This window comes from Dermacentor albipictus, chromosome 1 (genome assembly GCF_038994185.2).
Source record: "Dermacentor albipictus isolate Rhodes 1998 colony chromosome 1, USDA_Dalb.pri_finalv2, whole genome shotgun sequence".
NCBI lineage: Eukaryota > Metazoa > Arthropoda > Arachnida > Ixodida > Ixodidae > Dermacentor > Dermacentor albipictus.
Genome location: NC_091821.1, coordinates 71,640,397 through 71,784,575, shown reverse-complemented (window position 1 = coordinate 71,784,575; position 144,179 = coordinate 71,640,397). Strand labels below are relative to the sequence as shown.

At 46.5% G+C, this 144,179-nt stretch overlaps 1 protein-coding gene and 1 pseudogene across 2 annotated transcripts; both read left to right on the top strand.

Annotated features, from left to right (window-relative positions):
* The first annotated feature begins 43,967 nt into the window (after nt 1–43,967).
* LOC135903937 (zinc finger protein 853-like) lies at nt 43,968–138,633 on the top strand. 2 transcript variants are annotated; one of them, XM_065434410.1, is made up of 10 exons: nt 43,968–44,404; nt 64,125–64,276; nt 120,137–120,164; nt 121,521–121,645; nt 126,497–126,579; nt 129,588–129,633; nt 132,765–133,803; nt 134,862–134,919; nt 135,511–137,465; nt 138,403–138,633. In XM_065434410.1, exons 1-9 carry the CDS (start codon nt 44,291–44,293, stop codon nt 135,864–135,866), a joined length of 2,001 nt encoding a protein of 666 aa, XP_065290482.1. In that variant the 5' UTR covers nt 43,968–44,290; the 3' UTR covers nt 135,867–137,465; nt 138,403–138,633. The 2 variants fall into 2 exon arrangements, with proteins under 2 accessions (XP_065290482.1, XP_065290483.1); XM_065434411.1 differs by lacking the exons at nt 43,968–44,404; nt 64,125–64,276 and adding exons at nt 114,943–115,098; nt 115,197–115,271.
* LOC135903986 (U2 spliceosomal RNA) lies at nt 130,050–130,229 on the top strand (annotated as a pseudogene).
* Nucleotides 138,634–144,179: the final 5,546 nt, after the last annotated feature.

Genomic DNA, 144,179 nt, shown 5'->3' with positions numbered 1-144,179 from the left:
ATTCCGATTTTAGCATTTCCTTGCGCACATCTAGGCCAAGTTCGTAACCAACAATTAACAATTCATCTCTCGGCAATGTCCTTAACTCCATGATTGCTGCTGTACTGCCTTGGTCCTGCTCGCTAAACATACCTAGGTAAACACAACCTAGCTAACAATCAACAATCCAGCTTCCCTACTGTTCTAAATTGAACAACCACAAAATGAAGCCTAGAAAGTCAAATCAAGAACCAAGCACTCGCCGCAGACACAGCACCACGTCGCAAAGTCCGTCTGGCCGCTGCGAGCCAGATGTAAGGATTGGGGTCGGGCATGAGATAAGTGGTAGCTGGCCCATGCCGTCGTCCGACTCATCCACGCTGAGGACGTTGAAGGGAGGGACTTGTTCTCATCGAGAACGGGGAATATGGAATTTATTTACAATATCTACATGAAGGGTGGAGAAGGTTACATTTCATCAATCTAGCATGACTGAAAGAATGCACACCAAGCAGCCCGAAACGGCTGCTTAAGAACCCTCTGTCCTCCCTAGATCTCTAGGTGCGGGAAAACTGCCGTTCAACCTTCGTCCAATGGGAGCGTCTAAAGTCATCGTAATCGACCCGCCTTTGAGGGGGAGGGTTCATGCACTCACTTCCGCACTTTGGTTTCACTGAACACACCGAGGGGAGTGGGACGTCGTAGACGGGTTGATACGCTTGACCCGAGTAGGCGCCTCTTGATTCCAGAGGTATAACGACCTCTGGGGTCCGTGAGAAAGCACCGCAAAACCCCCTTTTCCCGGAGTTACCTACACAATACACGGTCCGCCGAACATGACTAGACTCGCTGGCGCCGGGTAAGGTTCGAAGGTCGCTTCTCCGAAAATCTATACCCCCGCAGGTCGATCGAAACAATTGCAGCGGGCCGTGAAAGGTTTGCAGTTCAGTACCCCTGCAGGCCGATCGTAACAACGCGAAGGTGACATATGCCAGAGCAACGTCCCAGTCCTGGTGGTCTGGAGAAACGTGCATGGCTAGCATGTCTGTAAGCGTTCAGTCGCTCTGTGAGACCCTTAGTCTGTGGATGGTAAGCAGTGGCTATTTGATGCGCTGTCGAGCATAGGCTACTGAGCATAGGCGGAGGATATTGTCAATGACCTTTTACGAGAAGTAACATCCGCGATCTGTGAGAAGCTGACGTGGAGCACGGTGGTGCAGGGTGACGTGTAGGAGGAAATCCGCAATGTCAGTGGCACAACTTGTATGAAGAGCTCCCGTTATAGCGAAGCGCGTTGCGTGATTGGTTGCTACCGCAACCTATTTGTTGCCCTTAGTTGAGAAAGGAAAGGGCGAAGTAGGTCGAGTCCCACGCGAAAGAAAGGCTCTGCGGGTATATCGATGGGTTGTGTCAGGGTTGTCGGACGATCCTACGGCTGTCGAGCAGATGTAGGACTCGTCGGACTACCTCGCCGCTGCCACCATTTGACGGAGTCGAAGGTCGTAGATGAGGAACTCGGTTAACAGGATTTATTTACAGGATTAACATATTTTAAGACAAGACATACATCGGCAGTCTAGCGCGACTCCCATATGGAGCCCGCAAGATTAACATTCAGCAAACAGCATTCGAGCACACAGCTCACTACTACATTTTCAGCATAACAACGAGCACTCAGCTCCTTACGACGAGTACGACATGAGCACGACACGAGCACGCTCTAGCAGTCGGTAAACGCTGCTTATAAGCTCTCCGCTTGACGTCATAGTTCGACGTCATCGCTCGGCGTGGACGGAGTGCGAGTGGTCGGAAACGTTCGTCCAATCATTGTAAACTTGCCGCCGCCCCGCAGTACAGCCCACACACACAAAGGCTAACACGTTCGAGCCTACACATACAAAGGCTAACACGTTCGAGAGCCCCGTGGACGGAAATGTTCGTGTTGCACGCACACACAGCTCTCAGTGCCGCACAGCTCTCGGTGTTGACGTCAGAGGGCTTCGTGGAACTCTGCTCCGTACCACATTCCTGAGCTGACCGCGCGCCACGTGGCTGCCGGTGATCGGCAGTTCTCGGAAGGGCGTCTCGTCTGGTGGGCTTGGAACACGTACGTGCAGCGGGCTGAAAGCTGGCACGTTGCCACCCCGTACGGCCATTCCTAACTGTTGTAAAAGCCCAGCTGGAGCCATGGGAGCGGGCTTCCGGCGTTTGCACAGGTCGCAAGCAGTCGCATACCGGCGCACAGAGCGGTAGAGGTCGGGCCATAAGAAACGCCGCCCGACTCGGTCAAGCATGCGAGTAACACCGGGATGCCCAGCGGTGGGTGCGTCGTGGAGTTGAGGCACGGTGCGTTGAAGGTGCCTCGGTACGGCCAGCAGTAGGTCAGCACTATCAGGGCGCAAGTTGCGTTTGTACACGACTCCGTCGGACATACAGAAGAGACGCAGGGAACGATCAGGAGTTGGCGAGCTTAACCGATCTATGATAGTTTGGAGAAACGGATCACGGCGCTGTTCGTCGCCAATGTTGAGGGAGCCTCAGATTGACATAACGCTGGTGTCGGATTCGATGTCTGTGGCTTCCGGTGGGTCAGCAGGGTGTCGGGACAAGCAGTCGGCGTCCTGATGTAAATGGCCGGATTTGTACACTATAGAGAAAGCATACTCTTGCAAGCGCTATGCCCAACGCCCAAGATGCCCTGTAGGGTCCTTCAACGAGGAGAGCCAGCAGATCGCGTGGTGGTCGGTAATCACGCGGAAACGGCGACCAATTCGGTATGGACGAAACTTCGCTATCGCCCAAACCAACACTAGGCACTCTCTTGATAGAATAGTTGCGCCTGGCCGTGGACAGAAGACGGCTTGGGTAAGCGATAACGCACTCTTGACCACGCTGAATCTGAGCAAGAACAGCGCCAATGCCGTGACCACTAGCATCTGTACAGATTTCAGCGGGTTCTGAAGGGTCAAAATGGGTTAAAATTGAAGAGCTCGTCAAGAGTGATGAGCGCTGTGAAGGCTTCGGCCTGCCGCTATCCTCACACGAAAGCGGCGCCGTTCTTCAAAGAACGACGCCGCTACTACAGTGAGCGTCTACATGGGAAGGCATGGGCATTTGAGCACGCCAACATGATGCTGCGGCTTGGAGACCTTTCGTAATCTGAAATAGTATACATATTTAAAGAAAATTATGGATAATGGTGGTGAGTGCAAATTTATTCCTAAAATCTTGGCAGCTAACCGCAAGAATGTCCCAAGCAACCACGAATATCCGTCGGAAGTCCTACGGATATCCGCTTCCGATATAACAGCCATCCAGTAGACGTCCACAAATCTCCAACAGACGTCCCTCGGCCGTCCGATGGAGATCTAAAAAAAAAAATTCTACATCAATCGGACATCCGAAATGGGATCCTGTGGCGGACGTATTTCGGAAGGTATGTGTGTCGTGTATACGTGTTTGTGTGTGTGTGCACATACGCACAAACATCTCTAAGCAGCGATAGCGGTATGCATTCAAGCACCCAACCAATGTTATATAACAACCGGTTGGGTGCTTCACTGCATATCGCGGTCGCCGCACTTTGTAAATAAACAAAAAAAACATGGGTCCGAGCCAGATTAAAAATGCAATAAATCCTTTACGGCCATCTTATGTTATAAATGCTACAAAGCAAACATGACTACTGTTCATAGCAACAAATATACATGCCGATAAAAACATAACTTGCAGATCTAGATACTGTGACTGAAGTTAGGACAGCACGAAGACATAAACAAAAATAGCAACTTCTTTCAGCTTGTTAAAGAGAGTCTAATAAATGTGGGAAAGACACTACAAATAATTGTGAGGTCTCATGTGATTATACTTATTTTACTTTTTCATACTGTCAAACCTTACGAGGATTCATTGTAGACACATGCTTTAGAATAAAGAAAGGAAACTCACTAGCAAGAATAAGCGTGTGCCGGAAACCACAAGAAGACAGCACAATGCATAGAGAAAGTGTAAGCATCAAGGCTAAGATAATACAGATAAACAGCCTACACAGAATAATGTAGGATAGCATTAAAGCACAGTTATGTACAACATGTCAGAAATAGAATGCATATTGAAAGATATGAAAAAAAAAATGTGACGCACCTGGCAAACTCATAGTGATGGAAAGATTTACCACAGAAAGCACTGCCAGTTTTGCCAGCTCGAGGAATTTATGTATCGTTGAACAATAACTAAAATTTATGCATTGTGAGGTCAATCCCACCTCTCGTAACCCGTTGTCAAGATTGGAGTCGGGCATGAATTAAATCGTAGCTGGCCCATGCCGTCGTCCAACTTATCCACGCTGAGGACGTTGTTGAAGGGAAGGACTGCTTCTCATCGAGGACGAGAAATATGGGTTTATTTACAGTATCTACATAAGGACGTTGCAGTTCATCAGTCTAGCATGACTACGAGACAAAAGTACACTGAGCAGCCGCACAACAGCGGTTTATAAACAATCGGACCTCCCTCGATCCCAAGGTGAGGAAACGTTCGACCAGTCATCGTAAACGAGTCGCCTCTCTGCGCGAGGGATTACACACACACACTTCCGCACAGGTTCACCGTCCTCAACCGAGGTCAGACGGTCTTCGCAGAACTCGGGGCTGACGTCAGGAAGGGTGCGTGGGAAGGGGCCTCGAACTACGTTCCCTCGGGGACTCCCTTGTTCACAGCAGACCAGATCGGCAGTGGCGGGTTCAGGCACAAAGCCTGCTTCGTCGAACTCATCTTGGCTCCTGCGACGGAGAGTCGAGGACGCGCGTATTGTTCTCCGCACACAGTCGACTTAGTGACGCCGTGGCTAGAGGTTTGCGGTGACGTTGCAGGAAAAGTTGACGCCGCTGTCGCAACTGGCTGGCAAAACTTGCACCTCAGCGGGCCGTTCTTAAGAGCATACAAGGAGCACTTTTTTCACTCGGGAGCTTAGTAAAAAAAAAAAATTCAGTGTATCACACTTGAACCTCTTGAGCTTCTAGAGCTTTGGCTACAAAAAAGATATAGCGTGACAGCCATTACACATATTCATAACTGGATGCGATAATGTCCACCACGAATGTATATAAATAGTACAGCCAGTACTTTCACTTAGCGACCACAGAATGGCGAATTATCTTTCTTTATTTAAACAAATCCATTGAGTTTAATGCTATCAGGATCTTTAGTACCCGCTGCGCTTGAGAGCTAAGCCCGAGGTCGGGGGGTCGCGTGGTGTTCAAATCACCGGCATTAACTTCTGAGGCAGTCTGTAAATCGGCCAACATCCCAAGGCACATAAACGTTCGCGCGGATAGGACAATCCAATTCAACGCATGTGTGCGGCGTAGTACATATGCATGCTGTGTACAAATCACGGAATGGAACTATTTAGTCCTTTAGAAAATGACTAACGATCATCATCAGCCTGGTTACGCCCACTGCAGGGCAAAGGCCTCTCCCATACTTCTCCAACAACCCCGGTCATGTACTAATTGTGGCCATGTCGTCCCTGCAAACTTCTTAATCTCATCCGCCCACCTAACTTTCTGCCGCCCCCTGCTAAGCTTCCCTTCCCTTGGAATCCAGTCCGTAACCCTTAATGACCATCGGTTATCTTCCCTCCTCATTACATGTCCTGCCCATGCCCATTTCTTTTTCTTGATTTCAACTAAGATGTCATTAACTCGCGTTTGTTCCCTTACCCAATCTGCTCTTATCCCTTAACCTTACACCCATCATTCTTCTTTCCATAGCTCGTTGCGTCATCCTCAATTTAAGTAGAACCCTTTTCGTAAGCCTCCAGGTTTCTGCCCCGTAGGTGTGTACTGGTAAGACACAGCTATTATACACTTTTCTCTTGAGGGATAATGGCAACCTGCTGTTCATGATCTGAGAATGCCTGCCAAACGCACCCCAGCCCATTCATATTCTTCTGATTATTTCCGTCTCATGATCCGGATCCGCCGTCACTACCTGCCCTAAGTAGATGTATTCCCTTATTACTTCCAGAGCCTCGCTACCTATTGTAAAGTGCTGTTCTCTTCCGAGACTGTTAAACATTACTTTAGTTTTCTGCTGATTAATTTTTAGACCCACTCTTCTGCTTTGCCTCTCCAGGTCAGTGAGCATGCATTGCAATTGGTCCCCTGAGTTACTAAGCAAGGCAATATCATCAGCAAATCGCAAGTTACTAAGGTATTCTCCATTAACTTTTATCCCCAATTCTTCCCAATCCAGGTCTCTGAATACCTCCTGTAAACACGCTGTGAATAGCATTGGAGAGATCGTATCTCCCTGCCTGACGCCTTTCTTTATTGGGATCTTGTTGCTTTCGTTACGGAGGACTACGGTGGCTGTGGAGCCGCTATAGATATCTTCCAGTATTTTTACATACGGCTCGTCTACACCCTGATTCCGTAATGCCTCCATGACTGCTGAGGTTTCGACAGAATCAAACGCTTTCTCGTAATCAATGAAAGCTATGTATAAGGGTTGGTTATATTCCGCACATTTCTCTATCACCTGATTGATAGTGTGAATATCGTCTATTGTTGAGTAGCCTTTACGGAATCCTGCCTGGTCCTTTGCTTGACAGAAGTCTAAGGTGTTCCTGATTCTATTTGCGATTACCTTAGTAAATAGTTTGCAGGCAACTAACAGTAAGCTGATCGGTCTATAATTTTTCAAGTCTTTGGCGTCCCCTTTCTTATGGTTTAGGATTATTTTAGCATTCTTCCAAGATTCCGGTACGCTCGAGGTCATGAGGCATTGCGTATACAGGGTGGCCAGTTTCTCTAGAACAATCTACCCACCATCCTTCAACAAATCTGCTGTTACCTGATCCTCCCCAGCTGCCTTCCCCCTTTGCATAGCTCCCAAGGCTTTCTTTGCTTCTTCCGGCGTTACCTGTGGGATTTCGTATTCCTCTAGACTATTCTCTCTTCCATTATAGTCGTGGGTGCCACTGGTACTGTCATCATCATCATCATCATCAGCCTGGTTATGCCCACTGCAGGGCAAAGGCCTCTCCCATACTTCTCCAACAACCCCAGTCATGTACTAATTGTGGCCATGCCGTCCCTGCAAATTTCTTAATCTCATCCGCCCATCTAACTTTCTGCCGTCCCCTGCTACGCTTACCTTCCCTTGGAATCCAGTCCGTAACCCTTAATGACCATCGGTTATCTTCCCTCCTCATTACATGTCCTGCCTATGCCCATTTCTTTTTCTTGATTTCAACTAAGATGTCATTAACTCGCGTTTGTTCCCTCACCCAATCTGCTCTTTTCTTATCCCTTAACGTTACACCTATCATTCTTCTTTCCATAGCTCGTTGCGTCGTCCTCAATTTGAGTAGAACCCTTTTCGTAAGCCTCCAGGTTTCTGCCCCGTAGGTGAGTACTGGTAAGACACAGCTATTATACACTTTTCTCTTGAGGGATAATGGCAACCTGCTGTTCATGATCTGAGAATGCCTGCCAAACGCACCAAAGCCCATTCTTATTCTTCTGATTATTTCTGTCTCATGATCCGGATCCGCAGTCACTACCTGCCCTAAGTAGATGTATTCCCTTACGACTTCCAGTGCCTCGCTGCCTATTGTAAACTGCTGTTCTCTTCCGAGACTGTTAAACATTACTTTAGTTTTCTGCAGATTAATTTTTAGACCCACTCTTCTGCTTTGCCTCTCCAGGTCAGTGAGCATGCATTGCAGTTGGTCCCCTGAGTTACTAAGCAAGGCAGTATCATCAGCGAATCGCAAGTTACTAAGGTATTCTCCATTAACTTTTATCCCCATTTCTTCCCAATCCAGGTCTCTGAATACCTCCTGTAAACACTGGTGCTGTATAAATCTCTATAGAACTCCTCAGCCACTTGAACTATCTCATCCATAATAATGATGTTGCCGGCTTTGTCTCTTAACGCATACATCTGATTCTGGCCTATTCCTAGTTTCTTCTTCACTGATTTTGGGCTTCCTCCGTTACTGAGAGCATGTTCAATTCTATCCATATTATACTTCCTTATGTCAGCTGTCTTACGCTTGTTGATTACCTTGGAAAGTTCTGCCAGTTCTATTCTAGCTGTAGGGTTAGAGGCTTTCATACATTGGCGTTTCTTGATCAGATCTTTCGTCTCCTGCGATAGCTTACTGATATCCTGTCTAACGGAGTTACCACCGACTTATATTGCACACTCCTTAATGATGCCCATAAGATTGTCGTTCATTGCTTCAACACTAAGGTCCTCTTCCTGAGTTACAGCCGAATACCTGTTCTGTAGCTTGATCTGGAATTCCTCTATTTTCCCTCTTACCGCTAACTCATTGATCGGCTTCTTATGTACCAGTTTCTTCCGTTCCCTCAGGTCTAGGCTAATTTGAGTTCTTACCATCCTATGGTCACTGCAGCGCACCTTGCTGAGCACGTCCACATCTTGTATGATGCCAGGGTTAGCGCAGAGTATGAAGTCTGTTTCATTTCTAGTCTCGCCGTTCGGGCTCCTCCACGTCCACTTTCGGCTGTCCCGCTTGCGGAAGAAGGTATTCATTTTCTGCATATTATTCTGTTCCGCAAACTCTACTAATAACTCTCTCCTGCTATTCCTAGTGCTTATGCCATATTACCCCACTGCCTTGTCTCCAGCCTGCTTTTTGCCTACCTTGGCATTAAAGTCGCCCTTTAGTAGAGTGTATTTTGTTTTCACTCTACCCATCGCGGATTCCACGTCTTCATAGATGCTTTCGACTGCCTGGTCTTCATGACTGTATGTAGGGACGTAGACATGTACAACCTTCATTTTGTACCTCTTATTAAGTTTCACAACAAGACCTGCCACCTTCTCGTTAATGCTATAGAATTCCTGTATGTTACCAGCTATATTCTTATTAATCAGGAATCCGACTCCTAGTTCTCGTCTCTCCGCTAAGCACCGGTAGCACAGAACGTGCCCGCTTTTTAGCACTGTATATGCTTCTTTTGGCCTCCTAACTTCACTGAGCCCTATTATATCCCATTTACTGCCCTCTAATTCCTCCAATAGCACTGCCAGACTCGCCTCACTAGATAACGTTCTAGCGTTGAACGTTGCCAGGTTGATATTCCAATGGCGGCCTGTCCGGAGCCAAGGATTCTTAGCACCCTCTGCTGCGTCGCAGGTCTGACCTCCGCCGTGGTCAGTTGCTTCGCAGCTGCTGGGGACTGAGGGCCGGGGTTGTGGCCAAGTACTGCACCAGGGTGGCCAATCCTGCTCTGATGAGGGAGTGCCTTACCGGTTCTGGTCACCGGGATCAGGCCACACTCCAGGCCTGTTTATGCAATTTTATCAACACGCGGATGTTTTTTTTTGAATCCGGTGGAAAATTGCGCGGCACCGGGATTCGAACCATGGACCTCTCCACGCGAGGCGGGTGTTCTACCTCTACGCCACCGCTGCACAATAGGGGATACTGTAATGAACGGAGACCCGCCGTGGTTGCTCAGTGGCTATGGTGTTGGGCTGCTGAGCACGAGGTCGCGGGATGGAATCCCGGCCACGGCGGCTGCATTTCGATGGGGGCGAAATGCGAAAACGCCCGTGTACTTAGATTTAGGTGCATGTTAAAGAACCCCAGGTGGTCGAAATTGCCGGCGTCCCCCACTACGGCGTGCCTCGTAATCAAAGTGGTTTTGGCACGTAAAAACCCCATAATTTAATTTTAATGAAAAGAGTGACTACAGTCCCTGTGTTCATTATTTTCCGGTTTTGTTACTGAGCATGTGCCGCTGGGCGAGTTGGTTATGCATGATTACAACGAAGGCGCCAAAATAAAACAATGGACGAAGGAAGGAGAGACGAGACAACCACGTAGGCGCACCAACAACTGAGCGTTTTTTTTCTTGACACAGGAATAAATAGCTGCTGTCAAGGATCAAAACAACAAGAAGAAACAGGGCCATCATCTGCATCGCACAAGGAGACCACAGTACAAAACCTCTAAAGTGCCGCTCCCAAGATACGCCAGTTCCTTTGTCGAAAGGGAAACCGATGCTTCACTGATACAATCATCACCACGCTTCTTGATCTCAAGCGCTTCCAATATGTCCCTTGTCAGTTGATCATCAGTTCTGTTCAAAACACAGGTTCTATCAAAATCTGGAATGCACTTGTGAGCCTTACAATGCGCACTTTTGTGACCGGAGAGCTGGTTTTCCATCTTGTGTCGATGCTCATGCAATCTGTCATTCAGACATCTGCCCGTTTTGCCTACATATGATGAACCACATGACAAGGGAACTGAATGAACTACTTTCTTTACACATCCGACATGCTTCTGCCCATGTTTTTTTTTTTGCGCACACCTGTTTATTTTCCCGATGTCCTGCGTTCACCTTAGCCCAAATCAAACAAAGACGTTTCGGAGCGAAAAATAAAACCCGAACACCAGCTCGTTTACTTACTTTTTTCAGGTTGTGAGATATGCCGTGAACATATGGAATGATAGCACACCTGGTTTCAGAAGGGCCTGCTCGACCCTGGTTTACAACGTTAGGTTTCTTGAGCTGCCTGAGCATTTTTTCTGCAACAGATATGATCACATGGTGCGGATAACTTGCCCCTTTGAGGCGGCTGACCTGACGTACAATGAAAACTGCTTTGCAGCCGATGCAGACATGACTTGTTAAGTGCGTTGGCTAGACATGATTGAATGATCCCTCTTTATTACTTTTGAGTGAGCTGAATGGTAAGAGAGGATGGGTTTGCTAGCCCTTGGCTTGAACTGCCAGCACACAAGACACGATGAGAAAGTGATCTCCAAATCTAAAAATCTTAAACAGTTATCGGCCGGAAGCTCGTGAGTCAGGGTTAAGGGGTGTAAGGCTGTTTGAAACTCTGACAATACTAATGATGACTGGGTCTCCAATTCTGGACTTTCACAATCTACGAACACTAACAAATCATCTACAAATCTAAAGATCTGCATCACATTTGGCCCCGCTAAGCAATGCTTTAACAGGTTGTCTTTTGAAGCTAAAAAGATGTCGCTTAAAACAGGGGCTATACACGAACCTATACACGCACCCTCTTTCCGTAGAACGACGTCGTCATTCCATTTTATTCCGTGGACTTCAGGTACACGGACAGCAGTTCCAAAAAGGAACATACTGCTATACCAGAAACGTTCTGGAAAGCAACAGCTCCACATTTATCGATACAGTCAGTGACGCATTCCATCAATTCATTTTGTGGTATCGAGTAATACAAGTCTTTTATGTCGACAGAGAAGGCGGATAGCATTTTGTTTTCATTCTGTGCGATATATTTTACGACGCTTTCAAAATTCTTCACGCGAAACGGGTCCTCAATGGGTAGTCTACTCAAATTTTGCTGGAGAAACAAGGATACCTGTTTTTGCCATGACCCATTTTCTGAGACTGTGGCCCGGAAGGGGCAATTAGATTTGAGTTTTTACCGTGAAGAATACATCAAGGCTAAACTTTTTCTCCAATTCTATTGTGGTCACCAGTTTCGTTAAATTCAGGATCTTACAGAGCTTTTTGGCGTTGCTTTTTACTTTTGCAAAAGAGACTTTTTCGCACTTCTTAAAAACCCCTGAGAAAGCTTCTAAAGCTTTTGATTGAAACAATCCTTTCGGCATTACAACAAAGCCACCTTCCTTATCGAAGGTTAAAAAAGACAGGGATTGTCCTTTCAAATAACTAACTGTTTTAGCTACAGGAATCTTTCGAACAGATGTCTTACAACGTGCGAGCAAATCCACGCCTTCCGAAATGCACCTCTGCTGTTCTTCCGTTGTGGCTCGTCTGGAAACTTGCTTGACCATTGCAAGTAGCTCTGCAGGAACCTTCTCCGGTTGTACGGCGAACTAGAATTGGAGACCCAGAATTGGAGACCCAGTCATCATTAGTATTGTCAGAGTTTCAAACAGCCTTACATCCTCTAACCCTGACTCACGAGCTTCCGGCCGATAACTGTTTAAGATTTTTAGATTTGGAGATCACTTTCTCATCGTGTCTTGTGTGCTGGCAGTTTAAGCCAAGGGCTAGCAAACCCATCCTCTCCCACCATTCAGCACGTCTCATGTGGCACTCCACTTTCCTCCTCAGCCTCACGCAAGAACACCGAGAGTTCACGGCTGGTAACAGATGGCCTAGCCAGACGTCACTTGGACCAAATTTTCCGTCGGGAGCCTGTGTCACCCGTGGCTCCAAAAGCGGAGTCTCCCGACTCGCTTCAACTCAGCCCGGACAACACGAACCTGTCAACGTCAACGCGAGAAGGACGGTGCAATCCTCCAACAACACCTCCAACATCCCTTCCAGCCGAACAGGCTCTCTGTCCCCGACGTCCGCCGGTCTTACGGAGGTCTACCCGACAACGAAGACCCGTGCAAAGACTGCAGCTTTAAAATAAAGGGAGAAGTGATATGAAGTGCTGTGCTAACACGTGTCAAACATGATTTGTTCTTTTGTGTTACGTCATAGGCAAGCAGCCTATATATATAGTTCGTTGTCTCTGAAGTAAAGGTTGATGTGCGTTTGCTCTTCGGCCGTCTCCGTCACTCTGCCACGCGCTACAACACTCGCCAGTGATGGAGCTATCGGCAATCGGGTGACAGCGCACGTTACATGTGGCGCCATCCCGTAGCGCCTTGCCGCCGTGGAGCACTTCTCGTGGCGCACTCCGCTTTCCTCCTCACCCTTTCGCAATGCTCCCCCCTCCACTTTTCTCCTGATGTTTCCGTTGTATCCTCCTCCTCTGCTTTTCTCCTCGCGCTCTCTTCGCTATCGCCGTCTTTCATCTTCCGCTGCGCTCTGCGTTCGCTCTTTATTAGCCCCGAGAATTAGGAGTGGCGCCCTCTCGCGAGTGACGTCACGGCCAGGACGCCGCTCGCTCCGGCTCGCTCGGCTGCCGCGCGCGCTCGTTCCCTTCGTGTATGCTTGGGGTATGGGTGGCTCGAGCCGTACGTATTGAAGAATACGTCGGCTTCTTTCAGCTGCCATACCTTAACCACAGTTTCTTCTTCAAAAGCGTGTGAGTCGAGAAACTTTGCGGCTTGGATATCGCAAGCTAAGTAGCGTTAAAGGGGTCTACTAGGTTTTGCAATGCATATATGCGCCGTGTCTATCGGTAAATTTTGACTAAAAAAAGAATATCTGCAAATTCAACGCGCGAAGTTGTGTATGATGCTTCGCTAAACATTTAACATTCCTTTACTATTTAACTATGAGAGGCATTGCATTTTACGTGGAAGAAAAATTTGGTAATTGGCGTCAACATGCTATCTGATTTTAGAAAGACACTGCCCAGCGAAGCTCTCATCATGATTCCTATTACTCTGGTGTGTTGTTCTATTCAAATATGGCCATTCATTAATGCGTAAAAAAATAGGCGCGCATTTCTTATGAAAAAGTTTGCTGCTACTTTCATCCCCCTCTGAAACAGGCCTCCAAAAAACGAATTGCTCATGGCTGCTAACACGACGGCGCGTCATGTAGAGTATTTACATAGTTAATTCACAAACACCATAGTAGCAATCACCTGAGAGAAAAGTTTCGCTGTTAAGATCGAGAGCCACTCAATTGAAAGTGATGAAATGTTTCATAGTGGCCCTCAGTATAGCCTTTATCGACAATATGGCACACCCCATATCACGTTACGGTAGCAATCGACTGTCCGTATGGCGAGGCACGCTATGTTCGCGAAACCCATCAGTTCACTGCAACTTCGAATTAAAACCATAAAGCATGTTTTTTACAGCGCCAACTGGAATGGCTAAAGTATTCTCGAGCTACTACACCGCAGCTTAGATTTCCTGTATACAAAAGGAAAATTCAAGCACCTTCTGTCTCACCATGTCTCGATCCAGCGTTATTCAATTATACAAACGGATAACTATTCGCTTCGTCGGTACATAAAAGAGAACCTTGCAGGCAAAGTAAGTTTGCTCCAATCCAATCGCAAACATTCATAAAGAGAGCACCACAAGCCTTGCATATACTTTCACTTGATTTCTGACCCTCCACCGGGGGAATTTCGATATCTTCAATATGTCCCATACTACTAATCATTGACGCTTCGACTTCTTTCTGGCTGCAGCTATGCGGTCCAGCAGGCATACTTCACTAAAAAAATTGGGCCGAGCAGCCTGTGTCAGTTCGCCAAACAGATTCGTCATGTATATTCCTCAAGCAGCAAGCACCAGTAAATTTCTCAAGTGAGTTTGATTTTCCAGCAAAACTTTTTGTTGGGCTAGTTGGTGCATTACTGAAGTACTATAGCGCCAAACAGACGACACAGGAAGAAGAGACACGAAAGCGCTCGTCCGTGTCTCTTCTTCCTGTGTCGTCTGTTTGGCGCTATAGTACTTCAGTGAGTTTGATTTGATTTATTAATTTCCATTTACACACACATATGTACAGAGGAGTGGTAAGTGGAGGTGGATGAGGGAAAAAAGTCGCACAGACGCGGCTTGAGGTAACCTCACCCCCTTAGGCACAATATGGCTGCATGGGGTAACACATCAAGCGCCATATAAATTACATTTATATAGTGGCCATAAAACATTGCAGTTATACAATATATGAAAGAACAGTGAAATATTTCCACAATAACAATGCAAAACACACTGCGGCATTGAAATAAATAAATAATATACACTTGGTAATATAGACAAAAAAAGAGGAACATAACTTACATTATTATTCATTAACAAACGCGCCCTAAAGAGGTGAGTTGAACGTGTAACACGGAAAAGGAAATATATATTGGTACATTCCTATTTGTACTCTGTAAATAGCTGTAAGCCTTCATTAACTTTACTTCAAATTTCCGCCGCTTAAAAAAAATTAACACGTGAAGAACCGCCTAATGTTGACAGGCAGTTAAAGAAGCAAGTGAGGCGTGTAGAATCTAAGCTCCAGTATTAGTTAAGTCCCCGTGCTACTGCCGAGCGTTTCTGTGAGGAAATTCAAAAATTCGGTATTATACCATGAACTACTCGTCGTGAGCAAACCTATTTTAGCGGAATAAAATCAACGTAACTGCTGTAGAAGTCATATATAGCCAGCTTTGTGACATACTTGTTGCACCGCGGCAGGTATGGTATCATAACTGGATTCCTATAGGCTATGCTTTTGCGATTGTCTATCCGCGCATGAAAAACCCGCAATGGGCTGGTCTGCGTCGCTTCGGCTGGCACTGTAGCGTTGCCTTCGAGAGCTGCATTGTTGTCTAAGAAATTAGCGCTTTGAATAAATGTTCGCAAAGGAAGACGCCGTAAAAATATATTTGAGACGACCACCATAAGTATACAAGCAGAGAGAACGAGGTCGAACAAACGAAAACACCGCAGAAAGCGCCCGGACAACGCCCGAACTGTAGCAGACGACAGGCGCGAGTCCGTGCCCTGACGTCACGCGAGCGGCGCTCGCAGCGCCGCTCGTGTTCGTTCTCGGGGCTAATAGAGCGCAGCTCTTACGCGCCCATTCCTGCTGCGAGCGTCGGCAGGGATTCGGCGTAACCGAGTTCCTGCCTGCGTAACCGAGAACCGTAACCCGCCGGTTCTCGGCGTAACCGAGCGAACGAGCACAGCGAAAGATGAAAGCGAACGCGGAGCACAGCGGGGGATGAAAGACGCGAAGAGGAAAGCGGAGAGGGTGCAGCGGCACCATGAGGTGGAGAGCGCAGGAGGGTATGGCGAAAGCGTAAGAAAAGCGTAGTACGGCGACGGTGGCTACGAGATGGCGCGAGAGTAGCGGGCGTCTTCTGGGAGGTCTGTCGGCGGCGGCTGCTGGGAATCGCGCTCACGCGTCACCCACGCGCTGGTTCTCGCGATCTCCCGATTAGCGAGGCAGTCGCGCCACACTGCGCTCCGTTGCAACGTGCTGCATGAAACAGATTGTCCTCGCCAGCCAATATAACGCGAAATGAAAACACTTATAGAGAGCTGGGCTCAAATTTCGCATTAGGAAGTAACGTAATCGTCGGTGAATTTTTTATTTGTGGGAACCCAAACGCGCCGCCCTTCCTTTGCTGTAGGCGGTGCGAAAATGAGCGTCGCTCTAGTGGCATCGTATTCCGGCCTCGGCCATACCAGTTCGATTTTTTTTCGGCTTCCCGTCGCCGTCCTAAAACACTACGCATTAGGAAAACAACAAAGTGCGTCTGGGGCAGCTCGGGCACCACCAGCTCGACGCGCGTCAGCGTATCGTGCGCCAACGATTCGCATTTAGTAGATGTCAACTACATTTGAGTCTGCCAAATTGTTTAGTGACCGGATCGTGCGCTTTCCCGTTTAGTACGTTTCTTTCGCATTTTTTCCTCCCAACATGCATGAACGAGGTTCCACTATATATGTATACAGTGCAGGCACGTACCCAGGGGGGGGGGGGGGCCGGGGGGGCCCGCCCCACCCCCCCCCGAAATCAAGTGGCATTCCCCCCCCCCTCCCCACCCATGCCACCACTCCTCACACATTCCTAAAGCGCCGCCAGATTAATGTTGAGACTTGGCGGCTGTTCATCGGTCAGCCTTATGCTGCCTTTTTCACTCCTTTTAGATGGCGGTAGTCATCGGCATCTCTTGTAATGAGAAGGACAGCTTTGTCATAGATTCCGCACCCGCGCGATTAACTCGAGATGCGCTCAGTTGTCACCATCTATTCAACCGTCACGCGCATAGCTGTTGCTTTTGTTAGTTCAACCTTCTTTGTTTAGGCTGATCCTGGGACCAGGAGAGGGATGCGGCTGTTACTCAGCTGGTCTGTACTCTCATGGAACGAGTTGCGGCCGGAGAAAACACCAATTGCGTTTAACTTTTCCCTTTGCTCCATTATTTCCTTGAGTTACGGCTCGCCGCGACGCTGGCAGATGCCGGGAACCATATACACGTGATATGGGTTAGATAAGGTGGGAAATAAAATGATGTGAAAGAGCGTCCATCATGAAACCCTGCAATAACCCTTAAACCCATAAGCAAGATGACTGTCGCCCGTTACCTCGTCTGTTTTTCCTTAATTGTATAGCACTTTTCGTGCAAAATTGGAAACCGGAAACAAAAATCGCAAGGAGTTGAGAAATTAAGCGATCTGCTAAGGGAGAGAGCCAACGCAACAACCAAACTGCAAGCAAAAGCGAATAATAAAAATGTTAACCGTTGTTTATGAGAATATCTATGGATCAACATCTTTTTATTTAAAAAGGAAGTAGAGAAAACGCCGCCGGAAGTGGAGAATAATTACTTGCTTTGAATGACGCTTCTACAGTTATCGGTCGAACCGCCTCACGTAGCCACTTCTCTGCTGCGCTTATGTGGGTGTTTTTCTAACCTTTCTCGGTGAGCGCAGTACGTCTAGAATCGCAGAGTCCTGCGCTCTACGCGGTTGTATGGGACTGGCGGCCGCACAGCGTTACGCAATTCGCGAAACTGTCAAAACTGATCCACAAGGCGAAAATATCTGATATTCGAAACTATAATATGTGAAAGACTGAAGAAGCCGTAAAAAAATGAACGCAGCCTGAAATCAGTAAAAAAGAAACCTGGCATAGGACAAACCATGATGTATGCACTAAAAGATAAGAGGGATAATATCATAAGCAATCTCGAAGATACAGTAAAAGCAGCAGAAAAATTCTAAGCTGACCTGTATACAGTACCCAGAGGAGTCACGATACCTCACTTAGAAACAGTAATGAACAGGATATAGAAACTCTCCTATAACTAGCAATGAGGTCAGAAGGGCCCTGCAAGACATGAAACGATGAAGAGCGGGAGGATAAGGTGGAATAACAGTCCATTTAATCAAAGATGGAGGAGCCATAATGCTTGGAAAACTGGCGGCTCTTTATACGAAGTGTATATCGACTGCAAGGGTCCCAGAAAACTGAAAGAATGCAGACATTATACTAATCCGCAAAAAAGGAGACGTTAAAGAATTGAAAAATTATAGGACCATTAGCTTGCTCCCAATATTATATAAGATATTTACCAAAATAATCTCCAATAGAATAAGGGCAACACTGGATTTTGTGAACCAAGGGAACAGGCTGGCTTCAGGAAGAGATACCTTACACTGGATCACATCCATGTCATCAATCAGGTTACCGCAAAATCTGCAGAGTATAATAAGCCTCTCTATGTGGCTTATATAGATTACGAAAATGCATTTGATTCAGTGGAGATACCAGCAGTCTAGAGGCACTACGTAATCAAGGACTACAGAACGCTTACGTAAAAAGCTTGACAAATATTGCTACATGCGTTTGGTATTTGTTTGTTTGAACGAGGTGCGTGGGCGCCATCACTCCAGAAAAGAGGAGGAAGAACGAACTGGGCTCGCGCTGTGAATCCAACCGGTCAGTGCTGCAACCGTTGTAAATATAATCTGTAAATAGTTTCTCGTCTTACTGGCTCGTCCTTCGCATAAGAATATATACAGAGGTTCTACAGCTACCTTAATTCTACACAAGAAAAGCAGGGAGATACCGATAGGGAAATGGGTCAGACAGGGAGACACAATTTCTCCAAAGCTATTCATTGCATGCTTAGAAGAATTCAAGCTGCAGTGAACTGGGAAGGCTTAGGAGTAAAGATCGACGGCAAATATCTCAGCAACCTTCGGTTTGCCGATGACATTGTTCTATTCAACAACAATGCAGACGAGTTGCAATAAATGATTGGAGACCTTAACAGAGAGAGTGTAAGAGTGGGGTTGAATATTAATATGCAGAAGATGACGATAATGATAAATAGCCGGGCAAAGGAACAAGAGATCAGGATAGCCAGTCGGCCACTAGAGACTGTGAAGGAGCAAGTTTACCTAGGTCAATTAATCACAGGGAACCCTGATCATGAGAAGGAAATTCACAGAAGAATAAAAATAGGTTGCATCACATACGGCAGACATTGCCAGCTCCTGACTGGAAGCTTACCATTATTATTGAAAAGTAAGATGTGCAATCAGTGCATTTTGCCAGTGCTGACATATGGGGCAAAGACTTGAGAGCAAGTTAAGAACCGCGCAAAGAGCGATCGAACGAAGATTGCTAGGCATAACGTTAAGAGAGAGAGAGAGCGGTTTGGATCAGAGAGCGAACGGGTATAGACGATATTCTAATTGACATCAAGAGGACAAAATGTAGCTGGGCAGGTCATGTAATGCGCCGGTTAGATAACCGTTGGACCATTAGCGTTACAGATTGGGTACCAAGAGAAGGAAAACGCTATCGAGGATGACGAAACACTTGGAGCGATGAAATTAGGAAATTTGCGGGCGCTAGTTGGAATCGGTTGGCGTAGGACAGGGGTAAATGGAGATCGCAGGGAGAGGCCTTCGTCCTGCAGTGGACATAAAACATGATGATGATGATGATGATGGAGGTGGTGCCCCCCCTCGAAAAAAAATCCTGGGTACGTGCCTGATACAGTGTGTTTCAGCTAACTTTAGCCAGAGTTTAAAGATATGCCAATGCACTCTAAGACGACGTGACCAAATGTATGTTGCTCACTTTTGTATGTAGTGTGTCACGCTATACTTTGTATTTTGCTTAATTAGACAATTAGTCAAGATTAATTAACCAACTTCAGAAGCAACGAGGCTAGGCAAAAATTCCTATTAGAAAGTTGCAGAGTGGTTTGCAAAACGTGCGAGTAAACATATATGTAGCATGTTATAAAACATAAGCACGCTGGCCTGTTGTATGTCTGCAGCAGCACACGGACGATCACCAGTTTCCTCACGGTGCACACGTCATGCGCACATATGGCAAGGGACTGAATATGAACTTGTTACATGTCACTTTCCCTGCATCACTGGCAGAGGAAGCAGTGAGCTTCATAAGTGACACAAGTTATGCTCACCTTCCAATTATGGGTATACCTTCAGTGAAAGCTACGCAGTCTGTGGGGCTATGAGCCTGCAGATCCCAAAGAATAAAGTGCTTTTGACATTGCAAAAAAAGTACCTGTTCCTTTTTTGAGAGTGAATGTCAACTGCCTTCTCTCCACTCTTACAGAAAAGGGGACGGCGAGGTACAGAGATCACCTTGAAAGTGCAACTGTACAATTGCAGCCAGAGGAGGGGCCTCAAAATGACATTTAGTCAATTGCCTGACATCCAGTGCAATAATGCACTTGGCACACATTCTGGACGGGTCGAATTAGAGGATTGTATAATAATGTGTTTAGTGTTCAAGGAATTGCAACTCCCTGCCACCATAACAGTTGGAAGCTGTCTAATAAAACAATAAAAGCAAGAAAAAATGTAGGCACTGCTTTAATATTTCTATATACAGTGGGTATAGCATCGATTTAGAGTGCGTGTTTACCCTTCCGGAAACATTTCCTTATGCCAAGAGATGACTTAGTTACATTAAAAAAATTGCGACTGAGGGTGCCGTGGAATTCTCCTGCACTTAAAATTACCCGTCGCAAACAGAGCCACGTTGTCCTAAGCTGTGCCAGTGGTCTTGCATGATATCATGCTCTGTCAAATGCTGCTTCTCTTAAAGGGCCCCTCACCAGGCCACACAGCAAACTTAGGTTATACGCTGGAAGTTGCTACGTGTCCTCTAGGGAATGTTCTGCAGCAAAAAATTTTCAAATTGGCACAATAATAGCCGAGATAGAAATATTTCAGTGCCGCGAACCCATGATTTCATGAGGCGAGCGCCACTGCCAAGCAAGACACTCTCTCCATTTGCCCCGTCTAGCCTCCGGAAGTGAACTTCCTTCCCTTTGTTAGGGTCCCTACCTACGTTCTCCCATACCGGACTTCGAGGATCGTGTGACACATACGTCACGGGCCCCACCTTCACATTTTTTTCTTCTCGCTTTTCTGCGGCGCGGCGCACTTTCGCCGTCAGCGGAATTCCGCTGACGGCGTCGCGCGCGAGCGGCTGCGATTGTGTCGTTTGGTACGGCGCACGATTTTGCGCGCTGTGCACTGTTGCGTCTGGAGGACAATACCACCGCTGTCCCCCAATTATTGGACCTTGCCGTTGAGTGCGGGAGTTGGCCGACGTTGAGGAGGATTTTGAGATGAAAACTAAAGGTTTGTTTACATTATTTACAATAAAAACATGAAGTCATTAACAGTCATAACGTCATTGATGGCCGGCAGCAAATCGGACGCTGCGGCCCGTGGCAAGAAGCCCAAAAGAGATGAATGAAGGAATGCTTCTCTCTGCTCCCTGTCTTGCGTTTAACCCCTTCGGTGTCTTGGGGTCACGTCATTTTCGACCAATCGTCGAGCCCGCTCAAGTGTCATTTTCGGCCAATGGTAGGCGCCCGTGCAAGTGCAGTCATATTCGGCTTAGGGGGTCGCTCCATGGGCTTCACTGTCCGATGGATGACTTGCCACCGGTATTGCCTCCAGGTCTGCAACTGCCGTCACAATCGGCTGATGGTGTGGCTCCGAGGGCTTCACGGTGACATACAGCCGGTGTTCCCTGCGGGTTTGCAAGCGCTCAGCGGGGGGAGACGGGTTGTTTTCGAGTGACCTTTCAGAGCTGCAAAGGTCTGTTTGTTTATCTGTTCACGTGGCTGTGACTCATGTTGGCTGAGTGTATAAGTAGGACCTGGTTTTCGATAATAAACATTGTTGGATGTTAGCGCTGTGTGCGTTCCTGTGTGTCTTCTTTTGTCCCGTCTTTTAACCGCGCTACCGTCCACCCTCTGAAAGGTCGCTAGAAAACAACCCGTCTCCCCCCGCTGAGCGCTTGCAAACCCGGAGGGAACGCCGACTGTAAGTCACCGTGAAGCCCTCGGAGCCACAGCATCTGCCGATTGTGATGGCAATTGCAGACCTGGAGGCAATACCGGTGACAAGTCATACATCGGACAGTGAAGCCATATGGAGCGGCCCCCTGAGCCGAATGTGACTGCACTTGCACGGGCGCCTACCATTGGCCGAAAATGACGACACTTGAGCGGGCTCGACGATTGGCCGAAAATGACGTGACCATGAGACACCGAAGGGGTTAAAAGCTAGAGACAGGGAGCAGGGAGAAGCATTCCTTCATTCATCTCTTTCAGGCTTCTTGCCACGGGTCGCAGCGTCCGATTTGCTGCCGGCCATCAATAACTTTATTACTGAGAATGACTTCATGTTTTTACTGTAAATAATGTAAATAAACCTACAGTTGTCATCTCAAAATCCTCATCAACGTCGGCCAACTCCCGCACTCAACGGTAAGATCCAATAACTGGGGGACAGCGGTGGGATTGCCCTCCAGATTCAACAACTGGTGGCAGCGCTAGGGATGAACGTTCGTCCAAAGAAATCCTTAGGAACTGGGAATAGCGAAGAAGAAAGAGCCTTCGACCCAGGGAGTCCTGAGAAACCCGGAACAGCGAAGAAGGAAGAGCCTTCGTCCAAATAAGTCTTGAGGAACTGGGAACAGCGAAGAAGAAAGAGCCTTCGACCCAGGGAGTCCTGAGGAACCGGGAACAGCGGACCGAGGAACCAGATGGCGTGATGCTGCATCCGTAAGTGAGCGCGTGGTTTTTGTCCTTTTGATTCGCCAGACTTCAAATGTGGCGTGTTTATTTTGATAGCTAGGAATCGGGAATTTGTTGTATATTGTATGTTTGCACAAATTATTTAAGGAAAACAGTTCTAACCACCAGTCGGAGCAGCTGCCATGGATCTTAGAAGGTTGATGAAGTCAGACTTGTTGTTTTTGTGCGACTACTTGGGAATTGAGGCGGTCGAAAAGGTGAAAAAGCCAGCTATCATAATGGCAATTCAAGATAGTGGCAATGACGAGGAAATCATTAATATTGCTTGGAAGGTGATACAAGAAACGCGTGAGCGTGAGCGTCAAGAACGTGAGATTGAGAGTTAGCGAAAACGGGAAAAGCACGAGAAAGAGATGGCAGCAATGAAAAAAAAAAAACGGATACAAGATTTGCGGCACTTAATAGCACCAAGAGAACGGCTGTCTGAAAATTCTGTAGGTAGTACAAAGCAAAAAAAAAAAGAAGTATCTAGCGGATTTTCGCCAAAAGCTGACGAGAAGAGTAGTGCCTGTGAAATTAGCGGTACATTTTTAGGTGAATGGAAAATGCTAGCTGCTAACGATGCCTTAGTGGCAACAGAGGCCGTTAAAGGCCGTAGTGAGAGCGACAAGGTGCTGTGCCAACAGAGCGCTGTAGAGACAGCTAGGACAGCTGTGAATGAATTGGCAGTCACTGCGTGCGTGTGTCGCAGGTAATGTTAACGAGGTCGTTAACGAAATACAGAGTACCGCAGACCCGACAGACGCGAGCACCCATGTCGAGTCAGATCTGCGTGCCGAAGGGAAGTGCCAGCTGGACGATGCAGTTGAGGGCATTTCGCAGGATTGCGAGCTGCGTAGCTCAAGGGAAGACAGCTGCATGGTTCAGGGATCGGTGCAGCTGTCCGCCACTCTAGGTAGCCAAGAGAAGGATGATTTAGTTATGAATCATTCGGACTGTGCGCGTGAGACAGCGATCGAGACCGAAGAATGGTGTGCCGATGCACAGCGTGAGCTGGGCAGGGCAGTAGAGGGAAGTTCACAGGAGTGCGAGTTGCATAGCTCGAGTAAAGCCTGCTGCATTGTTCCAGAGTCAGTTGAGCTGTCCACCAGTCGAGGCAAAGGGAGAGTTGATTTAAATAGGCACACGTACAGTAAGTACATCAGCTTATTGCTCTTATGATTGCGGCCAATATTGGTTTTTGTGGGAAACGTTTCGCTGGTCACAGGCGGCGTGCATATTCATGCACCAACCGCATCCACAGCTCCTTAGGGTCAAAATGAGAAGCACTATCAGCCGAAACAAACTTTCTGAAATCGAAGCCCAAGCAGGCGGACACTAAATTTTATGCGTATAAGATGTACGCGATATCCTGCTTTTTCATGCCTTGTCAAGTGATGACACAACGCCAACTCGTCAACGTCGCTGGTGGGCGACGCGATCGCTGCGAGCAGGGATCCTCGAGCGATCACTTTCGGGGATACAATCACGCGCGATTTCGCGTCTTGGCATCGGACGCGTCGGAGGCCGTCTGTTACGCTGTTCAAGGTGAGGTATTTTGTTCACTTGTAAACATATATATTCATGTATGACGGTTCTAATTGTATGATGCCCTTTGATTTTTTTCCGTAATATTATCAGATATGCTTGAATGTTGTCTGTTTCTGTATAGCAAGACAATTGTCCTGTCAATAGGCTTACTCATGAATATGTTAAAATTGATTTTGTACGGGTTGTACGGCTTTGAACTGTTTGTTCAGTGCTTATGTTACAAAGTACTCCCTGTTATCGCACTGTCATGTACATGCAACAACGCCTCTTGGGTCCAGTCAAGCTGCTTATGGGACCTTTTAGCCCACGCAGGAGGACGTTTCTAGAAGAATTAATGAAGTTGAAGTTCAATTTGCAGGTTGGCCCAGTAAGCGTCCTGTGCCGAGTCGCTCAAAATCTCGCGAAAGTGATCGTATCTCTGAATGCAACTATGTATTTTCAAGCTGGCAATGCATAAATGGGCAGACTACACCGAGCGTGCGCCGGCCTCGCGGGGCGCTGCGATGCCGGTAGCATGCTTACATTTATCCCTCGGCCAGCTGTCCTGGCGTTCGATTTTGCAAACTTAAGACAGCTTCGGGTTGTCTTGGGAACCCAACCCACGTGACTTCCTATCAGGACCGGAACTAGCCGGCTGCCGTCTGGCTGCCAGTGGGCTGCCAGAACTCCAAAAATCGAAGAGGCCCAGTGGGGAGGGGGGGAGTCAAGTGCCCCCTTGTCCCTGCCCCCTTGTCCCCCACCCCTCTGGTAAATACGCCTATGGGACGACCGAGCACACTCGCGCCCAGCGCATGGCGTACGTGCTCATGGGCTTGGGAGTTCCTAATTTGTTTCATTGCTTTGTTTCGCGCTGGGGAGACGAAATACGTGATAAAATGGAGGCTCAAGCTCAAGTGCTTGCCACCTCTTTTACGTTGTTAGAGTATTTCTTTGACCTAAACATACGAACGGAGATTGTCAGCGACGATTGAAATGTAGGCAATGGAGCGTGTGGTGTTAAGAGTCCAAGAATTCCTACACAGCTGCTAAGCGGTGACAGAGAGAGCAAGTTCTAAGCCTGCCTGCCGCTGAGAAAATGCTTATACAAAGCAAAAGCAGTGCCGATCGTAAACGCCCCGGCCTTTTTCACTTGAAACCGCTCTGCAACACCCTCCGCTGACGCATTTATTTGCTTTTCGTCTCGGCAAACGCTGCGGATCAACGCCTCCTAGATGGCACATAGCTGGCAGCTCCAACTCACGAAATCAAACTCCTGGGCGGCTGCCTTCATAGATATAAGCGCGTAGCGGCGAAAACATGAACGCGATAAGCACTGCATGTCTGCTGGACGCAGAGCGTCCAGGATAATTTCCACTGACACTAACGTTGCAAATCGTACTCTGCATAAAAAAAAGAAAAAAAAGACAACCATTCCACTCTGTGAAGATGGAATGGCAGAGAAAGCTGACGACACTCAAAGCTCTCAAACGAAAAGCGAAGTGCTTTCGCTGCCATTCCATCTTCACAGAGTGGAATGGTTGTCATTTTTTACGTTGCGAGTCTGACGTTGTTGCTCGTTCGGAGGTGTCCGGGCTCGCGATTGTCGTTTTCGTTCAGCATCGCGTGAACGTTCTCCATCGGTGGTCGTTTCGCGCCAGCGCCGTTTACATTTTCGTTGCTGTTCTCTCCGGCGCTCCTCGTACGCATGTTGCTCTTCGGGTGCACGAACTATACGTGTCCGCCCCATCGATAACGCAGCTGTTTTTAGCGCCGATACCTCTTCTGCTTATGTACTGCGATAACCTTGACGTCACGCCACCTGAGGTTCTTCTAACTTGCACTCAATGCACGGCACATGGGTGTTTTTGCATCCCACCCCCATCGAAATGCGGCCGGGTTCGAACTCGTGCCCTCGAGCTCAGCAGGGCGACGCCAAAGCCACTGGGCTGCGGCGGCGGGTAAAACCGAAGTTCAGATGAACAGCGTTGCGCAGGCTGGAATTTGTGCGCAAGTTGTTTATCGCATCTGAACGCTGCAAGTCTCATTGGACATATCATTGCTATACAACTGCGCTGCCTATCGCTGCCACGGTTGTTCGCGCTTTTCGAAACTAGCGGCAGAAATAGTTCAGGGCTCTTAATACGGCTGCGTGCCATATACAGGGTGTCCCAGCGAACTTTAGCCAGAGTTTAAAAAACATGCGAATGCCACGTAGCTGGACAGAACCAAAATAATGTTATTTACCGTCGTTTGGAGATACTCAAGCTATGTTTTTTTCATTCCGCCTAATTAGGTCATTAGTCTTAATTAATTAATCAACTTCTAAAATATTATAATTAGATCAAAAGTGTCAATGAGAAAATTGTAGAGCGACATGACAAACTCCCGATACAGCTTTCTGTTGCTCAATGCGTACTACATAAAAGGGTTTTTTTTTTTCGAGCGTGGGAGAAGCCCGCAAATACACGCAAAATTGCCGCGCGACTGGGCGCTCGAGGCCCTTTGCATGCATTCGCGGCCTTCTTTCAAGCTCGGTAAAACACTTTTATGTAGTACGTATTGAGCAACAGAAAGCTGTATCTGGAGTTTGTCATGTTGCTCTACAATTTTCTCATTGACACTTTTCAGCTAAATATAATATTTGAGAAGCTGATTAATTCATTAAGACTAATCCAAGCGATGGCAAATAACATTACCCTAGTTCCGTCCAGCTACGTGACATTCGCATATTTTCAAACTCTGGCTAGAGTTAGCTGGGACACCCTGTATATACTTAACGAACACTTGGACAGAAATGGCCTCTAATTAAAAAAAAAAGAAAAAGAAAACTAAGGTGAACAGGAAGCTTAGCTCGGGGCGAAGTCCGACTTCCAAATTCAAGTACATTTAAAACGCAGACATGTTTTCGTGAGACAACCGCTGGGCCTATCGAATGAGTTTTCTTGCATTTGAGAGAATAAGTTACACTCTGGCAACTCTAGAGAACAGAATTATGATTTAGGGCCGCGAATTTTTAACAATTGCCGACACCTGACAACTTAAAAAAAATTGAAACGTAGTTTACGAATTCGTAACTCTGCCAAAAAAAGATACGAAAAAAAAACTCGTATCGCTGTTTTGTAAACAGCATCTATTAGAGTATTTCAAGCGGGCACGTTTTATCTATGAGTTTACAGCTTACGTGCCATTTTTAGTGTTTACGAGCGTTCTGCAAGAGCCCTACTCACGAATTTGCTGTATATATATATATATATATATATATATATATATATATATATATATATATATATATATATATATATATATATATATATATATATACACCCTTTGTACACTTTGTATGTATTATTAGGTGCAGTTTCATAAATAGATAGCGTTGATTTATTGCTGTGTTACAGAGCTGTAAACTTAGTACTTGGTTTTCTTAACTTTTGCAATTTTAAAGTGTTTTTCTAAGAATTGCTGGCATAAATGAATTGAAAATTCGTTTCCTACAGTTACTGACTTTTAACACTTTCATTTAAATGCAACGAACCTCATTATTGTCGGTGCATTGGTTGCCGAGAAATACGATTTCTTCGTTCCCATACATATATATAGGAGCTTTCGAGCTACTGCTTCCTTTTAAAGATGAGAGCGAGGATATTAAAGGCGATAGGACGGCTCATATAATGCAGCAGACTTCGTTCGACGATACGGCACATCTCTTTCACAACAGCACCAACCGGCCGTCGTAAAATCGCGAGGTACCCACTGCTCGCGAAACCGATTCGTTCATGACAGGTTCCAGTTGAAACGACGAAACAGCTTGTTACAGCGCCAGTTGGAGTGCTAGGTAATGCAGCCGAGTTCGTGCTGCCCTAAAGAGGGAAACCAATATACCTTGTGCATCACGTTGTCTTGAACGCCCTTTTTAAGTACAAACAGAACTGTTCCATTCGCCAGTCCACGAAGCACCTTCTCATAAGAAAGACACAGCAAGCTTCCTGTGAGTACGCTTGATTTTGGACACCTCAGTGACCCATTGTAATTTCAGTGTGCGCTGCACAACTAATGAGGATTTGACTTCTTGTTGGCTGCGACCGCACGCGCGTAGTCTCGGATGCATATCTAGCGTAAAATGTTGGGCCGAGCTGCTGCGTCAGATTTCTAAAATGAACCTGTCGTAACTGTTCCCGAAGCAGCATAAATCTTTAAATCCTTGACCCGAGTTGAACGCGCACCGTCAAAGGGGAATAAGTTCTTGCCACTGCCTTTCCATATAACGACAACTGAGACTCTCAACTCGTTTCATTCTACTGTCACTGTTTCTTATGACCAGCGTCAAGCAGCCTACTTTTGGTAAGCATCACAGAGAAAATAGCGCCGGCAGAATCTCGAGTTCAGTACTATAGTTCAGTCCTGAAACGCGGGCTGCGTACAAAACCGGCTCGGCAAAGACAACACGCAGATTGTTTGTTAATTGGCACCCGTGCACTGTGCGAAGCAAGTCTACTGCGCCTATAGTCGGATACAACTTATGTCTACTGCGAAGCCCCGCCCACGCCCTCATAACTGTCAGCCACTGTCCCTCCACGAGGCTGCAAATAGATCGTACTTCAAACTTTCCCTGTTACATAAACAGGCGGTAACCATAAAAATAAAATTATAAGCGCGTAATTTAATTTTATACGTTTTCACTCGTCTATTATACTGAAACGGTGAAAGCAGAATTCTTTATTGAAATGAAACAAAATGCTTGCTTCGCTGCAACTTATTGTCAAGTTTCACTTCAGTTGGCAGTGAAGTTTCATGAGTAAAATGGGCTCAGCACTGAAATGAGCTGTACCGCGGACTTTTGAAGAGTGAAATTCTCAGACTCCATACACTTTATTCATGGCTGTTCCACAACTCATCGCTTCCGGCGATGTAAAGACTCTTCAAGAATAGCAGACGCTCCGGAGGTGTCAAGTACCACGCCATTTTGAAAAGAACGCATGACGACGATTGTGTTTGCTTCTGTGATTGGCTGGCGGAGTAACACAATCCCGCGCAGTCTGTGTGCCTTGGTTGCCAACTGCTGTTTCTTTAAACTTGTATCCTACTGTAGTAGTATTGCATATATATCAGTGCTGCCTTTTTAGCCGATTTTTCGCTCTAGTGAATTATTTACTTGCTTAGCGATAAAAATGCGCTTTCAGCGGATAGCGAACACTTCAACAAATTTTGAAAAATATTCAAGCCAGTGGGGTGTGTTGTAAAGGTGCGCATTGTCTAATGCACGGTTGCAGTAAATTTCCCGTGCAGCCCAATGCTGGCGTCTACATGGGAAGGCATGTGCTTTGAGCGCACCAACGTGATGCTGTGGCTTGGAAACCTTTCGTAATCTGAAATAGTATACATATTTGAAGGAATTTATGGATAACGGGGGTGAGTGAACATTTATTCCTAAAATCTTGGTAGCTAACCGCAAAAATGTCCCAAACAACCACGGATATCCGTCGGAAGTCCTACGGATATCCATTTCCGATATAACAGACATCCAGTAGACGTCCGCAAATCTCCAACAGATGTCGAACAGATATCAAAAAAAAAAAAACGAATTCATACACCAATCGGACATCCGAAATGGGATCCTGTGGCGGATGCATTTCGGACGGTATGTGTGTCATGTATATGTGTTTGTGTGTGTGCACACACACACACACAGACATCTCTAAGCAGCGATAGTGGTATGCATTCAAGCACCCAACCAATGTTATACAACAACCGGTCGGGTGCTTCACTGCATTTCGCGGTCGCCGCACTTTGTAAATAAACAAAAACATGGGTCCGAACCAGATTAAAAATGCAATAAATCCTTTACGGCCACCTTATGTTATAAAGGCCACAAAGCAAACACGAATACTGTTCATAGCAACAAATATACGTGCTGATAAAACGAAAACTTGCAGATCTAGATATCGTGATTGTAGTTAGGACAGCAGAAGACATAAAAAACAAGAATAGAAACTTCTTTCAGCATGTTAACGAGAGTCTAATAAATGTGAGAAAGACACTACAAATAAATGAGGTCTCATGTGATTATACTTATTTTACTTTTTCATATTGTCAAACCTTACGAGGATTAATTATAGACACATGCTTTAGAATAAAGAAAAGAAACTCACAAGCAAGAATAAACGTGTGCCGGAAGTCACAAAAAGACAGCACAATGCGTAGTGAAAGTGTAAGCATCAAGTCTAAGCTAATACACACATAAACAACAGTCTACACAGAATAATGTAGGATAGCATTAAAACACAGGTATGTACAACATGTCAGAAACAGAATGCATTTTGAAAGATACGAAAAACAAAATGTGACGCACCTGGCAAACTCATAGTGATGGAAAGGTTTAGCACAGAAAATACTGCCATTTTTGCCAGTTCGAGGAATTTATGTATCGTTGAACAATTATTAAGATTTGTTATGCATACAAGGAGCACTTTTTTCACTCGGGAGCTTAGTAAAAAAAAAATTAAGTGTATCGCACTTGAACCTTTTGAGCTTCTAGAGCTTTGGCTACAAGAAAGATATAGCGTGACAGCCATTACACATATTCATAACTGGATGCGATAATGTCCACCACGAATGTATATCAATAACAGTACAGCCAGTACTTTCACTTAGCGATCACAGAATGTCGAATTATCTTCACCTCTTTAAACATAAATCTATTCAATTTAATGCTATAAGGATCATTAACACATGCTGCGCTTGAGAGCTGAGTCCGAGGTCGGGGGTCGCGTTGTGTTCAAATCACCGCCATTAACTTCTGAGATAGTGTCTGTAAATCGGCCAACATCGCAAGGCACATAAACGTTCGCGCGGATAGGACAATCCAATTCAACGCATGTGTGCGGCGTACATATGCATGCTGGATACAAATCACGGAATGGAACTATTTAGTCCATCTTTAGAAAAGGACTAACAAAAGTTGATACTGTAATGAACAGAGGAACTACAGTCCCTGTGTTCATTATTTTCCCGTTTTGTTAGTCCCCAGGCTTCCGCTGAATAGACGAAACCATTGCTTCTCTTATGTTTTCTGTAAATGTTCGAGAGAAATAAGATGTGGCAGCGCTTGGACTGCACTACTTTATGTACAGGTGGCCTTTTTGAGCGCAGCTGAGAAATGTATAGGAGGAGGAGGAAACAAAAAGAGAAGGCATGGATGTTAACCAGAAATACGCCTGGTTAGGTACCCTACTCTGGGGGACGGGAAAGAGGGAATAGAAAGACAGCTCTGCGTATATGTTAAAGTCTCGAACTCTCAGCAATCCGGCGCGCTTCTGCGAGGCACCGCACGAACTCGGTATGCAAGGGCTCGTTGTATGCATGGTACGAAGCAAACAGGGCACTTCTCGGCGATTACAGACTAGTAATAAGGTCATATGTGCACCGGTTTTTGTTTCCTTTCTAGAATTTCCCGATTAGTAGCATATTTATTACTTGCTGTGCGTAAAACTTTCAGCTTACTACGTTTGATCTAATTTCTCGGCGCATTTGTTTCTTGGTGAATGCTTAGCGGATTCACACTATATTTAGTGAATTCTAACAGATTGTCAGTGCTTATTTGGCGGACTCTATTCACACACACAAAAAAACAATGCAACACAAATGGCTATCACTATCAGTGCTTTGCACTTTGGGTGAAACTACAATATTTTAATGCAATTATCAATCTTTCGGTAGTGGACGTCAGAGATAACACGTCCTCAGGTGCGCGCGAGGCTTCAAGAAGTCGCGACTTCAATGTCGGCTATCTTAGCGAACAAGGCCTCTAGATTGCACCTGAGAAATGTGCGCTGGTCGCGTTTACGCGGAAGCCAATGACGTCCCACACCATATCTATCAATGGAATGGTATCGTAATCGCCGATGATTACGATACTTCCTAAAGCGAAATTTGAGCGCAGCTGCTTAGGTGTTTTGAATGGGCGATATATTGAGGCAAAGAATTTGAATCTGAACGGCCGGGTCCACTCGGCGGCGGCACTGAGACTCTGCTCGGGCAGCTCGTTTAGCAGCAGTGCCAGACGAAGCATTTCCACCTGTGGCCTCGCTCATTGTTCAGAAAGAAAGCGTGAACACGGGAACGCCTGGCGCACGCGAAGCGCATTCACTAACGGTGGTGCGTGCGCAGTAAGTCCGAAGCCCACCCCAGCGCTTTGTTTCCATATATGGTGTCGGTGGACGCGCTCGCCAGCGATGGAGCTATCGGCTACCGGGTGACGGCGCACGCTACATGTGGCGCCATCTCGTAGCGCCTTGCCGCCGTGGAGCACATCTCATGCGGCACTATACTTTCCTCCTCAGCCTCACGCAATACTCTCCCCCTCCACTTTTCTCCTCATGCTTAAGTTGTATCCTCCTCCTCTGCTTTTCTCCTCGCGCTCTCTTCGCTATCGCCGTCTTTCATCTTCCGCTGCGCTCTGCGTTCGCTCTTCATCATCATCATCATCATCAGCCTGGTTACGCCCACTGCAGGGCAAAGGCCTCTCCCATATTTCTCCAACAACCCCGGTCATGTACTAATTGTGGCCATGCCGTCCCTGCAAACTTCTTAATCTCATCCGCCCACCTAACTTTCTGCCGTCCCCTGCTGCGCTTCCCTTCCCTTGGAATCCAGTCCGTAACCCTTAATGACCATCGGTTATCTTCCCTCCTCATTACATGTCCTGCCCATGCCCATTTCTTTTTCTTGATTTCAACTAAGATGTCATTAACTCGCGTTTGTTCCCTCACCCAATCTGCTCTTTTCTTATCCCTTAACGTTACACCTATCATTCTTCTTTCCATAGCTCGTTGCGTCGTCCTCAATTTGAGTAGAACCCTTTTCGTAAGCCTCCAGGTTTCTGCCCCGTAGGTGAGTACTGGTAAGATACAGCTATTATATACTTTTCTCTTGAGGGATAATGGCAACCTGCTGTTCATGATCTGAGAATGCCTGCCAAACGCACCCCAGCCCATTCTTATTCTTCTGATTATTTCTGTCTCATGATCCGGATCCGCAGTCACTACCTGCCCTAAGTAGATGTATTCCCTTACGACTTCTAGTGCCTCGCTGCCTACTGTAAACTGCTGTTCTCTTCCGAGACTGTTAAACATTACTTTAGTTTTCTGCAGATTAATTTTTAGACCCACTCTTCTGCTTTGCCTCTCCAGGTCAGTGAGCATGCATTGAAGTTGGTCCCCTGAGTTACTAAGCAAGGCAATATCATCAGCGAATCGCAAGTTACTAAGGTATTCTCCATTAACTTTTATCCCCATTTCTTCCCAATCCAGGTCTCTGAATACCTCCTGTAAACACGCTGTGAATAGCATTGGAGAGATCGTATCTCCCTGCCTGACGCCTTTCTTTATTGGGATTTTGTTGCTTTCTTTATGGAGGACTATGGTGGCTGTGGAGCCGCTATAGATATTTTTCAGTATTTTTACATATGGCTCGTCTACACCCTGATTCCGCAATGCCTCCATGACTGCTGAGGTTTCGACAGAATCAAATGCTTTCTCGTAATCAATGAAAGCTATATATAAGGGTTGGTTATATTCCGCACATTTCTCTATCACCTGATTGATAGTGTGAATGTGATCTATTGTTGAGTAGCCTTTACGGAATCCTGCCTGGTCCTTTGCTTGACAGAAGTCTAAGGTGTTCCTGATTCTATTTGCGATTACCTTAGTAAATAGTTTGTAGGCAACGGACAGTAAGCTGATCGGTCTATAATTTTTCAAGTCTTTGGCGCCCCCTTTCTTATGGATTAGGATTATGTTAGCATTTTTCCAAGATTCGGGTACGGTCGAAGTCATGAGGCATTGCGTATACAGGGTGGCCAGTTTCTCTAGAACAATCTGCCCACCATCCTTCAACAAATCTTCAACAACCGTTCGCTCTTCATAGAGCTGCAGCTCTTACGCGCCCATTCCTGCTGCGAGCGTCGGCAGAGACTCGGCGTAACCGAGTTCCTGCCTGCGTAACCGAGAACCGTAACCCACCGGTTCTCGGCGTAAACGAGCGAACGAGCACAGCGAAATATGAAAGCGAACGCGGAGCACAGCGGGGGATGAAAGCCGCGAAGAGGAAAGCGGAGAGGGCGCAGCGGCACCATGAGGCGGAAAGCGCAGGAGGGTATGGCGAAAGCGTGAGAAGAAAAGCGTAGTGCGGTGAAGGTGGCTACGAGATGGCGCTAGAGTAGCGCGCGTCATCTGGGAGGTCAGTCGGCGGCGGCTGCTGGGAATCGCGCTCACGCGTCACCCACGCGCTGGTTCTCGCGATCTCCCGATTAGCGAGGCAGTAATGCTGCACCTGGCTCCATTTGCAACGTGCCGCACGAGACAGGTTGTCCGCGCCAGCCAGTATATCGCGAAATAAAAGTATGCATAGAACTGCACTCAAATTTTGCATTAGGGAGTATCGTAATAGTCGGTGAATTTTTTATCCTTCGGTGGGCTCGTTCGTTCAGCGGGTTACGTCGACGCTCAACGCAGAAACGGGTGCCTGATTGCTGCGCTCTAAATATTCTGTAGTATTCTGTAATATTCTGATATATTCTGTGAATATTCTGTGTTATTCTGTAGTGTATTCTAAAAGTAGTACAAGTTTACGCTCCAACATCCAGTCACGACGATGAGGAAGTAGATCAGTTTTATGAAGATGTTGAATTAGTTATGAAAGTAGTGCAAACTCGGTATACAGTAGGGGGTGAATTCAATGCAAAAGTGGGGAAAAAGCAGGCGGGTGACCAGGCAACTGGTAACTACGGCGTCGATTCTAGAAACACTAGAGGAGAGATGCTGGTAGAACTCACAGAAAGGAATAAGCTGAGAATAATGAACACCTTTTTCAGGAAACGTAGCAACAGAAGGTGGACCTGGAAAAGCCCTAATGGCGAAACAAGAAATGAAATTGATTTCATACTGTCTGCTGATCCCAGCATAGTGCATGATGTAGAATTGATAGGTAGGGTATAGTGCAGTGATCATAGGTTAGTGAGGGCTAGGAGTCACCTGAATTTGAACAGAGAAAGAGTAAAATTGGTCAAGGAAAAACAGGTCAAGTTAGAGGAAGTAAGGGTAAAAGCAGACAAATTTAGGCTGGTACTTGCAAACAAATATGCAGCCTTAGAACAGAGAGATGATGATGATGACATAGAGGTAATGAATGAAACCGTAACGAGACTGGCTTCAGAGGCAGCAATTAAAGTGGGAGGCAAGGCACCAAGCAACAAGTAGGCAATGTCTCCCAAGTAACAAAGGACCTAATAAAGAAACGACAAAGAATGAAAGTGTCCAACTCAAGAGATAAGATAGAATTCGCGGAACTGTCAAAACTGATTAACAAGGCGAAAATTAGTGATATTGGAAATTATAACGTGAGAAGGACTGAAGAAACCGTAAAAAATGGACGCAGCGTGAAATCATTGAGAAGGAAACTTGGCATAGGACAAACCAAGATGTATGCATTGAAAGATAAGCAGGGTAATATCAGCAATCTCGAAGGTATAATAAGAGCAGCGGAAGAATTCTATACTGACCTGTACAGTACCCAGAAGACTCAGGAGTACTCCATTCGAAACAATAATGAACAGAAACTCCTCCTATAACTAGAGATGAGGTCAGAAGGGCCTTGCAAGACATGAAGCGGGGAAAAGCAACAGATGATGGAATACCAGTCGATTTAATCAAAGCTGGAGGAGACATAATGCTTCAAAAACTGGCGGCTCTCTATACAAAGTGTCTATCAACTGCAATGGTCCCAGAAAACTGGAAGAATGCGAACATTCTACTAATCCACAAAAAGGGAGACGTTAAAGAACTGCAAAATTATAGGCCCATTAGCTTACTCCTAATATTATATAAAAGATTTACCCAAATAATCTCCAATAGAATAAGGGCAACACTGGACATTAGTCAACCAAGGGACCAGGCTGCCTTCAGGAAGGGATACTCTACAATGAATCACATCCATGTCATTAATCAGGTCATTGAGAATCCGCAGAGTACAATAAGCCTTTACCCGCCGTGGTTGCTCAGTGGCTATGGTGTTAGGCTGCTGAGCACGAGGTCGCGGGATCGAATCCCGGCCACGGCGGCCGAATTTCGATGGGGGCGAAATGCAAAAACGCCCGTGTACTTAGATTTAGGTGCACGTTAAAAAACCCCAGGTTGTCGAAATTTCCTGAGTCCTCTACTACGGCGTGCCTCATAATCAGAAAGTGGTTTTGGTACGTAAAATCCCATAATTTTTTATTAAGCCCCTCTATATGGCTTTCATAGATTACGAAAAAGCATTTGATTCAGTAGAGATACCAGCAGTCATAGAGGTGTTGCGTAATCAAGGAGTACGAGCGCTTACGTAAATACCCTGGAAAATATCTGCAGCGATTCCACAGCCACCGTGATTCTACACAAGAAAAGTAGGAAGACACCCATAAAGAAAGGGGTCAGACAAGGAGACACAATCTCTCTAATGCTAGTCACTGCCTCCTTGGAAGAAGTATTCAAGCTGTTAAACTGGGAAGGTTTAGGAGTAAGGATCGACGGTGAATATCTCAGCAACCTTCGGTTTGCCGATGACATTGTTCTATTCAGCAACACTGCAGACGAGTTACAACAAATAATTAAGGACCTTAACAGGGAGAGTGTAAGGGTGGGGTTGAAAATTAATATACAGAAGACAAAGATAATGATGATAACCGGGCAAGGGAACGTGAGTTCAGGATCGCAAGTCAGCCTCTAGAGTCTGTGAAGGAGTACGTTTACCTAGGTTAAGTGATCACAGGGAACCCTGACCATGAGAAGGAAATTCACAGAAGAATAAAAATGGGTTGGATCGCATACGGCAGACATCGTGAGCTCCTGACTGGAAGCTTACCGTTATCATTGAAAAGGAAGGCATACAATCAGTGCATTTTACCTGTGCTGACATATGGGGCAGAAACTTGGAGACCGACAAAGAAGCTTGGGAACAAGTTAAGGACCGCGCAAAGAGCGATGGAACGAATAATGCTAGGCATAACATTAAGAGACAATAAGAGAGCGGTTTGGATCAGAGAGCAAACGGGTATAGACGATATTCTAATAGACATTAAGAGAAAGAAATGGCGCTGGGCAGGTCATGTAATGCGCAGATTAGATAACCGTTGGACCATTAGGGTGACAGAATGGGTACCAAGAGAAGGGGGAAGCGCTGTAGAGGACGGCAAAAGAATAGGTGGTGCGACGAAATTTGGAAATTTGCGGGTGCTAGTTGGAATCGGTTGGCGCAGGACAAGGATAATTGGAGATCGCAGGGAGAGGCATTCGTCCTGCAGGGGACATAAAATAGGCTGATGATGATTATGCTGCTGCTGCTGATGATGATGAAATATTCTGTTGCGCCAGGACGCGCAGATTCTTAAAGGGACCCTCACCACGTCTGGCCATTTTGAGCTGACAAGCGCAGAGCATACATTGCTCGATAACAATCGTGTCTGAATGGTACTATATCACTACGCGGCACGGAAACATCTGAAAGTTCCGTCCAAACATCGTTTTTTTTTTCTCCTTGCGGCCGCCGCGCTCCAAGCTGGAGGATGACGTGCTCGCGTCCCGGCGCCTGCGTACTCGAGCCCGCAGTGTGACATCGCTCGTGGTGACACGTGATTTCGATAATTATTCAAGACATCTGTTATTTGTGCAATCTGTTGCTTCAATTGACGAATAGAAGTTTAGAGAAATAATAAAACACACAAACGGAATGTCTGCGAGTTTTTTGTTTTACTTCGCACTGCAGCAAGAGAGATGTACTTTCGCTTCAGCTGCTTGTTCCCACGGTCCTGCGGTCACGTGCGCAGGTACCGAAACTATGCCATTTTCTACCGTGTTCCAGGGCGTGATCACTTCTGCGATCCGCTTGTTCTGCCTCAGTATTCGTGTAGCACCGAATTATACCGCTAGCCATGTTTCCTTGTGCACAGCGCGCAAAATCGTGCGCCGCGCGAACAGCTCGCGCGCGACGCCGTCGACAAAAGTGCGTAAAAAAAAAAGCAAGGAGCAAGACAGAAAGAAACAAAAATGAAGGCGGGGCCTGTGACGTATGCGTCACGCAATCCTCGAGGTCTGGAATGGGAGAACGCAGGGAAGGAATTTCGCTTGCGTACGTTAGACGGGGCGAGTGGAGAGAGCGTGTTGCTTGGCAGTGGAGCCCGCCTGCTGAAATCATGGGATCGCGGCACTGAAATATTTCTATCTCGGCTATTAATGAGCCGATTTGAAAAAAGAACGCCCCTTCAGGACACGTAACAACTTCCAGCGTATAACCAAAATTTGCTATGTGGCCTGGTGAGGGTCCCTTTAAGGGTGATCATTGACCGAGAACTCAGCTGGAGTCCTCATGTGGCCTACCTGAAAAAAAAAAAAAGAAACATCTATCGGCCATTTCAGACCTTTTCAATTTTCTTGGAGGGAAAACGCGGCGTACGTCAGTACACGCGATGTTACAACTCTACAGGACGCTGTTTCTCGGGTATCTAAGATACAGCTTACCTGTACTGAGCAATACCTGCAGAAGTAACATCCGCACAATCGAGAGTGCTGAGGCGCAAGTACTTAGGGTTTGTTTTTTATTGTCGTGCTGCACATCAACAGCGGAAACAGTTGCGATAGCCCAAGATTAATTAGCCCGTCACAACTCATAAGACATTGGAAGTGCTCAGAGCACACATTGGGCACATTACCCGTGCACCTTTCCACCACCTCGCCGCGCTGCCAAAACACCGACCCAGTGCCTTCTTTTGCTAGGAGATATCGGCGTATCGTGACTGCCTCAGAGATTATACGCCTGTCGAAAGGCTGCTGGCACCTCCTTGGTGTTTAGCTCGCCCACAAGTTCGACTCTCTGTAGCAGGAATTCGAACGAAAGCCGTATTCTTGTCGCCAGCTCTCAAGCAGCTATCTCGACTCATGCTGTGCGAGATCTACAAGGACCATGCTGAAATTTACACTGATGGCTCGACAACTGTGGACGGATCTTCAGGAGCTGATCTTCTCTGCAAAAGTCGTTACCATTCAGCAACGTCAACTGCTGCGTTGCTAGCTGCACGTCGCAGCACATTTCGCATGATTCATCGAGTGATGGAGTATATTTACTGATTCCAAGGCAGCCCTGTAATGTCTGCTATCCACTCTACGTCATGGACCAGAAGACCAACTTTTGCTGGAAATAAGGAGGCAGTTATATTACCAACTAGCAGAGAAAGGACATCACTTTTTAGTGGCTCCCAGGCCACTGCTGCATCATGGACAACGAACATACCCCTGAGACTGCTAGGAGGGCTCACGAAGATGCCGTGAAGGAGCCTGGACTCCTATCGAATTATGGGGTCTTACATGCCAAAACCACGACCTGATTATGAGGCACGCCGTAGTGGGAGGCTCCGGAAATTTGGACCATCTGGGGTTCTTTAACGTGCACCTAAATCTAAGTACACGAGTGTTTTCGCATTTTACACCCATCGAAATACGGCTGCCGTGGCTGGGATTCGATCCCGCGACGTTGTGCTTAGCAACCGAACAACATATCCACTAAGCAACTACGGCGGGTAAAGAATGTTGGCAGTTCGACGAAAGTGACAGTCGGCACGTGAGACAATTTGTTTCCATCCTCATTGCGCTAGAATCGATACGTGCTGCCGAAGAATGGCACCGTAGAGTACATTGTATTTAATGTGATGGAGTCCACGTCCAAAATATGAGATCCGAATCACCCTGTAACGACTGACGACCAGATATCTCGCTTATACGTGCAGTCGCCTGGTAGCCGCCGGGTGCTGGCGTCGGGCACAGGACCTACTTGTCCTCTCTTCCACACTTGCCGCCATTCTCGCCTTGTTTCGCATCATCGGGTTTCTGCTGAACTGCTTCAACAGCCAATTCATTTGTCCCGATGCGGCCGCCTTGGCAGGGATTCGATTCCGCGTCTTCGGGCTTAGCAGCCGAACACCGTAGCCATTAAGCAACCATGGTCGGTATCCCACTATCAAGAAGCGATGCAGCAAGAAAGCTTCGCATGCTCGCCCGTGCAACTTCCATAGCCAACGTTTTTAAGTATGATTCTGAAAGAAATTAAAGCAAGGTTGGGCGGAATCGTAGCGATATAAATGGGTAGAAGAAGGAAAGGTAGGTGGACGGGTTCTAGAGGATAAAGAGGTGACTACAATGGCAACGTGCATGATACTTAATCTGATTGGCCATTATGCGCACTATTATTCCAAATAAATAAATAAATAAATAAATAAATAAATAAATAAATAAATAAATAAATAAATAAATAAATAAATAAATAAATAATCAATCGATCGATGGATCAAATCATTCAATCAATCAGAAGCAGCGACGCCACTACGAATTTAGGAGTATGACTGACCTACACTCTTGGCATTGACACCTCTTGAATCTGAGCCGATTTGCGCATCTCAACTGGTTTTGCGGACAAGAACAACTTCATTAATCGAATCTCTACGCTGAAATCATTGAATTCCTGGATAAAAAGAACATATGTAGTTGCTAACCTGCGGTGTTCAAATCTCTCTCCCTCCTCCCCCCACCCCTTTCTTTTTTTATCATCCGCGTGTGAAATTAGGCTGGTATATGCAGTTCCCACCTTGTCTATTCAGGGAGTTTCGCGTAACTGCTGCCAAGGATTTAGAAAAATTGGTTAGCTGCAGCTGAGTGAAACTAATAGCGTATGGTTCGCCGTCATGTGGCGCTCCTTAGAGAATTTTTTACATTCCGCTTAATTAGTTATTTAACTAAGGTGAATTATGCAAAATTTTAATATTCACTTTAGGGCCAAGTGCTTTTCGTTGCAGTGTAGACGGGGTTTAGAAACGACCGATCCAATCTTTTGTGGCTACGTACATGCTTCGTGGCGATTTCTTTCGACGTTTTAAAGAAAGCCCGCGAAATATGAACTAAAACCACGTGACTGCGCTCGTGCGCTATCGTATTGCAGCGCTCTCAACCGTGCGTCGAGCCTATCGCTTACCAGGGACGACGGTGCTTCCTTTCCGTGTGCCACCGCCAAAGATGCTGACGCACTGTGAAGCCGATGTGCAGCCGCTCACTTCGCCATGGTCCGCGCGCACGGTTCTTTCGCACGAACCGCAAATGAGAGGCACTGTTTGTGAAGTAGGGAATTCTCCCACTGGAAATCCCCATTAAAAGCTGAGAGTGTCTACATACGAAGTCCTAACCCGGAAATCGCTGACGACCATTACTGAAGCGGGCGCGGCGACCACTATACGAGTACAGTTGCCTCTGGTAACTTCCTGGAGTCGAGGCAGCGTGTAGTCAAGAAACATTTCAGAATAACTCTGCTAATAGCCTGAGCGGACGTTTCTATCCCGCGTTGGCTAGAATGACGGGCGGCTTGACTTCTTTAGGCCAAGAATTTGGAAGGCGGGGGGGGGGGGGGGGAGGGGCTTTTGCGTGAAGCTCGGTCGCTGCTTGAGGCTGCGCGTGCCGACCTGCCGTGTTCTCTTGAATTTTTCGGTGCATGCTTCAATGCGCAGGTCGTCAACTCTCTGCACTGTCGGTGGTTATTTTTGGGTGCAGCTCCCCGCACGTGGCGCGATCAAAAAAGGAACAGCGCATCTGAATTCTGCCCCGGGTCTGGGTGATTCATTTGTGTAGCAATCTCGATCCAACTCGGGCAAAGGAGGAGGGATGAAAAAAAAAAAAAATCTTGGCTACCATACCCACATAGAGACGTGGTCATTACCAATTACGAATCAAGGGAGCATACTTTATGGAAAACAATAAAATAAAGAAAGTGCGCCTAATTGAGGATTCGCTAAGATATCTTCGCCTTTTGATTTTAGCAGTGTCGCGCAGTAAGTTAGTATGTATGTGGCAGGACTGCAAGAAGACAGTATCGGAGCTGATTAGACACGGGCACGAAAAGAAACGCTTGGTAGCTTCTTTAATATAACCGTAAATAGCAACCGTAGAAGAGAATCGCAACATCCGAAGGACACGTGTTGGAAGCCGGGAATGTTCACTCTAAATGAGTGGAAATAATGAAATCAGCAGATTGAAACTCCCATGACGCATTTAATTTGCACATATTGACAAAGTGCACGCACTTGTGAGAAGAGAGACTCCGACGTCGGGTATAGCGCGGACCACGCCCTATCTTAAAATTGCACTATAATATTGGCAAAAGAAAAAAAAAAGACTTGGCAGACACGATGCCGCGGATTATTCCCGTCCGGGTTTCTTGCGTCTGCTTCCGCCAGTCTTCTCCCGTTTCCTGGTTGCGTTGGCACAAGACCCTTTCTTTTCTGCGCACAAACAGGGCCCTGTGTAAAGGCGCGCCAAATACTTTCGGGTTCTTAGGAACAGTCACAGTGGCGATGTTGGAGGGAACGCAACAGAAGCAGCATCCGCGTACGCTTGCGAAGCGTTCGGTGATATGATGACAATGATGATGAGGTGCCACGACGACTCCATTTCAAAAATAGTCAACTGGAGTCCACGGGTAGTTTACTTGTATGTGATGAGTACACCAACAAGCGAATGATCTCATCTTACGTCCACCTTGCTTTTTAAGAGATTTGCTTTAAACCTTATCGGAGTGGTACCGAAGGTACCAAATATCTAATAGACACGTTGGCGGCACGAAGAAGTCCAGTCACTATAGCTTTAGATCCTCAATAACACTGTTTCAGACATGTCACCTCACGCCCAAGGAGGACACGTAAGCTAAAGTTATCTTATTTCTTTTCTTTTCGAGCATGTGGACATTCTTTCGGTGTTTGGTGGTATGAAAGGATTCGTATGTCGGCCGGATCAACTCTGTAGTAGTGAATGAAGCGGAAAATTTTTCCCTGGCACTGTCCAAAGATGCGAAGCTTGAAAGGACGTACTCGCACGTAGCTCTCGCAAAGTTATCGCAACTGGTGCGCGTGCTTGTTCACGCAGTCTGCACAAAAAAAGAAAAGGAAATAGCCGAGTGGTCATTTGTTGGCCACTGTGCCGGAAGACGATGTTGTTCTTTGTCAAGTGGTCTATACACTCGAGCGTGCAATGCTTTCGTGCACGAATGATAGTCAGGTATGCAATATGGACTTGGTGATTGAAACTGATCATTCACTTAATTTTACAAGCGGTTGGCTAACATATCGCAAAGTTGACAAGAAGAAATGTACAACAGACTATCCAACATACGCGCTTTCCAAGAGGCATACCTTCACATAAGTTCTTCCTTCTCGCGTTCTTTCCTTTATTTCATCTTCTGAAATTAATGAATGTAGTGCGTTTGAGAAGAGGAGTGGGGGGTGGGGAGGGGCATGTTGTAGGGGTTAACTGAGGCTGTAGCTGCGCCGTTGAGAGAGTTTGCTGCGCGTCCATTGGACAGCTCGCGCCCATAAACTGACCAATCACGCAGTCCGAATCTGAATAATACAACGAAGAACGAAAAGTACAACGAAACCAGCGTACGGGGAGGTAGGTCGGTGTTGCGAGATGAGGGAGCAATGTTTTTTCGAACGGAACGCTGCAATCTCCCTGGACACACACGCGCACACTCACGAGCGCGCAGCCCCACGCGGCGACTCGCGTTTTGTTTATAGGCCGTGCGCTCCAAGCTTTCCCTCCACAAATAAGACGTCCGCGTGGCCGGCACCCAAGGCAACAACTCCACGCCCGCACGCGCTTGCGCACCACCGCGGTGATCAGCGAGCCAAGGCTATGCAGTCAACCAACGGCCGAAGGGTGGGGAGGGGGGGAAGCTAGGAAAAAAAGAAAAAGAAGCGGAGTGGATGCAGCGCGCGCACAAAACAGACGCCAACACCTTTTTGGCAGGCTCCCGTCGTGGCCGCGGGAAGGGGGGGTGGAAGAGGGGTGGGAAAGCCTGCGCCGGGGCGTCATCCCTCTAAAAACGGACAGACGAACCCGAGGCCCCAAGTCGAAAAACTCCGACGCGCGCCGACGCTATAGCGCGCTCGAACCCGAACAGCCGCCGACCGACGAAGCAAATACGCACGCACTCCGACGACGCACGAGGGACGTTTCGGCACGACACAGTGGTCACTGCTCTGGCCTCGTGATCTCTCTGCTTGCGGAGGCTCCGAGCTTCTCAAGGAGAAGACGCGACTCGCTCCCTCACGCCAGAGTTTGCCGCGTCAGCAGCGAAGACGAGAGAAGAGCAGGCAGCCGAGGAACGACTGGCAGCGCGTCCATCTACGAGCGTGACCATGGCGTTCCAGCGGCCATTCCTCATCATCCTCAAGCGTGAAGAGCCCGGCCAGCCCTGGGGATTCAGGGTCTCCGGCGGCGCCGACGTAGCTGCGCCCCCCAGGGTGGACAAGGTAGGGCGACGGCATACGCGCCGGTTAGCACGTAGACGTGCACCCACGGCACCGCTGAGCGCGCTACTGGTGGCTTGTAAACTTGGGTTCTGACGTAGAAATTAAAGGACGGGCACTTTCCAAGACGGAAAATGCTCGTTGCTCTTGTTTTCTGCGAGTTCTCTGTGACAGCTACACAGTACTAGTGTCGAACAAAGCAGCTGAAATGTCTTTTTCACCACGAGAATTATTTTTTTAGATGTTTCCTGGCGTATTAGTTTGAAGGTAGCCAGGATAAGATGCGAGCTCATGCATATAGAGGAGTCCACTGCGTGCTCATGGTACGGCCTCGAGGCGATGAGTGCTACTTTTTAGGCGTCGCGCATTGCTTTTTCTGAGGTGTTTGGAATGCTTGTAGCAATGAAGCTCAGGTACATGATCACCTTAAATGCTAACTGGTTAATGCTTGCATGTTCGTCGCGAGAAAGACACATTTTATGCCATAGATATGTGTGCATATTGTCACGCGTACATTGTTTTACTTAATATTGGTGTGCATGTTTCTGTGTGGGAAAAAAAGTAAAACAATTTACACGCGAAAATATTTCACTAAGGACTCGTGAGGGTCACGTGTTAAAACTCTCGGTACGGTTATTGGCGTAAGAGCATGCCAGATATTTCATACGTGCACAGGAGGGCTAGTGAATTCCTCTTAAAGCAGCGTTTTTAACGCCTCACTGCACTGGCAAGTACAGCGACAAACCCTCATTAGATAGCTAGGTGCACGTGTGTTCATTTGGAGAATGAGGAGAATATAATTAAAAACAAAGCTTCCTGAGATCCACCCCAAAAGAAGTAGAAGCAAAATCACGCAGCCGGAAGCAGATTGCTCTCACATTTTTTGTCCGGTCCCCCGGTTAATTTTACCTGCACTCTACAACGGAACGTATTGCATGAGCAAAGGAATTGAGGGTGAGACCAGCGTTGCAAAAGCTCGCAGGGGTCTTGTTCCCTCCGGCTCTATTTTGAGATGAGTCGCCTACACGTCGGCTTCACACCTGTGACAAGCGACAATGCGGCGAAGCAGCACAACTGAAGATATCGGTGAAAGAAGCTCGGCTTAGAAAGTGCCATCTGTGATTTGAACGCAGTTTTGTGCGTCGACCTAAGGACGTGTGAAATAGCTGCACGAACTTCGAGGCGCTGGTTATTTATGAGAATTCTGGCAGTGCTGTAAATTGCCTTCTTTATCCATGTAGTCACCGGCTGTCATAAAGCCTTTCCAGTTTTTAACTTTCTTTACCACTTCCTTATACTTTTCCACTGTTGCTGCGGCTGCATCCGGCTGCTGCTGCTGCTGTTGCTGTCTGGCACGTCGCGTTTGGGTGGGGGTGGGGTGGGGTGGGGTTCAGAGCATGTATGTGGATGACAGGAACGTGGCAGAGGTGAAAGGTGACGTCAGAGACTTGTTTGAGATCTATTAGAGCTTTCCAACGCGTCGCCACAGTACCCCCTAGAATGTTGTAATTATCAGTGAGCCCCCCGCAAAAGCATTTCAGAAACTCACGCGCAACAGTTCAGAAGGGAGTTTGATAGAATGATACAGAAGAGCTAGACAAGGGAAACATCGAATGGGTAAAACCAACGCAGTCACGAATCGAATGAATAACAACCTTTTCTTTCTTCGCTCGTGGCAGCTAACATACAAGCAGGAGAGCGCGGAAGAGAGGAAAGGCGACGTAAGAAGGCATGCATCGTTTCGGGGCTCTTCAATCGAGGAAATGCCACTGCTAGACATGGTTGCAGTTGAAGACAAATTGGATAAATGTAAATTCAAGATACGGTACGTTTCTGCTGTTTCTGAGAAGTAAACACAGTGCTGCGAATTTGTCCATCGGACAAATGAAGCAGGCGTGCGTGCAGACGCAGAGCTGCGTTATGGCACCGCAGCCTCAAGATGAAACTACGCCAGCGGCGGCCAAGCAAATCAACACTTCTGTACCCGCCACTGTACTTTTGTGGCTATAGCGTTGATCGAGGCCGCGGGTTCGAATCTGACTGCGGCTACCGCATTTTGACGGGAGCGAAATACAAAAAAAAGAACACTTCAGTCGTTAGATTTAGGCACATGTTAAAGAATTCCAGATTGTCAAAATTATTATCCCCACTACGGCGTGCCTCGTAATGAGATCTTGGGTTTGGCACGTGTAAAACCCCATAAGTTAACTAGATTTGACACTTCTGCCACGATGCGATGCGCCGTGTGAAGCAATGACAGTGCTAACCTTTTCGCAGGCTATGAACAATGGCGCAAGCTAACGTTTACCATCAACTCATATCACTCGTATTGCCCTAAACGTTGAAGAACTTAAACCATTTGCCGTGAGCATAACCGCCAATTATTGTCAATGAACGTGAACAGCTTAGCTCACATCGATCCAACAGCGCGTAGAATCCGAAATTTCTTCATTTTGCTTTCATTTAAAAAAAGCTGTACTTCGTGCACACGAGCGCAGTTAGTTATCGCTAGGATTCTGCGTTTTTGGAGTTCATTTTGGTTTAAAGTGGGAGTGTGTATTTCGGAGCTTATTTTTAAAAATAAATTCGGAGTTTATCGTCGCGTTTAAGTTTAACGTACGATTTAGTTATCAGGGAAAACACGGGGAATTCGGGAGATGGAAAATCAAGACGATGAGCAAAACGTGAACAAGGTGAATGCAGGGGCCCTGCAGGCCCCTGCATTCGCCTTGTTCACGTTTTGCTCATTGATTCAGTTATCAGTACGATTCAGAAAATCAGTTTTCAGGGTCTTTCCTTATTTCTTCCAAAATTTAGGCAATTTTTTTTCTAATACAAGAACACACTGTCATTACTAAAAAGGTTTATTAAGCAACTAGTACCAGAATTATTGTCGCGAGTTACAACGTGTTGCAATATATACAGGCATACTTTCGAATGTTTTCATCCGCGACTGCGGCACGCTACTTCTTGTGCACAACACGGAACATAGAGAACGCCCTTTCAACGCTCGCACTGTACTCTACTGGGAAGGCTAGAGTGGCACAGTGCACAACGTGAAAGAAGAGGCAAGTCGTGGGCATGCATGCGCCAGAACACCATCGGCTCAACAATTTCTCTCACATCGCGTGCCTGATACTGCAAGAAATCTGCCGCAATCTGGCATTCGCGTGCCTGATACTGCAAGAAATCTGCCGTAATCTGGCATAATTAGGGTAAACAATGGCAAGTAAGTCTCGAATGTCCGGGCCACGTCTGTCTTGACATTGGGGTTGACAATTTGCACCCAGTACCAGAGTGAATCGCTGTTATACTGCAGTACACTGACAATGTCCTTTCGACAGTACGGTTCGACTCCTAAGCCACTGTGTAAAAAATGAAATTATGGGGTTTTGCGTGCCAAAACTACGATCTGATTATGATGCATGCCGTAGTGGGGGACTCCGGATTAATTTTTACCACCTGTGGTTTTTTAACGTGCACCTAAATCGAAGTACACGGGTGTTTTTGCATTCCGCCCCCATCAAAATGCGGCCGCCGTGGCCGGATCAGCCGCTGTGAAGTAGCACTTCTTAAATCTAGTAATATAAGAGAACGGTTTTTATACCGCGCTGTTTGTTGCACTTTGACTTGCGGTTTTTCAAAACATGTCATATGCACTGCGGTGCTTGCGGCAAAATGTATTGGCAAGAAGTCCGAGCAGCAAAAGCCTTCCACGAGTATATCGAGGTTACGTGCCCTAAAAATTCGAGTTTTCTGGATGAATCCGAATACGGAAAAATATTTTACCGGCGAGCGCTTTTCGGAGTTCTTCGGACTTATACGAAAAACACGGAACCTCGGTCATGGTGCAGAGTCCTACGTTGTGTTGTGGGCATGCCATTCTACCGAGTCACAGTTTTCTTGTAATCGTAATACAGCTGTACACCGCCACGTAATAAAGGCGTTACCAGACCTAGCGATTGAAAGGGAGAAAAAAGGAAGGAAAAAGAAATATAAGCAAGCGTCGTTCGCGTCACATTTATGTCAACACCCCAGCAATTTGGCGCGTCGTAAACTGCAGTGTTGAGGAACCTAACATATGACAGGCTTGTTGATAACTAATTAAACTGATTTAATCGACAGGAAACCCCCTTCCACTGCCACTCAGCCCTTCATCATTTTTATTATTATTTTAACGTCTATACTTACATTTCAGCATACTGGCGCGAAGGCTTGATAGTTTTAGTAATTTATGAACAATACAAAAAAGAAAATAAATAAATAAATAAATAAATAAATAAATAAATAAATAAATAAATAAATAAATAAATAAATAAATAAATAAATAAATGCTGTCTTCGTGTGCGATGGCTGATTAGCAGCGGTCAATGCATGTACAGCACTTTTATGTCAGACATAAGAAAGTATGACAATAGACTCACGCGAACAAAGGGCAAACTAAATCTCATTTTCGCTGTGGTATCAAGGGAGGGGGTCCAACAAAAAGAACGAAAGAAAGAAACCAGACACCGGTCGCTATCTTCCGTTCGAAGGAATGCGGGGAAGACGTGCATACACAAAGGAAAGGAGAGTTGTTTCTCGTAGACTACAGAGTGTTGTTTTAAGCAACAAAAACACTTTAGTTTCGAAACACTGCTCTTTGACTTGAGTGAGGGTTCATGGCTTCCAAAAGCAGGACTACAGCGTCACGAAAACAGCTGACGAAACTTCACTTTCAAGGCACACGCCGGCGTATATGCACCGCGCCTATTGCATCCGTCTCGCGAAATGCGAGGCTTAATTCGCCTTCCCAAATTAGTCTCGAGCTCTCGAATTGAACGAAACTGAGTCTTCCGGTCAACCGAACGTGTGCTGAGCGGCCAACGGTGGTATCGCTTACGGGTACCGCCGCGGCAGAGCTGGGCATGTTTCAGGAAAAGAGGGATTACATGAGAACTGTATCAGTAATGAACTCCCAGAGAACTAGCTCGCTTGCCGGGTACGCCTACTTTGCATGAGTTTCGCAACTTTGGGCTCAGCCTCGTTACTTAATCCTTCAGGACATTTCGGCTCAACGCGATGCGTGATGCGCTACTGCGATACGCGGCCCCGAGATATCACGTGCGCCTGTGCCTGTAGGACACCTGCGCGTGCGCAGATTGCGCCTCGGTGGAGTTGTTCACGTTATGCTGAATCTCTCATTTAGTCACGTACCTTTCCTACGAAGGCAACTTCTTTGTATGTGTGGAAATTGAATAGCTGCCAAGAAAGCTACGATGAAGCCAGCTCATCGCAGTCAAAAATAAATTCACCGGATTCGAGCTCTGTGAAATTTTGCGAGTGGGGTGCTCCAGCGTGCATCGTGTGATTGGTTGGCACAATACACTAAAGGTGCGTTAGGAAACTAGATAAAACCATGCCTCTCGGAAGCGGAATGATCATAATAGCTGAAGGGGTTATACTCAGAATTCGTTTTTACAGCTGGCTGCAGTTATTTATACATTTTTTTTTGTTCCATTGAAGTGTTACCTTTGAGAGCAAAATATGGCTGCGATGGACGACGGCTGTGCTTCCGTATACTGCTGGCACATCTGCTAGGAAACGAACGACAAAAGTGAAGTGACAGATCTACCTGCATTCTCTCCAACCTACTCTCTCGCGGTTTCTGTTAAAAAACGCCCCTCTCCTATCAGCCATGAAAAATGTGTTCCCTTCAGAATAAATGATATGTAAGCTTATTAGGTGGGCCAAATAATTGCCGAATCAATTTCGTCATGCACTTTGAAACAAACACAAGAACAAAACAAACTTGAGGAACTGTTTTCGCGGAGCAAGGGCTTTGAACACGAACGCTGAGATGTTGTGCCGGGTGGACAGCTTCCAACAGTCAAGCTAACAAACGAATACGTGCTGAAAGCATGTCTTCGTTTGATAGAACACAGCGATAAAACAGCGACTGTTTTACAAAGCGATGGAGTTGCTTTTCATCGCGGTGCAGACAGTTGCACCGCAATTCCCAGCGCAGAACGGAAGAAAGGGCATCACGCGCTTGTTCATTTGTTTTGCCTTGCCTTCGTGCCCGGCATCATGGGGCGCTGTGACGAGACACCATGCGGCAACTTTGTAGGTGAACAAAAAAAAAAGTTTTTTCGGGTTGTCGCAGGCACTGCAAGAATGACAGCGACCCGCGGTTTTTTCTGTCGCTCGCTGGTCCTCACTAGACAGTTTTAGTATAGCGTACGCTATTCCATTGCGTACGCTAAAAAATAGCGGGTCGTCACTGCGCATGCGCTGACTGCTAAACGAAATAGCGGGTATAGCGGGCGTACGCAACGCAAACGAGTTAGCGTTAGCGTTTTTGCGGGGTTTGCGGAGTTTGCGGGAAACATGGCGGCGATCCCGGCTGCCCGCTTCGAATTGAATTTGGCGTTGCTTTTGTAAAATGCACTTCGTTCGTAGCAAATGACTGTGTAAACGGCTTTCGCTTAGTCTCAGGCCGCTTCGACGACAGAGTATTATGGATAACTTCGTGGTGTTTTCGAGATCTCTTCTCGTTTCGAACGAGTCAAAGCCTAACCAAAGAAACGTTCTAGATGTCAGCGCCACCTATCGCCACAGGCGCGAAATAGCCGCAACGACGGAATACGGCCTCAGAGATCTGAAGATATCGTCGGCCAACTAAAATTGTAGAAAACGTGCGCTGCTTAGCGTACGCTATTTTATAGCGTATAGCGTACGCTATAGTTGCGTACGCTAAACTAAAACTGTCTACTGTCAGGTGTCCCCGCAGATGTCCTCGTCAATTGTAGGGCGCGTTCCGGCAGCGCCACTCGCCGATTGCGACAGTCAGAACGGCCGGCACCCGGGCACACGTATAGCGCGCGCGTTGCACCTAGCGCTCCGCCCTTCCAGGAGCAAGAGCGACAGCTATCAATAAGGAATTTCCCCGTGTTGACTCGGGGCCCTCGTGTGCACGCGAAACCTCGAGGATCACGGAACGAATGTTTTCTCGCGCAGTAGGGGAAGTCTGCCTCATTGACAACAAAAGCGGACTGTGCTTCCTTCAAGCACCAATTCTGCACTTCCACCGCATACGGCCCCCACGCAGCTCCCCAAGAAAAGAAAAACTTTACAACTATCGCCCCCCTCCCCACTCCCTTCTCTGGAAGGTGTAGCATTGAACACTGACAGAAACCAGGCAAAAAGTGCTTGGCTCTTTCATATATCTGCGGCCATTTTTATTGGCGAATTACAGGGTGTCGTCACTAGCTGTTCGTACTGCCTGATTTCCCCCAAATGAAACCAATAGAAGAAAGACCAGCAAAAATGGATAGGAGAGAAAATGTGCCCCCTTCCGCAACAGAAAAAAAAAGAAGTCAGCTTGTACTTATGTCAATCTAGTTACTCAATTTAACCTCGATTGCGATGGTGCCGCGACGAAACGAAGACAAATTGAAGTTACAGGGGATTTCAGAAGTCCTGAACTTCTAAAGAAAAGGGATGCGTTGTAGGCGTAACTGATTAACGAAACATTGTTAGCAGTCATTTTGAGCGACGCGGAATACATATTGCAAAGTGCCTGTTTAGCTAATTACTAACGGGGAATGCGTCAAACTTTTTAAAAAGATTTCTTTCTAGTGTACAAACGCTATCCGAGTTGTAGAGCGATGCCAAAAACGTTCAGGGCACTTTGCAAAGAGATACATCTTGCGTGGTTCTTCATTCGGGGCCCTGAATGAAACTCGTAAATATGAGGGAAGAAAAATCAGCGTTCACTACGCGCGACGGGCCTAGAGTTAGGCGCTTTAGAGCGTGCTTTTAGAGAACGACACTCGAATGCTGGCCTCAAAAAAGCGCATGACGAGCTTTCAACCGGCTTTAGTTTCTATCCTGTCGCTTACAAGTGGCGCCCGGAGGCGCTTCGCATCGACAAAACGAATTTCATAATCTGAGCTCACAGGATGACAAAGAATAAAACTACTCTTTGTATGAAATTACATCTGCGGATGGAAGCCCTGCATGCCGTGGCTTGTTACAGTTTTGTAGGAAAGATGTGGGCTTCGTTGGTTGGATTTTCTTTCCGTATCTCTCTCCATGAATCGAAAAAAGTTGTTGAAACAGTGCGCCTAGGTTGCTTCGGCACCGCGTCGCTGGTCTCAAGGCAGCCTAGGTACACCGTGCCACATCTTTTTTTTAAGGTGAAGCTCTCTATGTATCACTGATTCGTCCGTGAGTGTCAAAAACGCACTGCAGGAAAGCCAACTTACACATCTGCGTAGAACACTACAGTTTACATTCGTAGTACCGCGCCAGCGTCGACTGGCCGGCCGGTCAGTGGCTGATGACGGCGCGAAGCGACGTGCTCAACAAGTATAGCGCATGCGCACACAATTCACTGGACGCTTAAGTTGCGTCTGCTAGGCATGACACCGCCCCTGTGTCGATTAACTGAGCTTCCCTGCTTATCGGATACAGCAAGTGCGCGTGAACACGGGCTCGTTTTAGGATCTGGAAACAACAATCAAAGCCTATTTCTTAAATAAAGGTGGTTGAATGCCACGCTACCTAAACGAACTGTGTATATCTGCATTTCATTACGCGTGTCACGCAATGCATTCCCGGCCGCCACCATGGGTAGGCCGCGGGTGCAGCGCACGGGAGAAGAGGCTCTAAGCGCGAGCGCGATCGTGCCCGTATAAGGCCGATCCTGTGTATCGGCAACGTCATGCAGAAGCCATGTGGGAGACCCTTGTGCAGTCGAGATGCCTACTGGTCTTGTGATCGTCAGCGTGCACATCAGACCGAACAGGTCTCGTTGTTACGCGAAAACGATGAAGACCTTAAAGCCACATAGTACGCCGATCCTCGTGTAAAGGAGCACGGCAAATGGATCGAGAGTTGAAACTGAAGACGCTACAGAGGCCCACGGCGCAACACCGTTCCTGCGTTGATCTCACGTTTGCCAATTGGCTCTGTCACCTTACGATGGCAGAGCCTCTGCCACCCTCTACCACAGCGATCACAAGGAAATACTGTGCAAGTGTAGAGTCGTCCGTGAAAGTGTTGCGTGAAAGTGTGTTGTCCGTGAATGTGTGTGTGTAATCAACGGCTACATGATCTAAAATAAAGGCTCTGCAACTTTACGAAATGCGTCTTCATTCAACTTCAACGTTCAAAAAATACAATCCTAAACAAACAATCAAATCATATGTGCATAGCGTCGGGTCACTCAGCATTTCTTGGGTTCCTTGTGTGGTCGGTGGTTTTGGACTTTGATTCAGTTTTCATTGGGGGAAAGCTTCACTTCAACCATCTTTCTTTAAGAAAGGGGCTTTTGATTTTTTTCATATTCATCTTGTAAGTACTTCACTGCTGCGTCCATATTTTTTTTTTGTGGTTGCGAAATCATTCCGGCAGAACCCATCCCATGATGAATGTCGACGTTAATGTGATGTATACATTGAGGCATTGTAGCGGCATACCGTATTGCCGCCGCAGGGACACGTTATGTCCGTGTCGTGCGAGCAGCCGCGCGTGGCGCTTATGTGAACGTACATTCAGAGAAGTTTGAATGTACAGGGTGTCCCTGCTAACATTAGCGAGAGTTTAAAAATATGCGAATGCCACGTAGCTGGACAGAACCAAGATAATGTTGCTTGCCGTTGTTTTTAGATACTCAAAATATTTTTTATTCCGCCTACTTAGATCATTATTATTTATTAATTCATCAACTTCTGAAATATTATAATTAGATGAAAAGTGTAAATGAGAAAATTGTAGAGCGACATGAAAAACTCCGATACAGCTTTCTGTTGTTCAATACGTGCTACATAAAAATTTTTCCAAGCGTGAAAGAAGTCCGCAAATGCACGCAATATTGCCACGCGACTGGCCGCTTGAAGCATGTTGCGTGTACTCGCGGCTTCTTTCACGTTCAGAAAAACACTTTTATGTAGCACGTATTGAGCAACAGAAAGCTGTATCGGGAGTTTTTCATGTCGCTCTACAATTTTCTCATTTGCACTTTTCATCTAATTATAATATTAGAGAAGTTGATTAACTAATATATACTAATGATCTAAGTAGGCGGAATAAAAAAATAATTTGAGTTACCTTGGTTCTGTCCAGCTACATGGCATTCGCGTTTTTTAAAACTCTGGCTAAAGTTAGCTGGGACACCCTGCATGCATACGACGCGGGGCGGGTTCGATTCAGCCCAAGCGGAGGAAAAATTTTAAATATATATATATATATATATATATATATATATATATATATATATATATATATATATATATATATATATATATATATATATATATATATATATATATATATATATATATATATATATATATATATTTATTTATTTATTTATTTATTTATTTATTTACCATTGAAGAGCGGCGCAACTTAAGTGCCACATGTCCAGTGACCCAAGTTGGCATCACAGAGGTTCATTGAAAAGTGGCGCATACCCAATGCACATACCGAGTGGTGGTGGCGGTGGTGGTGAGTTGTATCTACAGGCGGGTTTAGCCTGGCGATCAAGGCCTGGAATTGCTCCGTCCGAGAGCCTCTTATAGTGTATCACTGTGGTGTTTCGCCATATGTCCATCAGACCAGTCTCTCTTATGAATGCGATAAGGAGACGTGAAGTTTCTTTGCGTTCTATAACTGTTCCTTCGGGGAACACAAGGGGTTGCAAGCACGCATGCGGGAGGTCCTCTATGTAGTTGCAGACTTTCGAGGAGAGCGTCCCTTTCATCTTGAAATTTCGGCTACAAGCAGAGAAAGTGTTCGATGTATCTTGTCTCGTCGTCGCATGTCGTACAGTTTGGAGAATTGATACGTCCCGTCTTAAATAACCATGCCGGTGCACTAGCAGATCCTGTCCTTATTCGACATAGAAGTGAGGCTTCCTCTCGACGAAATCTTTGGTTACGCATGGCATATGTGGTGGAATCCAAAGTGAGCCAAAGTGATTTCGAATATCAGATTTTTTAATTTGATTACTCTTTGGGCCCTTGACTTTGGGAGGATGATGGAGCGCTGCGCATGCAAGAGCATCAGCTTTTTTGTTGCCAGCAATACCAAGTGGGAAGGAATCCACTAAAAAATTTACTGTGAAGCCGTTGTTGCTGAGTTCTTTCACGAGGGCTAGTGATGTGCGCAGGAACTTGATGGACAGTAGACCACGGTAGAGTTGTTGCAACACGCCCTTTGATTCCGTAAGGAGGAGCACATTCTGTGGAGGCAATGTCTTTAGTTTGCGCAGAGCAGCAGCTGTTGCCACCCTTATCACAACTGTCGACGAAGCTATACAGTCTATAGACGGCTAGACCATGCATATCTCAGAGAGGGAATATAGAATACAGCTGCGCAGTGGCCTTCGTCTACTTTGACAGAGCTATCTGTGTATACTTGGAGGCGATTCAGGTAAGCCTTGCTCAAATGTTCCAGAACTAGTGACTTGGCTTGTGCAGCTGGAATGGTGTTCTTTGACTGATATCGTAGCACACTTAAGTTGCATGTGATATACTCGAATGTCCAGGGTGGGTCTACCTTTCCCTCTGTCTCAAGCAGCGCGATCCTAAGACTCGAAGCGTGTTCAGTGCTGCATGAAAATGTGAGCGCGGCCTGTTACCTACACGTTTTAATTAAGAAGGCTTTACCGGGCGAAGACTCACTCAAACGTAGTAGCTGGGCCATGACAGTATGGGAAGCCTGAAGTCGCAGAGGCCGTGACTCAGCTTCGTAGAGCGCTTTTCTGTTCGATGCCAGCTGAGGGGCTCCCAAGCACAGCCGAAGACCTTTTTTATGTATGGCTTCTAAGCGCTCGTGTTGACTATCTGGCGGTGACATCAGAGGTAGCTGATATAGGATCTGACTTGTAACATCATACATTGTGGGTGAAGCAGCGCACTGACAAGCACAACACGAAAAAACACAAGAAAACACGACACTCGCTGCTTTTTTTCCATATCTATATACCAACGCCTCAGACGTCAAACATAAGCAAGGCGAGATTAAAGCATTTTCATTTGCCTGCACATACCCGGGCGTCAAAGATAGGCAACCTATCTATCATGGTGTGCAATACTATCCTATTAGTTGCACTCCTAACAAAGTTATTTTATTGCGCATTTTTTTCTTTTTTTCTCTTCTTTCTTTTTCCTAATGTTCTTCCAAAAAGGCAACCTCACGATGGCTCAGAAGAACAGATGGTTGACTAATACAACCCTCTCCTCTCTTGTAAATGTGAAAAGGTTCCACTATTTCCCTGGTCAGCTGATCCTTATGGTGTGATAAAACTGTAGTGTCATTGTAAAGCGGCCAGCACCCGTGTTGTGAGCGATGCCCTTTAATGTGGAAACGAATGTTTTCTCCCAGTGACCTTTTGTGCGCCAGCGAGTGTCGTAATTTCTTGTGTGTCTTCGCGTTGTCCTTGTCAGTGTGCTGTTTCACCACCAAAGTATGATGATTAATCACCAACTCGCCCAACTTTCCACATTACCTAACCGACTTGTTCCACATTACCTAACCGACCTAAACGACTCGAGGGCCAGGGATGGCCAATGAGTGCCAGAAATTGTATGAATCAGTCAATGACGTGGTAAGTGACAAATAGTAAAGGTAACAGGGCTGTATAGATGCCTAAAAACATTAGATGTAAAGGGCATAAAATATATAGGTATTAAAAGAACAACAATTACTAGTGATATGGCCGGTGACCATAAAATACATTCTACAAAGGAATAATACAATAAAATGTGTGTCCCTACCGGTAGCACAACCACCTTATACCTGGGCCCTTGAGCCAAGGGCCCAGAAGCGCGTACTTTATTACCCTGTTCCCTCAACAGAGCAGCCCGATGCTCTAACCTTCGACCATGGGCTATCCAGTGACTCAGGTTGAGACATTTAGATACACAGATATAGAGAGATACGCAGTTAGCTTCCGGAAAGTACGTGAAGTACTCTATTCTTAGGGTACTTCACGCACTTTGTAATCGCATTAATGTTTTCGGCATGGTCCACTGAAAATGAAATTGGCTATTTTTTGTGCGAACGGTAGGCTTGGTTGTAAGATTCGTCGCAACAAGAAAAGGGAATTGCCGGCATCCTCGTCATATGGCACACGAACACTTATTTGATGAATTTATTTGATGGTGAACTTATTGGTGAACTGAACTTATTTGATGCTGAACTTATTGAACTTACTTTGATGGTGCGGTCTCTATTGGAGAAATTGCCTTTTGAATACCGTAATCGCTATGGTAATTTTTTTTTTTTGCAGCAAGGCACATGATGATCTGACTTACGCCCGACCAACGCACATCGTCATGGACCTCGCAGATTGTCCCTCGTGTAACTTCAGCTGTAAATGGACTATGCAAGAAGTAACTTGCTGGCAGAGAATTGCGTCCGATATTTCTTTACGTGCTCTATACGGATTTTCGCAAAGTGTATATGTTCAATACGAGACAAAATACCCAAAAGTAGTGCGAGTATTGTGTACATAGTTCATATTTTTTGTGTATATACCCATCATCATTAATCTATTCATCTACGCACTGGCACATCGCTCAGAAAAAAGCGCTTAGTGTATAGCTCAGTTGGCCTGTCTCGCAAGTGGTGGAGATGCGGGGTATAACTACGCAGCCAGAGCCTTAAAGTCAAGTTTTTTCGTCGGCCATTGTACGTATCAACTCGTATTCATCATTCTCAAATAGTTTATTTGTTTCTTGGTCGCACGAATACGTGCTTGGACTCTTTTCTACCAAGGGTATCAGAGGACTGGAACTACCTCCCTGCCTCCATCACTGCTATCTATGGACGACTTTGTATAGGCTTCATGGAGGTCACCATGAAGCCTATACTCTTTTCTACCAAGGGTATCAGAGGACTGGAACTACCTCCCTGCCTCCATCACTGCTATCTATAGACGACTTTGTATAGGCTTCATGGCCGTCACCATCTTGGGCTGTTGCACAAATAATGGCCATGCTTTATCAGACGCAACATGGTCATGAAACGCTGAACGCATTTATACAACTATTTTCATGCTTGCGAATCTACTGTTGTAACGCACACTTTGTCGTTAAAGACAGAAAACAGCAGTGTTGACAGCCCAAGATGGCGGCACCTAAACGCTTCCATAAAATAGTCTATAGCTCCAAGAACTTAAGTACAGCTGCTAAATCATATTCTTGCCTTTACTCTCTCTATAGCCTTCGGGCGATTGATGGTATGAAAATAAGTAAGATCAGCAGCGCCGGGAAGGTGATAGTCGCTGTAATCTCGGTGAAGGGAAATGTATTGAGGCTTGTCGAGGTGCTGGCACGTGTCCGTAAGAACGTGAAAAGTGGGCCGGATTTTACATGACGAAGGCGTTGAACGCAACGCAGCCGAAGCAATAAGATGTGACGGACGTTTTCAGCCTCCTTTCATCCCACCCTGTACCCTTCCTATTGTCCCCACTGTGGGGCCAAACCCACGGTGTGTCACTCCATATGGGAATGCCCTAACCCTTCAGGTGTTCCTCCTATACCCAACCCTACCCTTTCCTCTTCGGAGTCTGCGCTGCTCAGCACAAGCCAGCAGGAACAGCAACGGCTGATCCAGCGGGCTCGCGAAGTCGCGCATGGCAATGGAGCCCTGAACTGAGGGCCCCACTCATCGAGGAAATTTTCTACTTGCTTTACGAAATAAATGTTTATTCTCTCTCTCTCACGCCACTATTCTCACCACGGCACAGAACCCGAACATTCTCAATGTGCGAGGTGTATGACTTGTGGGATATAGTTGGAGGCGGATGTATTATTTCTGTTTGACGACTCGGAACGACCTTATGGCTTCCGGAGGTGAAGGTAGGACGCAACTGGGCGGTGAACTCAGATTAGACAGCAAATGTCGGTTTCGTGGTTAAAAAAATGCTTTTGCAACATGGCAAAGATAAAACGTGACTTTTATCATGTTCCGGAACTTACATATCTGTAGATGTCCAGACAATAGGGGTGTGCACATGGCAGTTTTTGAAAACAAATTGAATGCGAATCGAGTAGTGCCAGAAGCGAAACGTATTAAATGCCGAATATATACAGAATAGTTTTACGAATAATTTACAGACTTCTCGCCATGTGTATCAAACAATTTTCACATCCTGGTATTCGCAGCATTACACTGCACATCATAAAGCATGTCTTATTAAACGCGCAAATGTAGTATTATGTAGGAAGAAATAAACAGTTTGTTCGCAAACTCAGGACTCTTCGGAGCATACACGGCCATGTATTATCATACACAAGCTATCATACAACGGGTAATCCTGCCTGCCGATAAAAAATATCTGTGTACCTTCCCGACCAAACCATAAATGCGCGTCATCTGAAATGGTTGCAGAGGGGAAAAAGCAACATTTTTTTTGTCTAGTTCGAATGGTAACGGCAAGATGGTGCCACTATCGTATGAAGTCAGTTGCAATGAAACGTATTCAGATTTAATGCGATGAGAGGACCCAAGTCCTGCATATCTGTATATAGTACTAAACAATACCCGCGACCGAATGCCATCTCTAAGAACAAGTTAATGGCAGTGGTCGTGTTCAGCCGGCAAAATATGAATGTCTGATTGGTGCAGTGTACGTTATGTTCTCTGTGAATGGGATGAAAGTTAACGCACTTCTCTTAAATTGTATTTCTGATGTTGTACAATCAGGGACGTGAGATATTCAAAAACTATTTGACAAATATTCTGATTTCCAAATGGTTACTATTCGATTCGAGGATCGAATCACTAGGACAATGTTCGATTCGTTATTCGAAAATTGTGAGCATTCGCACACTTCTACGGAGACATTCGTCGATGTCGTCACTGCGAAGTTCGGCAAATGCGTGTCGTGGCCGTCGTCGATGCTGAGGCGCAGCTTCTTCCCTTCCAGTCTTCAAGTCGCTGCTCGCCGCAGAGCGTTTCGAACACTGCGTTGTGCTGCCGGTTATCGTTTGGCCTCGGCATGTCGAGCACCTTAGCTGACGGCACATTGTAAAATGCTACGCACTTCATACAAAACTTGATTCCGCATGCCGATACATGTACTTCGTTACTTTCGACGTTTTCTTAAGTGCGCTCAGAAATACCAATCTTCGATTTATGTCGCCTATCTTATGTTCTCGTATTCCTAAACGAATCATATTTGTCCTGCGCTATGCGCAAACATTTGCACTCGCACCTCTTTGTTTTGATGCCCGTGGTTAGCAGGGTGGAAACCGAAAAACTTGGGACGTCTGTTTTGTGAAGAAAGCGCTACGATGACGTCTTTTGCAAGTTTAAAGTGTGGCAGCGGGAAGACGGAGTGCATGCAGTTAGCGCACATTTTTCTCGGGGCTAGAGCCAGGGCCATGTTTGGCTGCGTCATATAACCGCTTTATCACACATAGCGGGATGAGCTAAATGCTAAAGATTTGCGACGACTTGAACCGTGCGCCCATGTGCGCCAAGGTGACTGCACATACGAAACAAGCGTCTCAAAAGCGCGAACGGTAACTACAGGTCTCTTGATTTGGCTGTACTTTCGGCACTATATAGTTCCGTTGCGGTACCGTGCGAGTGTAGCAGAGTGCAGTGCCAGTTAAGAAAGTTCGAGTGCAGTGCCCGCATTAGCATTGCGCGTTTATTTCCAAAATGAATAGAAAAGTGCAAGCTTTGTCGTCTGCTTGGCGCATTTCGCTCGTTTTGGCACATTGTGTCGAAGCGTCTGCCATTGTGATGCGCCACAGCGTGCCTCGGGGTGCGTTGCCGCCTCTGATGCAGCTGTATAGCAGGCGACTGAACAAGCCGGCGGGAGTGTCAAAATGTCGCCAAGTCTTGCACCCACGTGACCACCTTCTATGCCGTCACGCCACAGCACAGTGACCTCCTAGGAAACAGAACCGAGACTGGCTGCGCAAAATGTATTTATATTAAATTATTTAAGGCGCTCTGAGGTCCCATTGGCAGCATTTTCCATCATTTTTGAGGTCCCGGACATTAACTTAACAAGAAAACAAAATGAGAGTTAGAAATATCATGTCAGTACGGCTTTAAAGCCGCGCTGAGACACTTCTGGGTGTACTCTATATAACGGAAGGCTGTCGGCACAGCATGGAAACGAATTTTTCCCACCCAGTCACATTTTTCAGAGACAACTGGGCTGTTAACGAGGAGAGGATCCCTCCAGCGGGTCAGTTCGGCCCACGCCCGCAGCATACGTCAAGCGTGACTTATGTAATCCACAGTCTAGCTTGCGTGTGTGCTCGTGGGGAAAATGAATTTTCTTTCTTTCGCAATAAATTTCTTGGATAATCTCGAAACGTATGTGTCGAAAGCTGTAGCAATTCGTTGATCGAGCAGAAGCGAAAATACCGCTCTAAGAGCGCGGTGTCTGTCCACGTTCCGTTTCTCAGCGGTAGTTTCACTCGCTCTAAAAGCTCGCAGGTCATGAGTGAGGGCAAGCATTTGATGCTTCTGCTGGATTACCACGTTACTCAAAGCCGTGACATTTCTGACAATGGAATTTGAAGCATGTGTCGGCGCGCGGTCCTGTTGCCTACTTTTGCGCCATATAGCACGCAGCGTGGCCATGTTCGCGGTGCGGACAATGCACACTTCAAAAAGTTAAAGCGGGAAAAAAAGGGGGCGGTGTGGGGGTGGAGGTTAAACTAGAAATACATAGAGACAAAACAGTAATGTGCGAGGTGAATGCTCGTATAGCACCTTGTCTAAGTGTCTGAAGGACTGTGCGACCTCGCTGGAACAGTGACGCCTAGTTCTTTAACTGACGCAGCACTACATAGCTGGGAAAAGCACTCTCAGTGTACTCTACGTATGCAAGCGTCACAGACATGCAAGCGTCGCAGGTATCGTGGACACGTAAGTTCGGAAAGTTGGGAGTTAAAAAAAGAAAAGGAAGCTATCGCCGCGACGAGATTTCGACGTACCGAAAAAAAGTGCAAAAACATCCTGAAGGTTTTACGATAAAGTTATCAGCGAAGAAATTAAGTGACTAGCAGTAGAAGATCACAGTTAGCTCCAATAGCGTATTTTGGCTGTAGAGAGCGAGAGAGAAATTATTTGTAGGAAGGCAGATAGCTCGGCTTGAACTAGCCCACTCTAGCCTGCTGCACTTTACTCTGCACAGGGTAATGAGGAACAGGGACGTATAAAGGCCAGATGAGGGATGGTGAAGACATAGAAAAGGGATGCACAATGGTGAAGGCAAGTTTAATATTCTGTTGATAAACAATCAGGAATGTCACCCAAGAAGCAACCGGGTTCCAAATATTGGCATAGGTCACTAGTTTAAATGAAACTTTGGAAAAAGGCACAGAACCAGGGCGTTACAGTACGTAAAGAGCTGGTGTAAGCGGCTCCAGTAAGGCGAGCACCTGCACGTCGCTTTTAGTGGCCGGAGCCTGGAGGCTACAGAGAATTACGTGCTTTGATATTTCAGCATTTTCTCAACGCACTCATTCTCATTGTGTCCACCTTGTTGCTTGCCTATAGTGTCGCTGGCTTTGTTAGCCCTATCATCTGCTTCTTTGCGTTGCGGACCAGTGTTGGCAATAGAAAAAGGACGTCCATCCATGAGGTAGAGACGGCCTACAGAAGATCGCTTGCTGTTGCTGACGTTGTTGACATTCGATGAGTAAGCGACCCACATAAGCGTGTGGGTGCCAGAGTGAACACATTAAATAAAGAAACACTTGTGGATAGATAGAAGCAACTTGCTCGCGGCCATCTCCACTTACCTTTGAGTGCAAGCAGCTTGCAAAACCGAATGGAAGTAAGGAACGTCACAGCACAGGCGTTACAAATGATTTGACTGGAAAACTGGAAACGATATAGCCAAAAGTGGTGCCGCAGTCAACCACCAGTAAATAAAATATAACGGCATGGCTTTAGAAGTTCAGTTTAAGTCAGTGCTCTTAAGAGGATGTGCCACACGCAAAGTGAAAGGATATTGCATTGCACGCAATGCTCTTTTCAGGACCTCAAGCAACCTATGGCGAAAGAACCGTATCTAAAGATGATCGAATATTTCCTAGCGCCAGAGCTTGATGTGGTACTTCCCCTCCGCTGCGAGCGATGAGGTCATCTTTTACGTAACAGCGCATATGAGAGATGCTATACTATTCGGTTTGCCACACTTGCACCATAAACATCCACTACGGGTAGCGTACACCCGTAGTGGATGTAACATAAGCGTTCCCGACGGTGTTTAACGTCCAAAAACAAGTCTATTAGAGACGCCGTAGTGGAAGGTCGCGAAATAATTTTCACCACCTGGGGTTTCTTATCGCTCACACGAAGAGCTGTACACAAGCATTTCTGCATTCATTCCCAACCAAGGTGTGGCCGACACGGCCTGGCGTCTACCTCGCGACATCGTGCTTATCGGCAGAACGGCTTGTAGCCACTGAGCTACCATGACGGGTGAACAGAAATGTCACCTCTTTATCAACGTACGCAACTTAAGGGGCAAGTCCGATCTGACCATCCCTAATCTTTTCTCCTAAATTATGTATTTAGAAGCAATGGATAATTTAGAAGAAACCTGAATGCTAACGTCCTGCTGCTAAAGTGGAGACCGTTCTCATCTATGGGTTCATGTCTATGCACACCATGGATGTACATGCATACGACAACACGCCGCATTCTTCGCTTTACTGATTGTCACCTGTGTTGCCTTCGTGCCACGCAGGTGGTCGACGGGGGCCTTGCGGCGCTACAGGGGATGCACGAGGGCGACCTCATCATACAAGTGGGGAAGCACAACGTGCAGGATCTGACCGAGGCCCGTATCAACGCCCTCCTCACACAGCCCGCCAAGAGGCTCGAAGTCTTCATCGTCAGGTGAGCGCCCGAAATTCGTCGTCATGGCCACGACGGTGCGTCTACGGTTTCCAAGTTTTTTGTCCCGAAGCCTAATCACGTATTAGCTCTACAGGTTTTGTTTCTTACAGCTGGTGGGTTGCTGTACATCTCAGCAGGACAGTTAAATTAACTAAAACATATGCAACTTCTCAGTAGTAAACATTCGAGACTATTATCTGGTACCTTGAGTACTCTGATTTGCGGGGACGTTATCAATATCGGTAAGTTTGGCAGTCGGAAAACGAAAGGGTCAGAGGTCCCACCTTTCACCTCATTTTTCTAATAGAGAAATGGTCACCTGCTGTTCTTTGTGGGCTGGACGAACGTATATACATTACTCTATTAGACACGCACAAAAGAAAGAAAAAGAAATGTAAAATCTGCTGTCAAGAAAAATTAGCAACGTGCTGTCATTCACTGAAATTGCAAGCTTGATGTTTAAAGGTGCATTTTCCCTGATCCGTCACTTCTGTTGTCGCGAGTTTCATTCGCACGAAGCCGTGCCCCTGCGTGACTTATCTTTATATTATAAGGCCCCAGAGGTGGTGCTATGTAAATATCCTTTTAATTTTCTATTATTGCTGTCCTCCGTCGTTGGCTAGCATGGCGCCTTCGTTATCTCCAGCATCGGCCACTCGCCGCGGCGGGTGGTAAGAAATGAATAGAAGCAAAGGAAAAAAAGGAATACTTACATAGTGCGGCCCAGAACATGCCATCTTTTCCGTGTGCCTAATCGTTTGGTGAATAGTTACTGCAGTATACGATGATCAGCAAGTCGGTCAAGTGTGTGGGAGCTGTGGGTTCCCACCAGTGGCGGGTGACTTTTTTTGTTGTCATTATCCTTTATCACCGAATGCTGAGATAAACCTCAATTTAACAATGCTCTGCGATTGTTTGATACTATAATTAAATAAATATCAGTTCCCTCGGGATTTCCTTGGCTTTAATGTGTTTGCTGGCTAGACTAAAACCGTTAACTTGGGCCCGCCTCGCGAAACTCTTTGTACGCACACGTCTTCCGTATGTAGACCTGCTCAGCCAAGGACAAAATGTTCTTACGGAAGAAATTTTTTGTGAATTCGGCCTCAGTGCCTAACCATCGCCTACATTGTTTTCAGTTCCGGCTATGCTCATCAAAACAACGCCAAGTATGCTGCTGTTGTTCGATAACCAAAGCTATATAATATCAATATTGGGGGGGGGGGGGCGTCATTGTGCCTTCGCACGTATAAGAGAGAGAGAGAGAGAAAGAGAGATGAAGAGGAAAGGCAGGGAGATTAACCAGATATCAGACTTCGATTTGCTACCCTACACTGGGGATGAGAGAAAGGGGTTAGAAAGAGGACAAAGAGGAAAGCGTAAAAAACACACACACGCACACACAGAAACACACACACAAAAGGCGTTCCAGTTAGAGACATTCACAAAGGCCGGTAGATTGCAAAAAGCGCAATAGCGCTTGCACGGCCTTCTTCTGTGACGTTAGGTCCTTTCGATGGTGTAGAATTATTTTTTCCAATAATGGTTGGTCGTCCAGCTGGTCAAGTTTGTGGCGAAGGCATTCCCTCTGTGGACTGTACTGCGGGCAGGCGCACAATATATGGCCAATCGATTCTTCATGGCCGTAGTGGTCACAGGTTGCGTGCCGGTCATCCCTATGCGGAACGCATAGGCTTTGGTAAAGGCAACGCCCAACCACAGTCGATACAAAAGCGTGGCGTCTCCACGGCGAAGCTTTGATAGGGCTCGAAGACTTAATGTGGGATCAAGGGAGTATGCAGTCGAGAATTTCTTAAATGTGGCTCATTCCATTGCGACTTGGTGCACTGCCGAGCAAGCAGGCGGAGCTTCCGTGCTGCGTCAGTTCTAGAAAGTGGAATTGTTATGTGCTGGTCCTCAGTATGGGCTGAACGGGCTGCTTGATCGGCCCATTCATTGATGATAATCCCGTAGTGACTTGGAAGCCATTGGAAAGTTATTTTATGGCCTGCATCACTTATATGGTGTAACGTCTCTGTAATCTGAAATATTAGCTGTTCGTGCGGTCCGCGTCGTAAAGGTGACAGTAGAGACTGCAGTGCCGCCTTTGAATCGCAAAGTATCGTCCACTTGTGTGGCGGTTCATCACCAATGTAATGAAGGGCAGTAAAGAGCGCTGCGAGCTCTGCTGCTGTCGATGTTGTCGCGTGAGTCGTCTTAAATTTGATTGTTGTAACTTTCGCTGGTATTACAATTGCCGCCGCGGAGCTGTTTGGCAGGACAGATCCATCAGTGTAGATATGCGTAGAGTCGCGGTAGTTCTCGTACAAAAGTAGTAACGTGAGCTGTTTAAGAGCTGGTGATGATAGATCAGCTTTTTTCGTGATGTCAGGTATTGTGAGGTTGATTTTTGGCTGAGCGAGGCACCATGGAGGAACCGAAGGTCTCGCAGCCGGAGTGAAACAAGTTGGCAATGATTCATCATGTGCGGTAATTGTTTAGCTGAAAGATGTGTGAGGACTGTCCGCTGGTAGAGAGGCTAAGTGGGGACGAGGAGTCCTGGTTAGATGCCTTATATGGGTCCTGAGCACTTCAATTTCAATGTGAGTCTTCACAAAGGGGTCTCTAGCTATTGCTATCGTAGCCGCTGTTGATGCACTCTAAGGCAGGCCTAGACAGATCCGGAGCGCTTGAGCTTGAACACTTTGTATTGTACGTCGATTCATTTTACCTGTGTTGGTTATTGCTGGCAAGCTGTATCGCAGAAAGCCTAGAAAAAGCACCCTCTACAGTTGTAACATGACACTTGTCGACATTCCCCAAGTCTTGCCACTGAAAAGCTTGAACAGGTGGCAGATGCCTGTCAACCGTTTTTTCACGTATGATACGTGAGGGCTCCATGAAAAGTCCCTGTCGATTATGACACCTAGAAACTTGTGCGACCGAAATTGTGGTATTATTTCGTCATTTATCATTACGCTGTAGTTCGTCATGAGTTTGTGCTTTAATGGCACTAGTGCGCATTTCCCAGAGGATATTTCCAGGCCTCGATTACGGAGGTAGATAGCAGTTTGACTGGTGGCTTTCTGAATTCTCGCTCGCAACTGTAGGCGTGTGACTGCAGACGTCCATATGCAGATGTCATCCGCGCACATTGATGGCCTGACTATGCTTGGCACGTGCTCAAGGAGAGCTGTTATAGTTAGGATAAATAACACAGGGCTAAGTACACCGCCCTGGGGGACGCCGCGGCAGCTATATTGTAGAGAAATATGGCCTACCTCGGTGCTTACAAAAAAAGATCGTATGGAGAGATAGCTCCGTATCCATTGAAACATCTGAACACCCACTCCTACCTCTGCGAGAGCAGAGAGGATGGCTTCATGCGTAACGTTGTCATACGCCCCTTTAACGTCGAGGAATAAAGAAGCGCTGAGACGCTTACGGCATTTCTCATGCTGAATGTAGGTGACCAGGTCGACGACGTTATCAATCGATCGACCACGTCGAAAGCCCGCCATGGCATCCGGGTAGGTGTTGTGGTACTCCAAGTACCACTCCAGGCATCCTTGGACCATCCTATCCATTACTTTGCCCACACACGTATAAGGGAATGCTTTGAACTGCAAGTCCTCCACCATTTTCAAAAAACCTTGCGAAATGGCGTGGTAGTCTAAAGGCATTAATCGAAAGGGTAAAAGTCAGAGACGACGGTAGTATTTATTGATACTAATAGAGGCTCTTGTCCAAGAAGGAATCGCGCAATTGAGCAAAGATGAATAACATAACAATAAAAAGACGTTGTTTTGCCCAAAGCTCGAAGAAGTGAAAGCGACTACAAGCGAAAATTTAAGCATGTGGAGACGCCCAGTGTTTCGTCCAGTATCACGAAGTTTCAGTAAACTACCGCAATGGTGCTCCAGCAGCCTGCGCAATATTGTCGGGTACATAGCTATATTCTACAGCCTATATACTGTGTGCCGCAGCTAACATTAGCGAAGCCTGTTCAACAACAACAACAACAACAACAACAAAACAGTTAGAAGGCACGGTGCAAGGTGCAATTGTAAATATCACGGTGTTCGGTCATTGGAGGCCTGACGACCGTACACCGTAAGTCTGAAAAACGTATTTTGCACCGTGTTCTTCTAAATATATTTTTTTCGTACAACAGCTTGGGTAATGTTAGCCGGGACACCCTATAAAGGGTGTATCTTTTTGTTAGACCGTACAGATTCTTTATAAAAATTTGTATAAGCGCAATGAACGTGGTGTTTTTTTTTCGCAGAGTAGTTCCTAGGCGATGTGGACATACTTTTGCGCAACTAATGTGTGCTACCGGAGCTAATTAACAAAAAAATCATCAATTAACTTTTTATTAGTGACTTAGGGACAGTTATTTAAATGGGGAACTTGAAGAGAGTCACATTTTAATGCACCCTCAATTAAAAAGAAAAGAAATATTGAAAGTAGCACCTAATTTAAGATATCGAATTACAACGGTAAACGCATGCAATATGGAAACCTAGCGCGCCGGAATCGCAGAAGAGGTGGCCGTACTGTCATATCAGGCGGAAACGCCCCGTGTCGGCAAGCGCTAGCAAGTTTGAAACTGAGCGTCTGGGCCAGTCTGGGCGTCGTGGCAAGCATGTGCCGTGGGTTGCCGTGTCAGGGTTTGTCGCGACATGCCATCATTCGAACTTCGCCCCACACTTCTTTACAGGGCGTTGCCGTCTGACGTGCAGCGGAACACACTCGGTCTCGATATTACCTCGATTGAGTTGTGCAATTTGATGACTAATGTCTCGAAATACGTGCGATTGTCAAGATAAAAAAAAAGAAGAATGGGTATGCAATAAAATGGGACCGCCTCCAAATTTTCCACTTAAGCAACTGCCCGTAGGGCACTTAAGTTATTTAATGAATGTTTGCCAATTAGTCGTTCGCAGCTCACATTATTAGCGGCAAAGTATATCCACCTCGGAAAGGAACTCGTCTGCAAAACCGTCACGTTCGCTACGCTCATAACGTTTTTATAAAAAATCTGTATGGTCCGAAAAGAAAAAGAAAGAAAGCAAGAAACAACAGTATAACAACGAAAAAGAAACGCCCTGTATACTGGAAGCACTGCCTCCTCTTTAGAGGAGTCAATTGCGCTGCTAAACACGAGGTCGCGGTATCAAATCCCTGCCACGGCGGCCGCATTTCGATGGGAGCCAAATGCTAGAACAACCATGTACTTAGGTTTAGCTGCACGTTAAATAACGCCAGGCGGTCAAAATTAATCCAGAGTCCCCCACTATGGCGTGCCTCATAATCAGATCGTGGTTTTGACACGTAAAAACCCCATAATCTAATCTTTACCCGTTAATCCCTTCTCCTATCAGCCGTCACCCACAGCGTTGTTCCTATAACAACCACCATGTTTTCTGCAAGTCGAAACCTCCACTTGTGCTTCTTCAGTCAGGCAAAAGTGTCATTTTTGGTGTCTCTGTGCCTGCTGTCGTGCGTGAGACAACTAATTTTGTATAATAACGCACAAAACAGTTTTAGTAAGGACAAAATAAAAAGCGTCATTAAACACCGCACGTCATCATCATCATCTTGCACAAAAATTTCGGCGGAACGCGTCTCACGATGCCTGTCGACGTTAGTGGGGGGAAATAGGCTAACAACGTTAATCGCATTAATACACGCGTGCGCAACAACGTGTACACCTTCGGACGCCACTATGAAAACTTCACTAAATGAGGCCTCCCAACCGCAGCCAGTTTGTCCCGCTGGCATTGTGGCATTAAGGTTCAACATACCTGATTTCGAATGAACTGCGGTTCAATTGCACAGGCGTTTATTTCAGATTGAAAACCTTTATTTACTGTCAGTTCGAAGAGCGGGTGTTTTCACTTTTATCAGTCGGGCATGCACCTGTGGTGTGCGCTCGCAGCAGGTCGATCGAGGTTAGAGAGGTAGATACCGTTAATCCCTCTCTGGCGCAGCGCCGTTAATCCCATTCGTGGCGCAGCGCGGAAAAGCGCAGGGTTTGTTGTGCTTGTGGAACCCGTGTGACGCAGGTTTGTATACCCAGCACGGGATAAATTTCAAAGGAATTTTTAAAATGCGATTAGCATTTTTAGGATACTTCGCGCACTTTTCTGTTTCTATACCGATATCTAACCGTTTTTATTTCACGCCAACTTGCATGGGTCACTGGGTATGTTTCATGAAACTGCAAAAGCGCACAAAGATGAAAACGAAGAGAGTGGACAGGACGGGGCGCTTACGCACAACTGATTTTTTTTTTATGTGCCGCTCTTCAATAAACATTTTTGAGGCCAACTTGAGTCACTGGATATGCACCACTAGATATATGCGCCGCTCTTCAATGACGAGAGATCGTTTAACTTTTCTTCGGTGCTGGGCGGAATCTACTACGCCTCATACAAGACGTGTTCCGACGGTGGCACTACGGTATGTAGCTGCATTGCCTCTTTGCTAATCGCATTAACGCCGACAGTCATTGTGAGTTGGGCTCTGTAGGAAGGTCGGGGAATGCGGTTACACACCAATCCACCGAATCCCGAGAATGCTAATCGCATTAAGGAAAACAACATCGAAAGAGAAACTTGTTTAGGCAACTCAGAAGGTTGCTTCTCGTGACGTTAGTGGAGGCGATAGAGTAGGCACACGTACGCACGAGCACGCACGAGCGCGCGCACACACACACACACACACACACACACACACACACACACACACACACACACACACACACACACACACACGCACACACACACACACACGCACACACACACACACGCACACACACACACACGCACACACACACACACACACACGCAAACACACACACACACACACACACAAATGTAAAGTGGAGGTCTAGTGAAGTAGCTAATTAAATGTTTTACAGCCAAATGCGATCGGTACGTAATTGTGTTTATTTTCACCCAATGCAGCGTGTAATCCCATGTATTGTTAATACGTATGCACTACACCGTTCACGATCTATACCAAAAATGCCAACACCGAATCAGGCGAATGCAAAGTGCGAGACTTCGGTGCGGTGATGTCACGAAGAAAAAGATGACGCATATAACACTTCTTGAGGGAAGAATGGCGATGTGATGTGCGCGGCACACATAAGTATGGCGCATTTCTGGGTGCATTTAAGGATTCTATATGCATTCTGTCAGAGGGGCTCATAGCCACTGGCACATACCCAGCGGAACACAACCAGTGACCCGAGAATAGGGCAGGCCGATTATAAGAAATTTAAGAAAATCAGGGACGACGTTGAATATAATGCGCTGTTTCATTAAGAGGTCTGTGTACTTTAGAATGCCTATGAGCCGACATTACATGTATACATATTTTTATCGCAATTTATTGTTTTATTAGGCAGAACATATTTCCGCTCGCTGGCAGAACTTTGTCAATGAACATTCAGTGCTATACCGGGTATTTCACGGAATGCAATCTAAGTTGATTAAAACAAGAAAGAAGCGATAATTGATTGATCTACTCTTGATTGATTTTACCACAGATGCATTCATTCGAAAATGGCTCGATGTAGTAATTACTCAGGTAATTAAGCAAATCAGACGAATTAATTTTCAAACAAGTAAGTCTTGCGATGTAAGGAAGACTTGAAGCGTAACTTGAAGCTCATAACTGTTCCCAGAATTGCAAAATCTTGACGCTGCTAATTTTTACAGCGTAATGAATTTCAGCCAGTTTCACACATTGAGGCGAAACAGAACACCCGAAGAACGCAACTGTCACGCTTTTAATAGATGTCCATGAGTGACGTGACTGCTTGCGCCTCACTGGTGGGCGAGCATCGATCGAACTTTCTTATCAAGCCGCGATTTCGGTCGCTTCATGCTGGTCTGGTGTAGGTTTCTTCATACGATGAAGGGATAGGGAGGGGCGAAGATACTGCCTGCCGAAGCCGATAAACAATCCCGCTCTACCATTTGAGCAACCTCTTTCGCAAGCAACATCGGGTGCACGAATTAGGGTCGGAGATGCAGCAAACGACGTCAAGGGCAGCATTTGCCCCTCAACTTTAGCACGCCCTGCGTGGCTAACGAAAAGTTCGCTAGAGGTTAATAAAGGTTGGCAAGGCCTGCCTGCAGAGTGGTTTCGCGAACCTTCCGAGTCTATCGATAATCGCCTCCCAGAGTCAGCAGTACATTGGTGCATCGTTGTTTGGCTTTTGAACGCAGTTTCGATATCCGCGATATCTGGACGAAGGCGTAACAAAATAAAGGCAACGAGGGCGTCCACTTCGCTAGTGCAATGCGCTTTACTTGGCATGTCCCTGTGCGACTTCGACCGAGAAAGATTTTGTGTCGTTCGAAAATGTACGAGCTCTCTTTCCCGCATACAACTACCGCCAATATTCGCACACTACAAGTTCAAGTGACGTCGCCCTTACAAGTTACATCGCCCTTACGTCACCCTTACGGTACAAGCTCAAATCCGTGGCTGTAAATAATGCTATACGTCATAGTGTGCGCCCACAACAGTGAATTGAAACATTGGCTTGTTCGTAAACTATGCATCGAGGGCAAACGCTTACCGCGACGACAATTGTTGCGGTGAAATAATCGTTCCCTTCTTTGCGCATGCTGTCTAATATGCAGTGCACGTACGAGTACTTCACATAGCTGTAGGTTTAGATGTAAAGCCTAACTGTTAGTGGCACATACCCACTCTGGCGGATTGGCGAAGAACTGTAGAGACCATTTTATTTCCACGAAAGCAGAAGATTCGCCGTACTTAGTAGTTATATTCCAACAATTGTAAACGTCTCAGTGTGACAATGCGGCGTGCATAATGTATGTATAACTTTTGAACTGTTAACGACAATCATTTGAACAGCGATCCACTTAAACATTATAAAAAAAATATGTACACGAGTCCCCGCGGCGTGGACACGGCTGTCTATCTACAGTGGTCTGCTTCGGGATCATATACTTGCGACGCTGCGCCGGCGCTTTCGGCTTGAGACGTATGCTAGCGCACCTCACGCCGGCTCTATAATGTGATATAGTGTAGGCACATTCAGTATCCCAGTTGTGTTCGAAAAAGGTCTGCCTGCCTTATTGTTCTACTGCGGTTGGGCTCTTTATCTAGTGAAACGAGAAAAAAAAACAATAGCGCATCAAGGGCCTCGGCGGACGCCAGACTTCTCCCAAACGATGGTGTAAAGGCTCCTCTGATTACATTCCGCTCCTGCAATCATTCCAAGGTTTCTTTTAATATCCGATAGAACAACGCGTAGATTGTTTTTTTGTAACTAGCTACTAAGTAGAATTTCAACAGTGTGCGTCGGCGCTTTATGATCGTGCCATTGTCGCCCTTCATCCCAAAACCCGGTAAGTAAAGGTCTCTTGCGTCCGGAAGCGTACTTTGCACGATGTTTCTAAACCACAATTATTACACCTTCCTTTGAATATAGTTGAGCGTTTGGCACTAGCGACCTTTTGGTATCTTCGGAATTACCCATAGAAAATGGCTCAATTTGTCGGGCAGTTTCAGTATGCCAAACCACAAATCGGGAATTCAGTTCAATTTTTTCACTAACAGACAGGGCCGCTTGCCAAGCTTGTACAAAACAGTTCTTTTTACTTCTTTTCCTTTTTTTTTGCCTCCGAGTTATGATAACCAGTTCGCATACCAGTAATTCTTTTGTTTTGTTCTGAAAAATTCAGAACCAACGGTTACATCATATAATACCGGTTCAGGTTCTGCTCCAAAATGGCAGCACACATTTGGGCGCAGGTTCAGTTCCTGCTCCGCAACAATATAGGCAGTTCCATTTCGGTTATGATTAGACTTCCTGCTGTCAAGCGTTGCTCTGAGCAGACGCAACAGGCACGAAGAGGGGGAAAAGCGGCAGCACATCGCATACCCTCTTGGTGCGAGTCTCCTGTATTGTCTAGCCCGTACATTGTCCAGTCTCTTGGTGCAGACAAAAATTGCATGCGAGTTAGACCAGTCATTTTCGTTCACCCTGTATCCTTTCTGTAAACATTCGGGCAACAACATGCGCATTCATTTCTACAACGTAAAGTGTCACGTCTCATTATTGTCCCCGTTTTTTCGTAGAACGGGTGGTATCGCGCTGAGTTGTATGCCATATTCGGAGTGCAGATATCTCCGCAGCCGCGGAAGAAGTTTGTACGCAGGCCTTACTGCCCGACGAGAAAGTAAATATCGGCCGATGGTGCCTCGAGTAACGCCGTGCGTCAGACTTTCAATCACGCCGTGAAAGGAAGCAAGCACATTCGGGTTGCGTTTTGAGCGGCTTACGGAGTCATTGCTGCCAGCTTGCTATAGGCTCGGCACCGCGCGGAGCACCGTCCTCGCACGAGCCCTCTCTTCGACGGAGAAGGTATCGCGCGGCTTTGCAATCTCCGGGAAGCAAAGCGCGAGATTCTCCGCGCAGTGCCCTCTCCCTGTGCGCTTACGTGTCGTCGGAGCTAGACGACGAACGACTGCCCCGGCGGCGGGCTCCAAAGGAGCCAGAATAACATTGCCGCGCTGCGCATCAATCTCGCGCGTCTGGGTCGCCGACTCGGGCCCGGAAAACGACCGCCGGCGAGACGGCTCACTTCGTCCTGCCGCGGCACGCTTTGCATTTCGCCGCGCCGGTAAGGCAGGGCCGCTGCGTGTCTGGCAAGCGTCTTCTCTGCCCGGAACACACTGTTGCGTCATCGAGCCGCTTCGTTCTGTCAACCCCATAGCGGCGATGATTAATCACCTGCGCACGATTGTCGCTGGTTGTGACGAGCTTCTTTAATGACGTGACAACGACATCGCAACTCGGAGTATAGGCCTCCCAGACGACTGTGTGTATGAGTGGGCGCTTCTATCCGTACAAAAGTTTGTTTTACCGTAGTCGGACAATAAACTGTTCGCGTGGTGTACGGAGCGTTATGTGCGAGCCATCCATTGCGGCCTTTCAAGCGACAACCACATGGAACGTATACATTTCCTGCGCTACGCTACAATCGACGATAGGGCGTGCTGCATGCGGTTGCCTCTTTCGACAAAATTAAATGGGAGTCCATTCAGCACGGCGAGTGCGTCGTCATATACATACCGAAGATACTTCGAAAGTATCCGCCGTTGAATTTATCTATGCATTACATGTTTGCATAACAGAATAGTCAAGGAATAAATATGTTCTTTAATAACGCTTCGAACTTATTGTATACTAACAATAAAGTCTCAATATGGTGGTGTAAAGAGTTGGCGTTTAGCCAGTCGGCACGGGCGCACTGAAATTGCCATTAACTTGATCCTCGCTTAAATCGAGCCTATTTTCGCTCTGCGTTTCTGTAACAATAAAACAGCATTACAACAAATTGATGACCGAGAACATGTTGTGCACACTTTGTGTGAAAAAGAGACGCCTCTCATTTGAAAGTTATTTTGACAATAAAAAACAGAGCAATGAACTAACATAATGAGAAATATTCGAAGACAGCTAAGCTGTTAGGCTTAATGCTGACTTAAGTACTTCGAGACAAAACGAATTTGCTGCGAAAACTTCAATTACTCCACGGAATGCTGCTTCAGGGGTTTGGGTGTTCTCGGCGTGGCGATACTTTCCTCAACACCTTTTCTCTGAGTCAGGCTGAGAGACGCAATCACGAGAGTCTTATCGAAATTCACCTATAATGGCCGGAGCCACCTGCATTCTATAGGATGGTCCGCGCGCATTATTCGCTTGATGGCTTCCGCCAAACGGCTGCAGTTATCTGTGGAGCCTGCATGTATTCGGAGACTGTGGCGTAGCTAAAGTGTTCTCTCTCTTCTTTTTTTTTAAAGTTTTTGTGTGGAGGTTTGGAGTGCGCTGATGGGCTTTTAGAACTTGGCAGAGAAAGCGAGGCCTTGCGGCAGCATTTCCCCGAAGCCCCCACGCTTAACAATGCGAGCAAGCGTTGCATTTATTCATGAAGTTACTACATTGTAGAGTAGTTTGTAAAAAAACAGGTGTGGCTTTGGAGTCGGGATTGCACACGTGCTATTACCGAGGTTGGCCAGCTAACGAGAAACAATTATGCGCGAAAAACTTTGTCAGTTCGATCCCAAATAGTGTAAAAACCATGCAGTGGGTGCGCACAGAGCCAGATGCGTGGCGAAAGCGGAAAGGGGGGAAGGGGATAATGGAGCTTTAACTCTATCATGAGTGGCTGGCTTGTGTTATCACGAACTTATGTCGCACGAAGTTGAGCAGAGTAACTAGTTGGGCTTGTTGGTTTAACATAGTGGAAGGCTACAGCGCCAGAACCGACTGAGACAAAGGAGGCACACAATGTACACAGACACAGCGCTGACTTTCAACAATCATCTTTGTTGAAAGTCAGCGCTTTGTGTGTGTACTTTGTGTGCCTCCTTTGTCTCCGTCGGTTCTCGCCCTGTAGCCTTCCACTATGTTCCATTATGTAGCATGCAAACTGTTATGTTATATGGCTCCTGGGCTCTAGTTTGCGCTCTCAGTTATGATCCATTTACGTTTGCTATAATCTTACTGGCGCCGCATGACCGCGACAAACTACTTATATGTAAAATTTTCTCTAAAACAAAAAAGTAAGTTGGCCAGACGAGGTAATCTTAAGTCACAGCTAGTAGTTCCCTTGACGATAAAAGAGTTTCTCTCCGCACAAATCTAAGCAAACACAATCGACCATACACGGAACAGATTTTGGTACTCCGGTATCGGCCGTATATCAGGGAAATGTTTTAGAGCTCTGTTACCATGCGCGTGTGCGTGCTCAAATACTCCCTTTGCCTTGTCCCTTTCTCTTCATTTCTTTCACCTTTCCTCGTGCTCCATTGCGCGGTAGGAAACCAGTCGCAATTCAGTGAACGTCCCGACATTTTCACTTTTTTTACTCCTTCTAATTTGAGCGAACAAGTTTTAACGACAAGACAATAAGCTTCACCATAATCCCTGAAACCAGCTTGTGCACGAAGCACACGACTCAAACGTGTTTGTTCATCGGAGCTATTGTTCGTTTGCTACAATTTCAGCTATGGTACCTACTTGTCTATCACGATAGGCGGCCGACTTTTCTACTTCTTCTTGGCTGTAAGAAGTGTTTTGTGAACCAGGGCCATATAATTCGTTAATAGGATGTTTCGCCTGTGAAAGAGATAGGTTACCTGTACACAACAAAAATAAAATAAAAAAAAACGATTGAGATAAGAAACAATACGAATGCATGACATTGTAGAAGCAAACTAAGGTGGATGTTTCAAGTAGATGGTAATCATGTGAAGGAACGAGGGTAGAAGACGAAAACAAAATCAGCTCCGTATGTCTGCCTGTTTCTCTGTTCTCGTCCAATGGGTGTGGTAAAGTGCTAAGATGTAGACGTTTTTGAGGACGTGTCTGTATACTTTCGCGCTTCCTATGCACAACCCTCTGGGAGGCTGAAGCTGCGTGTCCACTAGCTGTGTTATGTTAACGTCGAAGTGCATCTCTAGCGCAGAGGCCTCATACAGAGTTCCCAACAAGGGCCCGCGGCGTGCGTGCAAAGGTCGATGCGCACAGGAGAGCTGAACTCATTCGCCACCGATGCTCTCAATCAGCACCGCCACGATCGGCTCGACGCGTGGCGCCCTGCCAGCGGTGCCATCGGGGCTCGTGTAGATACACCCCGGTTGCGCTGCCCGTTTCTGGACGCGGCGCAACGTCCAGTCGCGCTCACACACATACACACGTGTCGACACGTCACGCTTCCGTTCTCATTCTGGCAGCTTTTTTTTCTTCTTTCGTCGCCGATGTCCAAAATGACGTGGCACACGCCGGGTCCAGCCGCAAATTTGGGTTCCTAGCGGAGAGCGCGGGGGGTGATCTCTAAAAAGTTGGCGGAATGCGTCTCGGGAGACGGCGCGGGGCATCCTACAGTGGCCTCGCACTGACTCATGCACCGGAGAGCCTGGAAGGGGATCGGCGCTGCACCGGCGTAACCGGTGCGCGCACGTGCCAAAATTAGCCGCGCTCGCGCGCACCGCACTGAGGAGGGGGGGATCGCTGGCACGCTGGAAAGGCAGGGAGGGAGGCTGGTCCACAACCACACGCCGCTAGGGGCCAGGTGTCGAGAGCGGAACACGAGGACGCGAGAGACCCACTGGGACCGATCTCCGCCGAGAGAAGCCAGGGAGAGCGCGCATGTGAGTACACTCGCGCTGCACGCATGCCACCGCCCGCCTCTTCTTCCTCCCCCGCACCGCGCCTCCAGCTCGCATCGCAGGGGAAGCACGAACGCTGTCCGGCGTTGCGCCTTCGCTTCGCGAGGGCTTTTTCGGCGCGTCCTCTTGGTGCGCGACCTCACCGCAAAGAGCGGACGCGCCGGGGCTTGAGCATTTCGCTCATGCAAAGCACGCGTCGCGAGTCCTGCCACGGCAGGGCCTCTGTCAGCTGTCCGCGGCAACCTCGTCGCGGACAGCTGTCCACGCACGCGCGCACTCAGCGCACTTGACTGATACCGGAATGTAGCTTGGACTCGTGCAATGGTTTCGTGGCTGGACTGCTTGGTCAACCACTGCGCGAATGTGGCTCGAGAAGTTTAGTGCGCAACAGACTAAATACGCAAAGTTTCGTTATGTCTCTAAAAAAAAAAGTGGAGTTAGGCTCAAACCTGTAGGTGCGCCCTTCGTATCGCGGTCGTAGATTCGCGCCGTCTTTCTCGTTTTACCGGTGGTTTCGACAAGGGTTTCCCCGCGCAGTATGCGGTCGCCGTCGCACGCGGATCAGTCTGCCACTTAGTTGCACGCTATACCCACGCTGTTGTTACGATACCATCGACGTCTAATGTCAAAAGGTGGCTTCTGAAAGCAAAAACACTTTTTAGCAAGCATTTCACATCAAATACAAATTAAGCGAGGAACATATTTGAAGTGCGACAAATGAGCTACAGACAGGAGATGTTGCTGAGGTTGCGGCGACAGAAGTGCTGAAATCTTATGGCATGTTAGAAAGAGCGATTTTTCTATATGCGGTGTGTCATAGTATAACTGCAACAATCTTGGGTATTTTCTGTACGCTGTGTACTTTTTTTTTGTTGTAAATGTATACTATTCTTCGTGCTGGGTTATGCTGCAGTGCGCCGGTATTCAGTACTGGGTTTTTTTATATCCTGCGTGTGTGTGTACTTTTTTTAGAATAGCGCAATGCTCAAGGACAGAAACTGTCGAGGAGAGCAGCACTTGAGCTCCTTCGCGGCATTCGAAATTTATTAAGAGCTGCAGGATCTTTGTTATAAAGTCAATGCTTGTGGACGTGCCAAGCGGATTTTCGCTCATTCCAGAACTCTTTGTTACCTTATTGATCGTATAATGCGCTTGAGAAATGAGAAAACTTTGTCATCTATCTGCTTTCGTGTGTGAAGCACGACGAGTGCCATAACTGGGCACCTGGAAGGAAATAAACATTCGGAACAGATGACATGCAAAGAAGAAAGCAGTTTTGTTCGGTGGTTACACTTACCCAGACCGTAGTTGTGCAAATTAATTTTGGTTTAGCTTGTTTTTCGTCGTATACCGTATTAATTACGAAGCTCGCCAGGTAGCTGGTATACTAAACATTAAACGAATAGATCGAATGTGCAGCAGTAAAGAAATTAAGTTATTGGGTTTTACCTGCCAGAATCACAACTTCATTATAACGCACATCGTAGGGGTGAGGGGAGCTACGGATTAATTCTGACCACCTGGGGTTCCTTAACGTGCACCGAATGCACGGTGCACGAGTGTTTTTGCACTCCGCCTCCATCGGAATGCGGCCGCCGCGCTTTCTCACAATATTTTGAAAGCAAAGCTTCCTGCAGTGATAAGTATAGCAGAGGATGCTGCCGACTGTGCCATAAAGATACCAAGAAGCAGTATCGATTTCTTTTTAGATACCGATCATTGCTTCAAATATTCTCAATCTACAGTGAAACTGCTGCGCAGATTTAATTAAGTCAAAATACTACAAGTATACGTTATCGGAAAGAAGACAATGAACATTGACTCCGGTGGCAAGAGATGCAAGGTCGGGCAAGAGGATGTGTTAAGACAGTATCGAGAGTGGTTTAGGCTCCAAGAAGCTGAGAAAGGAGAGAGGTGTTTCTCAAAGAGATGCCGGAGAGAGTCATCAAAGTACTAGTTTATTCAGAAACGGTACGAACGCATCACATGACAATTTGTTACATATCTAGTAATTTCGTTTGAAGTTATTTTTTTAAATACAATTTGGGGCATAAATTGACATTACTGTATATGAATGATATTAGAATGAGTTCTTTATATACGTGTAGCTGGTGTAGTTATCATAAAACAGTGATGTTCTACAAATTGGCTACGACTATCACATTTAGTTAAGAAATTGTGCCACGTACTGTTTAGCACATATTTCACAGCGTTCATATGCCACACAAGTGTGTGAAATTTGCACCACCAATCTTTTCAAGGAGGCAGCAGATTAGTGCATCTTGATGTTGTCACCCTCTCGATGCGAATGGGTCGATAAAGTGAGCATGAAAAATAATTTCTCGATGTTGGAACAATAACTATATTTGCAACCAGTTACGTTTATGATTTCGAGAGCAATGTCATTTAAAGCACAGGTATGCCTTCAGTTATTTTTTTATCTTCTAAATTTCTGTTCTATTTATCCCTTTACTCACCAATGCTGAGTATAGCGGGCCAAACCTTTAAGGCAAGCGTTCCACATTTTTCTTCGCAATGAACACTCGTTGTTCGAAACGCGGGTTCGGCTTGCGCTCACGCAGTTTCCGCTCACGCGATTGGCCTAGGCCACGGCTAACGACTCGGCGCGGCCTAGGCCAATCGCATGAGGCAAAATGGAACGCAAACAGAACGCGCGTTTCGAACGACCATCTCCGATCGTGCCCCTGATGATGATTCCTGGGCGTGTTAACGTGCCAAAACCATGATTTGATTATGAGGCACGCAGTAGTGAGGGACTAGGGATTAATTTTGACCACCAGGGGATCTTTAACGTGCCCTCAATGCATGGCAGACGGACATTTTTCCATTTCGCCCCCATGAAAAAAAATATATATATATACATATATAATTTTAATTTGCACTGGTGCTCTTAAAACGCAAGAGGTAACAAAACTGTCCGGAGAGTCTATGTTCTTGCGCACTTCCTCTGGCACAGCCTGTTGCTGAGGCACGAAGCATAGCAACTTTCCAAGGTATCCTACAGCCTCGGCTAGAATTACAGGATTTGAATCTGCCTCTGCCAGTGCATCTTCCTCGTCACACTCTTCTTCTTGGGGACTATAACACTGGCAACAATTTCCAGATCTGATAGCTCAGCGCAGGTAACCAGCTCACCGTCACACTGCACATACCCGCAGCTGGAGGGGCGATTTGGGGGCGGCGGACATCGGCTACGCCAGCGCTGCAGAGCGCAAAACTTCGTTGAGCTGATTTCAAAAATGAGCCTGGGTCCACTGATCATGTCCGTTCAACCGAAATATACGCTAAGCAGAAATTCGGTTAACTGAAAGATTTTTGCATTGAATGCATCGGAAAACTGCCGGGGTTTTTCTAGAAGTTAGTTATTCTGAAATATTCGTTAAAGCGACGTTCGTGCAAGTGAGAGTTTACTGTAGTTGCTATAAAAGGAAAGCATGTGTGAGTGGATTCTGCGAAAAGGTTTACTAGCGTCCGCTCTTGAATGTCGCATAACCATGACGCACTCACTTTCACAGCGCAGAATAAAAATAATTTTTCTGTAGTTGCGATTCTCGGAAGCACCAACTTCTTTTGAATTAAGTTTAGTGCCAGCGACTAGAGTTTGAAACGAATCTCCTGTTCGCTTGAGGGTTTATAAGCACGCTCCTCTATTTAAGCACGGAAATTAGGAAACCAGTGCTTCCGGCAGTGGTTGTAAAATAAAGGCCGGCGGCACGACTTTTATTCAGAAAAAGGGGTGGTGATATAGTCTAGAAAGAGCGATGAAATATTCTGTCCTTCTTTTGTGCCAGACTTAATCTCTGCATGTTAAGAGCAGGACAAGTTCTTGAGAAAGGCAACGGCGATACGAGCAAAAAGATAATGCGCATTCAGAAATGCAAAGCTAATTCATAATCTTGTAGAGGGACACGCGTTATTGTTCCGTAGGAGACCAATGTTTTCAAATGTGGCTGACATGGTTGTGACAAAACACTGCAGCAACAAACGTTAGTTGTGAAGTTCGGTTCGCTTTTTCTTGCTCGGACCGCGTTGAACCGGGATAAGTGTTTTCAGAAAATATACGCGTATATCTGTATACTATAGGATATATTCTATATCCTGACTGACACGGCAAATTATGATTAGGCGAATGAAAGGTGTCGACGGCGTCGTTCAATGGGAAATAGTTGTCACAAACGAAAGGCTTCGTAAATCTCGTGCTGTGGTCACAACACTTCTGTAAGAGTGTTTCCTTATTTGCCGGCGCTCGGGTGCTGGCCACTCACGCTAGTGATTGCCGTGATAATGAGTCGTCAGCAGCGGCAATGGCCAATCGCGGATTGCCTTTACGAAAGAGAAGTTTTGTTAACGCTGGCCCCAGGCCCGTCAATCGTGGTACGCACGGTGATAATGGCATGCGCGTCAGCCAATAACAGCTATTAGTCGTTTATCCATGCCCTCGGTATGACGTAGGTCCTAGCCTTATATATATAGAATGGTACCCGTATCATCGAGGCTTTAGTTCATTGTATCGCGGCTAAACGTTTACCACAAGGCGTTACAGAACGTGTACAAAACAGTACTAATCACTCCCACACCAACAGTGGTGTCGGCTGGATACTGTCAGTACGGAATGGTTGGCGCAATTTAATAGCCTTAAAGCTAATATCTATGCCGTGTTCACATTGGGCCATTGAACGTCAGGAGCTAGCGGAATTCTTCTTACAGAGAGAGACTGTGTGTCGTGCACTTTTATGTGAACATCCATGCCACTGACATCATCGGTACGATAGCGAAGCCTAGAAATTCTGCCGAGCGATCTATGAATGGGAAAGCCGAAACCTGCTTGACGTGACGCCATTTTCAGCTCTTAATGCATGTTCGCTCGCGCTCGTGACTTTCTGACTGAGTTCTCATTGGCTGGCAGCGAGCGATGCAGGCACCAGTTTCGAACTCATGAGCGCAGTGACTTGCTTTATTGTTCTTTGTTGTTCAATTGTGTTGCGTTCGAGCCTCACGGTATTTCATTAGAGCAGTCACGCGTTTCGCATTCGTAATTAATTAACTTTGATTGCGTAATCTTTAGCGAGTAAATGAATCACGGCACTTTCAAGCTTGCGTGTCTATCATGTTCTTTAATATTCTAAGCACTTATCATTTTGTTTGTATTGTTCTAAAACCACCGAATGGTAAAAATGACAGTAATAATGGGCCTGATCGTTGGCACGCAACGAATTTAAGACGAATCTAGAGATTATTAAAATAAAGACTACAAAATTCTCTGCACTACAAATGGGAGAAAACTTAGACAAGTCCGTGTGTCGCCCATCATTTCCGTGCTGACTGAGCACCCATTGGCACCAGATTTCGCTCCAGTATTTTTCGCATATGGATATTAAATTCGCCGTTTTTGACCCTTGCACAGCATGCTTGCGTACACGGGTATTTCTAATTCACCTGTACCTCCATTTAAAAAAAATTATATGCTCGCATTGATATGTTGAAAAATTATATGCTCGCATTGATATGTTGAAAAATTATATGCTCGCATTGATATGTTGGTAGCTGCAGAAGGCGCCGGCAATTCCTCCTGAAGTTTGAATAAAAATTAAGAGAGTCCAGAAGAACGGAGGCCTTGTGTTAAAATGGTCACAGATAGAAATTGCTATACATGAGCATCCTGGATCTAATTCCCTATATTCGCCCAAAATTTGAAAGACAGCACTGTATACGCACGCGCTGCACTTCAGGCATGTCACTGCAGGCATCACTGGAAGCGCCGTGTAGCATACTGGTCCTAGTATTTTTCTTCCCTGTAAATCACAATTCCTTATTTCTAGCACGGTCACTGAGGAAGCCTGTAGGTTTGCGACGAATGAAGCAAGCCGCTGCCGGGAAAGAAGAAAAGCAAACGAGGACAGGTGGCACAGGTTGCTCGCAGTATAGTTAGTCTCAGTAAAGCGTTAACTCGATATTGACGAGCCTCCCAGCTGGATTTGACATCAAGGCCGCCTGTTTGTTTGTTATGGACGACAGAAAAGAGAAGCACAGAAGCGTCCTTCTTTTCGGGGGCCGCTTTGGCAGCGAGCTTGAAAACATGCTCGCTGTCTTCTTTGTGCAGTGTTGATGACATAGGAGACGGAAGGACCTGGCCCGGCGCCGCCTAATGAACCCAAAATAGAAGGCGCCGGTTTGTTGCTCAGTTATTTTGGCAGGAATGTGGCCACCGCTTTCTAGAAAGTCTGCGAATGCTATGCCAAATCTTCGAGTAGAGAAACATGTTGATCACGAATTTGAAGAAAGTGCGATCGTAACAGCAGTCATGTAACACGTTGGCGCGCTGAAAAATAAAGTGCTGCACTTCTACCGACCTGAAAGTCCACACGAGCACGAAGAAGTGTGAAGCTGATTGTACAATTAGTAATAACTCCAAAGTAACGCAAATGGGTACCTATAGTAAATGAACTAAACATTAACCTGCTCTGTTGGTGTGCTTAGGCATAAAGATGCGAATAACTTTGTGATCCTGCCTCGCTGCTCGTCGGTACGTATTAGTAGGTTTTTTCTTTTATTTTGTTTTCGCGATTTCTTCAACATGCATCCGAAATGAGAAATAATGCAAGAATGAAAAAAAAAGAAAACCTATCAGGATTGTGGAAGCACGAATGCTGCAGGCGACTATCATACGTCCTTGGTGTTTGGCATTCAGTCCATTGACATTTCAAATGTTCGTCTTGCTCTATTACATTTTAACCTTAACAAATGAACTCTCACTATACATACAAAAGTAAGGTCAAACGGCAACTCTCATACTGTATGGCACGTTATGTGAAAAGCTGAGGGGCTTTGTGTTAGTAGTTTCTGTCTGTCTTGTTGCAGCGCTCGGTCAAGTCTCGAACCCGGCTCCTTATGGTAGCATGGCGGAGGCTTCGGGTTGAAGAAATCAGAAACTCGGAAGTTGGGAAAACAACAATCAACAGGTTTACTGGCACTTTAACAAAACTTATTTACATCGATGAATAGGAAAAACAGAAAAAGGTAAAGTGTTTAGCAACGAGCGTCTGGATGAGCCTCGTTTCCATGGCCGCCCTTGTTTTCTCTGCACCGCCATTATAACACCTCTGTTCAAACACTCCCTCCTGGCGGTAGCCAATTACAGACAGGCTGCGAGGAAGACAACCATTGATGAAGTACATAATACAAGACTGTCGCAGACGGATTATCGGACAAGCAGTTAGAGCGCGCGCAAAGGCGGAGAGATGGTCTGGCTGTGGGAATGGGAGACGAGATCTTTTACTCGCAACTGGTCTTATCCGCTGGTTCTCAGTAGAGGGCAGGCGCCAGTTCGTGGCAGCTTGCTTCCGGGAAACGTCCACCAGTCTTTTCGCGTCGTCTCGTCCTCCCCTGGAATGACAACTCTTTCTTCCCTTTGTGTCGCTTCTTCTCTGACGAGGGGATCTATAGTTGGGGGAAAATCAGCAGCGCCCAGCATTGCATGCGAACCGTCTTCCGACTGTCTTTCCAGTGTGGCTCTCGCATTCTATTCTTGCGCGTGACAGCATGTTGTCTACTGCAGTCATAACAGGCCTTATTTAGAAATACACGATTTCGCTCGCCCGCTTCTGCGCTATACTAGTGCAATCTCAAATTGCGCCTCAGGTTATGAAAACACGACTTCGCAAAATGTGGTTCGAAGGTAAACGAAAAGGTGGCACCATGGGTCTCAAGCACGTGACCATATACGCAAGAAGCTTAGTATGCAGCCCACTTGGCTCTGTTGACTACCAGCTATATGCCTCATTTCCTACACTTCTAAAACGCGCTCTTGAAAACTTCACAGTTTTCATGATGTACTATTTTTCACTCAACGATAATCGGCGTCATTCTCGTGCAAGCTTAATCCGTCTGACGTTCTCTATATGGCCGGTGATTTCCTGTCAGAACAATACCCTTTGCGTATGCAGTGCGTTATCAAGAGGACCAGTAACGTGTCCACGCTGCACGTTGGTGGCAGTAAGTGAAGTCGAAACAAAAAGACAATTATTGCTGTCAAAGAAAAAGTACTCATGAACCTGCTTAAACTCATTGAGCGGGTAACGGCCGTAACTAAATGTATGCACCACCCACTTCTCCAACGAGTACACCAAGTAGAGGCTGGTTGGGGAGCCGCGTGCTTTCTAAGCGGCCTGATGGCCTAAAGTGAGTTTGAGACTACTGCGCTATATATACGTTGAATGTTTGTGCCACACCGCGTGCCGGTGTTTATTGACGCGTTTGACACTTAGTTATTTTGAACAAAAATATTTGCAACGAATAAGATGTCACTTTACCAACGAGATCACGCGTCCGACGTGCAAAATACAGCTTACGGAAGTGATAATCGCCTAAAAAAAAGAAATAGATAGCCGGAGCAGCGGAAACTTCTAACGTTTGAGTTGTGGAGCCACGTATTTGCGAATGTGCAAATGTCTGTCAGCTTGTCAGATTTAGAGAACTTACTTTGACGTTAAGCCACGTTCGAAAGCGGAGTACGGAGTTTCATCTGTACTTTGATTTACCAGCGGTCTTATGCACGCATTTATCACCTTTCGTAAATGCATAGTTATTTTGGGGTGGCTTTCGAGCACAGCAATACCATTTAGAACAATGCGTATATGAACACTATAGAAGAAAGAAAAAAGAAAGAATATATAAAAAAACGCAATGACTAAAATGTCACCTGCTTTGACGTTGTTTGTTCCTTAGCGCATTTTGTACCGTGCACTAAACGAACGCACTCAACCGGCCAGGACAGCTGCTATAACTACGCAGCACGCTTGTAAATGTAGGCAGTTTGAGAGGGAAGGTGGACGTGAAGTTCGAAGGTAGTGCGCTCTCGCCGGCTGCTGCTTGCTGCAGGGTTTCAGCGCGAGAGGAACGTATAATCAATGTTGGCTGTCTGCCCGGAGTTGTGCGCTGTAGGTTATGTCCGATAGCAGCGTTATGCTATGTTCACACTACGGTCGTAACGCGCGTAACAGCTCTTTTGGCGTATCGAACGTAACGGCTGTAAAAAACGTTACGGCAGTTAAGCCGGCACCTTTGTTCACATTTACTGCTGCTTAAGTTACGGCTTTTACAACAGGCCAATCAAATTTGGAGCTGCAGAGTCGACGTCACCAGCGGTCCAATATGGCTCCTGCCAACATGTGAGCGCTGGCCGAGATCGAAGAAATTCACGCTCAAAACAAACTTATAGTCATGTATACAATCGCCCAAAGACGACGAAGGCGACGCAGAAGGGTTTGGGTGCGGCAAGTGTTTCTCGACAGGGCCGTGGACGGCGATTTTCACAACCTTTTCGCCAAGCTCCGCGTTGGTGACGCTGCGATGTTTCATAACATCATGCGCATGTCGCCCCAGCAGTTCCGCTCCCTTGAAAACCTAATGAGACCACTCATCGAAGTTTGGAGCACGCATCTGCGGCCATCGATTTCCTCGGCGGATAAACCAGATGAACTGAAAACAGTCTCGCAAGGCGCACTGCAAAAATTTTCACGAACACAGCCAATCGTGCGCACGGAATGGCGGAATGGCACTTCCCGCGCCCGGAGCTGTCTGCAGACGGGAGGACGGAAGTGTCGTCACCGGTTGTTGAAAGCCGAAAGCTTATCGGTCATTGGCTGTGTCGCAACGGTCGTAACATAACAGTCGTAAATGTTGCCGACCCTTTAACACTCTCACCCACGATTTTTGCGAGAATTGCGCACGTTGGTACCTTTACGTTCGCAGTATGAACTAGACGCATACGCTTGTTGCGCTTCCACTTACGTATGTTACGAAAAATCGGCGCCTTACGAACGTAGTCTGAACATAGCATTAGGTGTAAAGCGAAGAACAGTCGTCACCACAGTTGTCTAGAGCGCGGTGCGGCTCGCTTAGAAGAGCGTTTTGCGCCGTCTGCTGTAGGCCACTGGTTCGAAACAACAGCCCACCTGGCGGCATGTGCCGCCAGGTGGGCTGGTCGCCGCTACTCGCGATTCTCGCTATGCGATCGCCCACCGCGACAATAGGAGCTTTGTGGTCGCGATGGGTGACTCACCGCCCTTCACTGCTCCTTAACAATACCGCGCAAGTCGCAGCAGGCGACAAGATGCAAAACGAAATCGTGCCTTTATCGCCCCGCCTGAACAATTGCTCAATGCAGCGGCTGCCTTGGCTGCACAGGAAGCAGCGTGGGTAGCGATGGATTGCCAATGATTGTAATGGATTGCCCCTTGCTGAGAAGGAAATTGTCTTGACCCAGCGACTTCCACTATACACGGCGCAAACGTACGCTCCGCACACTGATCTCTCCGCTTCCATGATTTAAACAAGTATACATATACTGGGGCTGCACATGCTCCTGGTTGCGCGGTTAGGACAGACTGCGTCGTCGATAATATCGGTATGCATAATGTCAGAATGCATATTGTTATTATATATATTAATGCAAAATCATCTGCTACCTGCTAGCGAAACGTAAGCGAGCGGTGTGTGTAGCGCAAGAAACGATTACGCTGCCTATTATGCGAGGTTCCCAACACCCAAGGCGCGCGCAGAGCTTATGCAAGACAAATTGCCAGTGGTGACCACTCCGTGTCATTCAGAAATTCGGGAAGTGGACGGGCCATGCAGGCTCATTACGCGAGCGCTTTAACAGTCCGCGCAGTCAGCTGTGTCGTGCGGAGGGTTGGCGCGCGTCCCCACGACCTACCGGCGCAAGGCCGCGTGGTCTGTTCATCTCTTACAGACGAGCACTGCGGCTATATCTGGTCGTCTGCGCTTCGCTGTCTCCAATTTGACGCGGGGCTTTGTTTTCACTCGGGGCAAGCACGCGGAGCCGCGTTAGCTCTACTGTAAATCGGAGTAGGCTCTGCAGCTATCCGGGGGTGTGGATGAAAGGGACGTCTTGTTCATATCCGCGACACCGGAAGAAAACTGGAATTGCGCCAATGGCGAATAGACGTGCGCGCGCGTCCCCTACAGGTCTACGTCAGACCTGCGGGCCTTAGGCGGCCGGGTCCCAGGGCCATGAGACACGGCATAGCTCTGCGCCGACGGGCGCTCCGCGCGAGGTCGACGTGGATTGAACGAAGTGCCCCATGGGTGGTCGCCGGGAACTGATTCGTGTGGCCTTCATTAGTTGCAGCAATTAGCAGGTGCAACATGCTTGCGGGATGAGCTAATTGATGCTCAGCATATGTGGCCGCAATCTTGTCTTCTCCATCTCTTTCTCTCTCTCTTTCCCCCCCCCCCTCCTTGCCTCCTTTCCTGTGCGCTCCGGTTGGTGGTTAAACAAAAGCGGTGGTTTGTCTCGCGATTCAAGCAATGCACATCAACCAAAAAAACGCCATCGTAGTTTTGGGCGACATTGGGGGTACGTGCGTTGCGTCGCGTTTTATTTGAGCACACCTCTTTCTTTTCTCTCTGTCTCTCTCTTTTTATTTCGTCTCTGATTTTATCATCTTTTATTCCCTTTGCTCCCTTAAGCCAGCACACAGTAGCCAGTGGCTATTAAAACGAATAACTATATGTGCTGCTCTCGGCCATTTCTGTGGTTGGCGGCGGTCGGTGGTTGGCGGCCGGTAGTCGGACTTGGGACACCAAGGCGTCGAAGGAAAGGGTACGTGCACTTGCACAAATGAGTGGTAGGGAGAGAGTGTCAGGCGTGACGCAAATGTCACGCGTGATCTTTGTGGAGTGCTCGGCAATGAAAACTTCGTTCGGTCGATTGTTCGTTCGTGCTATTCGTTTTCATTGACAACCATTGTCGATGGTTTCTGCACAATTTTTTTTTACCTTGTAACTTTCTTATATTTCCTCATCTCCCTTTTCGTGGCAAGCGTTGATTTCAGTCTATCGTTGTCGCAGAACTCGTCTTCATAGACTCCGTTTCATACATGAGGTACAACAGTGTGGCAGTACGCAAATATGGCCGCCGCATTTCACACTGTTCCAATCCACGCGTTTCGCGGTGTAGTGGTTCAGATGCAAGTCTAACTCTGGCGCATTGTGACTTGAGCTGAATGCCAGGCGGAATAGCTTGTTTATTTTTTTCTTCTTTGTGATTGAAACCGAACAGCAGTTATTCCACGTAAAACTTTCAGGGCACCTTGCGAACGAAGCAGATTCAGGTGAGAGTCAGCCCCGTGCGTGTGCCAGTACAGCTTGCGTCACCTACGGGACGCCGGATCGGGAAGCGCAGTGTTCCTGCCCACTCCGGGTGCGTTGATCGTCCATCGCCAATACCCTGCTGCAGCATTGCATCAGCGTGGCGTCCTTAATTTACCCTTCAACCGCGGGTGCGCCTGCGCCCAGGCCTTCCAGCTGTAACGCCGTTACGAACGAAGCGGTCACCCCAACGCTCACTTTGATGGTGCATGCACACCTGGCATACCCCACGGGCAATAGATGGGCCAGCTAGAAAAAAATCACGCATGCCGAAAGAGTTGGTCACCGGGGCGCTTAGAGGCAGGACGAGAGAAAGCTGGAGTTGCCGGTAGCTGTTCAGTAAAAATACACGCGAAAAAAAAAAGAGCATACGGAGACGAATGTAAACAAACGTAAATGCTCTAAGACATCTTCTTTAAATTCATTCTTTTATTTTTTTTATTGAAATTAATATTAGGAGAGGTTGGCGCCTTTATGGTGGCACCGGCTACTCCTTGTCACTTGGCAAAGGAAACAAGTTTGCGTAAAAGGGGAGAATAGCGACACGAAATATGGCACTCAGTACAACACTGGATGAATAAAAAATATATAGTCCAACTGTACATGAGTCGCAAAGCTCTGTGCATTAGTTCAGTCCACGTACGCATATATAAAGTCAGATATTTTGAACAGCCAAAACACACAACACATGTAATGCACTGCAAGTACAGAACGGAATTATACATATTGCGTAAAAGTTGCGATCACTACATAAACAAATTATGGACCACAAACAACGTTTGTGTTACTCAGTTAGCGTATTCAGATCATCTGATACCTAATATTTTCCCAAAATGTTGGTGTGTGCTAAAAACTATTTCAAAGCAAGAAGCGCTCTTTTTTGAAGGCCCGCAGTTGGCCATGGGCCAAGTATCTTTCTTAGGGTGAATGGTCTTCTGTCTAACATCAACAAATTTGCTTGCAGTACCCTTCTTTGTGGATCATATTTCATGCACTCGAGAAGAAGATGATTCACATCTTCGTCTGGATGGCCACAAGAACACTGCGGATTAGAGACACGTTTTATTCTGTACAAGAAGTGTTTTGTAAATGCAGTACCAAGACGCAGGTGGTGTACCAATGTTTCAAATTTTCTGTTGTCTCTTAGATTTTCCGGCATTGATAAGTTTATACATGGGTCCATAAAGTATAACTCCGAGTTTTTTGTTTACTGATCAAACCAGGTAGTTTTGCTGAGGTGACAAGAAATCTGTCTCAGGAGCAGACGGACTTCACTACGCAATAGAAGAAGATTGGTTGTCTCTGCGTTATTGTGCGCCCGATTCGCAGCTGCGTCCGCTGCAGTATTACCAGGAATATTGCAGTGCCCAGGTATCCACTGGAATGGAATTACGTGGTTCATTGCGCTTGCTTTTGTCAGTTCTTTGAGTGTCTCATATAATATCGAAGTATTCAAAGAATTTTTCTTATTGCTCTGTAGTATAGTGAGAGCGGCTTGCGAATCGCTAAAGATAACCCATTTTTGCGAATGTTTTTCTGATGTTATGAAACGCAAAGCACACAGGATTGCAAACAGTTCTGCCACGGTGGAAGATGTCTCTCGGGATAATTTGAATGTGTGCTCTAGCACTAAATGTGGAATGACGAATGCTGAAGTCGAGGAATTTTTCTTACACGAACCATCTGTATAAACGTGGATATACTGGGGATATAAGGAGTAAATCTGGAAGAATGCCAGTTGTTGTGCGGCTACTATGAACATGTCTCTCTTAGATATAATCCCGCCAACCGATAATTCTATTGTAGGACATGTTGACATCCAGGGAGGGTAACAAACATCCACTTTGCGTAATTGAAATCTTGGTAATAATGCTTTATGTTCTCGAACAACATAGTGAATTTTGCTTTTGTTTCTTTCGGTAAGCGCGAGGTTTAATGGATGATTCTCGTGTTGGGTTAAGATGCGATAAATATGTCGGCATGTTTCAACCGTTCGTATGACTGGAAACGGTGGGTGACGAGCTTCAGCAATTACTAAAGAAATCGAAGTAGCCTGCGGAACCCCAAGACACACTCGCAGCCCTCTTGCCAGTAAACGTTGAAGACGTTCCTCAGAAGTTTGCGATAAACCATGGAGAATAGGTGCCGAGTAAGCAATTATTTGTTTTATAAGTGCGTTATGAACCTGTAGTAGTGAAGAGACTGATCCCCCCCAAGTTGTGCCAGCGAGTCGCCGAAGTACGTTTATTACTGCATTGGTGAACAGTGCGTCATAATAATGCAAGCAAAAAATATAATAATGCCGAATGAGTCGAGGCAATTGCCAACGGATGTTTCGGAGTGGTATAAGATAAATTCATTCTTATCTGATACCACTCTGAAACATCCGTTGGTAATTGCCTCGACTCATTCGGCATTATTATATTTTTTGCTTGCATTATTGTGACGCACTGTTCTTTGGTCACGAATGTAGGTAGTGAGAGAAGACGCGCCTGCGTTTGCAGCGTAGCGTAGCACTAGTAGTACATGAAATAGAAGAAAGGCGACGAAATATTAGGGACACGGTTGCAGCATGTGTCCCTTATTTTACATTTTAACTCTAATTTCTTATATTTGCGCTACCAGAGTTTTGGCCTATCCACCTACGTAGTAGCTATGTCACATACGACTACTGTTTCCGCTGCTTGTAGAGGAAAGATAGGAACACGAAGTGACGTGGGTTGTTTTTTCTCCTTTTAAAGCCAATATCTTTGTTTGGTTCCTTCGCCCCCTTCGTAGTAGGTGGGGGTTGGCAGTATTTGGGCTTTCACCGCTGATACAAAGAGCGCGTGGTATCGCGCAACTGAGTTGTGGGGCGCATTGGCTCATCAATCACTCTTTGAGACGCACGTGCTGTTGCGCGATAGATTTGGGGCGTCTGAAAGTTTGAATGCTATGATGGAGCGCTCGTTCTATACACTACCACTACAGATGCGCTGCTTAACAACAAACGTTGCCTAAATATTCTCATTGCAACTCAAACACGTCTTCAAGTGCATCTTTACCTTAATTAAATGAGTAGCTTTTTAGAAGCGTTCAGCTATTACACTGTAAACATACTATCACCCTTTGGGGTGTATATTTGCCATTCAACAATAATCGTCATCTGTTTTGCCGACATTTACTTTCTTTAACGCTGCGAGCCCGGTACTACCACGGCACGAACGACATGCGCGTTATCAGCATAGCAGAGCATTCTCGACAGGAAAGTAACGAGCGTAGACTTTTCAAGAAAGGAAACGCAAGCAAGACAGATGACGATTATTGTTGTGTGGCAAATATACACCCCAAAAGGTGTAACTGTTGCTAGAGCGAAGCTTAAATTGGATATCATCGTCGATGGTTTCTGCGCGATGTTTCTTAGCACGGCGAACTAATACGATTGAAAGCTATCGACTATCGTTAACTTCTTTCGCTTGATGCAAGAACCATTACTTACAGAAAAAATATGTTGCCGAAATTATGATACCACGTTTGTTTCGGCGTCGTTTGGCTAATAGACAAACTAAAATGACTTATTTTCTTTGATTTATGGCTAGAATTAGGCGCGTAAAGTAGCAAGCGAATCCGCATATGATTGGAAAAGTTTAGCTACAGCTTAATTCCAACCTTCTCTCTATATATACTGTTAAAAGTAAGCTATCCACGCATTTCTATATCAACCACACAGCAGTCCTGAGAACGCGCACATTATTTTCAGCACTGCAAGTCGGTATTATGTAAGAGTGTAAATCTTTCGACGTGTACTCTTACATAAGACACTCGCCTGTATAAACGAGAAGAAAGGGGGTTAACCGAGGGTCCCGATTTTATTAGTCATATCATATGAAGCCAACAAACATTGACACCAAGGACCTTGGTCCTTGGTGTCAATGTTTGTTGGCTTCATATGATATGACTCGCCTGTATAGTCACACGTCGTGGTTGGGGCATCATTTTCTCAGTTGCTGACTCAAAGCCTGTGACCGGCCTAGCCTGTAGCTGGCCGGTTTAGAAAGTGCGTTTGAAAGTGCGTTTGATATAGAAAGTGCGTTTGTAAACTCCTACTGGACAGGTAAACTTGCATGAGGGCCCGCAGTTCTCATCGCAGCGCCGTTGATATACGCTATACGTACTGTATATCTAACGAAACTTACTTTCTGGATACTTTTGATAGAATATATTAGAAAGTTAGACTATGAAGGAAGTCTTCGTGCTTCTCTCTGCATTCACGCAAGTACAACTACAGGCGATCATCCATCTTTGCCATGAGAACCAATTGTATAAATCTACATATTCATAATTACCGTGCTCGTGCGCGATCCCTTCAGCTGATCGAATTATCATGATTTTGGAAGGATGGTAGTTTGTCTGTTTCATGATTAATTACGTAAGCCTTACGGCTACCACGACGAAAAGTTGATATCAACGGCTCTGGATGCATCAAAAGCTCAATCATTGCGCGCCCTCTCAAGCTTGCTCGCATTGCACAGCCAGATGTTTGCACAGCTGGGAAAAGCACCGACAAAAGCCTGCGTTACGGCGATTGACGCGATAGAATTCGTTAGCGCAAAAGAAAAAAAAAGGTGTAAAAAACATAAAGAGAGACACATACAAGTTTTGTACTGTCCCGTCTTCTTGTGTCTTATGTATTGGCGGGCTGCATTCTATGTGATATTACTTCACTTCTTCAAGAGGCATCATTACCTGCTGAAATGTTTGTCCGCCCAAAGGAACGCGGTGCAACTGGGCGCTGCAGCGTCTTTCTCAATGGGTCTGCTGACGTACCACATGTGGCGGTCGGCGTCCTCTGAGCAGCGCGGCAGCCATTGCGTGCGTGCGCCGCATACCGGTCCGCGCGCCGGCCGTGCGACGGCCCGCGTTACTCGAGTTTTCTCTCCATAAAGTTTGCTTTTTTTTTGCCATCACCGAGTAAAAGCACCGGGTCTGTTTGACGGCGCGAACGCTTTTCAAAACACGCACGTCCGAGGAGCGACATCCATATACTACACTCGCCTCTCTCGGTCTCCCCCGCGTGCGTTCCTGTGTGCGTGCGTTTCCGTTAGCCGAGCCGTCGACAGCGTCGAAATAGCCGCCTTGCTGATGCTCGGCGACGCGCTCGGCCGCCGCCTTATAACAGAGCACTATTCATCATCTTCGAGTACTCTCCTTCTCGGGGAAGTGCACTTGTTTATTCTGCGAGATGAGCGCACTAGCTCGCGAGCGCCGTTTCGCAGAAGGCGCGCGTTGCGCAATCTGCGTGGAACGCGGTGGCAGCGGCGCGCGCAAAGCCTACGCAGCCCGGTCGAGAGCGGGTACACTGCCATCACTGAGGGACCCGTAAATTCGACGCTGCGGCAACAAACAGGGCGACCCTTAACCAAGGAAAGCCGCCTGTTACGCGCTCTGGCAGTGGTACAAGAAAAACAATGAAGGCAGGGCGTCGTCGCGGGCGCTGCCGGCAAGGCGAGCAATGGGCAGCGCAAGGTGATTTGAGCTGAAGCTCGCGCGCAATGCGCCCGGGAAACACGTGTTCCGCGTTGCGAAGCAGATGGGAAAGAAACACATCCAGAGATAAAGAAAGGTTGGATGTTAAGGAAGGGATGATAATACGGAACTCGAACTGAAAGTAGGAAAACTGCCAGTCGTAAACTTTGCGACGACTTGACTGCGCTGTCAAGACAATCTGCCGAGTACCATGGCTACACCTCAGAAGAGACCGGAAAAAAAAAAGAACGAATGAGTAGTTGACAGGGAGAAGGAGCGCGAAAGGAGGTCGGGAAGCACCATAATGCATGCGAGCGCGAGTCTTTGGATGTTGTCGTTCTCTACGTTTCACCCCAGGATATTTTAGAGACCTATAATATAAAAAAAAGAGAGTTGGAGTCCAACAGGACAGCACCGGCCACTGCTTTATTCCACGTGGCACCGCGAGAATCGTAACGCGACAAAATTGGGAAGATAGGAATATACAGTGGTAGAATTTAGACTCATTTTGCAGCAAATGCACACGCTAGGCGAGGTTCCAACGTTGGGGACCTTCAGGCCGTCCTTTATGACTACATTCGACAACTAAACGCGACAGCGGTTTACTACTGCATACATAATAATAATAAAAAAATGCGGGTACCAGAACTTTGTAGCAGGATATTCACACAAATGGTACTATTCATTTCTTCGTCTTCTTCCCGTTATAGGTAAAAATAATAATCGTCGGCTCCAGGCGCAGCCTCGCATTCAGGATCAGTGTGGATGCACATATTTTCTAACGTTTCTTTTTTGTTTACTTCACTATGTGTGTTCCGTCCTATTGTAAGGGGCGAACATGCAGCACTTGTGGCTTGAATGAGCGTGAGATGCTTTGCATTTTGAGAGAAGTGGCAGTCGAAGATCTCATGCGACAGAAAGCGACGTCGTAACGGTCTCGGGATAGTTTGGATAGTTTTCGTTCAAGAGAAAGGTGTCTAAAGGTATTTGCTAATTCAAAAAAAAAAATCCCAGTTCAAATAACAAGTGTTTGGGCAGTTACGCATTCATCGAAATGTGCATTATTATGAACTGCAGCGTGCTTATGACTAGTCGGCGGTCGTAACGCGAGGAAAAGACGCGAAAAGACGCGATAAACTTTTGTACGCCCACAACTTGAAGATGCTTCATCGATTTGGTCTCCTCATCGGCAATACCTAATAGATAAATTGGAATCCATCCAAAATCGTGCTGCCCGCTTTATAACTTCTAACTACAGTCGTCAGTCTAGCATTACCCAAATTAAGCGCGATGTTCTCCTGCCGCACTTGGATTCCCGCCGTTCTGCTGCTCTTTTATGCCTCTTTCATAAATACTACAAAAACTCATGGTCCAGCCGTTTGTCGCTTGAAATTCCTTCTCGCACATCTACTCGACTTCATAATCATCTCAGCTTCAGGCGCATTTTTGGCCGCACACAGTCATTCAATAACTATGCATTACCGCGCGCCATCGCTCTATGGAATAGCGTTCCAAATAATATTGTCTCAATAAACGATCCTGCCAAATTTAGTGAACTTTTGGAACTTCACATGTTCGCTTGACAATGTTGTACGACTTTTTATTGTATTCGCCTTTGTATCGTTTTTCGACTTTGTTTTCTATTGCATTCCCTTGACTTTGTATGTATTTTTTCCAATGTTTACCAGTGCTCCTTTTTTCCAATGTAGAAACTTATTTGTTTCTCCTAATATGTAGTTCCCTTTTTTTTTGCCTTACATATTTGTCACTTTTCTGTAACCCCCCCTACCCAATGCTCCTCCGAGGCTGCAGGGTAAACTGAATAAACTGAATAATTTATTACCGATATCTGAAATTTGCGCAATCCTGCTGTTATTTCAAACGGGCCTTATGAAGGGCGTCAAAGCTGATTTTCAGCGCTCATTCGTAAGGCCATTACAACACTCAAGTAATTGCATAACAATGACGTTGCTTAGAGCATGGCGAAAGTTGCTTCCGTCAATGATTGCAGCCCACGAACACGCGAGGTCATTTCCATTAATGCATTCAATACATTCTGCTAAGCGAACGCCGGTTGAATACGCCATCCCGATCGACAAACTGTATAGCCGATGAAGACCCTTTCCTCTTCGGTGTGGTTATGGTCACACTGCAAAATGAATGGGCATCGCGTCGTTCACGAGGGACGCGCGGATGAAGAAAGCCCACTCGTTGCGATTATTCACGGCGATGTACCTGTATAGCTGCTTCAGTAGTTGCGCGTTGGTCATGCGTGTCAACCTGCCGAAAATTCCCGCAGACTCTCAAGACGCACCGACATTGCGCGAAGAGATCCGAACGAGGACACAGCGGCACATCGTGCGGGAGGATTTCACGCTGCAAGTTGAGCGTGCAAGGCCAAAAAAAGAAAGTGTATGGGGAGGGGCGGGGGGCAGAAAGAAAGAGTAAGACAGAGAGTCAGCCTTCGAGTCGGATAATCGTCAGCGCAGCTTGTTCAGAAGCAGAAACGTTTTACATTGTCACTTTATATGCATCAAAAACCAGCACCCAGTCTGCGTCTCTTCACAACAAGGGAACGCGTTACCAGCACCCCCCCCCCCCCATCCGCGCGTCAAGCAAACGCCGGGTTCACCGTCGAGAAGGGACAGAGTCTGCTGTATGTGAGTGGAAGGGCTGCCAAGAGCTCGAACAGCTGGACAAACTTTCGCAACGGCGCAGCTCGTGCTCACTTGAACCTACGGGTAACTTTAGTTGAATGAGGGGGGGAGGGGCTGGCATACGCATCGAATATTCGACTAATGGATGAAGTGCTTTATTTTCTCGTGCCACGTTATGCACATTAGGGAGCATTAGAATAAGGGCGCCCGAGCTTAGTGTGTCCCAACCAGCGACCTCTTTGTGTTCCCATGTTGCACCGGAGCGGAGGCCTTTTAGTATAGGGTTCCCGGAATGCGTTAGCGTCGCGCACTTGCAGCGCTCTTACAGCTTCAGAAAGAAATTCTAGAAACAGGGCTAGGGAAATAAAATAATAAATGATTACAATACACTAGTAACGTATTACAATGTTGTAGTTGTTCAACGCTACGGTCATTGCTTCACCTAATGATTCCACAAAAGCCAGAGCTTCGCTAAATAATTTGTCTTTGGGACATTCGCAGTCAAGACAATTTTGGTTTTCCTGTTGGAAATAATGCATAGTAGCTTCCGCCAGCAGCTAAGGGAAGTCAACTTAGCGTACACCATCCGAAAACGTCAAGCATTAAGCCTACGAGCTCTCGATTGACAAACGATGTCGTGAACAGCGGCGATTTATTGTTCAATTTTTCTCATCTACGTAATGAGTGAAAGTGTTGGCGTTTATCAGCGTTTGTTTGCCACAAACTTTACAAGTTACTGAGAAATGAGGTCAGATTTGGTGTTCGGCGTGAGCTGTCACTTCGATGGGTGCCACCATGCTTGTTTACTCAAAGCTTAGGGACGCCTGAGTGCGAGCCTAAACTGAAGGAAGCAGTTTGCGTTCAGCGCATGCGCAGTGGAGAGACGTTATTCGTTAGGCTTGGGTTGCCATCCTAGTCTTGGGTTCCCCTATACTAAAACTGCCTATTGAAGTGGAAAACCCTGCCGCCAGCCAACAGCACGCCCCGTCGCCTCCCCATCTACCTTTTTTATTATATTGTGGTACTGACATGATGTATTATGAGGAGTTGGTTCTTTAGGAGGTACTGGCTAGCTTTCGTGGCTTGGAAAAGAAAAATATTGTCACAAAACTTGTAAAAAAACGTGGCACAAAAGTATCAAAAAGAAAACTCAGTCAGCCATATCACAAGGTTTTGTGCATGGGTCCAGGGACCCACAGTAGGGGAACATGTATACAGTTGCTTATGTAAACACATGTGCTTTGTATTGTTCGGGAACACATAGGGAAGTTCAATTTCACAGAGGCGAGCACAGACTGTAAGTTTACCCATACATAACATCTTACATAAAGATTTGACAACCTAACAAGCACAGATTTACATCATACATCACCTTTCTACGGTCACTAAAATTTAATATAGGCCTAAGAAACTGGTGTTCTATAAGAAAACTAAAGCGGCAACCGCTTTTTCTCTGAAGATCCGCTGTTGCCCATGGGTCAAGTATATATCTTTATGTTAAATGGTCGTCGATCTAACGCATTAAATCTGCCCTCAAATTTCGTCTTGCAGTTTCGTGCCTTGGGTACTCGAGGAGGAGGGGGTGCACATATTCGTCGGGGTGGTCACGCGAGCGCTGCGGACTATAGGGGAACGTTTCATCCCGCACAAAAAGTGCCATGTATATGCTGTACCAAGTCGCAGGCGGTGCAGTAATTCTCAAATTTTCTGTTATTTCTCAGTTTGGGCGAAATTGACAATTTGATGCATTGGTCTATAAACAACAACTCGGAACTCTAAAACTGTTGATCAAACCAGGTATTTTCGCTTAGACGACCGCATAACTGACTCAGGAGCGATCGGACTTCACCACGTGAAAGAGGAAGATTTGATCTTTCTTCGTTATTGTGTGCCTGATTCGCTGCTGCGTCCAATGCAGTGTTTCCAGGAATATTGCAGCCACCTGGTAGCCACTGAAACGCTATAAAGTGATTCTTCGCATTTGCTTTTATGAGCTCTTCAGCGTTTCGTACGTAAATATGCATTAAACAAATTTTTGTGTATGCCTTTTAGTGATGTGAGTGCGGCTTGCAAATCACTAAAAAGTACCCATTTTAGCGCATTTTCTACTGATGCTTTGAAGCGCTACACCTATATTATAGCAGACTTCAGTGACGATGGGAGATGTCACACGGGATAATTTAATGTTTGCGGTAATGCCAAATGAGGTATGACGAATACTGATGCAGATGAATTCTTATGGCACGATCCGTCTGTATACACGGGTATACACGGAAGATATATAAGGTGTGAATCTGGTATAGTGCTAGTTACTGCGCGATTATCATGAACATGTCTCTCTTGACTACTATTATCTCAACTGATGGTTCAATTTGGGTGATGTTAGCATCCAAGGAGGATAAGTAATATACGCTTTGTATAATTCAAAGCTAGGTAATAATGTTTCATGTTCCTGAACAACATTGTGAATTTTGCTTTTCTCCCTTTCTTTGAGAGTTTGGTTTAGTGGATGCTTCTCACGTTGTTTATAATGCGATAAGCGTGTCGACAAGTTTCAACGGTACATATAACTGAAAAGTCCGGATAACGAGTTTAGGCAATGACTAGAGGACTCGAGGTTGCTTGGGGCACGCAGAGACACAATCCGAGTCCTCTCGCCAGTAAACGTTGAAGCCGATCCTTAAATGTTTGCGACAAGCCATGAAGAATAGGTGCGGAATGAGCAATTTCGTGCTTTATGAGTGCACTGTGTACTTGTAATAGTGAAGGGACTTACAATCCCTTGTGCGAGTTCCGCATGCCGTGTGGCATGACAGGTGCTGTCGCGCATGTCTACACTGCATTAGGCTAAACGTCACAAATACTAAATACGTCCTATTTATAAAATCAAAGTATAAAGATCCCCACTGTGCCTTGCGTGCAAGGCGCACGGGAAGACATAGCCCATTAATCTGCGCTTGCAGGTTATTTGCACTGGAAAGAACAGCCTTAATGTCCGCACTGATCATTCGTCAAAGACTGTCATCCCTTGAGCTAAGAGACATCCGTGGCCCACGGACTAACGCTGCCTGTGCGTGTCGGGCTATGAAAGCAATTTTAACGCAATATCGTTAAGGAGCCCGCATCGCAGAAAATCCGGCGTCCGGCGTCGGACGTCGTTCGGCAAACATATTTTCGAACCACCCATAACCAGGCCGTCCATGTGACGCAAGGAATTTACTGAACTAATTGAATTTCTCAAGCTACAATTTGGGGAAAATCGCAAACTGCGACTTACGCACACCCTAGAGACATAATAGCTCTCGGATTGTAATTCGACTATGCGAGAAAACATAATTCTGTTACGCGAAAACTCAAATAAAGCCCTTTTCCAGCGTTTCTACCATTCACAGACCGGCCGCGGCATCCGCCATTTGCGCGCGCCGGCACGCGGGTTTCTTCGAGGCCACGGAGCGGGTCACCCGGTTCCTTGCAATACCTTCAGCTGGCGCTCACCTCCGTCACATCGCGGCCCGTGCAAGAAGCCGTGTTCCTACCACAAAGCCCGCCTTCGTGCATAGCACTCGCAGCCAGCGTTTGCCGCTAGACATTACAGTTACATACGCTCCTGTTGCCGGGAAGCGTGATAAGCAGTCAGGGATCTTCGAATGCTATCGCGTTCCATTCTTGAAGGCGAAGCTTAACCGTCCTCCAAATTCTTAAGCTTGCTCAGAGAGATTGATCTCAACCATTTATTTTAGCTTGTGCATATTTGAGCTTGTGGCGCATTGTGGTGGTGTTTTTTGTACGTTGTGTATCTGTGACGTGCACTGTTGCATATCATTTCATTTTTTATCATACTCTTCTGGAGTAGCATGCTAGGCGTTTCGCCAGGCAAACCTCTCCAGGATTCATGAAAGAGTAACCCTCTCTCTAAGGGTCCTTATTCACAAAAAAGTTCTTACGCTAGAACTATATTTTATAACAAAGGCAAGGCGATGGTATGCTGTGCATATTATTAGTGAAGGCAGCCGGCCAACGACAAACAGCTTTTACTAATGGAAAACTTCCTGAATTGCGGTGCGGTGGCTGGACGTTGTTTTGTCTACCTGACGTTGCTTTCGGATGCCTATTTGTCGGCATTAGGGACGACAAGGATCAAACTAAAAATCGGAAACGGAAACACAAACGCCTCCGTCCAAAGAACGACAACAACGACAAAACAAAATGCCAGGAACCTTCGCAAGGCAAGGTTGAACTGAATGCCTGCGTCCGTTCTTCCACTTGGGGCGCCTCTCCAAGAGTGCTCTATTTACAGGTCGGGGAAGAGCTGCACGCTGCCGCCGCCATCTACCTGACTCGGGTGCACTTAAGTTGTTTTGGGATGCTTGGGGCATGTCGTGCTCTCATGACGCGGAGCCTTCCACACTAGAGCTTGAGGGAGCACAACTCATGTCTTGCGCGTTTATCTTGGCCTGGGCCCGTATTCCGAAACAGCTCTTACGATACTAATTGTTCGTCGCAGAAAAATCTAGCTTGTCCTTGTCCAGATGCTAAACATATCATTAACGAAGGGGCCTGCCCAATACCAAGGAACACTTACGAACGCAAAGTTTTGTGAATTCAGCCTTTGGACCCGCATTCTAGCGTAAGATTCCAGCCAGTCCCAATGCTGGACATATTATTAGCAAAGTGCTCAATGCCAATGCCATTAAGTGGCATTGAGCACTTATGAACGAAGTACTTTGTAAATTTGGCCCCTGTTTCTTAGGCATTCTGTCGGAGCTGACTCTGTTCTTGCCATCGAAAGTTATGGCAGCGAAACTACAGTAGTGTTGCGATTAATATTATGAAACTAAAAAAAACATAACTAAGAAAGCCTCTTAGTACATGCAAACTTATGCTGATGATATACAAGGTGTTTTTTCTTTGCTGCACCAAAATTATAAATATTGCCTGTAGCAACTATAACCCTTGATCGGTTCTACGCGAAATGAAAATGCTTAATTGAATAAATAACACAATTATGCTAATTAATTTATCAATTATTATTTTACGGCACTTGCTTTAATCTACGAATTGTAGCTAGGGAGTTCGCATGGCGTATCCACTTGGAACGAATTCTCTGGACTGTACCAGTTTCAAGGTATCAATTTTCAACGTGTCCGACGAAATGCCTTAGTGTTCCAGTTACTTTTGCAGTTCGGTGCATTACAGAACGTTTTATTTAAAAAAGGTAATTGGTACGCCAACGCATTTCGTCGAACACTTTGAAAATAAGTATTTTGAAACTGGTGCCGTCCAGAGAATTCGTTCTAAGTGGACACGTCTTGGGAACTCACCGGCCATAATTCGTAGATGGAAATATGCGCCGCAAAGTAATTAATTAAAGGTTAATTAGCGTAGTCGTGCCAATAATTTAATTAATCATTTTGATTTCTCATAGAAGCAATGACTGCCTCAGTGAGTAATATATATCAATATATCAAGGGTTAGAATTGTGCTATCTACCTTAGGCGATTGGTGCAGCTGAAAAAAAAACATCGTGAACATCATATATATATATATATATATATATATATATATATATATATATATATATATATATATATATATATATATATATATATATATATATATATATATATATAATGTACAAATAAGGCGCATTCGATTGTGCTTACACTGCTTTAATAACGCTCAATGTATCATTTCTCTATAGATGAGCGGTACGCTCATCTATAGAGAAATGCTATTTTATATTGGCTGTGCACGAATAGAAGTTTTCACATTACTGCTGTTATCATTACAACTGCATATAAGTGCACCTTTGCTAACACGATGCACCTGAAACAGCCATCACACATGACGACGGTTAGTGAATAGCACAACTATCAGCGCCATTACATTGATGACAGTCCTTATATGACGGAATATTATAATACTTATTTTTTCCCGGTATGGGCATCAACGCCTTGCTCCATTACTGAATCCGAACCTCTGTGGGGCGACGATGGGACAACCCCAAACATCGATAAGAGCGCCTCCATAGACTTGACGCTGGTTTGCGATTCCGGCTTCCACTTTGGTTGCGGAAACGTCACGAAACACTCATCCACCGATTACGGCTCGGTGTGGCGTACACTCACCGATACCTTCGCAAGATTGGACGAGAACGGGACCCTGACTGTAGTGTATTTAACACTCCCGACACTACAGCTCACATATACTTTACACAAGGGAAATCATGCATACACAAGGAAAATCATATCGTAGCAATCACTGGTGTAGCTGTCTGGTTGGTTGGCCAAATAGGTGAGGAAGTAAAAAGCACCAATCACAGCAAGACGAATGCGCGTCGTTGCAGCAGGGTTAAAATGATGGCTGGCCTCTTGGAAGTCGCATTTGCACGAATGTTGGGGAATCTTGACGACAAAAGTCATGAAATTATTTGAGCTCTGATGAGCCACTGTAATCTCAAGCCCCAGTGAACCAGAGTTGTTGTTACGTTCATTCTTAAATCGAGAATTGAAACAGTTCAACCGCGATTGTTTGAACATCGGGAGGATTAGTCTGCCTTACCTCCTCAAACTAATGCCACCATTCGGTTTTAATGTCACACGCGTTATTGTTAGCTCCTGACGATGCCGCAGTAAGCCGGCTAGTCATAAAAAAATTACACCGTGTCTTTTCACTCCTCATATATGATGAAAATATTTAGTCATTGTTGTTTACTAAGTTATGATGTCCTGGGAACATAGGTCACCGAAGGGCCGGCTGTCCAAAAAATCAGCTTCGGTGACTAAGCAATGTAAAAAAAGAAAACAAAAAGGAAGAGCAACGATAAAGAAACACCAGAGGAGAGATATAACATCGCATATAGCTCAGGCATAGCCTGCTATAATACACGCTTTTTCAGAGCACGATATATCGACGAGCCGCGAACGTTTACACAGCACTCGCAGCGCTCGTTATGGAAACACTCATTAACTGTACAGTCGCAACACGACTTGCATGCAGCGAATACTTAAGCGCATCATTACAGATATTACACGTAAGATGTTGGCAGTATACATTCCCCCAAATAAAGAAGAAAAGGTTGGTGCAAGTTCGCATTCATGAGCGTGAACGAATTCAGATTATAGACGCAATTACCATCGATCGTCCTTCAATGAGACTGCGTAAGGTTACTGTCTATTAAAGTAAAGTGACAAAATGCTGTGACAGCGTGCCTGTTTGTCCCGACACCACCATTGACCAAGAGCCTTGGCCTCTATAGCAAAAACGTTCTTACGCTAAAGCTGTTGGTAAGAGCAGATGCTAGCCAATCGTGAAGTCGAACACATGCGAAGGCGGTCGGCCAATGGCAAACATCACTTACGAACGAAAACCTTGGTGAATTTGGCCCATTGTCTATGTATAAAGGACGCTTATTGAGCAGGTTCAAGTGGCTGCGCAGGTTCTCTCGCTGCCACTAGTACTGCCGGAAATTGTTTGTTCACTCGGTCATCGTTGCATGCACCGCAGTGGGATTCAATGTGCTTTCTTTGCTGTGCCAAAAAGGATGCGTAGGTGGCGTGGGGCGTCAGAAGTCTGTGAGCGCCGATTCGGTCTATCTTGTGAGATAAAACGTCTTCACTTTTAGCACGACACAAGCTTTTTCCAAAACTACATCGCATCGATGGAGCTGCAGAGTATTAACGTCCCATTGAATACTACTGTGCCTGTAATGAAAAAAAAACTAAAGAAATCACTGCCCAAGCACTCCGTACAGATGGTTAACCCGCGAAGCTGAAACGTGCGGTCCTGGTGTTTATCACTGTGTTAATACCGACGGTTCATTAAACGACAGCTTGGTAGGCTGCCGGATCCTCGGTACGCAGTTGTTGCCTGCGCTCGGCTGCACGAGCCTGTTCTAGTGCCCGGGCTGCAGCATATCGGCACGGCGTAGACGAGCTAGTTGCCGGTTCTGCTCGCGGCGTTGCTGATCTAAAGGTGCCTGCTCCTCAGGAGTACGTATGACGTGTGGGCTACCCATTCCGAAGCCGGAGAGAAACTGAGCGCGTGCTTGGCTGTGACTCAGAGCAACGACGTCACTACTGGCACAGCCAATCGCGCGCGTCTCTTTCTCTCTTTTTTTTTGCGCATGCACATGGGGTTGCGCCGGAGGAGTTTTTGGCGTACAGGCGACAGACGGACGGACGGACGGACGAATAGGCTAGCCATATACAGCTTCGCTGTAATAATGCTCTTTGTCTGAGAACTGGCGATGTCAGCGTAGCTTTGCTTTTGTTACCAGGAATGCACATACATAATGTACACATTTTTTTATGTCATTAGCCGCACAAACGTAACTGCAACCGATACTTTGACCATGCTATCCCCTTATACCTTGGTGTTCTCGTACCTCTCCTCTTCTTTGGAGAGTGGTCAGGATGTACGTCTTGCTGACGTCCTTGCCTTTTTGTTCTCCATTCCAACTTATTGTTTTCATCGCTTACGACTGCCACCATGTTGTCGTCCTCGACTCGATGCATCAGGATATCAAGAAATATATGTGTGTTATTATTCTTCCACTTATTTTGTCACACAGAACTTCCCTTTCTCAATGACGAATTTAGTGCCAGCGCCAAGAGTTTCAATTGGCTGCTCGCCATTACTGTTTCATTTCGTTTGCTTCGCTTATTGCCAGCACTACCAGTGTTAGCACTGAAGCAATATAGGTGAACAACGCGTGCAACCGCTCATCTCTCTCAGCAGAGTTGACCTGGGGAGCATCGATGAGACCACTCCTGACGGATGACGTTTCCCTTGGTTGAGTTTCACGCCACACAGTTTCAGCAGGAATGTGGCAGTATTCGTGCAGAAACGAAACTAACTTGAGCACTGTGGCAACCACAGTGAAAAAGTCATGTATTCCGTTGCGAAAGCTTCTATGGAAAGTGGACGTTCCCGATTGAGTACATATTGGGCGTAGCCTAGTGGTCGCAAATTCCTTAGCACGAATTAAATATGAGGCCTCGAGCGCCTTATGACAAACCCTTTCTGCTGTGTACTTTTACCAAGGCAGTTGACTGCTATGAATCGACAGATACTTCAGAGAACAACTGTGTAGAATATATAATACTTGGTGCTCCTCCTTTTGGCTAGCCCGCAATGCAGGACCCATTGTAAGTATAAACAAAACTGCTGGAATATTAGAAAAAGGAAAGCCCCTGTCAAAATTACTGTGCGAAGAAACTTTGTACGACGAAATTCTGCAGCGAGTTTTCGACGTGCATTCGCCGAGATGCTAGCTTTATGCAAAACTGAGGATAGAAAGAACTACGACGAGGCAGCGTCAAGCTTGCAGCACCGCGGCCGCTCTTGGTTGCGCAAGCACTGCGGGTAACCCTCGCCGAACAAGACGGTACACAATTCATCTTTCACGAAACTGCCAGCCGCTTTTGCCCGGTCTCTCGAAGCGAGCGTTCCGGGCCGCACAGACAGACGGCTTATAGGCAGCAGCTCCCCCCCCCCCCCCTCAAGGGGGGCGTTCCGGTCGCTGCGGCTATTTTGGACGCGCCGGAAAGATGCCTGCTGAGCATCGGGTTTCATAAGCGGTGACTCAGGCACCGTCCCCGCTTCGTATAGCGGAAGTGAATACACCTGCCGTACTCTTTTCCGCTCCATCCTTTCTCCATCTGCTATCGAGCAGATATCAGGTTTTGTTATTTCCTTCTTTCTTTTATTTGCAGCAGCACGCCGATGCTTTCGTCTGGAATGCCAACTATTTTAAATAAGTGTATGCGGCAGCTTTACGGCCTCGCAAAGAAACAAACAAACTGGCTTTGAGAGATGTCTTATTCGACTGGTTTCAACGTGGGGATGAAATCGCGGCTCGTTGGCGTTGCTCCACTTCTAGGTCAGAAAAAGAAAGTAAATAAAATCGCGGCCACCGTGACCCAGGTTGATGCTGGAAAGAAAACAACACTTCGTTTTTTTTCTTTGCACTGCAAAGAAAGAAACGTTGCATTCGCTATGCTGCTGCGCAGAGTGGCAGGGAGTTCTTTCCAGCCGGGCCTTATCGCTTTTCTGTCTTCCTCTTTCAGTAAGAAAACCACGTAACAGCAACCTCATTACTATCGCAGAAAAGCGCAGTTATCAATTGAATTGGTGCCCAGAGGCCCAGAGTGCATAGGCTATGCCACTCAAGTTTCCACGCCAAAGGGCTCGTACGGTTAAACGGGACACGAATGGCGGCGCTTGAGTCATTTGCACTGCGCTCATATAATTATACAGAGTTTTTTACACTCAGAGACCTTTATAAACACAAGCAAATAAACTCCATCATATGGCTTTGTGCCGAATACTGCTTCCAGTGCTTTGTCTTGTTAACATCTGTGGCAACTGTTAGATCACGACGCTGATGTTGGTTGCCGGAGCGAAGCCGGTAACTTATGCTGAAAGTGGGCAAGGATGGTTTTCACGTTCGGCATTTTTTTACATTGTGTGCTCTAACGTCTGTCGTGTATATAGGTATACTACCGTGCAGTCGTTGGCATTTAGCATGTAAAAATAGCTTTCGAGAAATTCTCCATTTTTGCCGCTGACCCTCTCGTGATAGCCCTGCTTTGTACAAATATTTCTGCACGATCAACAAATATTCGTCCAGAGTAAACGTTTATACCTATTGGACTTAAGCTAGTGTTCAGACTGCTATAGTTCCTTTCTTCATTCTTCGTATACAAGTGCATTAAATACCTGTTTGAATGTCGTGTAGATTACAGTATGTCTGTTTGCTGTAACGCATATGCACGTAAGAATTCTGTGTGGTCAGTTTCTTACATTTGTTGAAATAGCTTCGAAGTATGATTTCTGGTGGGTTCTACATCAAGTGCTAGACATTTAAGGCCGCCTTGAGAGTACAGGTATCAGTTCTTTCAGAGCGGCTGAAATGCACACTCACAAAGACATTCAAAAGATATTCGTACGCAATTACCATCTGCAAGGACCGGCTTGACCAGTTGCGATGACGAAAAAGGTAATAGAGGACGTGTCGACTAACGCGAAGCAGCGTTTACAAACGAGCTTTGTGAAACCGGTCCTAGAATGTGTTCTTCCTAGAAAATGTACTTTGAGCTGTTTATATAGTGAACATGAATGTAGGGTTATGCAGATTACGTTTAATATAATTTGAGATGTTAGTTTAACTACAAGCTTGTCATGCTATTCCAGATGAGTGATGAAAAACGAGAAAAAAAGTAAATAGAATGCGCCCTAGCACATACACGCGCACACACCGTTCCGAGGCATTTTAAAAGGCTTGGTTGAGGGCCTTTGTTTTCCACAAAAAGTATCATGGCCCGTATTCACAGAAGTTCTCACGCAAGTGTCCCCTGCGATTGCCTATCACCGCGACGATCGTCTCGTTGTCAATCCGATCGGTATTATGGCTGGCAAGCGCTCTGAAGCAGTTCAGTGAAAAAAGAACTCCTAGCGCAATAGAAGTTCCGTGTACACAAGCCTAGGAGCGACCTTGCAGCGCCCGATGAAGAGACAACGAACTACCGTGGTTCAAGAACGCCTCACATCACATCTCAAAGCGCATGTCATGACATATGCGTTCAGAATAGTTTTTGAGTTGGTCTTTCGTCTGCGCGTTCAGATTACGTGGTTCAAATGCTCCTTATAACACTGCGCATGTAGCATAAATACGTAAATTGCGAGCAAAGCTTAAGCAGGAAATTATTTGTGCAGACAGAGTGTAATTAGGTGGGACGTAGGCATATATAAAAGCTCGGGTCCATCGAGTTCACGTATCGAGGAGAAGTTGCAGCTGAAATCAAGGCGGGGCAAGGACCTGTGTTACGCTCAGCATCACATTACAGGCTGTGCTGCGAGTGCCATTCAACAGCGGACACAAGAGCCACTCGTCAGTCGTTATAACAGCGGTCAAGATGAGCTCTTCCAGGAGCACGATCAGCTTTGACGCTGCCGGCTAAGGCACAATGGGCGGGAAACAACGGCTGCTATGCAGTATAACTAACCGACAGGCCTTTGCAGCAGCCTGCGAAACTGGCCATGAAGTTTTCGGACAACATATGCCACGAAAGCTCTCCCAATACCATGCAGCAAGTCTTGCTGACGGACCGCAACAATGGCTTTTGGCAGCATTTAGTACGTGGTACTCTTTCACGCGTTTGACACTCACGACTACCCAATAAAAATGCTGAGATGATTGCGCCAATGAAAGATGGCGCATTTTCTTTCATGCGAGTTCTATAATCGTGCCGACTCAGAAAGTTCTCTTCTTGCTACTCGCTGCTACAGGCAAAGGCAAAATACATCGATCATGGGGGCTGATACTTGCTTCTTACATTTAAGTGCTAATTCTGTTCGGAGTCAAATGTAGACGAAATGGTTCTCAGAAGGGGGCGAGTGAGGGAGACAGAGAAACACAGGAAAGTCAGGGAGGTTAATGAGAAAAAAAGTAGTGTCTGCTAGCCTGCATGGGGAAAAAAAAAGTAAAATGAATTGTAAAAGACGGGAAGGGAGAAAAATGAGTTGTGAAACCGAAATAGGCGCACAAAATTCTGAAGTGGCACACGTCACCATCACCATATCAGGCCCGTTGACCGCAGGAAGCGAACTGGCGCTCTGGTTTCCTATCGTATATGTCCGTAACGCACTTGACAGCCGGTCATTGTCAGTACAAAATATATTAGGAAGGTGGAGAATGATGAGAAAATAAGCGATTAGGAGGTTAAGGCAGCTTTTGAAATCTTTTTTTGCCCAACGACTGCAACAAACGTCAGGGCGCATCTTCACAAAAACGCACTTAGGCTAGAATAGTTCGTAAGAGCAAATTCCAGCCAAGCCTAATGCTGGTCGTTTTCTTAGAGATGGCGAAGAGCACCTAAGAAATGAACTTACGAAGAGTGCTTATACAAAGAGCACAAAAAAAGTGCTTACGAACGAAAAGCGTCGTGAACTCTGCCCCTCAACTGCCCACGTCGCCACCACAATCCGAAGCACACCGCTTGCGCTTTTTTATGGACAAGCAAGATATTGGCCACCTATTTTGGGGTTTTGGCGTAGGAATCAGTCATGCGCAGTGAGTAGGTCGCGTGGTGATGATCGTTTCTGCATGAAATTACACCGATTTACACCGCGAATACTACTGAAATTTCGCATGATACCCTGCACGCTCTTCTTCCCGAAGAAGCTATGCCGGTCCCGAGCGAGATAACGTCACAAGCATGGTGATTACGCGTAAAACGCATGCCACCCGCAGGGCACCAATAGCCAGGAGCAGTGGGAACAACTAAACGCCTCTGGAAATGCGCCGTGCAGCAAGAAAAGAACGGAGGAAAAATAAAAAGTAAAAAGGAGGTCTTTGCAAAAGAGAAAGGGGTGGGCCCTCGGTTCCAATATGGGAGAAGGCAAGAGAGGAAGCTTGCTATAGGGTGGTGGCTTGGGTGAGTCGGTGATGCACAATATACGTGCACAAGCGCACACAAAGACGAAACACAAAAGTGAGAATAGCGCACGCACACGCAGTGCCATGTGCGCGAGCCGTTTTTTTCTTTTGTGTCTGGCCTTTGTGGGATCTGTACGTAGAAGAGCAGCGGAGAAACGTCACTTGCGGGTGGGAAGCAACTGGCCAACGCGCTGGGAGGGTAGCTGGTCTCCTCGCACTACTACTTTACGACCTTGCTTTGATTCTATCCAGGCTACTATGCCGAACTTTTCTAAAGAAATTCTTGCGATTAAACGCTTCCTGCACGGTTTTTACAACCTCTAGCGTAAAACCAAAATTTACGATTGTTCATGGCGTTGGACACTTTAACGATTAAGAGCTCAAAAGCGATTAAGAGCTCAAAACTGGGTTTGCTGCGCCCGTCCGTCCTTGCCGTTACGTCGCCTTCTTGTCGTCGTTATCGTGCTATCGTCGTCAGGCCATTTCCTCACCTCACCAGCTCGTCATACTCATTTTCACCATCATTAAATGGCAAAGCAAAGCAGAACTTTGCCCACAACCCTGGAGGCGACTATATGGCCCTGGAGCAACGCGCAGTTGGATGCCGGCCACGTTAATTGCTGCAATACCACTCAACCTTTACGCTTGGTAGTTGGTGCGGTTATGCACTACGCACACTGAGTGTGTTTTTGAGATACTTCCAGGCATTACTCCTCGGTTACAGTCTCGAAGTGCCAGCGCAGCATACGCGTATATCTATTGCGCGATGCAGCAGGCGTTTGTATAGCGCTGCTTTTAGCTCAGCAGAAATTCTCACCGTACCTCCTGCAAAGACGGCTCTTCGCTGTCTTGGATGTCAATTAACGAGGTGTCGTCATGTTGCTGCCGTCGCCATCATCGTCGTTGTCATCGCCGTTGTCATTTTGTCATCCTCCTCCTTCTTGAACGTACTAGTTGAGGCAACCCACCGTGGTTGCTTAGTGGCTGTGGTGTTGGGCTGCTAAGCACGAAGTCACTGGATCGAATGTCGGCCACGGCGGCCGCATTTCGATTGAGGCAAAATGCGAAAACACCCATGTACTTGGATTTAAGTGCACGTTAAAGAGCCCCAGGTGGTCCAAGTTTGCGGAGCCTCCCACTATGGGGTGCTATATATTCAGATCCTGGGCTTGATACGTAAAACCCCATAATTTATTTAATTAGTTGGGACACTATGAACAGAATTTAAGGTGTTTTGCGCAAAGTTGGGGGCGTTTGGAGCAGTCGGGTCAGTAACTGCTGTCGCAGGAAATGAGTTCAGAGACAGAGAAATTAGTGAATTCTGTGGGTTCTTAATGCGCTTAGCATTCATTAAGTACTTCACCCATTTTGCTGCATGTATCTAACCTCTTTCACATACCCAGTGACCCATGTTGTCTACTAGTTTGGGCCACTAGGTATGTGCGGACTGTTGTCTTGCCTAGTAGACAACTTCGGCACTGTGTATGTGATATTTGTATGTGACCATTCTTGGCTTATCCCCCGGAATGATTATGCGATGGTGCCATCGAGTGGGTATGTAGCCTTAAATATATTAAAGTGGTAGCGCCTCATCCATAACATACACTTCCATCAAGCGGCCGTGTCGAGCGTGGCCAAACAACAAAATATACCGTGCCATGCAACAAAACTGCAACAAAACATACGGTGCCATAGTATCATTCGGCATTGTGGTTGGCAGCAAGATTGCCATTCGCGTGTCTGCTGACGTGCCGAAAAGGTTTTGTGATTCTGGAATGGCACGGGGATATGACATGGAGATACAATACTCACCATAATAACCATCATAACATGTAAAATATATCATCACCAACAACAAAACGATCATAAGAAAGATTGCCAATCGCATTAACGTCATGAATGATCTCCAGATTATGAAAATTGTATGCTCTATGTTCTACCTGTCCAATTCATGCCAGAAAAACAATTCGGATCTCCGCTACGCCTTGTGGGCAATGTTGTATTAGCTGCTTGGAAGGGGTGATGCACATCTCCGAAAACGGGCGAGCAGCCAGGCTGACAAACTGCTTCCACCGAATCCGACTCAGGGACGCTTGCTCAAGACTACACTCAATCTTATGAGTCATTCTTGGGCAAGTCAAAGCCGCCTTTGCTGCTGCTGCCTTCTTTGCTGCCATGTAGCACTGTAGACGTGTTTCCCTGAGGTGCGCCAAACTCAGCGCCTCCGATTTCCAGTAGTACGCGCAAGCCACGCCGGTGCATCAGCGACACCAGTTGGACGCAATCACGCGCCGGCTGTCGAGGGCTGGCGGCCCCCGGCGCACACGGGCGGCTCTTTTTCCGTCTTCCCCGCTCGCGGGCCTTGGTTCGTGCACGGCTCCCGACGGAAGAGCAGCGAGAGATGAATTTGCCCCGGGCAACCCTGGTGGGGCTGGGAAAATATATTTTAGGACGCTGTTGTGAAGGCCTCATTCCCTCTCCTCGCACGCTGCTCCAAGAACGTGCGGTCTTCTTCGCCTTCCCGCGGTACCCTCTTCTTCTCCTTTTTTTTTTATTTCGCGTTCCTCCACCTTTGGCTAGGGCAGTTTTTGCTGAAAAAAAAAAGAGAAGGGAGGGAAAGAGTGGTGAGGCTTCCTTCACCCTCATCGCCGTGCTAGAGTCGCGCTGGAGCTCGGGTCTCAGACACGAAGAAGGCCACCAGGCAGGAAGAAAGCAGCGAGCGCTCTTGGAAGGCAGCTCCACTCACAGGGTTGACACGCGGTTCCCCGTCCGTGCCGCAGCTCCTGACTCATCAGGTGACCATCACTGCTCTTGTCGCTTTCCTCTCGTCGGTACACTGCCTCACTGGTCGCTGCCACGGCTTAACTGGTCTCTTGTCTCGTGCGCTTTTTAGGTTGTCGCCACCTCACCGTTGACATATCGGTTTTCTCGGCTCTGAAGCGCTCATCAGGATGTTCGAGCTTCCGCCGTAAGTGGGACCTTTCTTGTAATGCTGAGTGGCAGCGCGTTTGCGTTTTCGCCGGAGCGAAGGACGCGCTCGTTCTCGTCTCGGAATATCACTTCACCGGCTGGAACCTCTGGCCTTAAAGCTGAGGGCGGATTTGAGACGGGTCGCCAGCGCCCGTGGAGAGGAGGAACCTCGCAGGCGTCGCGTTGTGCTCGACTAGACGTGCTCTGGCACTGATGAAACGAGAACGACCGTCACGTCACCGTGTAGGAGTGGCCGCTGGCACTCTCGTTCCACACTTGTAGAACACAGTGCGGACGGCCCGGGCGTCAGGCGTTGGCCTCTCACGCAAAGACGGGGAAGTTGCGACATCGAGGTTACCTTTATTCCTTCTTTTGTTTACGTGAACTGAGCAAAAAGAAACGCCCTGGAAATGGACATTTCGTGCACGGGCTCAGCACTTGCACATATGAGTATCGGTGTCCGGTTCAGGCATATTGCTTCTTTGTTGTTACATTATTAGTTATTCGCAACTCATTCGGGCATCCGTATTCATTCATTCCTACCGAGCCAGTACTTCAACTAAGAACAACAAGAAATTTTGCAGCTGTTCTTCTGCAAGAGAACTGTGAAACTGAGCATATGAGGTAGTATTTAAACGGCAATATTGCAGCGTGCGCCCTGATGTGTGGCGTATAGATTGCGTATGTCGAAAAGCCTGGCTATTACTGGCTTTGTTACCAGTCATAGCCACGCTTCTCCTAACTTTACGATTTGATGCACTTAAAATGAAGTAAAACGCACGAGACTGTAAGTGAAGTTACTAGCTGAGGTCATATAAAGTTACTTGCCTTTTCTGCTCGCAGTGTGTATTGTGTTTCGCGTGTTTTTGCTCCAAATTGCTCTAAAACATTTAACTCTTCAACTTTGCCACAACTTGGCTAGAAAAACATCATGCCGAGGATCGTCTTCCTGCGAAGCACAGACGGATGCCGTACTTCTTCAGATGCGTTCTTGTCGGCTGGAACCGGTGGGCTGAAACAAACCGTTCTCACGCCACTAATTTACGAGCACTTCAATATGGCCGAAGGACAGCCAGTGCACAGCTACTATTGTGGTTCTCGCTCACCTACTCCTTTCCCTCTGAAATTGTGGCACATTTTGCTGTGAGCGTGCAGCGCAAGACGGAGGCCAGGACCACTAACGTTTGCATCTTACCTCACAGTTTCCTAAGTGTTCTATAAAATAAAAAGACAGAGCAGAGAGAGCGGCGGACTTGGGCGCAAGGTTTCAAATTAGAGTCAGAGGCAATGAATAAAAATTAAAATAAAATAAAGTTATGCTTGCTCATCGCAGTAATACCTTGATCATGGAGGCATTTATGCACAGTCTGGTTTTGATCTAGTCTGAAGAAACCTCTTACATTCCTCAGCAAGTCGCGCCAAAAGTTTGATGAAAGGAAATGTTGGGGAGAAAGACACGCCCGATAACCACATTTTTTGCTCGTACGTGCGGAGCCCAACGCGAACAGAAAACAGCTGTGAGGAAGGCTGGGAAACAAAGAGAGAAGTCAGGGTGGTAATCTGGGTGAGTTTGTTTATTTATGGTGGGCTCGTTTTAGGGCTTGCAGACACGTACACTTAAAAAAAAAAAGGGCCAGCACACACGCTTCGTGTGTCCTGTGCCCCTTTTCATGTGTTCTTGGCTGACCAGCTCTAAAAACAAGTTCAACAGAGAGAGAGGGTTCGTAGCTGACAATATCAGCTGGCCTCGCATACGCGTGCCGGCGACGCCTCCATCAGAGGGCCGCCCCCTTCGGGCATGTCCTGCGCATAATTACGGTGCCGAGATGGAAGTAGGCTCCATTGTATTGTTTGACGTCGCCGAGTTCAGCAGGCTTTCAGCTGTCCTCGTGCCTTGGCGCATTAATCTTACTCTTGCGCAAGCGCATGCCGTGCCTCGTAGTTTTATCTAGATCTCTCGTTTTCTCGATGAGGTCTTGCCGTGTACCGTTTAATTTCCACCCTACTTGGGCCTGACATTCACAGCCGTACGCTATGATGTTCACTGAATGTTAACAGTCTATACGCGGGGATGTTGCCATCTTTGATGTCAGGCCGATACTTCCAAGATCTGCAGCGCTTGTAGTCATATTCCATAAGAAGAATGATAAACAAAGGAGATAAAAAACAAGCTATATTGGGGCCCGTTTCTTTAAAAGAATTAGCGCGTGTGATGCTTTCGTGCCTGTCTGGAGGAGACGTGTCATCTTTCTATCGATCGTTATTGTGGGAAGCATATAGATGAGCTGGTATAAAAACCATACCATGGTACCAACAAAGCAACCAATACCAGTGTCATTTAAGAGGTCTGAATGTCAAGGACTCGTTCTGCGAATCATGAATAGCAGGATACGCGTGCTTACAAACTCTCCACCTGGTCCCCTATAGTTGAATATATATATATATATATATATATATATATATATATATATATATATATATATATATATATATATATATATATATATATATATATATATATATAATGCAGAACAATAGTTGAGAACGTAGTAAATGACGTACGAACCGGATTAGTCAATGAGCCGTCTAGCTGCTGTAACTGCACCTTCGCCGCCTTTGCTGAATATGGGTTAGAAGTGAAGTAAGATGCCCGGTCTTATCTTGCGTGCGCAGATGACACACCGTTGTGCAAAAGAAAAAATATATTGATATGCAACCCGAGAATCTTCAGCTAAATGGGCTCCTGACCAGCGCTTTCATAATAAAGCTTGCTAAACTACATCTACGTCTCTTTGGTGGCACTAAGATAACAATTACAGATATGCAACTTTTTTATACACATTTGATGAAGGGATAGAGCGAAGGACACCGCATAGAACAAGCTGCATAGCAGTTGCGTCTACGTCTATTCGTTCCTTTCTGTGTCTGTGTTCCACAAGTTGCGCTGCTGCAATCTTCGAAGAAGGAACAAAAAGATACTTGAAAAAGATTTGGGCAAACGGCAGGAACCACCGCGAAACAGAACGTAGTTGTGCTCCAAGGTTTGGAGCTTAGTAGCGGAGGCACTTATTTTGAGCTGTTTCACTTTAAAAGCCACACGTTGCGGGCGGCTCACATATCTCTTGATTTTTGGCACATGCAGCCTTTAAGTTTAGGACACGCCGAAGGTTTGGACAGGCTTCCCTGCCTCGCGCAGCAGCGTGCGACTGAAAAAAGCCTTACGGCCGTGCGGGGCACATCGCGGGCCTGGAATGTAGCCACGACGAAACGATGAACTTCGTGAGGGGAGCTAAATTGTCATTAGTCGTGAAGCTGTCAGGGCCAACTAGTAAGACGACACCAGACAAAAAGGCGCATGCGCTGAGGACCAGCGCGAATTTCACTAAAGAGCAAAGAAATGGCTGAGTACGGCTAAATTGCAAAGGCATCTCTTGTCAAAAGTGTGTACCTGACAACCTGCGCCTTATTTCTTCGCTATCAAGTGCACGCGAATGGGAGAGAGTGCAAATTCAGGAATACGTGTTTGCTGTTCTCCAATGAAATGGCTTCTTCATTGAAGCTGGAAGCACGAGATCGGAAATAGTTTCTCTTAACGCTGGTGCAACTTATACACGTGTAAAGATGTGTTTACTTTCTTCATATTATAGTGTGGTGCGCATGCGGCATCACTGTAGAAATCGTTAATGCTTTCCTAAAATAACCGACGTTGCTCCTGCTGCCTTAAAGAGAGCAAACTTTATAGGCGGTTGTGGTTATTTACAAGATACGTGCGCGCAGGCGTTCTTTCGCACTTCAGGTGAATGTAACCACGGCTTGGTATTCATTACCTTTTGTGTTTCCGGCATCAACAATCTTGTCCTCAAAAATGCCTTTCCATGCGGGTGACTAACACAGAATAAGTTGCAGGTGCGTTGTGGAACTCAGTGTGTACGGAACCGTTCTACTATTTCTATTGCTGGATTTCCTCGTCGAAATATCCGATTTGCGCTGCAAGAACGCTGGTTTATCGTAAGAGTCGCTTTTCTCGCACGCTTTAAAAATGTGTAGTCCCACCTTCCTTTCAGGCATGTCCTGGGCGTAGAGTCAAAATTGAAAAAAAAAAGGAAAGAAAAGTTCAGAGAGGGAGGTACAGAGAGAGAGAGAGAGAGTAAGAAAGCCAAAAAGCAAGCGTCCCTGTCGCATTCGATAGATTGGTTATCAAAATCGAGCGTTGCCTGCAATATCGCGGTCTACAGCCTGATGACCATTCGGTTAATTTAATGAATCTCATAGGCAGGACAGAACAGGGGGTACTCCCCGGGCCACCAATGAAGAATTTACCAAGAGTAGCACGACACATCACCCGGTCGCCGACGAAACTAACCGGTTCGCCTTAACTCATGATGCAACGCGATGCTTTTTGCTCTGTATAGGCCAGTTCGATAGGGCTCCAGTGAAGGCCCCTAGCTTCACTAGATAATGAGTCTGTGCGCCTTCCCTGTGCTGACAGGTGAAGGTTCTTTCAGACAGGGACAGTTTAAAGCTCTTTGGCATCTATTCCCGTAGTTACTGCCCAAGGCTGACTCTTGTAGTACCTGTAACTTGCATTAGAAATTAATACCAGCATGAAGGACAGAAAAAAAAAAGACTACTTGTCAGAGCATGCATTCTGCATTATGAACGATGCATGCGCGAAATGCACTTTCTGAACATATCAGACTACATCTATCGATGCCATGCCATTACTTGGGAAAAACAGCGCCGTGAAAATTTCACTCGAGCAAATGTAAATACGAAACCTTCGAGGCGGCAGCAAGCCACTATGATATGTGCATATGGAGGGATGTCAATTTACACATACATTTCATTTCTTTTTCCTTACAGAGAAGACTTTCTCCAGAAGCCGAGAAAGGTAAGCCAACATTTGTTCTTTGTCCCCATTAAGCAGGCTTCTCGAAGAAAATGCGTGCTTACTAGGAGAACTAAACCCACTAAAGAGGATTATTTTCGACGTTGTGCTGTTAGGATATAAGGGCTACTTAGGAGCAAGAGGTTTAGGGGATAATAAAGTATTAGAGGCTGGGAAACTAGGTCGCAAGATTACAGACATACTGTGTACCACGGGAATATCCGCTATGGCTGCGGTCGAATTTGGGGCTTGCATGTTGCGGACGTTCAAAGTCAAATTGGTGCAAACGAATAAAGGAAAGAGGTGGAGTAGGGTCGATGAGCACTTTCACCTCCGGCTTGAGAGAGTCTATACATCGACGGAAGCAGTGAATGTAGTGATCGGAGAATGGGGTTCTGCTGTTCGATAATCTAGTTAACTTTATGGAAGCAGAAGCGCTGTTGTGTCAGCCGCGCTTTCACCTCTGTCACTTCAGCAAATTAGATCGACAAGAGGCAATAATGAAGCATTCCAGTCAATAATCAATCTTCTCTACTCTCAGAAAGGAGGCGCGACAGCTCTTTTAAATTCTTATTTCATTAGTTCATTGTGCATATTCATTAGATGACCTGTCGAATACCGTGCATGGTTTATGGAATAAAGAACCGTGACCGCACTAAGTGCCACCATAACTGACAAACCAAGAGACGTCATCTGTTAAGGCGCGACGAACTGATGACTCCGGGATTCTACGCTGCACTGTAGAGCGCAGTGGGCTAATTATCAAGAATTTCGGATCATTTCGCCGCACAGAATTGCGCGAGTTCTTAATATGCCAAGTGATGCCGTAAACTAGGACACACTATACTTCGCACTGCTTACATGAGGCAGCGCCACTCGCAGTTTCAGATGTGGTGGCAGCAGGCTATAGCTTATAAAGCACAAATGTTCAATTCTCCAGGGACATAAAAACAAAACAGGCTGTCGCTCCCTCGCTAGTGTAATGTCGCGTCTTCCTAAATATTGGTGTACTGCTGTACGGAATGCAAGAACGATTTATTGAACGATGATTGATTATTGATTTAGGTGCAGGTAGTATAAACCCAGGCAGTCAAAATTAATCCGAGCCCCCCCTCCCATGGTGTCTCTCATGGCCAGGAGTTGCTTTGGGACGTTAAGCCGCATGATTTCTTTCGAATTATTCACCGTGCACTTCAGTTGCGAAGCAGCAGTGGGACCTTGCGAATGTAACATATTTGCAGATAAACATGCAATTTTGTGTAACGCCGTCTCCTTTTCATTTTAAGCATGTCTCGTGATTTGTGAACGTTATTTTGCATTATACGTTACTGATGAGTTGTGCCTGCTGTCTGTGTGCAGGGCGAGCCCTCGACAGTGAAGGCAGTTGTACACAACCAGTACAACTCGCCCCTGCAGCTCTACTCGCAGGAAAAAGTCGCCGAGACTTTGGCATATCACGCCCAGGCCATCACCGCCGAGGACGGGTGAGCACTACCACCGTCATGAGTTGTATAACTCTCATATTTGCAGACGAGCGCATAACGCTCTAAATAACTCACTGACGTTTGCGAAACTACAGGTTCTCGAACAATTAGAAACTATGAAATTGGCACTGTCATTAGAGATGCGAAATACCACAGGGAAAGTGTCACCACGAGTTCTGCCGGAGTTAGCGAGACGTCATCTCCTATGCGACATCCTGCTGCGACGCAGAGCCGGTTCGCGTGTTTTGGAGATCACGTCTCCTCTCAGGCTGTGGAGTGACCACTACACAGTCAAGCGATGCGCAGCAGTCGGGAAGAAACTATGATTTCAATATGAAGAGTTCAAAGAACGTAAAAGCCTGAACAAGTTCCTGAAAGAATATTCTGAGGATAAGATAGTACAAATATACACCTGGGAAGGACCATGGACGCGTGGGGGAGTGTTCTGACCTCCACCATACCCTCACTCTACCACGTCCTACCTACGCCAGTACGCAGTTGATAACTTGCATACACATATTGCTACTGGAACGCCATAAGTCAAGTGCACTCATAGCTTCAAGTGCTTATTATAGACACAGCAGCTGGTAGAATGCAATAAGTGATTGCTGTTTAGAGCTAAAAGGGAGCAAACTTTGTGACCAAGACGTACACGGCAAGATCATGTGAACGCCATCATTTATCGTACTGCTTCCAGTAAGCGTTGCAGTATTACTATTGCGATAAGGTGCTCACCGCTCGCATGTACCGCATGTACCACCTAACCTTACCCAAGCTGGTGAAATAAAAAAAAAACGATTAAAAACGCAGGGTGCAAAATACGATTATAAGACGGTGATTGGTCGTCAAAGCTAGGCCTGACGATCCCCCCAAAAGTCTTAAAATCGTATCTTGGGCCGTGTTTATTGAATATTTTTTTTCTTCTTTCAACAACTTAGCTAACGTTAGCTGGGACACCCTATATAATTGCTCTGGTAATAATTACACTTCGACAATGCTGCTCTTAACGAAAAGTATCAATGATACGTAACTAGAAAGAGAGCCTCATGTGCATTCCTAGCTGTATTGGTAAGTTGCCCTTCTCCAATGCCAAAAATAACCACTCTGACCGACAGGAGACGTGATAAGCCAGGCAAGTCTCAGCAATGAAAGACGGGTGGCGACGTCGCCTTAAAGTTTGCGCATCAGCTCGCCGTGACGTCACAAGTTTTGAGGGTGTCTGATTAGGCCTAGTTTGTTTCTTTTAATCGCTAAAGGTAAACTAGATTGTATTCTAACTAGAGCCAAATACTGAACACAGGAAATTTCGATAACCTTTACTGCACCACAACGACCCAAATACAAAAAAAGAAATATTTCGACATCTGTGACGTCACACTGGCTTCATTTTTCTCTTTTAATAATCGACCACTTACCGCAAAATAAATGAGAATATGGTTTTCAACTACTACTTTGTCAGTCTAGAGTGATCTTGTGTTTTTTTTTTTGCGTCCCTTTAACTGGTGTCAACGAACCAACTGTAAACTAAAGCCGGACGAGGAAGCAGAACGACGATATGCATACTATAACAACTGGCGTGAAGCACGACAAATTAGCCACCAAGAAGACTAGTCCAACGAGGCGAGTAGGTGACAAGCGAGGGTGCAACATTTTTTTCCAGGTGCTCTGTGCTTGGCGCATTATAGCCTGCACAGAAGCTGCGCCATTAAAATCGCAAATGATCATCATCATTTTCCAGCTGCTAGTTATGAGCTCTAAAAGAAGGTGGGGAAAGAAACTGATGGACGCAGAGCGCTCGCTAAGCAGAAAAAAATGTATTTGAGAAGAATATGTGAGAGCGAAGCGACGAGCAGATGTAGAACGTGTTCGCGTGCGTTAGTCTACGGCTTGCGGCATCGGAAACGAGCACAAAGACACGAGTATCGGAAAGCCAAAAGAAAGAAAAAAGCCTCTGTATATAGCGCGGAGTGTCACGTCGAGGTAGGCATGTCCTCGACGCGAAGATTTTGACGTTTTGCCAGACGTCAAGAATGGCAGCGCACGCAAGCGTGAAAAATGCGCGCTATACTCATGGCGTTGCTAAAAGGTGCGACCGTTTCCTAGCACAGAAAGAGTCATCGCTGTCTCGGCCTGCTCAGTTTAGAAGTGGCTGCAACCAAGAGAAACCGGAGATGGGTTTGGTTGCACAGTGAGTGAAAAAAAAAAGTATATATCGCAAGAGAAGGGAATCGCAAACCTGTACCCGTGCTCACAAATTTCTCTCACGTAAGAGTACGCCATTATTGGCCAACATTCCGGAGCCCATCAATCAAGATAGCGATGGGCGTGATAACGAAACGTCTCGCCACAGCGATAGCCAATCACAGACGGCTCTTACAAAAGTTGATTGTTGTGAATACGGGCCCTGAAACCGCATAGTGATAGAGAAAGACGAAAGAAAGGAGAGGCAAGGAGATTTATCAGAACAGAAATTGCGGTTTTCTACCCTACACAGGAGGAATGGGGGAGGGACTAAAAGCAAAGTGTGACGAGGCAGCGTACGCGCTCTACTTCGATATACTTGGGCGCGGATGCGCCAGTAATCGATGCGTCAACATAACGTGTTTACTTTGCGACTGGCGTTTAGCTTTCATGAGCGAAAAGAAATGAGATCGAGAAAAATATGCCTTTTTTTCTTCTGCTATTAAGAAAATACCACCACGCGGAAAGGCGCATTTGGATGAATTTCTGGTGTATTTGTCATTTCAGTTGTATGATCTATAATGCCGACGGTATCTATGTTTCAATTTATCAGTGGAAAACACCGTAGCATGTAAAATGCACGAACATATTATAACAAACGACCTGCCTTATGCTCCACAGTGACTGTAACAACTCACGGAAAGTGGGCTTCATTAGAATTGCTATAGTCGTTATTATATGCAACATGGTCTACATTTTTTTCGGATAACATAGGCAGAGATATGCAACCAGTGTTTATTCTCAGAGTTACGAGAAAGTACATGTTGTCCATATTTGTCGCTTTAAAGCATTCCTGGATTCGCTGAGGCTGCTTCATCTTTATAGGAATATTCTTGTGATAAATAATCCCAACAACCATTGCAGTGTTAACGTCGAGTGTTATTGTGCTTCTTGCGCGCGCAAGCCGGAGCGCATTTCGTGTCGCTCCGTGAGACGCTTCTGCGACGACTCGAACATATCACTTCGCCAATTATAAAATTTTCATTCATGCCACCGCGTCTGTCTGCCAGTAGAGATTATATATACACGCTGAACAGTCTACAGTTTGCGAATGTCTCTGACTACTTCATTTGTCATTATTAAAACTGAACGACACAAAATCATAATGATTTCAAACAAGACAGAGAAGATTGAACTCGATTTAGGTGTTCGCTGACTACCGCTAAATTATTCGAGCGAATGTTGAAAGTGCGTTTGTGCACAGAACGTGGATAGGGTTTGAAAAGCAGAAAAAAAAAATTGTTCGCGATGCTTTAGCTTTGTGAATATGAAACCTGAAAGAAGTTGGAAAATTTCCATTTAGAAATAGACCCGTTGTCTGGAAACGGTAATCAAGTATCGAAAACTGTTCTTGGCGCATACGACACGGTCTATGATTAGTATAGGCACCAACCAAAAGAAATAACATATTAGGGAAGGACATTCGTTTTCTGAACTTTGTCCTGTAGGGCATACATATTTATCAAAGGCATAAAATACTACAACGGGAGATACCATAAGTTTTCGCTACTCTTCGTTATAATTTTTCAACAATATATGCTGTAATAAGCAAAAACGTAGCAAAATTATATATAAAATGGTGACACTTTTCGCAAAATGAAGTTCAAGAAATTGTTTTGCTCATGGTAGAAAAGAAAAAAAATAAGCTGTTTCGCTCGATATACGAATCTGCAGACGCAAAACGTGACCTTACATCGTCAGCTTTCAAGGCAAATTTTATAATAACCTCAACCTATTCATATTACCAGTGTGTCATCGAAATATATTATTTAAGCATGGCAGATCTCAGCGTACGTTGCCCAAAGAACAGCTTTTGTAGGAGGCTTGTTTCTAAAATTCACATATTAATCGTGTTTTCAATTAAGGGCGATTCGGCACTGAGACTGTAGTTGTCATGCAATGATACTACTGAAGGGAGCCAAGGCGTGACCTTCCAACATGCAACCTCTAAACTGCAAAACGGTGTTGGTTAATGCGCCGTCTGTAAACGCTCACAAAGTGCAAAGGAACAAAAAATTTCTTTGGTTACGTGGTCAAAGTGTAAATGAAAAGATGTTTCGGAGACATTCGCAGACACTTCGGTGACATAGTTCAAGCTTTTCAACCGCGTGACCAAGGAAACCGTAAGGGCTCCTCTGAAACATCTTTTCTTTTACACATTGACTTCATCAGTGACAGCAGTAACTTTTGTATCTTCACATCTGGCCCGACGAGCTTTCGTCGCACCATTCGCTGCCTCCACAGAATTTTCGCGCTGAAGCTGTTGACGGTTATCCTCAGTACTTTGCACATGCTTAGTACTACTGCTGTCACGCGAGTGTCATTCGTCATTCGCACAGGTATCACGCATGCGCAATGGATGCAAGTATAACTTGTGAAAAGGCCCGAGTGCTGGTTGTAACTGGAGCGGGCTTCGTGATAAGGGTGGAAAAGGGGAAGCATGATGGGACGATAAAAGGCATATAATCTAAAATTGGGGTTGCAAACAAACGCAGTTCTTTACGAGAATGTTGAGCTAGGGCTTCGCTGTTGCTGTCCCGCGAATATTCATTCCATAACGACTGCTGTCATCCTGGAAGCTTACGCGCAAACCTACGACGTTGCCCGCAGGGTCAACGACATCCAACCCGTGGGGCTGCCCCAGAACCTCGTTCGCTCCGCTGTCCTACAGGCTCTGAGCGAAGACGAAATTGGTAAGCCCTTCCGTAGTAGATATGTGCCACTTGTGATGAGAGAAACGACGACAACAATAGGCGCCAAAGTGCCTATTGCAGTTTACTCGCAATACTCCATAGCCGGAAGTGACGCCGGCGTCACACATTGTGGGTAGCAACTATAGGAAGCCAACAGACAACGAAGCCAAAAATAGGTGGTTGTCAGTAAATATCGAGCACCTCGATCGGTTTCCCTTATTCTTCACACCCTGGTGAGAATTTATTTTGCAGATATGTTACATATATGTGATTAAAAATAGGAGAAAATGTTACAAAGCCAATGAGCTCGCTGTTATTGACAAGACGAGCCAGTAGTTGGAGCGGGGCATTGCAATTTCTGTAAACAAGCATGTACATTTTAAGAGCAGTTTAAATGAACTTCAATGATTTAATAAGTGTTAGTTAGTAGTCATTTAAATTTCTGTCTTCTATTCTAAAGCAAGAGCAAGTAACCGTCAGTATATTCTTTCTGAAACAGCCAGCAGTGCTGTTAATTGCGACACTGAATTGCAACAGTTTGTTATTACGTTAAAATTAACATTAAATTCTGGGGTTTTTACGCGCCAAAATCACGATTTGATTGTGAGGCACGCCGTAATGGGGGACTCCGGAAATTGGACTGCCTGGGGTTCTTTAACGTGCGTCTAAATCTAGGTACCCCCCACAGGTGTTTTCGCATTTCGCCACCATCGAAATGCGGCTGCCGTATAGCCGCTATTCGATTCCGCGACCTTGTGCTTAGCAGCCCAACACCATAGTAGCTAAACAACCACGGAGGGTTTGTTGTTAGGTCACTTTCGAAGTTCATTACCGTTACGAGTGTTACATTATTTAGCGGGTGCTATGTGCAGTGCTCATAAACCTCGCGGCCCCGTCACGTTGCGCAAGCAAACTTTGCCGCTGCCGATGTGGTCAGTTACTTAACAGCGACTTATTTCACGCGTTTCGTGGATTTGCCCAGTAGACCGGAAACGTTCGTCCGTCTTACGGTAGCAGTTGTGATGCGCTCTTGGCAGTTGTTTCCTTTGGCCACCTGGCTGGTCAAAAAAGAAGGAGGAGAAGACGCCGAGGAACTGAGGCTGCGGATAGCGCGACCTGGTAACGAATTTCAGGACTGGAAAGCAAAAGCGCAGGACGCCTGGCCACCGTGCTGCGCAGGAGCGAAAACTGCGACATGAGAAAGCCCAGAGCAACAACTCCCGCCGGTTGCACCGCGGCGCCGCGAAGCAGCCGCCGTCCCTGCGACGGAATGTCTCTGCGCCAAAATAAACCGGCGGCTCTTGGGCCGAGCCCAAGGAGAAACGCCCGGCGAGAAGCGGCGACGCACTGCGCTAAAACCAGCCCCGGAATGCAAGCTCGCGCCGCCAACGCTGGGGGTTCCAGACCGAGTGTTTTCGATAGCGCGCCTCGGGCACCGCTTTCCTTTCTTGCGATCGTTCGTTTACCTTCCCCGCCCGTTTACTTGCCGCGCTGCGATTTAAATTGACCACTCCCTGCTGCTAATAGCGCTCTAACGGGCGCTGTTTTGGTAAAGAGGTCGGCCATCTTCGTCACGCAGTGCCACACGGTTGCTGCAGCGGCCCTCGAACCGGTACTGCTATGCTGTTGCGCTACGTTCACGCTTGGTAATTCGGGCACGGTATCGCGTCCAACACAGGCTCTGAGAGTGGTGGTGTCTGTGCGTGCATTTTCCAAATCTTTCCTGTCAGCTTGGAAGCATATTTAAATATAGCTACTTTCTTGTTATAATTCCGAGGGAAGATAATAATTAGCCGTTAAGGACCAGTCCTGCCGAGCCTGGTATACGGCTGACGGATGCTCATTTAATGGCGAGCTTATATTGGACTGCCTGTGTAATTTATACTTAAATGGCCCCTCACCAGGCCACACAGCAAATTTTCGTTATAGGCTGGAAATTGTTACGTGGCCTCTAAGGAGTGTTCTGCCGCAAGAATTTTTCAATTAGTCAATAGCAGAGATAGAACTATTTGAAGTGTCACGAACCCATGATTTCAGGAGGCGAGCGTTACCGCCAACACATCGACGCTCTTTTCACTTGCCCCCGTCTAGCCTCCGCAAGCGAAATTGCTTCCTTGTGTTTTCCCACACTGTAGCCGGAGGCTTGCGTGACGAATACGCCACGGGCTCCACCTTCTTTTTTTCTCTCTCTCTCTCACGTTTTTGCGGAGTGGCGCACTTCCAGTGAAGTTCTCGCGCGCGAGCTGTTGCGTTTGTCTCGTTTCGTGCAGCGGACGACATTGCACTATGTACGAGAACACCTGATTAGCGGTATAAGTCAGTGCCGCAATCACGAGCACTGAGGCAGGCGTGAGAGGATGAAAGAGCATTATCGCGGCACTGAAACACGGTAGAAAATGAGACAGTTTCGTTCTCTGCGCGCACGACTGCACGACATGGGAACAAGCAGACGAAACGGAAGTGCATATCTCTTGCTACGGTACGATGTAAAACAAAAACACGCAGACATTCGGTTCGTATTTTCTATTATTTCTCTAAACTTTAATTCGTATATTGAAGCAACAGAATAGACAAATACCTAATGTTGCCTTGAATAATTCTCGAAATCACGTGTCACTATGAGCGACGTCACAACACTGCCATGTACGTAGACGCACTTGCGCCATAGACTTCGACTCTCTAGCTGGGGGTGCGGCGCCCGTGAGGAGAAGGGCAAACGACGTTTGGTTGAAATTTAACCTCTTTCTGCGGAGCGTAGAGGTGTAATACATGGCAGACCCGATTGTTAGCGCGCATTTTATGCGCTGCGCTCGTCAGCTCAAGATGGCCAGACTTGGTCAGGGGCCTTTTAAGATCCGTTACTGTCTCATTTGGCTGTTCGAGGATACTATAGATGACTAAAATAGAACGCCTACTTCCATACCAAAGAGTTTGTGAGCATGAGAATTCAGACTATTAGAACGTTTCCGTGATTTTCCCGTGACGCCAGCGTTTGCCGTATCTTTCAGGTGGAAACCCATATCGAACCGCGAACGGGACGACTGCTGTCCAGAGGTAAGTTACTGCAAAAATTTATGTATTCATTTTTAATCACTATTTCAACCAAGTGAAAAGGAGTAGACGTTGCAAACACACGGAGACAACGACTCCTGTAATCATCTTCATCTCAATGTAAAAGAAAAAAGGAATACTGAGGTATTCCACTCTGTGAAGGTGGATGACCAGCGATGCTATTTAACACACGACACAGAGATGACAGAGAATTTTGAACAAAGGTAAGAACTCATTTAACTTGGCTTTTATACACATTCGCGTGGACGATGGGACCACCGCTGCGAGGATTCAGAGGGAACTAGACACGCGTGACGTTTCGACGGAACCGCCATCACAGGAGAGCGGAAGGAAAGGAAAGTAGATATGCAAGCGCTTGGAACGCCGACAAAGAGACAAAGGGCGGTACGAACGTAGACATGGCCGACGGGGGTCAAAGTGTAGTACCTGTTCTTATCAACTTAATATCTGATACGGGTTCTGTTTCGACCCAAGGTATTAATCTTATTTTTGCAAGTTGGCGGAGTGCTTGAAACCTGCTTCACCTGCGCCGCGGGTTGGCCGGCTATTTCACTGTCTCCGGCATCGGCTCACGGTTTTTTGCGCATGCCGAAGAAAAATGCACGGAACCCTAGCCATAAACAGCTTCCCTGCAGAAGAAGTTTGCCCCGTAAATTCTTTTTTTATGCGAAGCATATTAACGTAGGTTTCGGGCCTTCGCGCGACGCCCGGCGGTGGCCACCATTGACCCTGAAGTGGGGTCACGTGACAGGACGTCACGTGATGACGTCACACAGGCTGCAGATGGGGCAGTCATATCGCGCCGTCGGTCGCCTCCCGGCGGTGGCCACCATTGACCTTCAAGTGACCTTCAAGTAGGTCACGTGACATGACGTCACGTGATGACGTCACACCGGCTGCAGATGAGGCCTCATATCGCGCCATCGGTCGCCTCCCGGCGGTGGCCACCATTGACCCTGAAGTGAGATCACATGATGCGACGTCACGTGATGACGTCACACCGGCTGCAGATGGGGCCTCATATCCCGCCGTCGGACGTCGCCCGGCGGAGGCCTCCACGCTCCGGTTCACGCCGTCGCGCGCGACGCGGCGGCGGCGCCACCATCGCTGCATCACGTGATATGTGACGTCACGCCAGCAATGAAGCGGCGCGCGCCCGCCGTCGCGTCAGTCTCTGTGCCCGCAACCGCGCCAGCGTCTTTGCGCCGGGCGTGTATGCGGTCAAGATGCCTCCAAACGCTAAAGATACGCCAAGGTTAAGCCCAGTGGATGCGAAGCATCCACTGGGCTTAACCTTGATAAGCCTCCAATTTTTCACTGTTCATTACACTACGATAAGACATTTAGAAAACAATAGAAAATACAAGGAAATCACGCTGATGACACACGGATTCTCCAATAAAACCCGCGAATCATTCGCAACTACACTAAAGATAAAACGATGTTTTATCTCCGAGCCATTATCGAGCTAATTTTTTTTTCACTCTGAAAACAGCCCAAGGCTGCTGAAGGCATACGTTGTGACGATTATGAAGCAATGACTTTAGGAATTTGTGGTTCCAAGCGAATGCTACAAGAAGATTCTTGACGTGACTAATTCGCATCAGTAATATTCATGCGAAGCATTCTCTGCCTGATTTTTGGCACTTTACGGTAGGTAGGTTGGTGGGCAGGTTCCTGTCTCGCGTCGCTTTAGCCCTTTAACTGGCAGCTCAACAGTATTGTTGACCTTACAAAAATATCTGGAAACACTATACAATACCAAATATTATCTGTGCCTTTCAATTTACCTTAATTTGTGTACCTGCTCAACAGTGGTAGTCGCAGAAATGCCGACCGTGAGCAGCAGCAGATGTTTTGGTGACAAAACTCGGAGACCTCGTCGGTATCGTCTTAGCGGACTTGGCGGTCGTATTATCGCTAATGCGAAATTTTGCCTTTGTTTAAGAAAGCTAGTATTTTTTTCTCCATTGAGGCGCATCTCAAGAACACACATTTACTGTGCCAAACCAAATACCAAGCACAAGTTTCGGACCATACATTTGCCTCTAACAAGCTGGTCAGCAATATGTTCGACCCGCTGTATCTCACTTAGTTTTCTAAGAAGCCGTTTAATATTTAATATGGTGTGTATTTGAACGGTATTGAGAAGAAATAAAGCAATAAAAACATACTGGGTAGGTGTTTCTTACCTTACCTGTTAAAGGGTTATTAAAAAGAAAACAATGTGTGACCGATGGTGGAATTGAACCTCAGCCGTTGAGCACATAAGCCTGGTGCTTTAACCACTATGCCACGATCTTTTGTTATTTCTTCGCGTCTTTATTGCGACAGCTTGTGCTTTGCGGTGCCGTATTAGACTGCACAATCTCCGGGACCGGTCCACTTTCGCAAGCACTCTCCTCGTAGCAGTTTACGCTAGGCAAGAACTATATGCGACGTCGTACTAATTTCATGACTGCCCAAGTTAATCGTGTTTTCACATTTTTTTTCGCCGGCATGCCATCGTCGTTTAAACATACGCCACGTGACATAGCCATAGGCACTTGTATAACACGTAGTTGCTGATGACGTCACAATCCGCGTTTCTCTCGGTTATCTACTACTCATGTTGAACCCAACAATCCTCATGTCGTAAGCTTGCGTCCAATGGCCAGCGCAGAAGTCATGCCTTTGCTGCCATACGATCGTGTTCGCCGTGGTTGTCGTCGCGCTGCTGTCGTCACACGCGCGTACTCGTAACCCAAACTCACTACTCAATTTACACAAGCACTCATCTGGTAATGGTTTGCGGAACCCCAAACAATGCTAGATAGCCAGGAACCTTCAAAATGCATCGCATAACATCCAATCCCACAGTGCGTGAGATCTGCACAAACATTTAATCTCAGTTTTTAATGACACCAAAAAGCGTTCGCTTCCAGAACGCACAGCCGGAGAGAGAACGCACACACGCATGTTTAAGCAAGCAGTATGATTTTGCTGGTATCGCGGGTGTGCATGCACTTACAGAGGAAATCTTTCCATTTCTTTACGAGGGCTCTTACTTCCCGTGATGTTGAAGCCTATCCACCCATTGTGACATTAGCAAACTCCCCTGTTGTTGTCTGCAGGGTTACTGCGCCTCCAACACCTCCACCAAAACCGCGGCCTCCATCTTATAGCGGTGGACCGCCGCAGCCAGAGAGGCCGTACTCTTCGTCCGGGTACCACGTGACCTTCTCCAACCCGGGAACTCCCGGCACGCCTCCTGTCCAGCCGCACCACACCTACATACCGCCTCCCCCGCCGCTGCATAGCTACCAGCAGCCTACCTACCAACAGCCAGCTTACCAAGAGCCGGCTTACCAACAGCCAAGCTACCAGCAGCAACCAGCGAGCTATCCGGCTCAGCACGCGCGGCAGAGCAGCTACGAGGAAGTCGACGAGCGTCAGCAGAAGATTCGGGAAGCCGAGCTAAGACAGCGCCAGTACGAGGAAGAGCGTCTGCAGCAGGCTCAGTACGAAGAAGGCCGCTTCCGCCAACCACCGCAGGACTTCCGGCGCGTCGAGTTCGACGCCGAGCAGAGGAGACTCCGCGAAGCAGAGGAGCGCCGCCGACGCGTGCTTCAGGAGGAAGAGAGCAGGCGGCGCCAAGAGGAGGTGCAGCGCCAGAGGCGACTCGAGCAGGAGGAGCAGGAGCGCCAGCGGCGCCAGGAGCAGCAGGAGTACGAGCAGTACCAGCAGCACCAGCAGCAGTACCAGCGATACCTTGAGGAGCAGAAGAGTAGGGACGACGAGCTGAGGCGGAGGAACCTAGAGCAGCAGCAACAGCAGCAGCAAGAGGCAGCCCGCCGCCGGCAGTTCGAAGAGCAACAGAGAAGGGCCCAGCTGCAGCAGCAGCAGCAGCAACAACAACAGCAACAGCAGGTGCGCTTCCAGAACGCCCAGCGGGAGCCGCTGAACGTGCAGCGAGCCCAACAAGAAGCCCAGAGGCGCTTCCAACCGAGTACGGCCGTCGCCAGTTCTCCGCAGCATCAGGAGCAGGTGGGCTCTCAAGCGCAGCGCTGGGAGAATAGGATCTGGGAGGAACAGCAGTCCAGGATGCCCGGCACGCCGTTAGGATCGCCCACCGTTTCGCGCCGGTCGCGCGATAACGTGTGGCCACCAAAGGTGGGTACTAGGACGGCTGCCGACGCGAGTACTCCACCCCACCCCTCCCTCCACCGCTGCTGACCATGGTTCAGGGTTCAGCAGACCCCGCCAGACAGTTACTGCAGTCAGCAGCAATTTTCCTTCCCTTCGTTTTCATTTAGTTACCTATTTATTTAAACAAACAACCTAATTACAACTTCTATGTACCAGGACTTCCATATTCGACCAAAACATGGGACGGTATTCCGAAATATCGCTAAGCGCTGGTCTTTCTTTAGACCGCTGTCATCCATACCACATGCAGGTAACGGAAAGAGCAGCAATTTGGACCCGACAGCACAGAAAAGTACTAGGACAAGGGGATCAGAATTTCCTTCAGTCTTTCTGTGCACGCAGTCTGTACGTGACACCAGTGATACTGCACAGACTCGTTCATACACGTTGCTGTGAACGTTCAAGTGTTTAATTTCATGCATACGCCATGTCCTACACCGGAAACTGCTGTTGGTTTAATTTTACCAAGATAAAGTAATCGAGCGTTTATGGTCCTACACATAATCAAACTCAAGGGAACACTTTGATCAGTTATAGTCAGCCGGACACAAAAGGAAAATAATCTGGTTTCAGTAATTTGAGCACCTTATAGTACTTATAATGCGGAGCAACATTGATCAGGGTTTAATCTGTACACATGAATATGATGCGTTATGTTTGGCCACGCTTACGCCTGTAAGAATTATGACCTTGTGTTTGCATTTAATAGCCATTCTGGCAAGTGAAGTAGGCAGCTGTAATAAAATATTTTTGCAAGTACTGTGAATTTCTTTTCGTGCCTTCCTGCAGAACATCGCCTGCTGAAACCGTTCTATTTAACACATTGCTCTTAAAGGGTCTCTTTACCATTTCATGTTGTTATAACTCGAACATATTGACGTTCAAATGATACAACGAGTAACCGTCACTACTGTAACGTGGCTAAATGCGCTTCTTTTGTTTTATTTTTACTACAAAAAAAAAACATGAGGCTAAAAATATCGCGGATTTATAACCAATGCCCCTTTTTTTCTTCCTTCCAGGAATCGAGCGTGCGATGGACACCTAAGACGGGATTTTCCCCGCAACTGGCACGACAAAGTTAGTGAACACTTCATGAACCTTCCATATGAGCTCGATTTGCAGCGCGTATACAGTAATACGATCGGTACTTTACTAGATGTATTGGCTCTAAGCCTGCCGACACTGTTGCGTTCGCGCAATGAAATAGACACACACAAAAAAATAGGAAAGAAAGAAGAGAAAACTGTGGATAGGTTTATTTTCTATCGCACGAATTACGCTGTAACACCTTGGAGACACAATAATTCAGCCGACTGTGTGGAGAAAATTATTGCTCGGAGTTGACCCGCCTGCCGCTTTCCATAGAATTCAAAACTTGAAGATAAAGGATTAGTTCAAAAGGAAAAGTTAAACTGGTAGCAATGCAAGGAACAATTGCAGCGATTTCATTAAAATCTCGCGGTTGTCTTGTAATATTGAGCTACTAAAAAAAAATCGCTGATGGTTCAAGCTGGCGTAAGACGCAGTGCGAGTAAACTTATGTGCTCTACATGGCAATGATAACATTTGAGCGCGTGGCTCTTGCTTGCTCCTAGTAGTTCGCGTACGGTAAGCGGACGTGACGCTGCATCAGCGGACACCACGGCGTCATCGTCTCCTTGTGCGCAGGTTCGCAGGGCGCCAAGCAGTTCGTGTGGCCACCGCCCAAATCCGGCATGGCCAACGGAGATGACGGCGGCTTCCCGTCTCGGCCTCCGAGCCGCTCGGCCATGAACGCGTGGCACCCGCCACAGTCGCCCACGTCCGGGACGCGGACGCCGCCGTTCGCGCGCTCCCCGTCACTGGGCCGCCGCACGCGCGACATCGCCTGGCCGCCGCCGCAGGCCGAGTCGTCGCCCAAGTTCGTGCCGCGGCCCGTGAGCCGCAGCGGCCTGCACCGGCCCGACGAGTACATCCACCAGAACGCCAGCTGCGGCGTGCCGCCCACCTACAGGCCGCCGCCAAACTCCTCCCAGTACCTGTAAACCGTCCCTCCCTTCGGAGCCGCGTAGGGTTCCCTTACGTCCCCCGCCATAGGAGATGTGCGGGAACGCTACCGCCACACCTCCGCGCTCTAACACTGCGTGCGCACACCGTCCCCCGTTGCCCTCGTTTTCCCTTCGCACCGCGCGCACGCACGCTCCCCAGACCACGGCCCCTTGGCGCCTTCGCTGGGCTACCGGACCCGTTCTTAGGACGGGAACCCGTGAAGCCAGGCCGCTGCTGTTTCGAGAGCGCGAAGCGCACAGGGTCTCTGCCTCCCGATTGACGTACTAGCATAAATTTGAAGCTCTCGCTTGTTCCCAAGCAGCAAGATAACGCTATTGTGACTCAACCACATTTGGGAGCGGCCACACCTGAATTGGAACGCTTTGAGCGACACTTATGTGCTTAGCCTTCGTAAATATCTGTCAGCGACTCGCAGAACAGATAGTACCACGTGCTTGCTACAGCTCCGCCGCCGAATGAAGCCGCCCTCGTTCCGAGCGACTTCACTCGCGTGGCCCTACGCTATAAATTCAGCGTCAGGGATTTAATTTAAAGTAATCGAGTGCTAAGCTTCACCGTATACTAAGAGGCCGTGGTCTGTGGAGGCCGTATACCACCCCGGCGTGATGGACTAGAAATATATGGGGAGTGGTTAGATACGTGACGTTCCTGGTGCACGTTCTGAGCATGGTTATTGTTGTTTTATTTTTTTATCAAAGACAGCGTGGCGGGCAAGGAGACAACAAACGTCCGGCAAAAAGAAAAGTAAATGTCTAGCGCGATGTTCAGAGAAGCGCAACCTAAAGCAAATACTCACCCGCCACGTGGTCCGTCCATGAACAGAAGACTCGACCACGTGCGGCTGGAACTTGCACCAGGGACGTCGCCCTTCTTGCGCTGCACACATACACACACACACTAGCTGAACAGACTGCGAAGAGTTCGCAATATTTTGTCAGCCCGAGAAACGAAAAAGACGAATTCGTTACCGGGTGACCTTAAGAACAGACTTAGTGTGTAAGTGCACCGCGGAAATGGTTGCAATTCTTTTTAGAGAGACGTTCGCGAGACGTTGGAGTTTTTCACTGCTTATTTAAGTTTGTCTGTGTTACATAAGCCCGCCCCTCCGCGGATTGTACATGCGCTCTCCACCATTGCCTGGTGTACTATTTATTTCTCTTCTTAAATGAAGCCAATTTACAAAGCATCGCTTACGCATTGTTATTCGTGGCATAAATGTTTTTTAAAAAAATAAATTGCGAGAAAGAAAAGCTTTTACAAACTACACGCGCAAACACATTTAAAAGAAAAACTGTGATACGATATGAAAGGGCGAAATTTTTCTACATTTCGCCCGCTGGTGCCAATAACATTTTTTAAGGTGGCTTGGTGACCTAACATATTCTGCCCTCCGTCTTCTGCCCAGAATTAACAGACCAGAGGGGAATGTGACTGTAAATATACAGCAACGCAGCTGGTTTTACTCTGCACATAATCTGCCCCACTTTTACTAAACCAAACACACTAACACTGACTCAGGACCAGCGGGGCCACAGATCACGCCTTTACCAAGCGGTGTGCTGTCCTTGTTAAAGGTAAATATCATTCGTGCCCCTCTGAAATTAACGAAAAATAAAAGAATAAACATTTATCGTGAGTGGTCCATGTTTCACAAAATTTAGCTAAGTAATATTCTTAAAATCACTTTTACACGGTAACGTCTAAGAAACCATACTTAATGTACGAGAAGATACAAAATTTGTAATGCTTCTATTTCAGTTTTTAATTTTTTTTCCAACTCACTGTTACTTAAGGGGCCTAAACATAGCTTCGCAAAACTATATACTGGTTGTGTTACGAGCCATAGCTTTATTTTTGTAAACATTTAATACGGTAAAGTAACTTTTCAAATGAAGAAACCAGTGCTCATGTGCCTATTTTAGTTTCGTGTTCAAATGTGAAGTAATGCTTCGAATGAAAGTTCCCCTCAAGAAATTTAGCGTAAGAAAGCGCGAGCGATCCCAGCGCCCCAATGGAACGAGCAGTAACACCTGACCCGCGCACAGAGCTGACGGACAGCGGAGTGATTTGAGCGTGTCTTCTGGCAACATATTTTCACTAACATAGTACGTTGATATTTATATCCATGTATCCAGCTTTTATGGTGCCCTTTTTGTCGGGTGTAAAAGTATACATGCTGTTGCGAGTTCTTTCGTTTTTTTGTCCGCTTATGTGTGAGCCACTTTCATTAATACTTGATATAACTTTTTTTTTGATGCTGTGATTAGATATGTTCGGTGTGTTTCTCAACTAACCGGTGGATGGTATTTCTAGTCAGTGAACATAGAAAAAAAAAGAAGTGAAACCTCGCTAGGTGTGCTCTCTGCGCACGTACAGTTTGTGCTACACAATCTTGCAGGAGCTCCAGAAGCCTCTTTGGAATTTTAGTTCTCAACTTCTCTCTTCCTGCCTTCTTCCCCCGCTTTCTCACTATCCTATCTTCTTCTTTTTCTCTCTTTCTCTCTTCCACAGTCGGGACGCCGAATGCGCACGTGATGCGTGACCTGCTACCTCTGTCAGGAAAAAGAGAACGAACGTTATTAGGCAATGCTCTTGCAAAAACGCGCTCAGAACATCAACGCTTTAGGCGAGCACGCATTTTTTAAACATTTGTTATACGCCTGACTTTCTGTTTGGGTGCTGTTTTTTTTATGTTGATGTTTGAATAAACGATAAAGAAAAAGATACCCCTTGTTGGCGAGACCATTGTCTTGTGTGCTTCTTGTGTGGCTAACGCCGCGCGCGCAGGAGAGCTTGAAGAGCTCCCCTGTTGTTCGTGCGGGAAGGGACCGAGGAGAACAGTGACTCTTCTTACGATGGAGAAAGAGAACGATTTCCTTGGGTTTCCATGGGAGCCTACAAAGACGACACTTTGTGAGAGTTGGCCATCCACGCTGTTGTAAACATTACTGCGAACCAGGTGCGGACATATAGGAGGGAACCTGGCACATGCACTGCAGCGTCCATGTGCGCATCGTATTTCCTTTTTTTTTTGGTCCATGCCTTATTCGAGTTAATGCTTGTAATATCCGAGAAAATTTGCGAAATACGAAGCAGCTTATCGGCCAAGTGAAAATGAGCAAGAAAAAATCAATATCGCGCGTGGTTTGAGCTAGCTTTTACAACAACAACAACAACAACAACGTCGACAACGACGACGACAGAGCTTAGAATAGAACCACACGGGAATAAAGAACTTCCATCCAGCGTTCAGGGTTAATTGTAGTAAATTTGCAAGCCCTAACATGAAGCGGAAAGAAGCTCTGTAACGCCGTGGGAGACTCGTTAACGCTGTACCGTTACCGCAGAAGGCAGGAGCAAGCGAATATGCTCGCGCGCAGATGGCACCTAGAAGGAGCAGCAACAGTAGCGGAACAACAGTATTCATATACGTTGCTAACCATACAAGTCAGCACGCAGCTAGCTTCGGGATGACTGCCACATGAAAGTACTCGGTCCGGCAATTCGGCGGTGAACAATGAACATTATAATTCGCTATGCAGTTCCAAGTTCCAACGGTTCCGGGCATTTGATCTTTAGTGTGACTATAACGCCTTAAGATTTGGGTTTAGTTTTTAACCATCAAGAAAATTGCGAGTTTATTTGACACTATACTGTAAGAGCGCCGCGTCCTGATTTGCCCTGATTTGTTCTTTGACAGTACGGCGAGGAGCGTTGCCATCCGATAACGCAAGAGCGCAGTTACGGCACTTCTTTCATAATTCGCGGGCTTTCTTCAGACCCTTGAGAAAATAACTACGTAAAACATAACGTCATGGAAACAAACTGCGCATTTCTGAGAACGCTCTACAACTTCTCTGACACAACTTGTGCCTTAAAAGAAATAGTAACGCGAATAAAATTCTTGGTAATGACAGCCTATAGTTTTCTTTCCGGCTATCTAGCTATCCATGGCACCGCACCAAAAAAGCGTGCCTATCCTGAAGGTAATGCAGTCTAAAATACGGACCGTCCACGTGGGTGTGTGCCACTCAGTAGGTGCCGCTTTTATAAGGAAACTCTTTGGCACCGAATTGCGTGACTTTGTGTGTGCCGCTAAGCATGCACGCACTCACGGTGGCGCCGGCAGAAGGCGCGGCGTGTCCAGAGGGAATTAAGCGCCAGAGAGGAGCCCCGATGCAGCACACGCACATCTCATGCGTGAGGCGTTTCGGCTATTCGCATGCTTGGATGGTCATCGTAGATATGTTATGGCCAACCTTTTTTTCAAAATTTGCACGATTACCTAATTAGAAAACTAATCACACTTCAAAAACTAGTCTGAATAACTCTGGACGGCTACGAATAATATACCGTTGGTCCCATTCGTTTAATGTGCACCAGTCTACTTTTAAACTTTAGTTGAGATTACCTGAAACACCCTGCATTCATAAGCTTTGGGTCGGCATTAGGTTGTGAGTTATTGTTTTCTTACCCGGAACAGATACGCGCTCGCTGGCAATAGCACTGGGAACATTGGTTGCTCATCATTAAGTGAATATAAGCTGGTTTATTTGGCGAGAAAGCCATGAGAAACGGGTAGTCCGTTATTGTAGACAAGACATCGCTTTATTCCTTTGTCTACGGAGGACGAGCGAGACCCGTCATCGATGTTTGTGCCGCTCATATTGAGGACCAGCTGGGCCCGTTCAACCTAAAAGCTGCATACACGAGCTTGGCTTCATTGCGCATGGGATAGCTTGCCTTAACAACATGCATTAAAAAATGTTTTTTTTTTTATGTTCGCCAGGTGATACGACAGAGCAGCATGTTTTGCTTGCTACAGCTTACCAAAATGACGTCGTTGTCTTGTAGAGGCTCTGAATGACGAGAACTCTCAATCTCACAAAATGGATGCAAACTTTCAGCTACTCATTCTACGGCTTGCCGATCGCCACTTTCCCATATATATTCTACTGCTAAACGCCAAAAACCAACAAGGAGAAGCTCTTTGCGCTCAAAACAATTCTCAGGTGATCGGAAGAGAAGCACTTGAAAGGAAACTGGGCTTTGTGCTAAGACTGCGGCTTGGCTCGGTGCCCTATTCCTTGCTTTCATGTGTTCCGTAGACAGGCTAACTTTTACAATGCACGAAGCCAGTTATACTGACGTTCGTCAAAATGATAGTATCGAAAAGATTACGTCGTCTTCAACTAACCTTATGATTTTGAAGCTTCGCAGTGAAGCTAATATTAGTGCTCCGGTTAAGCAATCTTTCAGTAGTTTTAAAGATATTTTCAAGGACCTACTCTAAATAAATATTTTCAGCGGTATACTTCTGGCTCTCTCTTTACGGATCAGTTTGTTTGAACGAATAAACAATCGGTATATTTGGATCGTTTTTGCAGAGTACTCAGTAACGGAAGGGTAAAAACAAAGTTGAGCTTAGTGAGTTCTCTTGCAAGATTCGTGTGCGCAGCAGCAGAAAACAACTACAGTATTGTAACGATGCATTTTCTGCGGTTAAGTAGTCTAGGGAGAAGGTTTCGATATGGTTCGAGCTACATATCAACACGAAAGAGATTAACGGTGCACCAGAACGTCGCCAGGTATTGGAAATAATGGTTTTCATAAAATCATGGCCCTCAAGGAACACATGCGCAAAAACAAAAAAAGAGAAAAAAATGACTACAACAAGGCAGCGTGAACATGACAGACTGATAGTTCCCTCATTTTCTGGCATGAAGCGATGGAATAAAGAACAAGAATAATATATTCCGCGTGAAGTTGAACTTTACCGTATATAAAGTTTGGGTGAACCTAAAACAAAAGCAATCTGGTTGTTCGCAAATTATAACGCAACACCCGTTAGCCTTATAAGCGGTAAGCTCGAATCCCTGACGGGGACGAATTAAGTTTTCTTTTTTGACGACTTCTTGTGGAACGTAAGCATGACCCGAAAAAAGATGACACCAAACCTGCATGAAACAGTAACATGATCAGGGAAATTAAGCCTCGGAGAAATTAAGTGGGGCTGAAATTGGAATGTAGAAAATGATGAAGAAAAGGGGGGGGGAATGAAAGTGGACGGAAAGATTACTTGTCACCGGTGGAAGCCGAACCCACAGCCTCCGCATTACGCGTGCGTTGCACTAGCAATTGTGCTACAGCGACGGCTATCAATTCGCCCACTAAATCGGGTATTTGTGTTTACTAGATCTAGCTCTAGGATTGTTATGCTAGGAGAATGCCAGCAAACTTGAAAAGGGGAAAACATCGAGAGGCAGACATGGACATAGTGACAGGAAGGTGGCTGGTCTAAGAACTGAAGTTTATTCATGAAAACGACGTCCCCGAAATACCTACTGAAAATGCGCAAGGCACAACATATCATATAAACGATAATCACTTTATCTATACACGGTGACATTGATCAAGAAATTCAAGCCCTTCCTTAGGAGCACCGATGGACACACTTCTCGGTGCCGAGTGTGACAGAAGAAGGTTCGTGGCAGAAGCCTGTAGGAAGGTATGCTTGCAACGTTCTTTGAATGTTCTTGCTACTGAGGACCCGTTAGGCATTGGCAGTTCGAACGTAGTGATCGACGCCTTGAAATCGGGAGCGCTGAAAGCGAACACGGACTTTTCCGTGGATATTAAAACTTTGTACTATTCTATCCTACATGAAGAATTTTTTGTAGCAGCGCGGGGAGCTATTGAAGATCAAGGGGATACTCCTTTTTAAGGTAGTTGCGGCCTCTCACCTGCGAATTTTGTGGAACTCTTATCTTTTTACCCGTCGGCAACTTTTGTTAAATTCGAAGGCAAGGTGTTTTTACAGAAGACTAGTATATGTATCGGGTTCAGTGTTGCGCCGGTGCTGTACGGTATTTTCTTAGCGAAGTTCGACAAGTATCTCTGTGGCGCCATCAATGATTACCGTGTTGCCCATGTTTTTAGCTATGTAGATGATTTCCTTGTTCTTTTAAATATCGGACGAAGTGATTGTCTCACTGGCATTATTCACAGTGTCTTATCAGTGTTTAAAGATTGCTTTCGACATCTTCGTTTCCCCCAAGAAGCACCACATGAAAATTCCATCAGGTTTTTAGATCTGACTCTAGCCTTTCATACTCATGGTCACATTTGCTTGGTTTATACTCCAAGAACTAAAATGACGCCGCTACCATACCGATCCGTCCACTAGAAACTGGTCAAGCGGGGTATATATCCAACTTGTGCTTGTCCAATGCGGTGGAAAAAAGTTGTAAGCATCAAGTGCAAGACAGTGCCACCCAGCAGGAGAGGAGACTGTTAGCGGCAGGCTAAGCTAATACTTTGATCACTGCAATCACTGAATCTGCGCACAAACGTTTGAAAATGAAAAACAGCAGGGACGACGAAAGAAAAACGAACCTGATGGTTATGCCGTATGTGCGTGGTATTTCACACAGACTGAAAGCGGTTGAGGCAATAAACGACGTCAATTTGATTTGTTCTGCGCCTTGTAAGCTTGCAAAACATTGCATGAGGGTCTCGCAGCACAATTCGCGAAGGAGCGCGTGCAATACCAAGCGAGTTAACAAGTTTTGCACGTGCGACCCATGTGTAGTGTATAGTATCCGTTTAAATGTGTAAAAAAATGTTTACAAAGGGCAAACCGGTCACTATGTGAATGATCGGATGCGTGAGCATGATAATCTGATGCCCACAGGCACGGGCGGTAATCTGCTACATTGTGAGGAGTGCGGTTGCACTGCCATCTTCCACAACGCACCATATGACCCGGTGATGATGGGCGAATTTCGTCGGTATTATTGAGTGACATGCTTTGGTCACGTGGCCCCTGAGAAGCAGACGACAGGCTTCTTGTGAGTCTGTTATTATGGTGACGCTATTTTGCGTGCGTTCCGCGTCAGCGAGGGCTATTGCCACGGCGAAAGTTTCGGCAGACGCCGGAGTACCTGCTCTGACGGATGCCGTAAATTGTTGCTGCGCTTTAGTGTCGACGATTGCCACTGCGTACCTCCTTGAGGGGAATGAACTGGCCGATTCGCTTAGCGCGAGTAATTATAAAACAGGCCGACTCGACTGGGACGGTCCCAGGTAACCACTGTAATAACCCCAATCCAACGAATGCCCGGAAGATTCTCGCTCATCAGCGTGCAACCAGAAAAAAAATACCCTCCCCCTCACCCACAACTCAGTGGAGAGAAAGCCAACAGCTGGCGCGAAATTCAGGCCGGGGCATTCCCCCACCTTAAATTACAAAATGCCATGTTCCCCACTCGCTACTGCCGACTGCCGGT

What these genes read in the sequence shown, in the direction of transcription:
- LOC135903937 (XM_065434410.1), top strand. Translation starts at nt 44,291, where the DNA reads ATGGCGTTCCAGCGGCCATTCCTCATCATCCTCAAGCGTGAAGAGCCC. An exon ending in CGCCCCCCAGGGTGGACAAG is followed by an intron (nt 44,405 to 64,124) that starts GTAGGGCGACGG and finishes CGTGCCACGCAG; the next exon opens with GTGGTCGACGGGGGCCTTGC. An exon ending in GGGACGACTGCTGTCCAGAG is followed by an intron (nt 129,634 to 132,764) that starts GTAAGTTACTGC and finishes TGTTGTCTGCAG; the next exon opens with GGTTACTGCGCCTCCAACAC.